Source organism: Antennarius striatus, chromosome 1, assembly GCF_040054535.1.
Source record: "Antennarius striatus isolate MH-2024 chromosome 1, ASM4005453v1, whole genome shotgun sequence".
In the NCBI taxonomy this organism is placed as follows: Eukaryota; Metazoa; Chordata; class Actinopteri; order Lophiiformes; family Antennariidae; genus Antennarius; species Antennarius striatus.
In genome coordinates, this window is record NC_090776.1 from 24,054,389 (window position 1) to 24,198,567 (window position 144,179).

Genomic DNA, 144,179 nt, shown 5'->3' on the forward strand with positions numbered 1-144,179 from the left:
AAGTCACACACTTGAATAATATCAGTAGTGATGCAATACAGTATTTGAAAAAAACAGTGAAAATACAGACATTGACAAAGTGATGGGATGCCTTTTATTATAGTCTTTCAGATGAACAGGGACAAGTAGGTAAGTATTAGTGAGGGCAAGCAAATGTCAGGTAATTCACTCTATTGGGATGAATGGTAAGGATTCTCTACAGACAGGTTTTCCTGACCCGCTTATGTCTGAAAAGGACATAAGCGGGTCAAAGCATGACAACACCAAACAGTTGTAGGAACAGGTAGAAAGGATCCAAGAAGTGCAGAGGATACACTCATGGACTGGGACAGAACAATCAAGAGTTTACCAGGGATTCAATGGCGCAGGAACATCGAGATCAGACCGACCCGGCAGCATGACATCAGTATGAGAGCGAGTGCTGGAACCTCGTGCATCAAAGTACAAAGAAGAACCTGGTAATGAGTGTGGAGGTAAGTGGAGATTAAATACAGGCCTGACTGCAGTGGTCGACTGAGTTGTCTGATGAGTGGGTAGATGAGTAGAAAAATTCTAGTAGTAGATTGTGACGGGATTGATTAATAAATTATTTGAAGCCTCACGACAAGAATTTCCAGTGATTAAACTCACATGTTGATATTTCTGTGTGGAATTTGTATGTTCTGCTAGTTCACGGGTTCCTTGTGAATGTCCGTGTGTGTTTTTATGGCCCTGTGATGAACTGGTGACTAGTCCAGGGTGTATTCCGCTGGATGGATGGATGGATGGATGGATGGAGGGATGGAAAAAGCTGTCAATGCAACCATATTCATTTGATCTGATTCCCTAAACTTCAGTTCTTACTCCATAGAAAGATGTTGTCTTTGCTTTTAAAATGTTTAATGTCTCCTTTGACTAGTCAGACGCGTGCATATTTGAAGCTGCAGTGTGCTGCGCAAGCTTCTATTTTCAACTATTCACACAAGAACAGTTCTTCACGCTTGGATGCATGACAAGTACTTTGTCTTTTCTGCATCCACCCTCAGGCAGCCAGACTCCTGTGTCTGGCCTTAAGATAGTAGCCTGGCCCAAGTTGCTTGATAAGCAACATGCTTTACCTGTTTTCTTAGGGTTTGTATTGATGAAATGGAGCTTTTTCTCTTAAAAAATGCTGTCATTTGTTTTAATGGTGAAGGACTTGCAACCATCTGTTTCAAGTTCCTGACATTTAAAAAGTTATTCAAGTGTCAGCTTGGAGACTCTGCATCGTGCACCTTCCTGCAGCTGACGTCTTTGTCAATCCATTCATTTTTTTGTAGACAAGATGATCGCAATCGTCTCATCTAACCTTATGCTCTTTGTGGGTCACGGGTTTGCTGGAGCCTTCCCCGGCTGGTTACAGGCGAGATGTGAGGTACGTCTCAGAAAAGACACTAGTTCATTTCAGGGCCACACGGAAGACAAATCACTTCTGCTCACACTTACACCTGTCAACAATTTGGTGTAACCAATTCACCAAAGTTGCATGTTTTTGAACATTGAAGAAAGCTGGAGAACCCCGAGAAAACCCGCACAGAGAGAAGGAGAACAAACTCCCTACAGAAACCAATAACAGCCAGAATCTTCTTGCTTTGAGGCAACAGTGCTAGACACTGTGCCACCCTCAAACATCTCTAACTCTGTAAAAATGTATACACAGTAATTCCTTGTTCGCACTTCAAGATGCACAGCTTCACTACAATGTAGTGATTTTTAGTAGGTAGTCATGTGATACGATACACGCATGCCATTGGCTGACAGCATCCGTAAGTGTACTGCGTTCTGAGACTCACTTCCACAGTGCACTTCTGTGAAACACAAAGTGCTTTAAACAGTCTATAAGAGTGTGGGAAAAGGTAAATCAGATATAAGGTGGTTTGAAATCAGTTTTGGGAGGGTTCATAAAAGTTTAAATTACCATAAAAAATAAAATAAATAGTTTGTCGCTATTGTCGCTATTAATTTTCACCGATGGTCCTGGAACGCATTAACCGCGAGTAACAAGGGTTTATTGTAACTTCAAATATGTTGTAGATAAGGAAGTGAATTTAGCTTAGTCTTGTTTCTATCATCTCAAAGAAAGATTCTGCAGTTACTTGCCATGCCTTCGTGCATATTTCAAACTGTAGTACCAGAAGGGGTGAGCAACTTTGAATCATAATTGATTCTGAATAACGTTGGAAATGTTATGTAATGTCTTCTTTTGCCACTTTTCAAAATAGCTTTTTTATCCAGTAAATGTGAACCATGTTTACGTATCTTTTTTATCAGTTAGCCAGTGTCGAGTACTGAGTGAATCATTATCTGCAAACAACACAGAAAGAGACCTCAAGAGACTGCAAAAAAAAAAAAAAAAACTGTCATACTTTCATATAACTTTCAATGTTTTGAGGATATTGATTGCTTAGCATTAAAAAACGTATAACCATGAAACATAATCAAGACCGTAGGGCAGTGATAAGGTAAGTGAATCCACCACATGCACCAGAGGAAACATTCCTAATTAAATACTTTCATGTCAGATGTGTCTATTATTGGATATTAACAATAGTATTATGCTTTGTTTTAAACAAATGACTGAGAATAACATGATACCATGGTTATAATCATGAAAGTCCATCTCTTGTTTTGCTGACCTAGTTATTTTGATTTATATTTTGATGACCTGAGCCCATCAGTGGACCCACTTCAGTTTGCTTACCAGCCTGCCATCGGGGTGGATGACGCCACCATTTTTATCCAACACAGAGCTCTGTCTCACCTGGAGAAGCCTGGGAGCACCGTGAGGATCATGTTTTTTGATTTCTCCAGTGCCTTCAACACAATTCAACCAGCATTTCTAAGGGACAAACTTGAGATCACCGGGTTGGACCATCACCTCACGGACTGGATATTGGACTACTTAACTAATCGCCTACAGTTCGTGAGGACCCGGGACTGTGTGTCAAACACAGTTGTCTGCAGCACAGGGACACCTCAGGGAATGGTTCTGGCTCCTTTCCTATTCACCCTCTACACTGCAGACTTCTACAACTCCCCCACTTGTCACCTGCAGAAGTTCTCTGACGACTCTGCAGTTGTTGGCCTCATCACTCATGGGGACGACAGAGAGTACAGACAACTGACCCAGGACTTTGTGGACTGGTGCTAACGGAACCGCCTCCAGATCAACCCGGGTAAAACCAAGGAACTGGTGGTGGATTTTCACAGGCAAGGACTCTGCCCAGTTACACCGGTGAAGATCCAGGGTACGGACATCGAAGTGGTGTCCTCGTACAAGTACCTGGTTGTTCACCTCAACAATAAACTGGACTGGAGTACTAACACTCACTTTCTGTATAAAAAGGGTCAGAGCAGACTCTTATCTGCTCAGGAGGCTGAGGTCTTTTGGAGTGCAGGGGCATTTTTATGACACGGTAGTAGCCTCATCTATTTTTCATGGGGTGGTCTGCTGGGGGAGCAGCATCACTGTGGCCGACAGGAAAAGACTGGACAGGCTGACTAGGAAGGTGGGTTCTGTCCTAGGATGCTCCCTGGACCCAGTGAAGGTGCTGGTAGAGAGTAGGATGACAGCCAAGCTGTCATCGATGATGAAGAACCACTCCCACCCCCTGCAGGACACACTAAGATCACTGGAGAGCTCCTTCAGCAATAGGTTGCTTCACCCAAGATGCGTGAAGGAACGCTATCGCAGGTCCTTCCAGCAGACCACTCAGCGAACACCACATTCGAAATACGGATGACCGATGTAATCTACAGTTTTTTAGTTTGTAGTGTATAGTCAGTCAGTCAGTCATCTTCAGATTACCACTGCTGTATCCGCCGCAGCGGGTCACGGGGAGCCGGAGCCTATCTCAGCGGCATAGGGCGTGAGGAGGGGGACACTCCGGGCACGACGCCAGTGCACCGCGGGGAGTGTATAGTTTGTAGTGTAAATATAAACTGTAAATTGTTGATATGGTATATGTTAATTTGTATACCATATGTGAATATGTATATTTCATATGTTACATATGTTGATGTGTATGTGTATTTTTTAAATATATATATATCCAATCCAATTCATTCCAATCTTTATTTGTTGAGCACTTTACCACAACCGCAGTCGACCAAAGTGCTGTACAGTATGAATAAATAAAAAGTGTGAATAAATAAAAATTACAAACATTATAGATAAAAGACAAAGTGGCTCAAATATTGCAAGTAAAATAAATAAATTAAAAACATAAAATATGGGTATGGATATACAGTATGTATGACCCCCCACTGCCACGATCGCACAAATTTCCCCACTGTGGGACCATAAAGGATTATCCTATCTTATATTATATTCTGCGTTAATGATTACACAATGAGGCTTTTAAGTTCATATGGTCAGGGATGAGTACTATACTGGATACATGTTATCTTGAAAGAACTCGAAAAGGACATAAAACAAGTTACAAGGTATGAATGAACACAGAAAAAAACGATTGCTATATTATTGTTATTATTGATTGAGTTGTTGAGTATCTGTTCAATCTGTTTATCTAACCATCAACTCAAAACACAATATTCAGGTTACTGTTATATTTGGGAAATTTTAAAGCAGGAATTTGTCATATATTTGCAGAAAGAATCAAAAATGTAAAGGAATCAATTTGGTATGATAAGCTTCACTGGCTTCTGCTAAAACTTAAACGTACTGTTTCATTGAATCTGTGAATGCACCCAGTATTATGTTGTATTTATAAAAGTCAGGACATGCATTACTGAGGGCACTGCTGACATAATTGTCCACCAGCAAATACCAGTCTATAGCCTGTCCTTTGCTTTTGTCGTGGCTGAAATATGTCAACAACTTACTATACCATATTACATATATTGTGTTAAGGTTGTATATTGAAAGATAAAAAAATACAATAATGTCCCACTATAAAGACAAGACAATAAAATGGAAAGGGGGTAACAAGGTGATAGTGGTGTATGATGGACAACGACCGTGAGGCAAAGCACTTCTTATACCAATAAAATGCATAAAATTTATAAAGACAGATTTTTATTAAATCTGTCTTTAATTTTATTTACTGGCTTGACACATAAAATAGAAAAATCTTTCACATACATCCAACAAAATTGCAGATATTCATTAATTTTTTGAATGGCTTAGCCACATTAGTTTTAAAAATATTTATAGATTATATGTAGATCTATTCTTCATGAACCAGTAATGAAAGGTCTAAAAATTGTTGGATTTGTTATATCTAAGAGATTAGGCAAACAGATGTTGCCTAAACATTTCTTGCTCCTTTTGACTATTGCTATGGGACACTGTTGATGTATGTAACAGTAGAATGCAGAATAAAGCATTGTTTCAATAGTCTATTTATGTCTGTGTCTGAGGTTAATTCAAGTGTCATATTGGTTGTGATAGTTGCCCTGTCATACTTTGGACCAACTTTTTCCAGATGGATTAAAGTATATAAAAAGCCAGAGGCTGCAATGATAACCAATGACAGTTTTTCAGCCTCCCTAGAAGAATATGTCAAGGCAGTTCTTTGAGTCCTTCTTGTTCATTTATTTTTTTAATCATTAAAAACCAGTAGTGGGAAGAATAAAAATCTTGAGGATGGAGGATGGTAGAGAGGAATTTAAATAGAAATTGCTGGACCCAATAACATATTTCTGAACATTTGAAATGTAAGAATTATTCAAAAATTGGAGAGCAACTAATATTATAGGGACACTATTGATTGGATGCATATTGAGAAATATTTACAATTCGGTCTTATCCAGCAACTCCATAAAACAAACAAATTGCTTTGCATTCTGGCGGGATGTGGACCCGAAGAGCTGATCGAGTATTTTATAAATAATGAGTCAACTAATGTGCAACGGTTGTGCCAGAGGAACATAGAAACAGGTATTCCATAGGTGTAAGAGCTGGAGATTAGATCATAGTGTGGAAAGTGGGAAAGTAAAGAAAGGTAAAAGTATCTATAGCATGAGATCATACATCAATACAATGACACTCCATTGAAACTCCATAGGATGAAATTAATGAATGATAAATTATATTGGAATTCTGAATCTGCAACAGGAACCTTTATGCACTGTACGTTGGAATATGCTCTGTTAATGCCATCTTGCACTTAAGTTAAGGAGGTTTTAAGTGGCTGACTTGGATCAGCAGTTCCTGTGTTGAAATTTGTTTGCTTGTCGATAAATTTCAAATACAAAATATTCCAAAAAGTCCCTTTTTCTCTTATGGTGTTTGGTTAGAGTATCAAGAATCATTTTTGAGATATTAAAAAGCAAGTTAACATCATGTCGTGAAAGATTGAGTGGAGGCAATAGTTAAGACTGCAAACTATGCTGAATAGACTGAAAGTTTTCTAATTTTATTTTATGAATCGTAAACTGGGTTTGCACCCTTTGGCTTATTACCTGCCTTATTACTACTGACAATAAAGGACTGAACTGAGGAGAATAGTAGTGTTCCATGTAATTTAAGAGGCAGTATAGTGATTCAGAGTCTGCATGTCTGTGTGTGATTCACTCAAAACCATAAAATTTGTCTTTAATGAACTGATAATAAATAAAACACAAATGTAGATTTTTAACTAGACAGTGTTGACTGTGGATATTCTGTTCTTCACTGGAGACCCTAAAAACAATCAGATATAATCATAAATAGAAGTTTTCAATAGAAGTGAAATTAATTTGAGAGACTGATCTGCATTATCACAGCAATAGAATAGTGAAATTCCCATGTAGACCCCCTCCAGATAAATATTTGATTGTGGATTATGGTAGTTTTTATTATTCATCACTGTAATACGGGAAAAAGAGGGCAAATCCTGTATGGTTCTCTCAAGTGACATAATACTCACCTGAACCAGTCAGGTCCAAAAATCAATACGAGACTGGTGAAAGAAGGTCAAAGAAAATCAGCTGTCAGTTTTCTGTGGACAGACATACATAACTCCTCTGTGACCAGGTCAGTTTGGCGCTCCAATCCTCCTCAGAAGCAATCAGTGGGCATCAAACAGCAGCTACAAGCAGTTGTTGATATATTTTATTTATGGAATGCATATTTTTATGCGTATATGCATGATCAATCAAGAAACACAGCATTGTCAGCAACAGTAATATACAAAGGAGATTATCAGACAAGTACTGTATCTTAAATGAGCAGGTACTCCTTTCTTTTTTTGGGTAATGTGTTTAACAATAACTAAAACCATTGTGATGTTGATGCACAGACTATTGATTACTGATATAATTTCACAATGCAAACCCTCAGTCCACACCTTGCATTCATGATGTCACAGGTCTGTACATACATCATGTCCATCAGTTTTGTGGGGAAACACTGCATGTCACCTGTAATGTTCATGTAATTCAACCAATCAATCAATCAATCAATCAATCAACTTTTATTTATATAGCGCTTAATCACATCTGAAGACATTTCAAAGCGCTTTACAGATAGAAAGCCAACAACGCCCTCCAGAGCAAGCATAAGTGACGGTGGCGGGGAAAAACTCCCTCATTGACGAAGAAACTCTGGGCAGGACCCAGGCTCTGGAGGGCGGTCATCGCCTTGACCTGTTGGTTGGGAAAGAGAGATACATTGGGGAAAGATATAGGCCAAGTAAAAGAGACAGAGAGAAAGAGTGTCAGACAGGCCAGTTTGAGTTTAATGTCCATAGTGAGCTGTCGCTAAATTGGGGGCACTTGTAAAATTGTAAGCATATGTCAGTCAGTCATCTTCAGATTACCACTATATCCGCTGCAGCGAGTCACGGGGAGCCGCAGCCTATCTCGGCGGCATAGGGCGTGAGGCGGGAGACACTCCGGGCATGACGACAATGCACCGCGGAGTCACACACAAAGACATACAACCATGCACACACACACACTTGTAAGCATATGTATATACTGTATTATAAATCTAATACATGTGTAATATGGTATGTATGTTACAGTTTGGTCTGCTAGTGATATGTTTGAGGTAGTCTTACGGGAATTACTCTGCATGGGATATTTAAACATTCCCTGTCATTTCTTATAAAGATAAGCAGTAATGGTGTTGTGTGCTTTTGCCCTAGCTAAGAAATGAAATGATAAATCGATATTTATTTAGATAATTTGATAAATTAAGCAAAAGAAACATTATCCCCATTAGAAGTTCAGTAAACTATGGCGCAACAATGAACCATTCCCGAAAGATATGAATCCTGAAAAAGTCATTCTAAACTATTTTGTTACTTCTGGCAACTTGGTGTCTGGGTTGCTCCATCAGTTAGAACTAACAAGAGCATCCTACCTTTGCTTTGTTCAATATTAATACCTTACAGTTTCGCTGTGGAAACTTCAACACTCACTGGAAAATGTAGAGATAGTATGTTGTTTTCATGGTGTAAAACTCACATCCTGCATGTATATTCAACAACAGAATTGAGTCCAAACAGCGTGGACACATTACATTCATTGTGGACAAAAAAGATGGAGAACAATTACAGTATTTTCCATACTATAAGGCGCACTGGACTATAAGGCTCACCCTCAATAATTTGTTTGTTTTATAATTTATTTCATATATAAGGCGCATTGGATTATAAGGCGCACACAATAAAAAATAAAATTCATTTGATAAACTGCAGCGGCTGTAGATGCGCAATCCGTCCACTAGATAGAGCCGCGCTGCTCAGGAAGTCATGATTGCATTTATGACTTCCTGACTACCTTTGAATGGCCCCTATTGTTATGTCAATAAGCCCTTCTGAGCCTCATCAAGGAAACCTGATCACTTTGCCATCTTAGAAAGAAGTCAACCCGCATATTAAAAAACCTGACATTAAAAACTGGTTAAATTCATTACGAGTGCAGTCAGTGCGAACAGAGCGGATTATTTCCTGATCTGAAGATCGAAGCAGATATTTAAGCTCCTACATTCGTCTTCGTTTATTAATTAAATATTGTTTTGATCGATCGGTAGTCCAGTCGGAGGTGAGGTGCAGCTATTTGCTGCTGTGTGTCCTAAACAATTTTTAACTAGTTTTTAATGTCAGGCTGCTAATTTACTGGTAAATATGACGCTGTTTTACTCCTAGAACTGACTTTAACGTCGGTGTCTCACCGCCGTGAATCTCACAGCACGTCGCTGCAGACAGAGTACACAAGCCTGAATGCGCTATAGAGACTCCTAATATTGGTAATCAAATGACTTTTGTTAATTATCTGTACCTATTTATTAAATATGCAAACCTGGGGTCTCTCTCTCTCTCTCTCTCTCTCTCTCTCTCTCTCTCGCTCTCTCTCTCTCTGTCTCTTTCATACAGAGTTGGAAGCTTTTTCTAATCTAGAGACACATTTGTCACAACAGAAACATTCATCATGTGGATGAATTCATTTTCACGTATAGCCCTGCCAGCCCTGCAGAGGAGCATCTCTACCAAGGCCTTATGGGCAATGAGGTCTTGCCGTACACCCGGAGAGGCAGCAGGCCCACTTCGCATTTGTCATCCTTCAATGCAGATCCGTGGTCAGAAAACAATGGAGTCAGTGTCCCCCCCTCTGTCTCACCACTTGGTGAGACATGCCCAGGCTCTGCATGAGGAGAGGATGATAGAGGTGGAGTGGGGGGATGGAAGCTGCAGCTTTTATCCTTTCACCTGGCTGAGAGATAACTGCCAGTGCCCAAAGTGTTTCCTGGACTCTGCTCAACAACGCAAACTGTTGATGGTTGATGTTGATGTCAACATAGGAGTTGACACCGTAGAGGTCACCAATGACAACAAGGTAAATTGTTGCGATTGTCTCGAACATCTGAGGCTCAAGAGGTAGAGCAGATGTTTTCTTTACAAGGACGATGGTTCGTCCCTGGCCTCAGCATTCTGTGTGGTGTGCTTGTTCAGGACATTGAAGCCCAAAGAATGTTTAGATTACTAAACATTGTAAATATTTCAGTCATTTAGATTACTAAGGATGTGTAAATGTAAATAAAACAAAGGGATGGTCCGAGCACTTCCATTCATTTAGTTATCATTTTCACTAACAGTCTTGTAAAAACAAATTTAAATGACAAGAACCTGTCAAGTTATTATTAATGAAAGATGCAGAATTCATCTCTGCAATTTATTTGAAAATGTCATTCTCTCTGTTAGACAAGAAATACTACTTTTAAGTAATAGTAAATATATTTCTTTCCCAGAATCATGCAATAAATCGGCTTCACCTTTGAGCAGTGAACCAGTTATCATTATTAAAACAAGATGAATGAACTTAAAATTGTGTGTAATTATAAAAAACACAAGAGTACTCACAAAATATTTTTACCAAATTATTGTCCTTCATTACTTCATAAAGAAGGCTGCCGCTTACTGTTTTCCTGGAAGAAAGGCAGTGTGATTTAACGTGACAGCTCATAAGAACAAAATATTGAAAGTTGGAAGCATAGTGGGAAAGAAATCTAAAATATTTTGGTCATTTGGGATCAATAATCTTTTTGTTTCTCCACAGGTTTCCATTCTGTGGCCTGACCAGCACACCAGTGTTTTTGATCCAGTCTGGCTGAAGAAACGTTGCTTCTCTCCTGCTGCCAGACAAACTTTGCAAGAGGAGCTTTTCCTCAAAGGTGAGATCAGTTTTTCAATTTTACATTGAAACTATCACAGATTTTCTTTTAATGACACTGGTGGGGGTTTTTTATAGATACACAAAACTAGTGTAGCCTAATACCGGCACAATAAGCTCCAGTAAAATCTGGGTTTTATTGTAGAGAGGTTTTGATTTGTTTAGCACGATGTACATTAGTATCCTGTACTCCTACAACGTACAGCTTTACACCTGCAGCTGTTTGTGTTTTTCAGTCCGCCTCATTTATAGTCGTTCAGATAGCCAGAATTGGCTTTTTTTTAATCATAACACCCCTCCAGAGTACACAGGCTCTGACCTGTCCAACTTCCATTGCTGAAGTGGCATAAAAGAAGTTCAAATAAGTACAAAAAGAAAAAGTAAGAAATAATATCCAAGAAATAAGTCCTCCAGAGAAACGTAGATCTAAGAGCATTGTCCTCATTCAGTTACATGATGTGTTGTTGTGAGGGAATGAGGAGGAGGTACATTTAGTTCTATCTTTGTACTCATGTAGGTAATCTTTGTCAGGCACTTATAATGGAACACTCTGTTCTGGCATTCATTATGTACTTTGTAATCAGAATGTCTTCAATATAATTTCCTGTGACTGTGCATGAATGAAGGCTGTGTTGTGGAGACAAGGTTCAACCTATATAATTATCTAACTCGCCAACCAGAAGACTCTTTGAAGCGCAGTATAGACAACATACCTTTATAAACACCATAGTTCACACATCTTAGACCCTGTACTGAAAAGAAACGAGCCTTTTTAATTCTCAATTCCCAGTTTCACACTGCAAAATTTGGATAAAACAAAAAAAATTTAATTGTTTAAATATTTTGTCACCAATTTTAAAATGTATTGTAAATATCAATTCCATAACAATTCACTTTGATTTATTGCAAAAAGCAAAAAATGCAAAAGAAAATTATTTTCATATATCTCAAAGTTTTTTGCCACTTTTTGCAGTGTTTTTAACTCTGTACTTTTTTATACATGAAAATTGAAAAAGCAAAGCTTAGTCTGAACCCAGTGCTTACGTTTTTGGTGACTAATCCCTTTTATGAGTTCATGGACAGATATCCCAAGGTTTACAATTTATTCAGGTTTTTTATAATTCAAACTGTAATTTTGTAATCGTAACTTCTCACTGTTTAAGTTTACAAAAACACTGCTGTATCCAACCAATTTCACTGACAATGGTGCTCCTAGTAATTTTTACTACAGTGTTACCTTGGTATCTCACAAGTTATCCAATATACGAGGTGTCCAGATTACGAGCTTTTGCTATGTTAGTTTTTTGCTTTGAGTTGTGAAAGTCCAAGTTATAATCAGATGAAAGCGAGTGAAAAGGCAAAAATCAGTAAAGAAAGTGATTAAAAAAAATTGAGGAAGAGTATTTGCAGCAAAAACGTTTAATGATTAGTCTAGCATTAAGAGTGTAGTGATTAAGTAAGATTAAGTGATTAAGCGTGTGAATATGACAAAGGAAAGTAATTAAAAAAAAAGAAAAAAACAAACTCCTGCGATCTCCTCCGCGTATCTCCTCCCTCCGTTTATTTTGTTTTTATACATTAAATGCATTTTTCTTACTTAAATATATGTAACAAAAAATGTGGGTGTTTCGTTGGCAGGGACTTGAACGAATTAATGGCATTTCATTTCAATGGAAAATATTGATTTCAAATTAAGTTCCATTACGGAATGAAACAAACTTGTAAGTCAAGGTACTACTGTACCTTGACTTACGAAAAAGATTAGCTGTGACCAAATATAGTAGTTTTTCAGTGGAGGGGGATGGACTGGAGTTTGTGTGCAGACATGTGGTCCTGAAGGAACCCACGGAGCTCAGCAGCTCCTGCTCAGTTCCAAACTGATTAGGGTTATGTTTATTTCTGAAACCTCCTTTGATGCTGAAGGGTAAAACCATCCCTCTCTTAACAGTTTGCACACACATATTTTTGTAGTGTTGATTCCTCTCGGCTGGTTCCTGTGCACAGCCAGACAACACAGCCAACTTCATACACCAAAAAGCAACAGAACAATGCCGTGTGACCTTGACTTAAGTCACAGTTGTCAAGCAACACATTAAGCTCAAAGATGAAACTCCTTCCAAGCAAAGAGCTCGACCGATCCATCCTTAGGATGTTGATGCAGTTTAACTCACTAAAATCTGAACGGGTGTTACACGTGCACTGACACACTCCAGGTTTGATTATTACTTTAAGGAGCACTGGAACATTTCTTCAAGATACTGGAGAGGTTCACGTTCTTAAAAGATGGATGATGTCTTTCAAGTAATTTGCTCAAATTTTCATGTTTACCTTTCCATGAAGAAAACCGTGTTGTCCACAGTTTAAATTCCTGTTCCCTCTTTCATACATCACCTCCAGATTTTATGGGCTCAAGCATGGCTGTTAAAGTTCTGCAACAGGGAGAGTTTAGTGCGCACAAGACACCATTAGGTCAATTTGAAAAGTGGACCACTGGGGATATTATTCTGTGTGTACTATGCCTCCTGCTTTTATGTCTTCAGTAATGTTTTTTCTTGTGCTTTCACTGTTTCTATGGAGTTGTTCAAGTCTCAGAGTAAGTAATTCAGCAGCAGATAGTAGTAGAGGAGACAAGGGGCTAGTACTATTCAAGGCAATTATTACACAAACAAAAAGCTCTGAAATGTTTAATAGATAGACTGAAAGCCGGAGACAGCTGGAACTTGGAATTATGTTTATTCTTTGTTTCCAAATAGCTCAGTTTTCCTATTGATAAGTCAGTAGATTCCAAATTTTGGGGGGGGGTTTTCAGAATATTTTTTGCTGTTGTACTTTCCTTTCTCCTTTAGACAAATCTAAAGAGATACACTACCTCTGTATACAGAAACAGATTAAGGCAGCAAATGTTCCAAAGTGCTGACATCTCTATAAATACAAGCCTCATTCAGACCCCCTTCTCCCTCTGCCATATGGAAAACTCTTTCAGTGTAAGGGTCAGGAAAAGAGCTACATGTTCTTAAAAAACACAAACTCACCATTGACAGTATTTCCTTCCTTGGGAATGAACAAATCCCCAAGCCTGAAGGTATGTGGAACCGGAATTTTAAACATACTGCCTGGTCTCTGAGTTGCTGCAGACATTTTATAATTACATGTTTAATGTCCTGTTCAAGAATTGCAATTGTCAATACTGTATGTTTTCACTGAGTAAAAACTTAACCTTGCGTGTCTGTCTGTCTGTCTGAGTATGTGGTATCTTATGGAAACATCTTGTTTCTGTAATCAACATGGCTGTAAGATTGTGTTGTCAGGTCGTATTCTTCCGTCTTGCTGTCATGTGCATTTTGAACCTTTTGCAGGACGAGGAGGATGAGGAAGAGTGATTATGTTGAATTCTGTAACACAAGCTTATGACACTCAGCAACTTATCTTCAGTGACTCTTTAGTTCACCAATATATCCATCAGGAAGTTACTCAAAACCTGCCAGGGTGGAATCACAACTAATATCATGTCACTGGTATTTAAAAGATGGCCTTGAAACAGGCAAAATTAATTTGAAAAAATGAAAAAATATGCACAGAATCCAGACTTCGCCACCTTTTCCTGCATATTTCAGTCATTTGTAAAGGAATCAGTCCTCTGGTTTCTGGCTCCTTACTGTGCCATGATGAAACATCATTTGTGAGTCATTTACGATGATCACAGATAGTAAATCATAGTTTGTGTTGATAGATTCACCTCTGCCCTACTGTCTCTGACCAGACTTCTATTCTCTTGTATCAGCAACGGATGCAGTTTAGTTTCAAAGTCCAAAGATCCTCTTCAAGTTGTCTGCTGTAGGGTGCTACATTTATCATAGAGCTAGTGTGGATGATGTGTTCACGTGTTTACATGCAGTATGTCCACCGCAGTGCGCGAAAGTCTGCAGAACCTCATGTGCAGAAACTGCGATCAACCTAATTGGATTCATATGTTGATAGATTTTTTAAATGTTTTTCATGCATTGTCTCAGTTGTAGCTCACAATTTGTGCCATTTTTAACTGTTCTATCCATATCACTGAACTCTCTACTTTGTTTATTCATTCTAATGTGTATCTTTATGTTAGAGTCATAAAGAGCTCGCAAAGAAAATAAATATTAAATATTAATATTTACAATAGTAGCATTGACTCCATGTTGGACCAATGTTATGAATAGCAGTGAGTGATGAAAGGAAAGCATCTTGAGCAGTAATAATTTGAGGCTTGTACTCGAGCCATGAGTTGGATATAGAACAGCACTTTAAACCAGCATTTGACCTATAAACACATTAATTTATCAGACTTCTTCCTGAGTTCTTGAAGCAAGCTAGAATCACACATGTACTGTCACGACATAATGGTTTCTTTACTTTTACAACACAAACAAATTGATCAAGGTTTGGACTGGATGCTATCCAAGACCAGTATTTGTTGGGCATCTCAGCCAGCTGAGATGTCCAAAATAGACGTGTTTATACAAACTCCAAAGAACCAGTGTTTGTTCCCAGTTTCAAATCAGCTGTTGTCCTGGCATGTGCAGGAAAGACTATGCACTGACAATTATCAAAAATTGAACGTCATCACAAAGAATATATTTTACTGTTGCTGGAATGTTTTAACAGTGGTTTGACGTAAGCAGTCACTTTTAAAATAAGGGATGGCAGTATGAGACCAGCATAGCGAATACATACGTAAAAGAAATAAAAGGTAAAGCCGGTATTTCAAAGCTTAGGAAGCATCAGGAGAAGAATGCTGGAGGAGTTCTTGAAACCATTGTTTTCCTTTGCAGAAAATGATGGCACTGGAGGAACGATGGTATTTTTCTCGTGGTAACAGCTGTCCATGTTACATCCCTTATGGCCCGCCAGAAAACCTCCCTAGTTATTAGTGGCAGCCAAATGAATGTTAACTTTCTGTTTTTCAGTCAAAAATGTTTCCTGGCACCTTTACTCAGCTATCTACTCATAACCAGTCTTGGCTTTGAAGAAATAACTTTGGCTAGATAGAAGGCAGATGTACATTAGGAAGTTTATCAAGTGTAACTCTTCTACCTAGTTGACCAAAATATATATCACCAAAATATCATAAATCAGTTAAAGTTAATTCAGGATCAAAATAAAAGAAAACATTGCAATTATTCTAAAAGCTCTACCCCTGATGCTGGTTTTTCAACATTTTTTTTTACAGTTTGTGGAGGGCAGCATATTTACAAGCCTTTAAATTGTTTTGAAGTGCAGGAAGTCTTCCCCCAATGTTCAGGAACATCTTTGCTTTTCTCTGTTAATATGTCCATTAGCTAACGGAAATGCATGCCAATGAGCGCTTTGCACACGAGTAGACACATCTGTTTATGTAGATGCTGACATTTTACAGCATTCCATCCAAGACCACAAGTTCAAAACAATATCTTAACATTTAATGCTCTTTAATCTTTATTTTACATGATAATCTCACATTGTTTTACGGCATGCAGTAAAAGTACTGGGCCATAAATTGTCAGTCATTTGCGAAGCAAAGTAGAGATGCTGTGAAAAGAAAATCTATATTTTTAATCAATCTCTTTAATAGTTTCTTTGCACCCTTGGCTTTATTCTTCTGTGTTATTTTTGGTATGACTGCTGTTTCTTTGTCTCAGTTCAGTTGTAAATACTTACCTTGTGTGTATGTGTGCGTGCGTGTGTGTGTGTGTGTGTGTGTGTGTGTGTGTGTGTGTAGACAGACAGACAGACAGACAGACAGACAGACAGACAGACAGACAGACAGACAGACAGACAGACAGACAGACAGACAGATAGATAGAACTGACTGACTGTATCACTTAGCCAAATAGCAGTATAGCAGTTGATTTGTCATTTCCCTGTCTGGCTGGCGTTTTGTACCATCTGCTCTGAATTTAGCCTTCTATGTCGTCACTCCTCAGTTGACAGAACAGCTCCTGGAAACGAAGCCGTGGAGGTCCATCCATGGAAAAACATGTTTTTCCAAATACATCACAACACATGACATTGTATATGGTCAGCAAAGCTGGCTCCTCAGACACGTGTGAACATGCACGCGAACTTGCTGTGTTATCAACCTGAAAAGAATTTGAGGAATCTGAACTGCAAAGTACAACTGGAGTGTTTCCATTTGTCAAAAGCAGCTTTCATCATTACGTAGTGGACCGTGATAGACCGCTGAACGGACCGTTCAGCATTTTGTGGTACACCAAATCTTCCACATTTAGGTTTCCCTTTCAAGAGAAGCTGTGCTTCCACTCAACACGTTGTTTTTCTCCCACCGAAAGTTTATTTTCACATTGTTTGTAATTCCTTCACAGATCAACTGTATTTGTGTTAAATCCTCTTTTCTTTATCATATCCTCTAATTTTACTGCACTTTTTCATCAGACTACTACTAAACCTGGTAGATTATATTATATAATGATATAATGAATATATAGTTCATTTCTCGGATGAGCCAGACCTCCTGTTTGGCACTTTAAATAATGCTGAAAGCTCTGAGTGTAGGTTGGCATGAAGAACAAAATTTGACAAACTATTGCAAGCCTGAGTAGAATTTTGGGAACAACAACTTGCTGATGGAGACAGACTTGAGTTTGGATTAATGTGCGAAGGTCCTGCAGCTCTCCAGTGAGAAAACACTGCTTGCACTGTTTCCTTCATACTGGAGATGCAGAGGTTGGCTGCTCTGTCTTCCAGACATACAGCATTTCAGAGATAGAGGTATGTTTGTCCAATCAGTGGAGACTGGAGTCAGTTTTCTGTAGGTCCAGTAACATACGTACAGGCACACATTATGTTCCCAGTCCAGAAACACATATGTATGCTAATTGTTGACTGGAATATATCTAAGAACAGCTCCTGTTTTGTTTTAGAAATGTATGTAGAGGTGATAGAGTAGAGAGAGTTGATCTGTCACCTGTCTACTAACCTTAAGTTTACCACATCTGCCGGTCCATTTGTGCCGTGCAGTAAATAAATACCTGATGAAGAATAAAAATGAAAGAGAAAAAACTTTTTATGATAGTAGACAAAGAATCAATACTCCACTGCACACCAGGATATGATGGGTACTATTTTGTTAGCAAATTACTTTAAAACCAAAGATTAAACTGCACATTTTGCACATTAAATTCCCATTACGCTTGATTGCCAACAGATGTTTCCTTAAATGATCAGGCCTTGATTAACTGACAATCCCGAAAGTTCACATCCCCCATTACCCTTTTATTTAAAAAGCCAACGACAATACATAGCAACAGCAATGAGTCGTGCTATAGAAAACTGGAGCACACTGAAATGAAAGAATAGCTAAAAAGAACAATTACAAAAATCACAATGCACTCCATAAGGTCTCATCAATATAGAACATTTCACTAAGGAATAAATGTTTTTTAAAAAAACAGTAAAATAGAAAATATATAGAGACAGAAGTTTTTCCAGAATAAATATTAAATACAGTCATTATTTTTCTATATGTGGGAGGAAGCCACAGAACCCCCGCAGACACAGGGAGAACATTCAAACTCCGCACAGAGCGGGACTCGAACCTGGACTCGAACCTGGAACCGACAGCGCTACACACTGCACCGTAGTGCCTCATATACAAGCCACCTCATCTTGTCATAAGATTAACATGCATTTTGTGTTTAAAATCTTGACCCGTAAAGTTACTAATAAATGCAGCTGTTACGTTTGGAGTGGAATAAAAAGCAAAATCTTTCCCTCTGAGTTGTGAAATGTAGGCAGTCAAGAGGATAAGTACTGCCGTATATGCAGATTTTGAGCAAATGTTTTCTGTTATATTCCAACAAATTCTTTATTGATACTTATGGGACATTTGAGGATCGAATTGCAGCTGAAAGGCACTTATACTAGTCTAGTCGTTTATTTCCGTTAGAACTCTCAGATCTCATTTTAGTATGATCAACAACTGAAATCTGTTTCTAAAACTATTACTTCAGAAAAGGTTGTTTATAGCCATTCGGCTCCAAGGCTTCCACTGTGTATTCAACAGACGACCCATTGGTGGGAGCTGATGCGTACTCCCATTGGGAAACAAGGGAAAATAAAATTACTCCTGATCACTGCGGTGATTCAAATAGAGCTTTTAAGATGCCTGCAGCTGCAGAGGATGATGCAGCCCTCTGAGCCTAAACAGCTCGGCGAAGGGAGAGCCAAACTGCCATGAGATGTCTGACAGCCTCAGGAGCAGGGGGCTGCAGCTTTCCTCATCTGGAAAAGCCACTGTAGCAGACAACGACAAGGGGGGGACCTGGAGACGGGATTATACACATATACTATCTTTTCAAACTGTCAGTGGTGTCCCTTAAAGCAAAAGCCAAAATAGTCTTTCCTGAGAAAATGGGAGTGAAATAAATGTAGAAATGAATTAAAATTGTTTGGTTTCTCAGAGACAACGGAAATAAGTTGTAAACGTGTTTACAACTGAAAGCACATAAATCAGGATTGGTGTAAAAGAGCAAAAATAGAGGTTAAACATAAACAGCGTAAACATTAACAATTAACAGAAATAATAATTAAATAATAGCATACACTGTTTATGTTAAATACTAATTCAAAACCTAGTTTACTTAAAACTTAGTGGGTTGGTTAGTTCAAAAACTAGTTAGTTTAAACCTAGTTAGTTCAAAATCTAGTTAGTTCGAAACCTAGTTTGGTCACCTAACTTGAAACCTAGCTAGACATACGTGAGGGACTCATGTGACAAAACGGCAGATTTTCATAGAAAGCTCTCATCCTTTATTCACCCCCAGACTGTGAGCTCCTTCTCCGTAACTAGTCATAAGCATTCAAAATAAGATCCGTCCTGAACTGCAGCAGGACGCAGCTGATGACCAGTCAGACCAGCGCTGTACTGTATGTTCTCTGTCACCGGTGACAGCCTAGACCGCTGAATCAGCTGTCTCTATACAAGACATCCAGGTCCAGTTTCACAAGAGGAATTGTAACATTCGTGCATGACCTTTGCCACAGTCCCTCATTCTTAGCCTTTGTTTCCACCCGCCCTCTCAACAGGTTTTAACAGGCAGGGGGTTCCTGACCCTTGAAACTGTGCAACCAGAAGCTGATCATTTGTGACAACAGCCTGGAGGGAGGTCTCCCAATCATAATGGTCTCTATGTTTCTGATTAAAGTCACATTTCTGAGTGCTTTATTGTTCACTGCCTGAAAAAAAAAGTCCTGAAATGTCACATCACTGGTAACACCAGACTGTTGTAATCTTTATGGTTTTCACAAAGAGGAGTCATATAATCTTTTAATGATTTAGACCCTGAAGGTCAGTGAGCGAACCCTGCTGCATGTCCAGCTCCTGAGCACTTTAACTGAATGATGAATTTGCGATGCATCCATTAAAAGAGTTGCTTTTAAATGGGTGGATTTGAAAAGCAGACCAGAGGAAGAGTCACAAACATTAGACAGGTACACAATCTCCTCAGCTTAACCATCCACATCCTCCGCCTCCTGCTGAAAATATACTTACCAGCTGTTTCTGTGGAAGTCACTGGAGAGAGGCTGCATGGAAAAAGGAATAAAGCCAGCTGGGTGGAGGGCTGTGGGAGGATTTTTTCCACTTGTGTCTGTCTGACAGAGACAGGCTGATTTATTTTTTTCTCAGCAAGCTATTCATCTTGAAGTAGGCAAACGTGCATAAAGTGGCAAGATTGATTTCAAATATGAAAAATGAACGTTAATGTATTCCTTTGTGTTAAGTTAGTAACTTAAGTGTTATTTTTCAACTTTGACTTCTTGCTTTCCTTCACTTGTCCATTAAACAACCCTTAAAGTTGTCTAACTTAGTGTTACATTGATTTATTGGTGCAAAGTATAAAGCAACGACCATGATCTATTACTATCCCTGCGTCACACTGGGATGGGTCTGGTTAGTTTTTACCAGTGAATGTGAGCTTAACTCAGAGAATCAGTAGCTATTATTTATGCCTGAACACAAACCTGCCAATATCCTGCCCGTGAAGCAGATTTTGACATTTATTTATGCAGCATGCAGTGAATGTATATTGAAAACATTACTTGCAGATTGTCACTCAACAAGAAATCCCACAGGTTTGTCACAGACACTAAAAAAAAGGAATATACAGTAGAATCTTATTCCGTCACTTTGATTCAGACACTTCTCTAGATATTGCATACCGTTTGTTTAAAAGAGCAGTGCCCAGACAGTGAAGACACTTGGGTGGAAAAGCTTTGAGTTGGGGCCTCATAGACACGGCTTATTTATCATTGCACACAAAGACCTCCACTAAATCTTTGCTGAGATGAAATGACATTTCTTCCATGTCCCGTTTCTCCTGACAGAACATTATTATTGGGACTCTAAGCTGAAGATCCCCACAGCCAACTACGAGGAAGTCATCCATGATGATAAAGCCGCCCTGGATTGGCTCATTGCTTTGCGTCGTGTTGGCCTTGTTCACCTGAAGGGGGCTCCGAAAGAGAGGGGCCCTGTGACCAGGCTTTCTGAGAGGATTGGCTATCTTAGGATGACATACTATGGGTAAGACCGCTTGACGAAATCAATGTTACGGCATTCATCCTTAGCCAAGACGTGGAGTAATCACTGCCAAGTCTGAATATTCCACCGATTGTATTTCAGCTACGGGAGAGCACATGTAGTAATACTTTGTAAAATACATTTCAAAGACTCAATTTACAGTTTTCCTCTATCAGAAAATATCCATCTACATATATTGTATTTATTGTACATATTGTACAGCCTAAAAGTTTAGGACTTCACCAGTCCATTGATTCATTTTAGTTCCAAGGAAACACTTTGAGGCCCTTCATCACTCTGAGTTGCTGCGGCGCTGATTGTCTGACAACAGAGACAAGGATAACAAACTAAAAGTCATTCCAGCTTTTCTAAGCCAGAGGAATTACCTGGTGCACTCAGTCAGAACAGAGGTTTGGAGTGTAACGCTGCACCACTGCCAGCGGACAAGCTCATCCTGATGAAAGTCAAAAGACTAAAGAGGAGCCACCATTAGAGAAACCAGACTTGTATGAGTGGGGCATCCAAATGAGATGTGCATACAGAACGTAGAAGATGAATTTACGTCATTAGTCCTTGACTCCTACAGCATCTCAATGAAGTGTCTGCTCAGGAGGCTTGAGTCTATGAAATCCTTGGAAGCTGTCCACTCTGTCTTCAGGTGTCCCCGTAAAGTTAATCTCAGCTCCGCATTTACTTAACAAAGATTAGTTGTTGCTGCTTGACATCCAACGCTAAAGTTAAATAATTAATTTGAAATCAGTTAACCTTGTTATGCTTGTCCTCAGGCACACTTGGGATATCATGGACAAATACATGGCAGTCAATGTAGCTTACACAGCAGATAAGCTGAGTGTCCACACAGACTACCCTGGCGTGCGCTACACACCTGGAGTGAGTGTTTTTACTCCGTTCCTTCCTCAAAGGATAAAACCACATTAAATCATTGTATCATTAACAAATTCATGATCCTGCTTTTGGAAGTTTGTATCAAATGCTGGAACTTAGCTTTGACCTAATGAAAGATTGTAAAATCACCATTAAAGCGGCATATGTGTGTTGTTGTCTTTTATGGTAGTTGCAGTTTCTGCACTGCATCCAGCAGGCTGCTGAAGGAGGGGAGAGCGAAATGGTGGATGGTTTTCACGCAGCCATGCAGCTACAGAGAGAGGACCCCGAGGCCTTCAAGACTCTCACCACCCTCCGTGTGGACTTTACTGACAGAGGGACAGACTACTGTGACTTCATGCTGCAGTCCAAGAAACTCACCATCCAGTGAGTGGTGACAGAAAATGAGATATCTTCTAATTCCTTACGTACAAGTTAACTCGTTGTGTGGGGGTTCAGGCCTTATCCAAACTGAAATGACATTGCATTAAAAAAAAATGCAGAGGTGTGTACGATTTGCAATGGGACACTGCCATCTGTTGTCCAAAATTATTTTTTCTGTATACTGTATGAATGGCTTCAAGTTCATGTGAAACAGGCGAGTATTAAATCAGTGTGGAAATCTTCAATGTGAATAATCCAACACCCCTGTTCATGTGTCCACAAATATGTGACTATGTTCTGTATAAAAAGTCAAATGAATGTGTCTGATGAAGAGACATTCAATCAATTCATGACAATGAGGCATTTTTAATACTCTCTCTGTAAACCGACTGAAAATGTTATTGTCATGACTGATAGATCCGTTGTTTTCAGGGATGAATCCTCAAGTTGAAAACATGGGGATCTTTTTAACTCTTGGCCTCCTTTCTTCTGAATTTGTGTCAGAGATTTTCTTTTCTGTTACTGAGGTCTAAATATGAATTCAAAGTTGTGGCCATTTGCTCATTAGTCAGTTTGTATTTACTCATGTTGGGTTACCTTGATACTGAACGTTGGCCTTCCTCTTTGCTCTGAGCAGACTTAATGAAGAAGGCCAAGTCAGGATGATAAACTGCAACAATGCCACCAGAGACTCTGTACTGGATCTGCCCTTACACCAGGTCCAGCCCTTCTACAGAGCCTACAAAGCCTTCATGGACATCTTGAACCGACCGGAGAACTTGATCACCTTCAAATTGGAGCCAGGTTAGAGTGCAATTCTTCAAAGTCCACCGATAGGAAATATACGTGAACCATGTCCATTAAGATAAGATAGCCTCTTCCTATCTGCTGCTGTGATGCAGCTCCACCAGCAAACCACAACGTAGAAAATGTCGGAGGCCACAACAGAGTGAGGAATGTCTTCAGTAGTGTCCCCTGTACCCCAAAGATGTCAGCCTCCTTAGCAGATAGTCAGTGGTGTTATCAGTCCAGTCCAGGTTATTGATGAGATGAAAAACCAGGTGCTTATAAGATGTCACCATCACAATTTCCCTTCCCTGGATGTTCACTGGTGATGGTGAATAGTAGGGTACCGACAGAAGTCCAGAACCTGCTCCTTGGTTTAGCAACATTGAGCTGGATGTAGCTCTGTCCAAATCCTTGATGAGTCCTCTGAATGGACTGCTGTCCACATCTGTGATAAGGTCAACAATGGCAGAGTAATCAGAGAACTCCTGGCAGGTAGGAATAGTCAGCTGTGTAGAGGAATGACGCTAGCCCTGTTCTAAATGATAGGATAACAATGTGAGTTGGCCAACCCAAGTGTGACTCAAACCAGGTGATGGAGTTTTGTGAACTCATTTTTTCCAAATGACCGGTCAGTGGTTTGAGATTTGTTCATTTCATCAATGTATCAGCGACTCAAGGTTAGGATGGAGTTTCAGATGACTAAAATTGAGTTTTACATGTAATTCTACAAGGACCTATCAACTCGGTAGAGGAACAGGAATTCTAACAGTTTCATAAAAAATATATTTCAGAAATCTGATTTATCAACGTTTTTATTCAGTCATAAAAAACCCTTAGAATCTTAAACTTGAGCAAACTGACACAGAAATCACTTAAGTTCTAGTATTCCTAATAATTTTTTTTAATTATTATTAAAAGCGATGTGGATATCAGTCCAGTGTGAAAGGGTTACATGTCATTATTAGAAAAACAATGCTAACACTGTATGCTGCCTCTGGCAGGGACATAAAGATGTCAGAGGCCCCGCCACACGACGCCAGAACTTTTTGAAAATGCAACTTTTTTGTTGCGTCTACGCCTTCCGTCCACACGACAACGTGTGGACAGAGATTTTATTTGAAAAGGCTGTTGTGTGGACTCGAATCATTTTTCGATGCATTTTTAAAAAGTTGCGTTTTCAAAAAAATCCGTCATCGTGTGGACAGGGCCAGAGGCTCTGAGTCAGAACATAAACTTGTAGTTACTGTATTGCAATCAAAGTCACAACAACCTCAGAATCAACATCGTCTGCCACTTTGTTCCACTAAATAATGACCACTTGCAGTCAAGGTGTCATGGGATGGTGCCATGTGTGAAGAGACATCTGCTAAAGCTCATCCATGTTGACGGGGAGTCCTTCAGGTTATTGTATGCTAAAATCAAACCTGCTGGTTTGTGTCAGTCAAGCAGCTTAAGCCTATAAACTTGGCAAACAATAATGAGAGGAGATTGCTATGGCAAAGACAGGGTGAGACAGGATGTTTCTCAGCGCTAGCATTCAAACTTGTTTTATGTTGTTATTTGCTATGTTTTAAAACAGCATTGATGTTAGATAGTTACCAGTCTCAGATTCAAAGGTTGGTGTTTCTTTTGAATCTATTACGTCCAAGAAATTTAATGAAAGAATTTTGTTTTGCTAACATTAGCAGGTCGCGTTTTACTTACTGTGGAGTCACAGGGTTCAACATTCCAACAACATAAGACATGCATCAAGTTTCTTCTTTCTTTTAGCATGATATTATTTACAAAGCTATATTTTCATCTACAAATTTGTTACTACAATGCTCATCTCAAAACATGTCTAAACTGAACTAAAAAAAAAGCGTGGTGTTTTTCTACCAGCTAAAGAGTTAATTTTAGCTAAATTAGTCTTGTTTAAGAAGCCCTGCCAACTAATTACCAGTTGTCTTTCACTTTGAGGAATTAAAAAATATATTTCTATACTAATTTAATTTTAATCATTTAATTCAATATACATTAGTAATACCCAAAGAGAAATTAAGAGCACATTCTTGTTAGTCCAATCAAATGCATATGTTAGTGTGTACAGGCCCTGAACAAACAAACACACACAGGGGGCCTGTACGCGTGCAGAGGAGGTAGAGTGGCTGGCAGCTCCTTTGTGGTGCACCCCAAATGAGCAACTTGTAAGGGGGACGGTGCCTTGCTCAAGGGTACCTCGGCAGTGCTCCGGAGGTGAGCTGAAACTTCCCACTATCAGCTCACCTCCGGGTGTTTTTTCGGGCGGGTGCAGGAATTGAACTGCCGATCTCTGAACATTGGATGACCCGCTCTACTGTGTGCTCTACCACTGAGCCACTGCTACCCTAACAAAACAAAATTAATATTTGACCTCTGTTTCTGAACTGTGCCTTAATTCCAGGTGAGATTGTGACCTTTGACAATTGGCGTTTGCTGCACGGGCGGAAGAGCTACATTAATAAGCCAGATATGATTCGACACCTGGAAGGCGCCTACCTGGACTGGGATGAAGTCATTTCTCGCGTTCGGATACTCCGCTGCGCAGTCCAACAGAACGCATGATCTCCAGAAAACACAAAAATGTATGTGTTTGCCATAAATTCAAATGGTGTCAGGTGATATAGATGTATGAACCAATAGAAATGTTCCCAAATAAAAATGTTGAGACAAGAGGCCAAAAATGTTGACAGAAACAGAAACAACTGAAACCATTACAAAACTTATTTCAAGCACTTTTTGGAGTAGCTTGACGCTTTAATCTCATATAGATCTTTTCTTAATATATCAATCAATCAAACAATTTTTATTTGTATAGTGCTTAAACACATCAAGACATTTAACACATTTAACACAGAGAGCGCTTTATTACAGAGAGAAACCCTGCAAGCATAATGCACAGCGGCGGGGAAAAACTCATTGAGGAAGAAACTCTGGGCAGGACCCAGACTCTGGAGTGCGCTCTGGGTGGGAAAGGAAATACAATGGGGACAGAGACAGGGCAAGAGTAAGAGAGAGAGACACAGAAAGAGAGAGAGTTGCAGATTTTCAGGCCTTTGGACTACCTGTCTTCTATACTTGTTCCCCACCTGTCGAACAGAAGCACATAGACAGCGGCAGTATCTTGCAAGCTTGTGAAGCATCAATATATTATGAGCAAGAAAAATAATAGAAGAGAAATAACTGAAGCTCCTAAGATAATTGATTTAACGCCCTTTAATGAGAGACAGAGAAATACCCTCAGCAGTCTAGGCCTATAAGAGCTTATCAAACGGAATCTGTGTTGTTGCATTCCACTTCAAAGCGGTGATGTATTGTGATTGTCAGTGTTCGTGTGTTCGTCCATTCGCCCATCCGTTCGTCCATTCGTCCCTCCGTTAGTTAGTCCACCAAATATCTTCGCAACCATTGTAGATAGAAATATGAAACAAAAAGCACATTACTCAGGCAGCAAAGGGATGAAAATGAGATGATGACTTTGAGAAAACTAAGCCAAGGTCAAATTCAACTTCTGTACCCTCAGAAGCTGAATAAGATAGAAAGAAGAGGGAGAAGACCAGTGTGAGGAAGACAGTAGATCAGAGCTAGTGCTTTGATCTACCTATGTACTAGCTTTGATCTTTGGTCAAAAATTGAAACATCCCGTGACTTAACCCCCTTACCTACCCTGAAAGTAGGTCAGGGTAAAATTTTGAATTCAGGGGTGTCGCGGGATGTTGCGGTCTCTGACTGCCATGTTCCTAATTGTAACCCTTATCAAAGAGGAAAGCTTTGAGTCTACTCTTTAATTTTTTTCTTTTTAATTCTTTTTTAATTTTAAGAGCAAGAGAGCGAGATAGAGAGAACATGCGTGTGCGCTTGCGCACTATGTAACAGATATAATATCTGCACAGTCTAAAAATTATTAATTTGAACTGAAGTGAGAAAATGTCAAACTTAAGAGCAGAGATTCTGTTACATCCGCCTATGTCAGTTGTCCCCAACCACCGTGTCGTGATCCTGTACCGGGTTGCTGGATATTAGGTACCAGGTGGCACATAATGTTTAACTTTCTTTTTTTTTATTGATTACCGGTCTAAAGATGTGTTTTTCTGAAAAATGCCACACAGACGAATGCATGCGTCTGTCCCGCTTGACAGGTCTCGGTCATGTGACAGGTTACCCGTTACCCTTAAATTAAGCACCCACAACTTTGCCAGTGTTCTAGATTGAAGTCAAGGCAGAATATCCTGAGACGGCCCAAAATGTATCGAAAACCTTGCTTTCATTTCCAACCTCCTGACTTTGTGAAGCGGGATTTTCTGCAGTGACCATAAAGAAAACCAAACTGCAGAGTAGACCGGACGTCCGGAACACACTTCAGCTGTCATTGTCTCCCATTAACCCTAGGTCAGCTGTCCCCAACCACTAATGCTGAGTATTGTAATTCCTATTATCTGATTGACTTGTTCACCCCTTTATTGGAAATGATCAGTATTTCTCCTACGCTGAATGCAATGATTGTAAGTCGTTATATTTCAAAATAAACCTTATCAAATAAACCTAATCGAGTATTTATTATAATTACTTCTTTCAATTATTTTGTTTACAGAGATGTAGATTATCAGTTTATGAAAAACCGGTTGTCTGTTGATGTCTGCATTTTACATGATACCACTGCGAGCAAATGAAGAAAACGGTCCATGGCGCAAAAAAGGTTGGGAACCGCTGGTTGTGAGGATTTTCCTTCAGCACTGGCGCAAGTAGTGACGAGTGTTACTAGTGTCATGTTCGTTAAAATGCTTTAACCATCAACCCTATAGTACTCCTGACTTAATAATTGCTGCTGGTTCTATCGCAAGCTTAGATATGTTTAAACTTTTAACTGCTATTAATGAACCTGTATTCCTCCCAGTGTTGCGGAAAGTTCATTTCATCCTGTTTGACAGCACACTGACATGATGTTTAAGCTTATGGCAGCATGGGCTTTAAAAATTATTAGCTTGCTTTCCTTCTATTGGACTCCGTCTATTCTTTTGGATGAAGTAATGCAGAACATACCTAGAAGTGAGAGAGTTGTCATTGGAGCAGACTTCAATGGACATGTTGGTGCAGGAAACAGAGGTGATGAGGATGTGATGGGCAGGTTTGGTATTCAGGAGAGGAATGAAGAAGGACAGTTGGTAGTTGACTTTGCAAAAAGGATGGAAATGGCTGTAGTGAAGACTTTCTTCCAGAAGAGGCAGGAACATAGAGTGACCTATAAGAGGGGAGGTGGGAGCACACAGGTAGACTACATCTTGTGTAGAAGGTGTAATTTGAAGGAGATCAGTGACTGCAAACTAGTGGTAGGCAAGACTGTAGCCAAACAGCATAGGATGGTGGTGTGTAGGATGACTGGTGGAGAGGAATATGAAGAGGACAAAGACAGAGCAGAAGACAAAGTGGTGGAAGCTGAAAAAGGAAGAGTGTTGCATGACTTTTAGGAAGGAGTTAAAACAGGCTCTGGGTGGTCAGGAGGTGCTTCCAGATGACTGGACTACAGCTAATGTGATCAGGGAGACAGGTAGGAGAGTACTTGGTGTGTAGATAAAGAGACTTGGTGGTGGAATGAGGAGGTACAGAAGTGTATACGGAGGAAAGTAGACAAGAGTACAGGGAGATGCAGCGTAAGGTGAAGGTAGAGGTAGCAAAGGCCAAACAAGGGGTTTATGATGGCTTGTATGCTAGGTTGGACAGTAATGACGGACAGACTGATCTATACAGCTTGGCAAGACAGAGAGACAGAGATGGGAGGGGTGTGGCCTGAGTTTGTAGCCTAGAGAGCAACAAAGCAAAATTTGTTTTTGATCATATGTGAGTTGATGCTCAACAGACAAACAAGAAACAAGTCAAACAGAAGTCGATATATTCGATCAATATTGTACAGTAGAAAAAAAAAGTTCTTTCTTACATTCATCACCCTGTGAATGCCAGTTAACAGAAAAAGACCTGGCTCTGGCATTGGCTAACTACCTATTTATTAAGTATTGCACATCTACTAAATCAAAAATTTGTAACTTTTTTTTCCATAAAAATGTACAGTCAATATATGCATATATTAAATAAATACTATATATAGAAATATATATAATATTTATTTGTCATCCCCACATTAACATGCAGCAGACCACAGACGAGAAGTGTTACAGTAGAAACAAGAACAGAATTTCAGCCTGGTGGGCAGATATAGGGCAAGAGAACACAGTTGAGAACACTCACACAATTTTGGCCTTTGGCCTCAAACACTTGAAGAAGCGTTTACATGCGGTGATCTGGTGCAGTATACAATAGCATCTTCAGTATGGAACATCCTGCACTACAAGAGGGTCTCCAAATGTTTCACCAGATTTAACTTGGACAGACTGGAACTTTACAGAAACCACATATCACAAAATATTACACAGTCCAATGGAGATGGGGAGGGAGGGGGAAACTACTTTGTAGTGAATTGTCAAGGCTGTGCACGGGACCTGCATGCACTCTGCTTCAAGGGCATCCCTCACGTCACCTCATACTGGTAAAACAGTTGGTGCAGTGGGAACATTAGAGGACGTTCACACGGAGAAGAGCTTCAGCCTCCTTCCCCTTCAATGCAGCCACATAGGAGAAAAGGCAGAGGATGGAGTAACCGGTCTGATGTGCCTGCAGAGGAAGAAACCAGCATGATGATCAGATTTATGTAACAGAAATAAAGCTGAAAAACAAGCTCTGCATCTTTGTTCCCACCTGTTTAACTTACACTGATTTAATGTCGCCTTCATGCTAAACATCACTACTGTTTTAAGTTTTTGAAGTAAAGCAATAAAAAGCAGAGCAACTAACCAAACACTGCTATCAAGTAAATAAGAATGTAAATGACCCTCAACCCTCAAAATCACCCGAACAGGTGAGCTTTCAGTCAGTGCATTTGAGCTTAAAAATACACAATATTTTTCAACACTGAAGGTCAAAATTATTTTGTTTACAACCCTTAAATTATTTTGTTCCTTCTCCTTCAAGCAACAGTATATAAATATAACAAACAAAACTAATGCATGCAGTCAGCTAGATATGAATCATATGGCGCCATCTAGTGTTAGCGATGCTACTTACAAGAATCCAGCGCACCTAAATCTAAACCAATCAGAGCCAGGAGGTGTGTCTGATGACGTTCAAAGCCCCTTCCTGCACAGGAAGCTCTTGTGATTTAGACTAAGCAGGGAGACGAACAAACACCCAGCGACATAATTTTTTTTAAAAACGCTCTTTTTCTTAGGGTTTTTTGTTTCTTTTTTGTTTTAGTTTGATAAAACCTTACCTTTAGTTTAAGATTACTTTTACATGTATATGTCGGCAGTGGCTCAGCAGTAGAGCTGACGTCTTGAAGACAGATCGCCCCAGCCATCGAGGCTGGGGCGAATCCCTCTCCCGCCAGGACATCCATCGGGGTGTGAGCTGACAGTGTCTGCTCACCTTCCAGCCACTGCCGAGGCGCCCTTGAGCAAGGCGCCACCCTCCCTACTAGAAGCTCATTGGGGCGCAATTTCTTCACACGACCCGTCACTCCTCCTCCCCTGTACCTCTATATGTGTATGTAACCAAGTGTATAATTAACACATGTATGCACTTGAGTGTGAAGTGTAATTAGAATATCCCCAAGAGGGATCAATAAAGTCTGGAACCACTTCCTTGTGTATCGCACCTCCTATGCTTTAAAAAGGTCTGAAGACAAAGATGAACACCATGATTTGTGGGAGAAGCATGATCAGGACCCTGATATTGACATACCAGTACTGGATGGGTCCACCAGGCAAATTGCCAGAGGTGAATGCTCACCATTTCACATGAGCGAGTCAAAACCAGCATGTAGAAAAACAAGGACAGATGACCCACCACTGGTCAATGACCAAAATGTCATCAGGATCCAAACCATCCCACAAGATGATATGGAGGTTGTGCCAGTCCACGACAAGGGTAATTACTGCTTTAATCACTTCTGACGGGGGACAGACTAATTACTGAATGTGCAACATAATGATTAGCCACAAAATATAGAGTGCTTACATTTTCTGGCATTGTTTTTCTCTGTTTTTGTTACTGACTAAATTAAGATAATCATTAAAAATTAATAAGAATAAAATGTAGGTTTTTATTTCTAGATGAAACTCAAAGCATATTTGCAAATTAACAGACTGGTGCATTTTCAAATCCCTTGAGATTCTGTTTATTTCACATATAGGGTGGGGAGCTGGGATTAATTTGGTGCATTAGCACCTTAAGTCAGATACGTGACTAGACTGAGACTCTACATGCAGTGCTCATGACTCCAGTAGAAGAAGCGAGGACTCACCATGGGTGTCTTGTACTTGTGGATCACCACTTCTTTAGTTTCAGGAACTATGCCAGTGCAAGAGACAAAACAAATGATTCAAAGGCAGCAGGAACATTACTGAGTTACTGTTTGAGAGTTTTGGGGGTTTCAGAGGCACACTTAAAAGAAGGTGTAAAGTTGAATCTGGGCAAAGAAGTATCCACCTCAACAGTCAAGAAGTTCAGACAAAGTAGACAACAACGGTAAGAATAATGTGTCTAGTACCACAAAGATTCTTCTAAATCCTGCTCAAATGAAATCTATTTGAATCCTGAGAGTAAGTATCAAACACGTTTTCCTAAGAGACAGGAGCTAAATCTGATCCGTTGATGAGACTTTCATTGCCCACAAAATGGACAGACAAAATCAAAAATGTTGTAGAACATGAGACTGAAAAACATCATAAAGTTTCAGATAAGAAAAGAAAACACAAGAAAAAAAAGGGACATCTTTCCCTCATGAACCCCCTCCCCCCTGGTGAACTGAACAATAAAAGATATCACAGAAAAGCAGCTACAAGACGCCAAAACCCTTTGGCCCACGACCACGTCACTGTCCACAGGACATACTGACTTTTCACTAGTAACTGTGAACCCATAGAGATGAAAAGCGGAGGTCTGGATAGATGTGAAATGTTAAACAGTCCCACCAAAAATCTCAACTTGCTAAAGGCACACTAAGAAAATGTTAGAGATGGAGTTGACAAGCAGTTAATGGAGGGAGCAGAGGAAAACTAAGAGTACATATAAAGAAAAATTAATTAATGAAAAGGGCCGTGAAGAAATAGTCAGAATTTGTTTTAATAAGAAAGGTGACAAGACTTTACCTGCTGGAGAATGACGGTTTTCATAGTGGCAAAGATGAGGGCAACCAGCCTGGCAATCCACCTCTGACCTCTACTCTGTCAGACAGGGTTAGAGTTAGGGTTAAGTGAACTTTCTGTCCTCAGTGTGTTAACCTTCACGTTCCTGCTCACAACCGTCTAAAAACTACAGCCTCATCCCACCACTCTCCAATGGGCAAGACAAAAGAACAAAGGGGCCCTCAATCATGTTGGCTTTTTAAACATGGAAACTGATCTGCTTCAGTACACAAAGGCCTCTAGGCCCCTGCCTGGCAGTTCAAAACTCAGCATCCTTCTACCAATATATTCACTATCTCTCCTCTGGACATGTCCAAACCATCTCAGTCTGGCCTCTATGACTTTATCTCCAAAACCTCTAACATGTGCTGTCCCTCTGATGTACTCATTCCTGATCCTATCGTTCCTAGTCACTCCCAAAGAGAACCTCAGCATATTCATCTCTGCTACCTCCAGCTCTGTCTCCTGTCTTTTCCTCAGTGACACTGTCTCTAGACCAGTGGTTCTTAACCTTGTTGGAGGTACCGAACCCTGCCGGTTTCATATGCTCACTCACCAAACCCTTCTTTAGTAAAAAAACTAAATAAATAAAAATTCAAATTTAAGACATAAGTATATGTTTTACTGGTGTATTTAATGAATTGTGCATTAATGTCACCTTTTTCAAAGAACAAAACCAAGACAGTGCATGAACTCACCTGAAATGACCCACCTGCAAATCAGTGTGACTTCTGCTGTTGTTAATGAGAGACCAGTTCAGATATGTGTGGCTTCACCTTGGCAAGTGCTACTCTTATGTCATTTTCTCAGCAAAGTCTGTTTCTGTTGTTTTCCATGCAGCTTAAGGAAGTGTTCCTTTATTTTTGCCAGTGCGAGACTAGAGTTGCTCAACTTGACATTGCAAATCATGCAGAACGCTGACTCCCGTCACGTTCCGTTACACAGTACATGTAAATTCACTTTGCACATATTCGTCCGACCACTTTCTTCTTTTGCTCAACATAGTTACTATGAATTAAAATATTAAGAAAGCAATCAGATGACGTACCATCATGACAGGCATAAATCGACTACTGAGTGCGCGAAATCCCACGTAGCAGAGGTAGGCTAATCGATGTAGCGTGATCACCTGCAGCCAGTGATGGCTAAGGAGGGTGTGTCATCACGAATTTACAAGATGTGTCAAAAGTACACAGTGATTTGTGTACCTTCGTCTCCACCGAACCCCTGAGATCGACTCACCGAACCCCCAGCGTTCGATCAAACCCAGGTTAAGAACCACTGCTCTAGACCAAACAACATCGCTGGTCTCACCACAGTTTTGTACACCTTTCCTTTCATTTTAGCTGAAACTCTTCTATCACACATCACACCTGACACTTTCCTCCACCCGTTCCATCCTGCCTGTATACGTTTTTTCACCTCTTTTCCACACTCTCCATTGCTCTGGACTGTTGACCCTAAGTACTTAAAATCCTCTACCTTCTTGATATCTTCTCCCTGTAACTTTACTTTTACACTTGGGTCTCACTCACTCACACACATGTACTCTGTCTTACTGTGGCTAACCTTCATTCCTCTCCCTTCCTGGACAAACCTCCACCTCTCTAGCTTCTCCTCCACCTGTTCCCTGCTCTCACTGCAGATCACAATGTCATCTGCAAACATCACAGTCCATGGAGATTCCTGTCTAACCTCGTCTGTCAGCCTGTCCATCACCATAGCGAACAAGAAGGGGCTCAGAGCTGATCCCTGATGCAGTCCCACCTCCACCTTGAACTCCTCTGTCACACCTACAGCACACCTCACCACTGTCTTACAGTCCTCATACATGTCCTGCACTGCTCTAACATACTTCTCTGCCACTCCAGACTTCCTCATAAAATACCACAGTTCCTCTCCGGGCACCGTGTCATAAGCTTTCTCGAGATCAAATAAGATTGGGGTGGCAGTGGCTCAGCAGTAGAGCAATCATCTTGAATACAGGAATGCCCCGCCATCGGGGGTTCAAATCCCACTCCCGCCAGAACATCCAACCGAGTGTGCAGCTGACGTCTTTGTCAATCCATTCACTTTTTTGTAGACAAGATGATCGCAATCGTCTCATCTAACCTTATGCTCTTTGTGGGTCACGGGTTTGCTGGAGCCTTCCCCAGCTGGTTACAGGCGAGAAGTGAGGTACGTCTCAGAAAAGACACTAGTTCATTTCAGGGCCACACGGAAGACAAATCACTTCTGCTCACACTTACACCTGTCAACAATTTGGTGTAACCAATTCATCAAAGTTGCATGTTTTTGGACCTTGAAGAAAGCTGGAGAACCCCGAGAAAACCCGCACAGAGAGATGGAGAACAAACTCCCTACAGAAACCAATAACAGCCAGAATCTTCTTGCTTTGAGGCAACAGTGCTAGACACTGTGCCACCCTCAAACATCTCTAACTCTGTAAAAATGTATACACAGTAATTCCTTGTTCGCACTTCAAGATACACAGCTTCACTATATTGCAGATTTTTAGTAGGTAGTCATGTGATACGATACACGCATGCCATTGGCTGACAGCATCCGTAAGTGTACTGCGTTCTGAGACTCACTTCCACAGCACACTTCCGTGAAACACAAAAGTGCTTTGAACAGTCTTCAAAGAGTGTGGGAAAAGGTAATACAGACATAAGGTGGTTTAATGTCAGTATAGGGAGGGTTCATGAACATTTAAACTACTGTAAATAATAAAATAAATAACCTGTCGCTATATCGTGGTATTTTATTTTTCACCGTTGGTCCTGGAACGCATTAACCGCAAGTCACAAGGGATTACTGTAATTTCACATATGTTGTAGATAAGGAAGTGCATTTAGCTTAGTCTTGTTTCTGTCATCTCAAAGAAAGATTCTGCAGTTACTTGCTGTGCCTTTTTGTATATTTCAAACTGTAGTACCAGAAGGGGTGAGCAATTTTGAATCATAATTGATTCTGAATAATGTTGGAAATGTTATGTAATGTCCTCATATGCCACTTTTCAAAATAGCTTTGTTATCCAGTGAATGTGAACCATGTTTACATATCTTTTATATCATTTAGCCAGTGTCGAGTACTGAGAGAATCATTATCTGCAAACAACACAGAAAGAGGCCTCAAGAGACTGCAAAAAAAAAAAATTCATACTTTCATATAACTTTCAACTTTCAATGTTTTGAGGATGCTGATTGCTTAGGATTAAAAAATGTATAACCAAGAAACATAATCAAGAATATAGGGCAGTGATAAGCTACGTGAATCCACCACTGCACCAGATGAAACACTTCTAATTAAATATTTTCATGTCAGATATGTCTATTGTTGGAGAATACCAACAATAGTATTATGCTTTGTTTGAAACCAATGACTGAGAATAACATGACACCATGGTTATAATCATGAAAGTCCATCTCTTGTTTTGCTGACCTAGTTATATTCTGCGTTAATGATTACACAATGAGGCTTTTAAGTTCATATGGTCAGGGATGAGTACTATACTGGATACCTGTTATCTTGAAAGAACTCAAAAAGGACATAAGACAAGTTACAAGGTATGAATGAACACAGAAAAAAAACGGTTTCTTACATTATTGGTGTTATTGATTGAGTTGTTGAGTATCTGTTCAATCTGTTTATCTAACCATCAACTCAAAACACAATAAATATTCAGGTTACTGTTATATTTGGGAAATTTTAAAGCAGGAAATTGTCATATATTTGCAGAAGGAATGAAAAATGTGAAGGAATCAATTTGGGTATGATAAGCTTCACTGCCTTCTGCTAAAACTTAAACGTACTGTTTCATTGAATCTGTGAATGCACCCAGTTTTATGTTGTCTTTACATAAGTCAGGACATGCATTACTGAGGGCATTGCTCACATAGTTATTTACCAGTAAATACCAGTCTATAGCCTATCCTTTGCTTTTGTCACAGCTGAAATATGTCAACAACCCACTATACCATTATATATATATATATATATATATATATATATATATATATATATATATATATATATATATATATATATATATATATATATATGACTGATATATGCTGATATATAAGACAAGTACTCTATCTTAAATTAACAAGTAATCCTCTCTCTTTTTGGGTAATGTGTTTAACAATAACTAAAACCTTTTTAAAATAATAAATATAAATGCTGTGCCTGGCTGTGATCTTGATGCACAGACTTTTGATTTCATTATTTACAAAGTAGTGATATAATTTCACAATGCAAGCACTACTTCAAGTAGATCGTGTCCATCAGTTTTCTGGGGAAACACTGCATGTCACCTGTATTGTTCATGTAATTGTAAAATTGTAAGCTTTGGTATATATTATAAATCTATGTACAGCATGTGTAGTAATTGTATGTATGTTACAGTTTTTTAAGCTGGTGATATGTTTGAGGTAGTCTTACGGGAATTACTCTGCTTGGGATATTTAAACATTCCCTGTCATTTCTTATGAAGATAAATAGCCAGGGTGCTGTGTGCTTTTGCCTAGCTAAGCAGTGAAGTGAAGTTCTGCTTGATAAATGAAGGAAAAGAATCATGATCCATATTAGAATTACAGTAAATTATGGCACAACAATGAACCATTCCTGAAAGATAAATATATCTAAAAAGTAATTCTAAACTATTTTGTTACTTCTGGCAACTTGGTGTCTGGGTTGTTCCATTGTATATGACTAATAACAACATCCTACCATTGCTTAGTTCACTATTAATACCCTACAAAACCCTACAGTGTTTTGTGGAAACTTCAAAACTCACTGGAAAATGTAGAGATAGTATGTTGCTTTCATGGTGTAAAGCTCACATCCTTCATGAACATCCTACAAGAACAGAACTGAATCCAAAGCGTGGACACATGACATTCATTGTGGACAAAAATGATGAAGAAACAGTTATTCAATTATATGAATACGATGACACTTTTTAAATTTATTTTACAGGGAAACAGAAGATCAATTTAAGGATTATGTGTCCTAGTAGAAATTATTTAGAAATAGTGATATCAGCTAATCAGTGCTGTCATTGTGATTTGTAATAGTACTTCACATTTCACAGCTACAGAGATTCTTAATATTGGTAATCGAATGACTTTTGTTAATTATCTGTACCTAGTTGTTAAATACGCAAAACCTGAGGTCTATCTCTCTCTCTCTCTCTCTCTCTCTCTCTCTCTCTCTCTCTCTCTCTCTCTCTCTCTCTCTCTCTCTCTCTCTCTCTCTCTGTCTCTTTCATACAGAGTTGGAAGCTCTTTCTAATCTAGAGACACATTTGTCACAACAGAAACATTCATCATGTGGATGAATTCATTTTCACGTATAGCCCTGCCAGCCCTGCAGAGGAGCATCTCTACCAAGGCCTTATGGGCAATGAGGTCTTGCCGTAGACCCGGAGAGGCAGCAGGCCTACTTCGCATTTGTCATCCTTCAATGCAAATCCGTGGTCAGAAAACAATGGAGTCAGTGTCCCCCCCTCTGTCTCACCACTTGGTGAGACATGCCCAGGCTCTGCATGAGGAGAGGATGATAGAGGTGGAGTGGGGGGATGGAAGCTGCAGCTTTTATCCTTTCACCTGGCTGAGAGATAACTGCCAGTGCCCAAAGTGTTTCCTGGACTCTGCTCAACAACGCAAACTGTTGATGGTTGATGTTGATGTCAACATAGGAGTTGACACCGTTGAGGTCACCAATGACAACAAGGTAAATTGTTGCGATTGTCTCGAACATGTGAGGCTCAAGAGGTAGAGCAGATGTTTTCTTTAAAGGACGATGGTTCGTCCCTGGCCTCAGCATTCTGTGTTGTGTGCTTTTTTTTTTTTTTTTTTAGATTACTAAACATTGTAAATATTTCAGTCATTTAGATTACTAAGGATGTGTAAATGTAAATAAAACAAAGGGATGGTCTGAGCACTTCCATTCATTTAGTTATCATTTTCACTAACAGTCTTGTAAAACCAAATCTTTAAATAGCAACAATTTAAATGACAATAACTTTTTTCTTGACCTATCAAGTTATCATTATTGAAAGATGCGGAATTCATCTCTTCAATTTAAGTGAAAATGACACTCTTTCTAAGAAATACTACTTTTAAGTAATAGTGAATATGGTTGTTTCCCAGAATCATGCAATAATTCGGCTTGACCTTTGAGCAGTGAACCAGTTGTCATTATTAAAACAAGATGAATGAACTTAAAATTGTGTGTAATTATAAAAAACACAGAGCACTCACAAAATATTTTTACCAAATTATTGTCCTTCATTACTTCATAAAGAAGGCTGCCGCTTACAGTTTTCCTAAAAGAAAGGCAGTGTGATTTAACGTGACAGCTCATAAGAACAAAATATTGAAAGTTGGAAGCATAGTGGGAAAGAAATCTAAAATATTTTGGTCATTTGGGATCAATAATCTTTTTGTTTCACCACAGGTTTCCATTCTGTGGCCGGACCAGCACACCAGTGTTTTTGATCCAGTCTGGCTGAAGAAACGTTGCTTCTCTCCTGCTGCCAGACAAACTTTGCAAGAGGAGCTTTTCCTCAAAGGTGAGATCAGTTTTTCAATTTTACATTGAAACTATCATAGACTTTCTTTTAATGACACTGGTGGGGGTTTTTTTATAGATACCCAAAACTAGTGTAGCCTAATACCGGCACAATAAGCTCCACGTGCATAAACATTAAAATCTGGGTTTTATTGTAGAGAGGTTTTGATTTGTTTAGCACGATGTACATTAGTATCCTGTACTCCTACAACGTACAGCTTTACACCTGCAGCTGTTTGTGTTTTTCAGTCCGCCTCATTTATAGTCGTTCAGATAGCCAGAATCGGCTTTTTTTTAAATCATAACACCCCTCCAGAGTACACAGGCTCTGACCTGTCCAACTTCCATTGCTGAAGTGGCATAAAAGAAGTTCAAATAAGTACAAAAAGAAAAAGTAAGAAATAATATCCAAGAAATAAGTCCTCCAGAGAAACGTAGATCTAAGAGCATTTTTCTCATTCAGGTACATGATGTGTTGTTGTGAGGGAATAAGGAGGAGGTACATTTAGTTCTATCTTTGTACTCATGTAGGTAATCTTTGTCAGGCACTTATAATGGAACACTCTGTTCTGGCATTCATTATGTACTTGTTAATCAGAATGTCTTAAATATCATATCCTGTGACTGTGCACGAATGAAGGCTGTGTTGTTGAAACAAGGTTCAACCTATATAATTATCTGACTCGCCAACCAGAAGACTCTTTGAAGCGCAGTATAGACAACATACCTTTATAAACACCATAGTTCACACATCTTAGACCCTGTACTGAATCTAAATGAGCCCTTTTAATTCTCAATTTTGTTGTGTATGTAGATGGAGGGAAGTAGATTGCAGGACAGACACAATCCGTAACTTTCACAATGTGTTTACCTTCCTTCTTCATGCATTCATCTCATTCAATACCGTAGTGCAGTGCCACCGCTGGATGGGGAGTGTATTGCACGATACCACACATTCCTCTTTTGTTACAATAAACCCTAAAACAGTAACATAAGAATCTACTCCATTAGCAACTAGAAATAACAAATAGAGTACCATTAATCTGTAAAATAAGCAGTAACTCTGAGGTAAGTATCAACAAATAGAAAACATTAGTGTCATATTCATTACCAAATTGCAGGTAAGTATTTATCAAAGATAAGCCATAGGCCTATTGTAAACATTGTGAACGTAAGGAGACTGTATGAAGATCAAAAGTCATAAACAAACAGTATAATGACATTTCAAGAACATTTCCACATCACGTTCTAGACCTTACACGGTAAGGTCTAGAACAGCAACTTCACGCACTGATTGCGTAGGGACTATGCAATCAGTGCGTACATACACGAATCACTGTGTACATTTGATACATCGTGTCAATTCGTGATGGCACGCCCCCTTAGCCATCACTGTTTCAGGTGATCACGCTACATCGGATAGCCTACCTGTGCTACAGGGGATTTTGCGCACTCAGTAGTCGATTTATGCCTGTCAGTTAGGGGTAAGATTGGGTTTAAAAAGCCCGACCCAACCTGAGCCTGCGGGTATTAAAGCCCGACCCGACCCGAATGTAATTATAGACAATTTGACCCGGCTGAATTTTGAGTCGGACTTCGACTCTGGCTCTGGCTTAATATCTTACCTCTACTGTCATGATGGTATATCATCTGATTGCTTTCTTAATATTTTAATTCATACTAACTATGTTGAGCAAAAGAAGAAAGTGGTCGGACGAATATGTGCAACGTGAATTTACATGTAGTGTATAACGGAACGTGATGGGAGTCAGCGTTCTGCATTATTTGCAATGTCAAGTTGAACAACTCTAGTCTCACACTGGCAAAAATAAAGGAACACTTCCTTAAGCTGCATGGAAAACAACAGAAACAGACTTTGCTGTGAAAATGACATAAGAGTAGCACTTGCCAAGGTGAAGCCACTCATATCTGAACCGGTCTCTCAATAACACCAGCAGAAGTCACACTTATTTGCAGAGGTCATTTCATGTCAGTTCATGCACTGTCTTGATTTTTGTTCTTTGAAAAAGGTGACATTAATGCACAATTCATTAAATACGCCATTATAACATATTCTTATGTCTTAAATTTGAAAAATGATTGCTCTGGACTGGTTACCCTAAGTACTTAAAATCCTCCACCTTCTTGATATCTTCTCCCTGTAACTTCATTCTTCCGCTTTGGTCCCTCTCATTCACACACACATACTCTGTCTTACTGCGGCTAAACTTTATTCCTCTCCTTTCCAGGACAAACCTCCACCTCTCTAGCTTCTCCTCCACCTGTTCACTGCTCTGACTGCAGATCACAATCTCATCTGCAAACATTATAGTCCATGGAGATTCCTGTCTGACCTCTTCTGTCAGCCTGTCCATCACCATAGCGAACAAGAAGGGGCTCAGAGCTGATCCCTGGACACCCTGTCATAAGCTTTCTCCAGATCTACAGAAACACAATGCAGCTCTGTTTGGCCTTCTCTGTACTTCTCTATCAACATCCTCAAAGCAAATACTGCATCTGTAGTACTCTTTTTTGGCTTGAAACCATATTGCTGCTCACAAATGCTCACTTCTGCCCTTAGTCTAGCTTCCACTACTCTTTCCCATAACTTCATTGTATGGCTCATCAGCTTTATTCCTCTGAAGCTGCCACAACTCTGTACGTCTCCCTTGTTCTTAAAAATGAGCACACTTCTCCTCCATTCCTCAGGTATCTTCTCACTATCTAAGATCCTGTTTAACAACCCAGTCAGAAACTCTACTGCCACCTCTCCTAGGCACTTCCAAACCTCTACAAGTATATCATCAGGACCGACTGCCTTTCCACTCCTCATCCTCTTCCATGCCCTCCTCACTTCATCCTGACTAATCTTTGCTACTTCCTGGTCCACAACAGTCACCTCTTCTAGTCTTTGTTCTCTCTCATTTTCCTCGTTCATCAACTCTTCAAAGTACTCTTTCCATCTTCCCATCACACTATTGGCACCTGTCAATGGACTTCCATCCCTAACCTTAATCACCCTAACCTGCTGCACGTCCTTCCCATCTCTGTGTCTCTGTCTTGCCAAACCTGTATAGATCAGTCTGTCCCTCCTTACTGTCCAACCTAGCATACAAGTCATCATAAGCCCCTTGTTTGGCCTTTGCTACCTCTACCTTCACCTTGCGCTGCATCTCCCTGTACTCCTATCTACTCTCCTCAGTCCTATCAGTGTCCCACTTCTTCTTAACTAACCTCTTTCTCTGTATACACTCCTGTGCCTCCTCATTCCACCACCAAGTCTCTTTATCTACTTTCCTTCCAGATTACACACCAAGTACTCTCCTACCTGTCTCCCTGATCACATTAGCTGTAGTTGTCCAGTCATCTGGAAGCACCTCCTGACCACCCAGAGCCTGTCTTAACTCCTTCCTAAAAGTCATGCAACACTCTTCCTTTTTCAGCTTCCACCATTTCGTCTTCTGCTCTGCCTTTGCCATTTTCATCTTCCTCACCACCAGAGTCATCCTACACACCACCATTCTATGCTGTTTGGCTACACTCTCGCCTACCACTACTTTGCAATCACTGATTACACCATCTAGACAAGATTTAGTCTACCTGTGTGCTCCTACCACCATTCTTATAGGTCACCCTATGTTCCTGCCTCTTCTGGAAGACAGTATTGACTATAGCCATTTACATCCTTTTTGTGAAGTCAACTACCATACTGTCAATCGGTTGGATCCAGTATGAAAGTCATAGGTTTGATGTTTGATTTGGCAAATATTTTGCCAAATCTGTTATTTTCATATTTCTCAAAGTTGCAGTGTTTTTACCTCTGTACTTGAAAATTGAAAAAGCGAAGATTAGTTTCAACAGAGGTGCAGATGAACCCAGTGGTGTCCCTTAAAGCAAAAGCCAAAATAGTCTTTCCTGAGAAAATGGGAGTGAAATAAATGTTGAAATGAGTTTTAAAAAATTGGTTTCTCAGAGACAACAAAAACAAGTTGTCAAAGTGTTTACACATCATTAAAGTTAAGAAATAATTATTCATTGTTTATTATTTCGTTTCAGCTGTTACAGAGCAATATCCCGATTCTTTTGAAGCCAGTTGTCTGATAACCTTGGAATGTTATAATATTCACTCTGTTTTAGCTCAGGTTTTGTTCACTACCAACTCCTGCAGGACATATATGAGACTATTAGAACTCAACACATTCAGCAGCTAGTTTGGTGCTCAGTGGCCTCTTTGCTGAAAAGATTGATATTTCTTTACATCAAACTTCGTTTAGTATCTGTAGTTAATATAACGAAAGCATTCCAAAGCTATAAAATAAACAGATAGGAACATTACTACAAATGTATCTGTAAAAAGTATCTCTAAATAATTACTCTCAATAATGAGCAATAAGTTGATGCAATCAAAAGAAACTGGAGCAGACGCATGAAAGAACAAATAGAATCAGGATTAAACTATAGGTCAGGTAACAAGAAAATATCAGGAATACAATATGGGTCATTTGGTAACAGATAAATCACTGTGAACATCTCAGAAGTAACCAACACCATCAATGGTTTTCTGAAATAAAGAAAAAAGAAAGTATACTTTATTAATTCCCATGGGGAAATTACATTATCACTCAGGATGTACATTTTTGTGTTAGTTTTTACAGATGGTGTGTACAGGCCCCTGAAACAACCACAGCACATAAGGGGCCTTTAAGCATGCAGTTAGTATGCACACAACATCAAACTGTACATGGGGAGGCAGAGTGACGGGCAGCGACTTTCGGAGTCCGCCCCAATTGAGCAGCTTGTAGGGGGGACGGCACCTTGCTCAAGGCGCCTCGGCAGTGGCTGGGAAGTGAGCTGACACCTCCCACAGTCAGCTCACACTCTGGCGATGTCCTAGCGGGAGCAGGACTCGATCCACCAATGGCTGGGCAATCTATCTTCAAGAAGCCTGCTCTACCGCTGAGCCATTGCCAACCCAAAAGTAACAATAGTGAGTTTATTCATTAAATGGGTGTATGTAGGTTTCTTTTTTATATATTATTAATCAGCAAACATGAAGAACTTCCCTGTGATCTTTTAGGTGTTAGAGGAGTTAAAACGGCCATATGTGAGACATCTGTGTAGGTTCTCACTTAACCAGGTCATGTTTATCCAACACTGTTTATTCAAAGCTGTTTAAATCAATCCTACCCTAATACTAGTTAGTTAGTTAGTTAGTTAGTTAGTTAGTCCGTCCGTCCGTCCGTCCGTCCGTCCGTCCGTTCGTTCGTTCGTTCGTTCGTTCCAAAACCACAGTAGTTAGTTTAAAAACCTAGTTGGTTAATTTTTAAACCTACTTGGTTTAAAACCTAGTGAATTCAAAAACGACTTAGTTCGAAACCTAGTTTGGTCACCTAACTTGAAACCTAGTTAGACATATGTGAGCGACTCATGTGACAAAACGGCAGATTTTCATACAAAGCTCTCATCCTTTATTCACCCCCAGACTGTGAGCTCCTTCTCCGTAACTAGTCATAAGCATTCAAAATGAGATCCGTCCTGAACTGCAGCTGTACTGTATGTTCTCTGTCACCGGTGACAGCCTAGACCGCTGAATCAGCTGTCTCTATACAAGACATCCAGGTCCAGTTTCACAAGAGGAATTGTAACATTCATGCATGACCTTTGCCACAGTCCCTCATTCTTAGCCTTTGTTTCCACCCGCCCTCTCGACAGGTTTTAACAGGCAGGGGGTTCTTGACCCTTTAAACTGTGCAACCAGAAGCTGATCATTTGTGACAACAGCCTGGAGGGAGGTCTCCCAATCATAATGGTCACTATGTTTCTGATTAAAGTCACATTTCTGAGTGCTTTATTGTTCACTGCCTGAAAAAAAAGTCCTGAAATGTCACATCACTGGTAACACCAGACTGTTGTAATCTTTATGGTTTTCACAAAGAGGAGTCATATAATCTTTTAATGATTTAGACCCTGAAGGTCAGTGAGCGAACCCTGCTGCATGTCCAGCTCCTGAGCACTTTAACTGAATGATGAATTTGCGATGCATCCATTAAAAAAGTTGCTTTTAAATGGGTGGATTTGAAAAGCAGACCAGAGGAAGAGTCACAAACATTAGACAGGTACACAATCTCCTCAGCTTAACCATCCACATCCTCCGCCTCCTGCTGAAAATATACTTACCAGCTGTTTCTGTGGAAGTCACTGGAGAGAGGCTGCATGGAAAAAGGAATAAAGCCAGCTGGGTGGAGGGCTGTGGGAGGATTTTTTCCACTTGTGTCTGTCTGACAGAGACAGGCTGATTTATTTTTTTCTCAGCAAGCTATTCATCTTGAAGTAGGCAAACTTGCATAGAGTGGCAAGATTGATTTCAAATATGAAAAATGATCGTTAATGTATTCCTTTGTGTTAAGTTAGTAAGTTAAGTGTTATTTTTCAACTTTGACTTCTTGCTTTCCTTCACTTGTCCATTACACAACACTTAAAGTTGTCTAACTTAGTGTTACATTGATTTATTGGTACAAAGTACAAAGCAACGACCATGATCTATTACTATCCCTACGTCACACTGGGATGGGTCTGGTGAGTTTTTACCAGTGAATGTGAGCTTAACTCAGAGAATCAGTAGCTATTATTTATGCCTGAACACAAACCTGCCAATATCCTGCCCATGAAGCAGTTTTTGAAATTTATTTATGCAGCATGCGGTGAATGTATATTGAAAACATTACTTGCAGATTGTCACTCAACAAGAAATCCCACAGGTTTGTCACAGACATTAAAAAAAGGAATATAGAATCTTATTCCGTCACTTTGATTCTGACACTTCTCTAGATATTGCATACAGGTTGTTTAAAAGAGCAGTGCCCAGACAGTGAAGACACTTGGGTGGAAAAGCTTTGAGTTGGGGCCTCATAGACACGGCTTATTTATCATTGCACACAAAGACCTCCACTAAATCTTTGCTGAGATGAAATGACATTTCTTCCATTTCCCGTTTCTCCTGACAGAACATTATTATTGGGACTCTAAGCTGAAGATCCCCACAGCCAACTACGAGGAAGTCATCCATGATGATAAAGCCGCTCTGGATTGGCTCATTGCTTTGCGTCGTGTTGGCCTTGTTCACCTGAAGGGGGCTCCGAAAGAGAGCGGCCCTGTGGCCAGGCTTTCTGAGAGGATTGGCTATCTTAGGACGACATACTATGGGTAAGACCGCTTGACGAAAATCAATGTTACGGCATTCATCCTTAGCCAAGACGTGGAGTAATCACTGCCAAGTCTGAATATTCCACCGATTGTATTTCAGCTACGGGAGAGCACATGTAGTAATACTTTGTAAAATGCATGTCAAAGACTCAATTTACAGTTTTCATCTATCAGAAAATATCCATTATATGTTTTACATATATTGTATTTATTGTACATATTGTACAGCCTAAAAGTTTAGGACTTCACCAGTCCATTGATTCATTTTGGTTCCAAGGAAACACTTTGAGGCCCTTCATCACTCTGAGTTGCTGCGGCGCTGATTGTCTGACAACAGAGACAAGGATAACAAACTAAAAGTCATTCCAGCTTTTCTAAGCCAGAGGAATTACCTGGTGCACTCAGTCAGAACAGAGGTTTGGAGTGTAACGCTGCACCACTGCCAGCGGACAAGCTCATCCTGATGAAAGTCAAAAGACTAAAGAGGAGCCACCATTAGAGAAACCAGACTTGTATGAGTGGGGCATCCAAATGAGATGTGCATACAGAACGTAGAAGATGAATTTACGTCATTAGTCCTTGACTCCTACAGCATCTCAATGAAGTGTCTGCTCAGGAGGCTAGAGTCTATGAAATCCTTGGAAGCTGTCCACTCTGTCTTCAGGTGTCCCCGTAAAGTTCATCTCAGCTCCGCATTTACTTAACAAAGATTAGTTGTTGCTGCTTGACATCCAACGCTAAAGTTAAATAATTAATTTGGAATTAGTTAACCTTGTTATGTTTGTCCTCAGGTACACTTGGGAGGTCACGGACAAAAACATGGCAGTCAATTTAGCTTACACAGCAGAGAAGCTGAGTGTCCACACAGACTACCCTGCCCTGCGCTACACGCCTGGAGTGAGTGTTTTTACTCCGTTCCTTCCTCAAAAGAGGAAACCAGATTGAATTGTTCCATCATTAACAAATTTATGATCCTGCTTTTGGAAGTTTGTATCAAATGCTGGCACTTAGCTTTGACCTAATGAAAGATTGTAAAATCCCCATTTACAGTATGTGTGTTGTTGTCTTTTATGGTAGGTGCAGTTTCTGCACTGCATCCAGCAGGCTGCTGAAGGAGGGGAGAGCGACATGGTGGATGGTTTTCACGCAGCCATGCAGCTACAGAGAGAGGACCCCGAGGCCTTCAAGACTCTCACCACCCTCCGTGTGGACTTTACTGACAGAGGGACAGACTACTGCGACTTCATGCTGCAGTCCAAGAAACTCACCATTGAGTGAGTGGTGGCAGAAAATGAGATATCTTCTAATTCCTTATGTACATGTTAAGTCTCCGTGTGGGGATTCAGGCCTTGTTTGTATTTACTCATGTTGGGTTACATTGATACTGAACGTTGGCCTTCCTCTTTGCTCTGAGCAGACTTAATGAAGAAGGCCAAGTCAGGATGATAAACTGCAACAATGCCACCAGAGACTCTGTACTGGATCTGCCCTTACACCAGGTCCAGCCCTTCTACAGAGCCTACAAAGCCTTCGTGGACATCTTGAACCGACCGGAGAACTTGATCACCTTCAAATTGGAGCCAGGTTAGAGTGCAATTCTTCAAAGTCCACCGATAGGAAATATTTGTGAATTATGCCTGCTAAGATAAGATAGCCTCCTCCTATCTGCTGCTGTGATGCAGCTCCACCAGCAAACCACAACGTAGAAAATGTCAGAGGCCACAAAAGAGTAAAGAAGGTCTTCAGTAGTGTCCCCTGCACCCCAAGATCTCAGCCTCCTTAGCAGATAGTCAGTGGTGTTATCAGTCCAGTCCAGGTTATTGATGAGATGAAAACCCAAGTACTTATAAGATGTCACCATCACAATTTCCCTTCCCTGGATGTTCACTGGTGATGGTGAATAGTAGGGTACCGACAGATGTCCAGAACCTGCTCCTTGGTTTAGCAACATTGAGCTGGATGTAGCTCTGTCCAAATCCTTGATGAGTCCTCTGAATGGACTGCTGTCCACATCTGTGATAAGGTCAACAATGGCAGAGTAATCAGAGAACTCCTGGCAGGTAGGAATAGTCACCTGTGTAGAGGAATGATGCTAGCCCTGTTCTAAATGATAGGATAACAATGTGAGTTGGCCAACCCAAGTGTGACTCAAACCAGGTGGTGGAGTTTTGTGAACTCATTTTTCCAAATGACCGGTCAGTGGTTTGAGTTTTTGTTCGTTTCATCAATGTATCAGCGACTCAAGGTAGGATGGAGTTTCAGATGACTAAAATTGAGTTTTACATGTAATTCTACAAGGACCTATCAACTCAGTAGAGGAACAGGAATTCTAACAGTTTCATATTTAGTTTCATAAAAAATATATTTCAGAAATCTGATCAACTTTTTTATTCAGTCACAAAAAACCCTTACAATCTTAAACTTGAGCAAACCGACACAGAAATCACATAAGTTCTAATATTCCTAAAAATGTTTTGTTTTTGTTTAATTAAAAGCGATGTGGATATCAGTCCAGTGTGAAAGGGTGACATCTCATTATTAGAAAAACAATGCTAATACATAAACTTGTAGTTACTGTATTGCAATCAAAGCCACAACAACCTCAGAATCAACATCGTCTGCCACGTTGTTCCACTAAATAATGACCACTCACAGTTAAGGTGTTATGGGATGCCATGTGTGAAGAGACATCTACTAAAGCTCATCCATGTTGACGGGGAGTCCTTTAGGTTATTTTTTTAACTAAAATCAAACCTGCTGGTTTGTGTCAGTCAAGCAGCTTAAGCCTTTAAACTTGGCAAACAATAATGAGAGGAGATTGCTATGGCAAAGACAGGGTGAGACAGGATGTTTCTCAGCGCTGGCATTCAAACTGGTTTTATGTTGTTATTTGCCATGTTTTAAAACAGAGCATTAATGTTAAATAATTACCGTTTCTCTCAGATTCAGAGGTTGGTGTTTCTTTTCATAAAATCTGTTACGTCCAAGAAATTTAATGAAAGAATTTTGTTTTGCTGACATTAGCAGGTCAGGTTCAACAGGTTCAACATTCCAAAAACATAAGTCCAGTAATTTCTGAGACCGATGGCTTTTTGCTCTAAACATGCATCAAGTTGCTTCTTTCTTTTAGTATGATATTATTTAAGAAACTATTACATTCATCATTGGGGCGGCAGTGGCTCAGCGGTAGAGCAATCGTCTTACAGGATCGCCCAGCCATCGGGGGCTCGAATCCCGCTCCTGCCAGAACATCCAAACGAGTGTGAGTCGACGGTGGGAGGGTATCGGCTCACCGCGACCCTCGTGCGCGACCCCTCACTTAGCCTCCCTTGTACTCTACATGTCTTCTTCTGACTAATTGCATGCCTACAGGCCCCTAGTGTGTGCCGTGTTCAGGGGCCTGTAACCTGTAACCCCGTGTGTGTAATTAACACATATATATGTACATGTGTGAAGTGTGAGTGTAAAAAGAATTTCCCCAAGATGGATGGTTAAAGTATAGATTATTATTATTATTATGTATAAATTTCTTACTACAAGACTCATCTCAAAACATGTCTAAACTGAACAAAGCTTGGTGTTTTTCTAACATTAACTCTAACGAGTTAATGTTACCTAAATTAGTCTTGTTTAAGAAGCGCTGCCAACGAATTACCAATTGTCATTCACCAATTTTTAAAATATTTTTATACTAACCAAAGACAATTAGTATTTTGACCTCTGTTTCTGAACTGTGGCTTAATTCCAGGTGAGATTGTGACCTTTGACAATTGGCGTTTGATGCACGGGCGGAAGAACTACATTAACAAGCCAGATATGATTCGACACCTGGAAGGCGCCTACCTGGACTGGGATGAAGTCATTTCTCGCCTTCGGATACTCCGCTGCGCAGTCCAACAGAACGCATGATCTCCAGAAAACACAAAGATGTATGTGTTTGCCATAAATTCAAATGGTGTCAGGTGATATAGATGTATGAACCAACAGAAATGTTCCCAAATAAAAATGTTGAGACAAGAGGCCAAAAATGTTGACAGAAACAGAAACAACTGAAACCATTACAAAACTTATTTCAAGCACTTTTTTGGAGTAGCTTGACGCTTTTATCTCATATAGATCTTTTCTTAACATATCAATCAATCAAACAACGTTTGTTTGTATAGTGCTTGAACACATCAACAGACATTTAACACAGAGAGCGCTTTAACACAGAGAGAAACCCAACAGAATCCTCCAGAGCAAGCAAAAGCCACAGCAGCGAGGAAAAACTCTGGGCGGCAGTGGCTCAGCGGTAGAGCAGATGCCTTATAGATGGATCGCCCCAGCCATCAGCAGATCGAGTCCCGCTCCTGCCATGATGCCACCAGGAGTGTGAGCTGACAGTGGGAGGTGTCAGTTCACCTCTCAGCCACTGCCGAGGCGCCCTTGAGCGAGGCGCCGTCCCCCCTACAAGCCGCTCAAATTGGGGCGCGTTCCGAAGCCGCTGCCTGTCACTCTGCCTCCCTGATGTGTGTAGTGATGTGATTGTACTGACTGCATGCTTACAGGCCCACTTGTGTGCTTGTGCTTGTCAAACTAACCGAGTGACTTTGTAATTTCCCCCTGAGGGATCAATAAAGTATACTTCTTCTTCTACCTTTGAATGTGATTAAAGTCTACCTGTCTTCTATACTTGTTCCCAAACCTGTCGAACAGAAGCACATAGACAGCAGCAGTATCTTGCAAGTATCAATATATTATGAGCAAGAAAAATAAAGAGAAATAGCAGAAGCTCCTAAGATAATTAATGTAACGCCCTTTAACAAGAGAGACAGAGAAATACCCTCAAGAAGTCTAGGCCTGTAGCAGCTTATTTAACAAAATCTGTGTCGTTACATCCCGCTTCAAAGCGGTGATGTATTGTGATTGTCAGTGTTCGTGTGTTCGTCCGTTTGTCCGTCCGTCCATCCATCTGTTAGTCCACCAAATATCTTCGCAACCGCAGATAAAAAAGATGAAACAAAAAGCAAACTACTCAGGCAGCAAAGGGGGTGAAAATGAGATGAAAAAACTAGGTCAAGGTTACATTTCAAGTTTTGTACACTCAGGAACCAGATAAGATAGAAAGACGAGTGAGAAGGTCAGTGTGAGTAAGACCATACGTAGATCAAAGCTAGTGCTTTGATCTACCTCTGCACTAGCTTTGATCTAAGGTCAACATCCTGCAACTTACTCTGACCTACCCTGAAAGTAGGCCGGGGTAACATTTTGAATTCAGGGGTGTCGCGGGATGTTGCAGTCTCTGACTGCCTTGTTCCGAATTGTAACCTTTAACTAAGAGGAAATCTTTCAGTCTATTCTTAAATAGGCTAAGGGTGTCTGCCCAGGACTGAGGTACTCCACAGCTCACTCTCTCATTCTGAGGTAGTGTAGTTGGAATATTGTGGTCAGTTTAGCAGAGGAAATTAGTTAATTTAAATCGGACAGTTCCATTTGCTGAAAGCACTCCAGACTGTTGTTAATTTTAACCGGTTCCTCTGCTATGGGATTAACGTATGGCAGAGTGTGATGGATCTCATCCCTAAATCTAGTTATTTTGTTTTGAAAGAACCTAAAAAAGTCATCGCAGTCTAGATTCAAAGGAGTGGTAGGCTCAAAACTGTTGTATTTCTGAGTCAGCCTGGCCATAGTGCTGAAAATAAACTAAGGGTTGTCTTTATTTTCCTCTATTAATGTAGAGTAGTAAGTGTTTCTACTTCTACAGAGACCCTTATTGTAGAGCCTTCTTTGTAGGTGAATTGTGAATTAACACTGGCTTCTTCTCGATCAGCAGTCCCCAACCACTAAATCTTATTATTGTAATTCTTATTATTTGATTGACTTGTTCCCCCTTTTATTGGAAATGATCAGTATTTCTCCTATGTTGAATGCATTGATTGTACGTCGCTATATTTCAAAATAAACCTCATTAATGCAGTCATTTGAACCGATTTTTTATCATAATTATTTCTTACAATTACAGAGATGTTGATTATCAATTTATGAAAAAAAGGTTGTTTATTGTCTGTTGTTGTCTGCATTTTACATAAAACCACTGCGGATGATTTATTATTAGACTACAGCTGTCCCGCCGTCATTAACTATTATCGAGCAAATGAAGAAGTCCGTGGCGCAAAAAAGGTTGGGGACCGCTGGTTATGAGAATTTTCCTTCAGTGTGAGCAGGAGTAGTGACGAGTGTTACTCGTGTCATGCTCATACTCGTAAAAAATGCTTTATCCGTACCAGATACTCGTCTGAAACAAGTACCCGGCTCAACCTTATTCTATAGCAGTGGGCCTAGGCCACACCTAGACCTTCAGTGATGTTCTCCTTAGTCAAATGTGAATAAATACAATCCATAATACTATAAGTTGCTCCCACCAATTCCACCTACAGTATGTAGCTTTCAGGACTTAGGTGTTTATAACTGCTCTCAAATGGGACAAAAACCAGCGTCAGCCTCACTCCTGTTATTGTCACTCGCACAGAAGAACCCCGCATGTCATAACAAAACCAACTGGAATTACTTATAACACCAAAGCTAGAGAAACGAAATAGAGACATACACTAACACACTACTAGATGTTGCATCACCTCTATCATGTATAAAACGGGCTATTTTCCAGCAGTGAAACAAGTCTCTTTGTGTATTTCCACTACAATCACACAGCTGCACCAAGTGCACTACATTATTTACACTCATCGCAGAAGAGCAAGATTTTTTGTATATTTGCCACTTTATTTTATTACAATTGATTTGATATAAATCAAATTGAATTACTAGAATATTAAATATGAAAACTTATATAAATGAAATGTTTGTACTCACCGAAACAGCTGTTCAAAAGGCTTATTTAAACACAAAATCCATTCTCCTTTCTTTCCACAAGAACACTCTGTCAGCTAGAACAGGTTAGCTAGTTCAGGTTAGTTAGAACATGTTAGCTAGAACAGGTTAGCTCCTTCAGGGACAGGACCCTCCTCTCACTAGACCTTCTCTTCAAATGTGCGTCTGCATAGCGCCGCCTTCTCTGAGTATCCAATCACAGGACATGTACGTGTCAGGTGAACGTGAGGCCAGCTAGAAGGCCTTAGCGTCGCCAACTCGTGAGCTGATTGGCTATTGCATCTATTAACTTTATGTTCCCCTTCACTCACAGTGCAGGGAGACCTGCATTCTAGAATCTGAAGGTCCTGGGCAGATTTCATTCAACCTGGCAACACAAGCTAGCTGAATTGTGATTGCATAAAACCTCTGTAACCTAAAAATAGAACACTGACCCAGCGTTGGCCTATGTCATTTACAGTATATCCCAATGTTTAATCATATATTTATACACATATTTGAATATATTTAAAGAAAATGTGTTAAAATATAATTAACATTTATCATAAATGATTTCTGGTTATGTTAGACCAGCAGAGAAGGCCTTGCTGGCCCTGACTGCCCAGCATTGGTCTATAGTATTCTTGACTCATTATTCCTGCTGGTTTTATGATAAGCTTAGATATGTTTAAACTTAAAAGATATCAACAAACCTGTATTCCTCCAAGTGTTGGGGAAGGTTCATTCCACCCTATTTGACAGCACGCTGACACGATGTGTAAGCTTATGGTAGCATGGGCTTTAAAAATTATCTAGCTTTCCTTCTATGCAGTGGTTTGGTGTTGCTATACAGAAAGGAAATAATTATGGAACAAATCATCAAATTAGTAAATTATAAACTGAGTCATGATTTCTTGACCCTTACCCTTTTTTCTTTGTTTTCAGCTGGTGCCATTGTACTCCAGGAAACACATCTCCAGCAGACCAAAACAGTCTTGATGTAAGAATCGTGTTAAAGATTAGAGCAATAGCTTTTTGTTTAATCATTTTGGGGTGAACGGTTCTCTAAATCCTTTCTGGTGATTGAACTTCTGTTAAATAAACTCCAACATATACCTTTTAGAATTTTAAGAAAAGTCAAATAAATCTTCAGCACTGACTTTTGCTTACCACTTGTTTATATCATTTATTTTTTCATTGACAGACAAACTGCAACAAGTGTGTTTGCGACAACTTTATTATATTGCCAAAGCTGTACATATTCTATAAATACTTTTTCAAATACTGGAATACTTACACCTGGCATCTCAGTTCATTTATTCCCTCTCGTAACAGCAGCTGGCTAGTACAATGGCAGAGATGAGCAATAACAATCCAGTTTTTAAAAAAAAAGACCATCAGCAGAAACAATTGTCTCTTTCCCAGCAACTAACAACCGTTTTTAATCTGCTTCAGGTCAAGTTCAGTCTTATTAACACAGACGTATTGGTATTCATTACAGGAATAACATCCTCTGAACATCCTACAGGTCATTTTCCTTCCTGAATGCTTAACAAATGTCACAATTAAAAACAAAAACATCTCCAGTGATATAACAGGACTTAAGATCTGCAGACACTGATGAACCACTGATGAACATATGAACGCATATTCAAACACACACACTTCAGTGTTAAAGTTAATGGGACAACAATAGGTCACCCCTTCTGGACTCTCACAGGACAGAAGCAACATCGACCCGATGGACCCGGTGAGCCAGTGACCACAATGGAGGTTTCAACAGAAAGCTGCTAACGCTGATGAGGCAGCTTTCACAACCTGATGTGTAAACTGGTTTATTTCCGTGGCTGCTTATGAAGGGCTCTTCAAAAAAACAACAACAAAAAAAGCAAGCATGTAACGCTATGACTATCACTAAATTCCTTTTCTGGGCAAAAAAAAAACCTCACTTCAGCATCATTTTCACTGAGTAGCTAATTGACATTTTGAATTGTCAGACCACTATATATAACTACTAATTATATGTTAAGCAAAAAATCTAATTATGAGTTGCAGCACTAGGGTGACTACAAGAGACAATGTTCATGGATGTTAAGGTCAAACTTCCTCCAAGTGGTTGCAATCATTATTTTCACTTTTATATTTAATCTTCAGCTGGTGTGAGAGGCCAAGAAACTGACATTTGTTTTTAAATTTCTGTGATTAGAAACTGAAAGAGAAAAACATTTCTATTACTATACACTATTTATTACAATATTCAGAGGCTGACAACTTTAGGATGTTCCATTTAATTTCCTGGTTTGGGTCAACAAATGTACTACTGGCTAAATAGGTTACATTTCTATATTAAATTTATTCCTTTACATTAAAAAAAAATTGAAACCCTCCTGAAAGACTACCAAGCAGTAATAGAAACCGCCTTGCAACAGCGCCCCCAACACTGGTTTGATCAATGTGGGTTTTTTTTCTGCCTTCTCTCTAGATACATTTCACACGACCTGCACTGAATTCAAATGGAAAAGTTACCGTATCTTTGCCAAGTTATCACATCACCACTTGCTGCTGTGTAAAAACACCTGCAGTGACATCACTCATGAGGGGGTGTGGCCTGAGTTTGTAGCCTAGAGAGCAACACAGCAATTTTTGTTTTTGGTCATATGTGAGTTGATACTCAAAAGACAAACATGAAACATGTCAAACAGAAGTCGATATATTCGATCAATATTGTACAATAGAAAAAAAAAGTTCTTTCTTACATTCATCACCCTGTGAATGCCAGTTAACAGAAAAAGACCTGGCTCTGGCAATGGCTAACTACCTATTTATTAAGTATTGCACATCTACTAAATCAAAAATTTGTAACATTTTTTCCGTAAAAATGTACAGTCAATATATGCATATATTAAATAAATACTATATATAGAAATATATATAATATTTATTTGTCATCCTCATATTAACATGCAGCAGACCACAGACAAGAAGTGTTACAGTAGAAACAAGAACAGAATTTCAGCCTGGTGGGCAGATATAGGGCAAGAGAACACAGTTGAGAACACTCACACAATTTTGGCCTTTGGCCTCAAACACTTGAAGAAGCGTTTACATGCGGTGCTCTGGTGCAGTATACAATAGCATCTTCAGTATGGAACATCCTGCACTACAAGAGGGTCTCCAAATGTTTCACCAGATTTAACTTGGACAGACTGGAACTTTACAGAAACCACATATCACAAAATATTACACAGTCCAATGGAGATGGGGGGGGGGGAAACTACTTTGTAGTGAATTGTCAAGGCTGTGCATGGGACCTGCATGCACTCTGCCTCAAGGGCATCCCTCACGTCACCTCATACTGGTAAAACAGTTGGTGCAGTGGGAACATTAGAGGACGTTCACACGGAGAAGAGCTTGAGCAACTTCGCCCATATCACAGATCAGGCAAACATTTAGCTATTATCATTAGAACGACAGCGATGTGGGGTTGAAGTATTTACATGACATCACAGAACAAACACGTCTACACAACAAGGTCAAATAAGGGTCTGAGGCTTGAATATACAGGAGAAGGGTGCAGGATTTGTGTGCTTTGACTTAAGATAGGGATTGTCAGAAAAAACGGTGAGATGCGTTTCAAGTAGAGAGGCACACTGAGGGCAGGGGAGAGAGACAGAGTAAAGAGGAAGATGTGAGCTGTAGACTAGCTAGGGAAGGGTCTTGGTGACAAAAGCCTGGGTTTTCCTTCCGCCTCCTTCCCCTTCACCGCAGCCACATAGGAGAAAAGGCAGAGGACGGAGTAACAGATCTGATGTGCCTGCAGAGGAAGAAACCAGCATGAGTTATCAGATACAGAAAAAAGCTGAAAAAGAATCTCTGCATCTTTGTGCCCACCTGTTTAATTTACATTGTTTGATTGAATGTCGCCTTCATGCTAAACATCACTGCTGTTTTAAGTTTTTTCAGTAAAGCAATAAAAAGCGGAGCAACTAACCAAACACTGCTATCAAATGAATAAAGACATAAATGACCCTTAACCCTCAAAATCACCCGAATAGGTGAGCTTTCAGTCAGTGCATTTCAGCTTAAAAAACAGTTTAACACTGAAGTTCAAAATTATTTTGTTTACAACCCTTTAATTAGTTTGTTCCTTTTCCTTCAAGCAACAGTAAATAAATATAACAAACAAAACTTAGGCCCCGTCCACACGATGCCGGAACTTTTTGAAAACGCAACTTTTTTGTTGCTTTTACGCCTTCTGTCCACACGACAACGCAGATATCCGGAACGAAAACGCAACTTTTTGAAAATGCGGGGCTAGGTGGATTTTTTTTTAAACGCTGGGTCTGCGTTGTCGCGTGGACGGTGTATCCGCAACTTTTTAAAAACGCTGACGTCTTGCCTGCGACGAAAACAGTTGTGACGTCATATTAATGGGCCCGTGTGTACAAACATGACGGATGTACATGACGGATGTACGAAGCATTCTTGTAGGCGTTTTGTGAAAACAAAACACGGAGGATTCCTACTGGATAAAATTTGATTCAATACTGCCACCACATGGTTTGGCATGCTTATAGCAGTCTTCAAAAACGCACTGATGCGTTAACGTGTGGACGGAGATTTTTTTGAAAAAGCTGTCGTGTGGACGCGAATCGTTTTTGATGCGTTTTCAAAAAGTTACGTTTTCAAAAAAATCTGTCATCCTGTGGACAGGGCCTTACTTCTCATATTATCCTGAATGCCAGACTGTCCTAGCAGTAATGCATGCAGTCAGCTAGATATAAATCATTTGGCACCATCTAGTGTTCGCGATGCTACTTACAAGAATCCAGCGCACCTAAATCTACACCAGTCAGAGCCAAGAGGTGTGTCTGATGACGTTCAAAGCCCCTTCCTGCACAGGAAGCTCTTGTGATTTCGACTAAGCAGTGAGACGAACAAACACCCAGGGACATAACAAAACACCAGTCTTTTTTGTTTGGGTTTGTTTTGTTTTTTTAGTTTGATATAATCTTACCTTTAAGATTACTTTTGCATGTATATGTAGGTAATTCTAAGGGAGCTTACGTTATGTCTGATTGATTTGTGATTACCATATAAATTATCTGAGAGCACAATGGTCACAATGCCTTCATCAAACTACTCCCAAACAACCACTTCTTTGTGTATCGAACCTCCTATGCTTTAAAAAGGTCTGAAGACAAAGATCAAAGACAAACACCATGATTTGTGGGAGAAGCATGATCAGGACCCTGATATTGACATACCAGTACTGGATGGGTCCACCAGGCAAATTGCCAGAGGTGAATGCTCACCATTTCACAAGAGCGAGTCAAAACCAGCATGTAGAAAAACAAGGACAGATGACCCACCACTGGTCAATGACCAAAATGTCATCAGGATCCAAACCATCCCACAAGATGATATGGAGGTTGTGCCAGTCCACGACAAGGGTAATTACTGCTTTAATCACTTCTGATGGGGAACAGACTAATTACTGAATGTGCAACATAATGTTTAGCCCCAAAATATAGGGTGCTTACATTTTCTGGCATTTTTTTTCTCTATTTTTGTTACTGACTAAATTAAGATAATCATTAAAAATTAATAAGAATAAAATGTGGGTTTTTATTTCCAGATGAAACAACTTTCAAAGCATATTTGCAAATTAACAGAGTGGTGTATTTTTAAATCCCTTGAGATTCTGTTTATTTCACATATAGGGTGGGGAGCTGGGATTAATTTGGTGCATTAGCACGTTAAGTCAGATACGTGACTAGACTGAGACTCTACATGCAGTGCTCATGACTCCAGTAGAAGAAGCGAGGACTCACCATGGGTGTCTTGTACTTGTGGATCACCACTTCTTTAGTTTCAGGAACTATGCCAGTGCAAGAGACAAAACAAATGATTCAAAGGCAGCAGGAACATTACTGAGTTACTGTTTGAGAGTTTTGGGGGTTTCAGAGGCACACTTAAAAGAAGGTGTAAAGGTGAATGTGGGCAAAGAAGTATCCACCTCAACAGTCAAGAAGTTCAGACAAAGTAGACAACAATGGTACGGATAATGTGTCTACTGTATGTACCACAAAGGTTCTGCTACATCCTGCTTAAATGAAATCTATTTGAATCCTGAGAGTATCAAACACTTTTCCTAAGAGACAAGACTAAATCTGATCTGTTGATGAGACATTCATCGCCCACAAAATGGACAGACAAAATCAGACAAAATCACAAATGTTGTAGAACATGAGACTGAAAAATATCATTAAGTTTCAGATAAGAAAAGAAAATACAAGAAAAATAAGGCACACCTTCCCCTCCTGAACATCCTCCCCTCTGGTGAACTGAACAATAAAAGATATCACAGAAAAGCAGCTACAAGACACCAAAACCCTTTGGCCCAGGACCACGTCACTGTCCACAGGACATACTGACTTTTCATTAGTAACTGTGAACCCATAGAGATGAAAAGCGGAGGTCTGGATAGATGTGAAATGTTAAACAGTCCCACCAAAAATCTCAACTTGCTAAAAGACACACTAAGAAAATGTAGAAATGGAGTTGACAAGCAGTTAATGGAGGGAGCAGAGGAAAACTAAGGGTACATATAAAGAAAAATTAATTTATGAAAAGGGCCGTGAGGAAATAGTCAGAATTTGTTTGAATAAGAAAGGTGACAAGACTTTACCTGCTGGAGAATGAAGGTTTTCATAGTGGCAAAGATGAGGGCAACATTACAAAAGCAGCACAGAGACACGGCAGTAACCCAGCCTGGCAATCTACCTCTGACCTCTACTCTGTCAGACAGGAAGTCAACTTTCTGTCCTCAGTGTGTTAACCTTCACATTCCTGCTCACAACCATCTCAAAACTACAGCCTAATCCCACCACTCTCCAATGGGCAAGACAAAAGGAAAAAGGGGCCATCAATCATGTTGGCTTTTTAAACATGGCAACTGGTCTGCTTCAGTACACAAAAAAGAAGGGTTTCACTGTCCATGTAAATAAATCAGCAATTACAAATCACACTACTACTTTTCTAAAGTAGATGTAATAGAATCCAGACATTACTGGACCTGTATAACTGACTTTTAGTACATTTTACTAAGTGTGCCAAGAAGATTTCATTTTCACCCATGTCCACTGGTTGCATTTTAAGCAGGACTACCAAAAAAAATAAACTACCAAATGGATTTCTATGAGTCTTGGTGTGAGGGTGTCCTAGGCTGGAATAGACACCATTAAACTGTGTAGTGGATTCAAGATGTCATTTCCCCCTTTCTTTTACAAGAAAATATGTTATTTGACATTTTACAATAATAATAATAATAATAATACAGTAATAATGGTGATGCATGGATCGATTTCGATGGAAAAAAGGAAGTATGTTTAGAGGCTTGGCGTCTATGTGATTTTCTAAACATTAAAGATTGTTTATGGAGCTGTGGATAAGGATTGGTTGAAGACTGTTGGGCCATGGCAGTCCAGTATGTGCTCACTGACTGCGATCTTTTTCTCTTTATTAAGTCATGTCTCTACCTCCACTGAAAGTGAAGACTCTGCTTCTTATGGTGAACCACTTAAAACCAGTTTAATTTGTACTCGTGTCCAAAATATGGCCCAAAATTTCTGTTCTGACAGCTCTGTGTTGGACCGAACTGAATCACTTCTCCCAAACTCTGTCCCCCTTTATCAACTAAATGAAATGTGTCACCTGGTCTGAACTGTGGTGCTGCCATGTGATTTAAAGAAAAGCTTATCTTCAGCAGAATTCATCGCTCATGACAGGCATCTGTGTCTCCTCCTAGAGAGTGATTATCCAATTTAATGAACCCTTATAAAATCTCATCAATACATTAGCCATGAAGCTGAGTTACTGCCGTGCTGAGTACAGGCCTAGAATCAATAGATGGTGTAATTACCAAATTCCTCCAGGACAAAGACTCCCTTCACTGTATTGCACTTTTTAATGTGACTCAGCTCTATGAAAACCTAAAAACAAACAAAAAACAAACAAAACAAGACAGAACATTATTAACTCAACAACACTGGATGAAAAGCAAAAACACTTCATATTAAAAATGAACCATTTTAAAATTGTACTTTTTTCAGTAGGAAAGGTAAAAATAAAACAACTACACATGGAATGCAAGCTCTTATGAGCTAATAAAAGAACACAAAAGCCCTCTATGAGAAGTTTCCATGATCAAACGCATACATGGGCGATGGTTAGATGAGGAGAAATGCATTTAGTCTGCTCAAAGCTCAAGACTAATTCAACATGACTTTTTTCATCAATCGAGTGTATCAGAACTGGAATAATTTACACTTAAACTTAGGCGTAAACTATAAAAGCAGTTCAAATAAACACTTTATACTCAGAAATGCAATATGGCCCATATGATGCATACATGGAAGTTCTATATAAAAATGTAGACAAGGACAAAAAAATAGATTTGCCGTACAGCTACAAGAGTAAAAGAAAAGATAGAGAAACAAAGGAACCCAATAAGATGTAACTGCTAATAAGCAAACACAGCAGAGGTTGTGTACCTTCCGCTCCTTGCAGGGGGAGAGAGCATGGGAGAGAAATGGTTTGGATTATTATCGGACACAAGAGCACAGACACTCGACGACACTCCTCAAGGGCGATATCCACAGGAGCCTCGTATTGTTTCATATCAAGAATCCAGCTAAGAAAACCCAGAGCCAAATGAAAAATGCAGGACAAGAGGGATCAGCCCCAAAAAGAGAAAAAGGGACAAAAAGAGGAATAAAGGTTTCACTAGGGTATTAAACACTGAATTCACCTTTGTTATCCTTGACTTTAAACACCTTAGTCCCCAAAAGCCCTCCATGCCTCCTCCTCCAGCAACAAGGGCTGGCACCAACAACACTTACTCACACAGCAGAACAGATAAATGAGGGACAGGAAATCTTGCTTCAATGTACAGTGACATCATCTCACTACAGAGCTGTCCTGAACTAGTTTTTACTCACTGAAATATATTTTAAAAGCCAACACTAAGCAAAGTTCCCACTGACAGTTTGGTGAAAGCTGTACTCTGTAACCATAACGACATCTAAGAGGATGATTAATGAGCTGACCTACAAACACCCGCAAACTACCATTCTTAGCAAAGCTCGTAAAAATCAGTTGTTGGAATGCAATGGGAATCATCATATGTTTACTCTATTTCACTTAATAAAAGAAATTCTTATTGTGGCACTCAAACCCCTGGGAATATGAGGTGCAGTGATCAAGTTGAGCCAAAACAAGCCTGACGTACAGCAAGTACAAGCAGTGGAAAAAATGGTAATGGTAATCACAACTGTTTAACAACAGAATTAAATGGCCAGTTAAAATTATGAAAGGATATTACATCTGACAAAGCAGAAGGTTTTGGTTTTACAACAGCAGTTGTTAGAATTTTATTTGTGATGCCCACAGTAATAGAATAAACAATTAAATCTGTAATGATGATGTTTTCAGACACTCGGAAGTAGCAGAAGCAGAAGAGACAACATTTAGATAATAGCTTTATAGTTTGTAAAATGTAGCATTCATTTAGGGTTGTGTTTGACAACTGGACAAAACCAAGTTCAATCTTCAGCTATCTTTTAACTCAGTTTAACCAACTCTTCTACTGCTAAATGCTCCACTACATCTATCATTGAGTGCCCAACCTTGTCTGGTTGCTATTTATGGCCTGATATGTAGTCAGGTTTATCCTGACTTTATTTCCTCACAAAACATTTTCCAAACACTCTAACTGCAAAACATTTTTAACACTCAATTATTTTGATTCACAAATTCAATATACGCCAATGTAACATATACAGAATATCATACAGGTACAAGATGTCTGATATACGGTAATCCCTCATTACTTGATTAATGTGTTCCAGAACCACCTGCGAAAAATGAAAATCTTTGATATAGTGACCAAGTATTTATTTATCTGCATCGAAGTCCTGGTGGCCAAATACTTTGCAGACATGCAGTTGTGCTGTGCCCACCAGGACTTCACCACGGGATGGCAGCAGCTCGAAGTGGGCATAGCGATGGGATGTTCCATCTCTCCCATCCTGTTCATCACGGCCTTCGAGATCATCCTCATTGGGGCAAGGAAGATGGTCAGAGGAGTAAAGCTGCCATCTGGACAAAGGCTACCACCGCTGCGAGGCTTTATGGATGACGTCACCACCATCCTCCAGACAGCAGCGTGTACAACAAGACTGCTGAAGAGGTTTGACGAGCTTGTAGGCTGGGCGAGAATGAAGGTCAAACCACCGAATCACTTTTAAGGTACACAAAGCTAACATCTGAGAAGAACGGCAGAGACCATCTGAATGCTGCTGTAAACAACACTGCACGACTAGTGAGTGTGACTTTATTCCATCTCCAGATCTTTTCTGCCGTTTCCTCCAGACAGGAAACAGTTGCTCTGGGGTAGGACCTCGCTCAGGCAGGGTGAGGTGGTCTGATAACAACTGCTTTTTGGTGACCAGCGGTGACAACTTCCCAAATAGACATTATGTGAATAAGGTGGCCCCATACTTGGAAAGTAAATGGTTATTTTCTCTGTAATGAAGTGAATAATAATAATAACCTGTCCAACAGCATGTATTTGATTTGTGTGCCTCCCTCCGAACAGCACTGTGAAGTGATTGATTTCTAATAATGTAGCCTGAACCAGTTATGAACGGTTCATTCTGTCACCTGCTGGGTGAAGTATTCAACAAATTTGTGACGAAACCATGAAAAATGTGTGGTGGAAAAATCAAACCAAAGTCTGTCTTCTTTGAAGATTTTTTTGTACCTGTATGATATTCTGTTTGAGCCTCTGAAGCAGTGTTATAGTAACATGTGCTTTGGATAGGTAAAGTTTTTGAATGCACTTGTGAAACATCAATTAACCATTAACTTTCGACTTTCTTTTTTATCGCTTTTTAAAGTTTTCACTTCATAGTTGCAGAGACAGGAAACTCTTATTTATTTCCCTTCAGCAGGGTCTCTAGATTATCAGTCATGTTGTGAGCATCACAAATGAGAATCCATTCACCTTCATTGCACTGGAAAAGGTTGGAGGTCATAAAGTCAAATAGTAAAATATAAGATCGACAAAAACTGATTTATGGTCGGATTCTTTACCGAATCCAATCAGAGATGTAGGACGTCTTATGAAAGCACAGCTGTTCAAATTCCTTTACGTGACACCTCAGATTTCTGTTTATGTTTTTTAAGAAGCACAACATGAATAAAATGTCAGTTAGCCAGTTCATTCCCCGTAGTTCAGTCTGAGACCATTCCATCACAGCTTTACATTCAAATCCACCTGAACAACAAACCAACCCTGATGAGGACTACCTGCACAGATGTGAGGACAACACATGGCAATGTTCAAGGGTCCAAACTTAAACGTGAATAGTTGCTATAAAATAGCCAATTATTAATGAAAAGTCGTTGCTCCAGGTTATCCGTCTTACCACTGACGCACAACACACACATTAACACTTCATCTCCCACACAATAAATGAACAATGAGGTTTGAGCACCACAAATGTCAACAGGGGACTTGTGTGGAAGAATGTGTTAATACTATTTTTTTGGGAAACGTGCATACGAACAAAAACACAAACACAAACAACACAAACTGAAAAAGAAGCAAATTCGAAAAAGCAAAAGCACACACAGGAATTCTTCCTCTAAGGGATAACCATCAGGTAATGAGTAAATGCCAATCAAACACTGTCGCTACTATTTTTATGGCTTATTTGATTTTAATGACAATAGAGGAAGACGTCATGAGATGAGAAGAAAACGAGGCAAACACGAAAGATGAGTAGAGAAGTGGACAGAAGGGTGTGATGAGCTAAGTTTTTATGTTCATGCCTTTGCCTTGTGTGAGACGAGAACAGATTCTCTGCTGTTGTACTGGCGTCTTACCTGGCTGTGCATGAATTTAAGGTTGATTCCTTCCAATGTGACCTGCAGCAGTCCACCTTCACCAGACTTCATGTCCTGGACAGGGAACTCTCCACCCAGCTCTGGACCTACAAGAAACAACACAGATGAAGAATTCTCTCAAAAACCTGACATGTGGTTAAAAAAAAAAAGGAAAATCACTCAGAGTCTAGAATTTTATTATGTCTGCCATGATTGGGGTTTGCCATGCAACTTAGAAGAACCTGTTGAAGTAAGTCTGGATAACATTATGATATATGACTATTTCATGATTTCTATGCAGTTAGTCACTTATACACCCAATTGATAGAGAGCTTGACAGATGTACACTCTATTGAGTGTTCTGAAAGGTGACATTTTTTAATATGTGGATCATTCACTCCTTACCTGGTTTAATGCTTTGCTGTCTTGCTGCAGCTTTTTCCATGCTGTCTTTAACACAGTAGTACAGTTCACGACACTAAAATACAAAAATGAAAATTGTTTTAATTACGAATCAAGATCACCCAAATAAGAATAAAAGTAATGGATGCAGATGGATGAACTGTTGACCTTCTTGGTGTAGAACTTGTTGAGCTGCGTTTCTTGGCCATTGCGTCTCCACAGACAGAGCACCTTTGTCTTGGGGCAGTAGGTCATGTTGATGAGCTTCTCATACCACCAGCGTTCATAGACTGTGCCGATGTTACTGCGTAAAACAATGCAATCATCACAAACCTGAAACAAAGATGAAAAGCAAAATAATTACCAACAAGGTTTGTGGAAAAGCATAACAGATTTAGTTACAGATGCAGTTTGGAGACCTAAAAGCACCTCCATAAAAAATATGTCTCCAGTGGTATCTGTGCCAGCATGGACAACAAATGTTTGCTTCTTGATGTGACGGCTTCCACTGGGCCTGATGGGCAGTTCACGGCCGTTCTAAAAAGATAGTTTGTACAAATAATTACAACCAATCAATATATTATGAAATAACAGAATTAAAAAAGAACAGAATGTCACCATGTTGGCAAGTTTGTCCAGTATCTCGTTGATCTCTTGGCTGTATGTGAGGCCAATGTGGGACTTCCCCATTAAACGCCTCACTTTCTTCCTGATGTCATTTTTGTTCAGCTAAACAAACAGACACAACAGGAACAACCATTGAGATATATGGAGTTACACTTATGTAAATACACACCATTTGAGTGTTATGACTAAAAGGACCCATACTTTCATCATGAGCATGTATGCGATCATATTGTGCAGCAGGGTGGCTAGAAGTCTGTCTTCATCATCCTCCAGACGCTTACGGTCATGTTCTCCTAATGACAAATATCTGTGTCGACGAATAAAATACAGAACAATGAGTATGAGTACTCCAGGATCAGAATGAAAAACCATTATCTGCCAACAGTGAAGAAGGCAATGCTTCTGATAAAAAAATCAGAACCTTTCAATCATCTCCTGGGGTCCCTGATCCATACCCATGCCTTCACGCTCCAACATCACAGCATCTAAGTAGGCATCCTCCCAGAACTGAAGCTGGTCCCACAGTGTGGAGCGCTCCTTACCTGCAAATGGGTAACACAATAGAGCTTGTAAATGATGCAAGGCTGGACAATTTCATGCACAGCACAGCTCAAACACAAACCACATTGTATTTAGACAGACACGCTTGCATTTCTAAATCAATAATTTACATTTTGATTTTATGAGATAAAAATTAATAGTGCACCCAAATATTTTGTTACAAATTTCTTCTACAGTTTGACTGAAAAATGAAGAAAAAGAAATGTGCTTTATTATTCCCCTTGGGGACATTACTTTTATAACCATGGTTTCCATATACATATGCATATTTGAACATGCATATACTGGGCTTGCACTAGGAGCTAGTATGAAGAAGCCACTGTGGCTCACTGTGAAAGAATTGAGCAAGCCACAAAAAGCTACACTCGGTGTCCAAGACAGCGGTGCAGCGTGCGAACAACCAATGCTCGTTGCAAGGGGACATGGGGGGATACACCCGCACAGGGAGGTCCGAGGGCCCTCCCCCAGGAAATTTTTTAGAAAATGGGGTTGTTGTCCTGCATTCTGGTGCATTCTGAGTGCAAAATCTTCTGTTCAGTTTACCCACAAAAATACACTTAAAGTCAACAGTTCAAGCTTAACTATTCTTTATTTCTATCCTACTTTATGCAGGTATAAATGTGAGATTCAACAATTGAAAACTTGCATTCACTATGTCAAGATATAGTCATACAAAATATTACTCAATGTTTACTTGTAGGTTTTACTCAGACTAGAAGACATTTTAACTTTGACCACCACCATCGGTATGCCATAGTTTAGTTTAGTTTTTTAGTTTTTTAATTCGATAACATGATTTTTCATTTCAATTTAAAAAGGCATGAAAAATAGCAAGCGAGGTGAATACACATTTACATGCATCGCTGGTTATTTCTGCCGGTCATAGGGAATAAAACTCTAAGACTACAAAAAGCTTTGATAATATCTTTCATTTACCTTCTGATCGGTCTGTCACCACTCCTACCCCCTCTCAGCATTCACTTTTTGTTGTTCAATTACAATTTTCACACAAACTCTACCATATAACACTGAATTCTTAATTTCTTTCAATCGATCGTCCTCGCCTTGTCGTACACCAATTTTTAGCTTGTAAAAATTGAATCTTTTGTTTTTCATTGGATGAGAGGAGGTCATGACCCGAGTGCATATTTAATGACCGGGAGCGTTCGGGTCACTTCGGCTATTTCCGTCGGCTATTTCCGCCAGCATGCGCCCACCGAAATAGCGGCGCTAGCGAGAGGAAAAAGTTTGTTATCGCTCGGGGATTTTAGCAAGTCCAAAAAAGTTGTAAGTTTTAGCCTTTTTTTCCTAAATATAAGAACGCCACTGTGGCTACACAGTCTAAAAACCTTGTAGCCAATCTGGAATTTACACGTCTATCGCAATGTGGTGAATGGCTAGCACAAGCCCAGTATACAGTGAACGTTACAGCAGCAGGCAGCACCGTCCTGGTGTTCCCCAATAAGAAACTTGAGGGTGGACGGCGCCTTGCTCAGGGGGCAGTGCTCACGAGATGAGCTGGCACCTCCTACTGCCAGCTCACACTCCAACAAATGTTTTTTATCAATGCGGGTCTTGAATCGGCTACACTCCGGTCCCCAGCCCAACAGTTTTTGAATGATTTATTTAGTATTTTGGTTTATATATGTAATGATGATTGCATTTTATGTTTTATAATGCTTATAATATAGCTAGCATTCCAACTAAATCTGTTTTAGGAACAAGTATATCATAGGTTATGGGTTGAAAAACAAAAGTATGAGTCAATCAGGCCACCTGAACACATATGAACATTTTTATCAATAACTCCATAACATCAGGGGTTGTCTGATGTTTAACTTCCAGTCAGAAGTTACTTTCTGTTGTGGAAATGAATGTTCTTCACCATCTAATTTAAATGTTACAATGAAAGTAGTCAAAATTATAGGCAGCAAAAACATGATCAAAAATGTGTGACAAAAGAATGAACACAATTTTACAATTATAGAAAAAGCCTCAGTTTTCACATTGCAGAAATACTTAACATTTTGCTGTTATTTACAAGCCAATGCTAATGAATGTGCTAAAGCATAATTTGGACTTCAGACGCTAGAAGCAGTTAGTCACCCTGTACTGTATGTGAACGCATGACACGTCAAACTTTTAGGGCAGCTTGAAAGATAGTCAGTAAACCGGTTGAAAACACGAGTGAAATTGAAATTTTTTTTAGAATGGATGGAAATCACACATTTCCCTGACTAAATTCTGCTTATAATTTCCAACCCTTTTCGTGTTAAAAAACACAGATACTCACCAACAGACAAAAAAAGCCACACCACATCAAACATTACACCAAGTTAGCCTGTGTGAAAGATGGGTTCACCTCCCCACCCAACACACATACATACAGAGGAAAGGGCGAAGGCAAGACATTAGCCCTACTTAGAGAAAAGGTTTCCATGGCGGCATCCTCTAGTTGATCCCATACGGAGCCCTTATCGCGGCCTGGAAGAATTTCCCAGGAGGATCAGCAGGAATGACGAAAAGCAGCAAAAGCAGGAGGGGGTTAGGCAAAGAGGTGAGAATGGTTAATAGTAAAAACAACAACAGACCAAGCTGAGAACCACACCAGGCAACAAAAACAAAGACAAACACAGACACTTCCCAATCCTTTAGTCAGTAAGTTATGATCTGCAGGTCACACTTCACAAAACCATGTTTAATTCACTGTTTAAGAATAAATATTTAACTTTGCTCAACTTTGAGGTGAGTACATGTCTGACTTGTTTTTACTCAAAATAGACATGTGAAAGTTATATTATTAGCAAACCAAAGTAAGAGCATGTAGTGCCTGAAAGCTATGTAAACAGATGCGCTTATGTTCTTTAAATACTTTAGATTTGATATCATTAAAGATGCAGAACAATCCGGTGACAGAAATCATAAGTGAATAATAAAATGAGAGTTAACATTAAAAGCAGATGTTCACTTTAAGAAAAATATGCAAAAGGGGCACTGAGAACGGATCATACCCAGCAAGCCTTCACAAAGGTAAATCCTCATGCTGAGGTCCTCCACTGGTGCAGGTGGCCCCTTTGCCATTGCAAGAACATGGTCTTTTGCATTTGGTTTCAGAGTGTGGGTCTTTCCCTGAAGAGACAGAACACAGTTTGAGACCCATCAGTTATCGTAGTTCAATAAGTGATAACAAAAATTTGTGTTTGTTTTTCCTCGAAATAGTAATTATTCGTTTAAAATGTTAGACAAAAGCTGCTCTGGGCGACACAGTGGGCAGCACTGTCGCCTCACAACGAGAAGGTTCCCGGTTTGATTCCCCAGCTCTCGCGCATAGCCTGAGCCAGCTGAGGTAGGCATCAACATCACCCGTGACCCAAAAGGCAGAAAAGCGGCTCAAGACAAGACGACCATAATCATCAAGAAAATGGATGGAGATGGATGGATGGATGGATGGATGGATGGATGGATGGATGGATGAAAAGCTAGTTTGGCATGAGGAACACCAACCAACTTGAAAGGTATTTATTAATTAAAACTAAATAGTTCAGATTTTCACAAAGGCAGCTTAACTTTATATAACAAAATTAAATACTAATTTCAAATATAACTACTATCCAAGGTTGTTGTTTTTTTAATTTTTAATTTTATATACTGATTTGATCTCCGAAGAGAAACTAAGAGGGCACACTCTAGTTCGTAGTTCAAACGCATGCACACATATAAGTGAGTACAGGCCCCTGTACCACAAGGGGGCCTGTTGGCGTGCAAGGGGAGGTAGAGTGGCGGGCAGCTCCTTCTTGGTGCACCCCTAATGAGCAATTTGTAAAGGGGGTGGCGCCTTGGCAGTGCTCCGGAGTGTGAGCTGACACCTCCCACTGTCAGCTCACACTCCGGGTGTTTTTTGGGCGAGAGCGGGAAGCGAACCACCGATCTTGAATCATAGGACGAGCCGTTGTACCGTGCGCTCTACCACGGAGCCACTGCCACCCCTTAGCTGAGCTATCAAATGAACCGGCTCACACCATTATCCTCATCATCAGTGAGACATCTCACTGTACCCAGTTGTCTACACCCAGACTACCTGAAAACTCGACTGTAATTTTCTCGGGTTTTTTTAAATTATTTGCACAGGAATCCTGAAATTCATCAATATCATCTGCTACAGAGTTAATTGACTAATTTAGATTGCATATGTTCACATAAAATAGTTTTTTCACCAAATAAGTCTATTTCAAGTTGCCTATTATCTATAACACAAAATGAATTATTTATATTTCACTTTTGGTGAGTTGTGAACTTACAAACACTGTGCTGGTGGCTGGATTGGTTTCAATCTCACTGTCAGAGAGAGTCCCTCTGGACTGATTCAAATGAGGAGCAATTCTACCAGCTGGACCGTCTCCTGCTGTGCTGCTCAGGTCACTGTCGGCTCCAAGAGTCTCTCCAGAGCTGTTGCTTATCTTAAAAAAACAACAACAATAAATAGTGTTACAAGAGCAAGATTTGTTATTGATCTTATGGTTAATCATAAAAATTAGAACAGCTTCATAAAGCCATTCACTAAATAGCATAACACATATTCCAACACAAGAAAATATCTTTTAAAGGTCACATTTATCCATCCATTTATCTATTCTATATTCTCCGTATATTCACCGCAGAATACACTGTATAGTGTGAAAATTATGGTGGAACCAGTCCAGATCTGGTTGGCTTTATTCAGCCGAGAGAACAGTTACTTCACTACTGTTATGTACTATGTACAGTAGCTGGAATAGATGAGAACAGGTTGCATAACAATGTATCTGAGTTGGCTGCGCCCTACCACTGTACTAGCTTCCGAGTCCTGGCTGGTGCTTCTCGTCAGGATGGGAGGCTCAGAACTTGTTACAGACTCTGTGTCACTCTTCTGTAAACACAAAGGGAAAAAGGGGGTGGAATGCAGTGGTATTTAAAAAGGGGGTATACAGTAAAAATGTGCAGAAAACCAACAGAAGTTTCTGTCATCCAGACTAACACTATAAATAACAGGTCTTGCGAGAAATCTGGTAAAAACAATTCTGTACAGAAAGGATAAGCGAATGAAAAGATTGATAAGCTCTCTGGGAGAAAAAACGTGTCCTCGTCTGTCATTTCACCTCTCATGACTCAACTTTTATTATTTTCATCACATCTTTAATACACATTATATGCCTTCGAGCAATAGTGTGCAGATGTTAGAAGCTTAGGAGCATGAGGACCTAGGGTGCTCTACCATGCTGATTGTGCTCTATTGATGACAAAAAGGTAAAAAAAAGAAAAAAAGAAAAAGGCATTTTATTTTTTCGCAGCTCAACACAAGGCTTTGTGGTCTCGACAGAAGTAGCTTGTCTGAATTTCAGCGCAGGTTGATGAAGACCTTACTATACCTTAAATGTTGACACCACCACTGTCGACCTGTGATAATGTTTAAAGAGACTCAATATGAACTGATTACGGACATGGAAGACAGGTCTCAACCCGTACGTATGTACAATGTATATACAGTACATATGAGGATGTTCAACTGTGATATCAGCATCTCAGTGACATCAGTGATTCGAAAAGCTCAAAAGAAACAACTGGTGAATCATATTAGGCTCGGAATTTCCAAAAGCTGAACAATTCTTTTTTTAAAAATGTGAAATTACTTTTCGTTTCTTATTGAGATTGGAGATTAGTGAGATTTTATGCAATTCATCCCAGATGTCTCGATCGCTGTCCATTGCTGTCTCTACTTCGGGGGTTTTCAACCTCATTGAATCATGGCATAAAGCCACACTGTCATAGGTTGATTGAAAATCACGCTTTCATAATTTTGCATTCTTTCAGTACAACAGCCCCGAAACAAACCTGAGATCCAGATGTGACACTGAGGCCACTGTCAGCACTCATCTGTGACTTCTTCTCCTCTAAATCAGTCACCTGCGGGCGCTGCTGCTTTGCTCCATCAGACCCTGAAGAACAGACATTATAATCAGCATGTTTTCGCCAGTACGACTACATTTTCTTGCCTCATTGGGTCGTCTTACTGAAAGCCAACACTACACAGCAACACTGATGCAACATCCATGTAAAGTGCCAAAGCCTATTCAAACACTGCATTTACACTTGTGCCACAGTGAAACAAAGTCTATCACTATCTTATTCATATTTGAACCATCATTTAATCATTGACTCAGCCTTAAGCTGCTTATTGCTTAGGGAAAAAACAAACACAAAAAAGTCCATTATGTCTTTTTTTTTACCTCATTACTTCTGCATAACTGGATAGTAACATTAATTTTTTAAAGACCAGAAGGACAGGTTAGGAATGGGCAAGCAGAGGGTGCCATACAACTGGAGAAAAGTTACTAATTGCAAACAAATCCGCAAGAGCGTGACATTAATTCTCAAGTCAATGCTGCAAATGGGCCCCAAGTTACATAAAAACAGCAAACAGACACAGGCAGTTAGGCATGCAGACAAACTGATGGACAGTAAAGGAGGCATTCTGTTTCAAGTGTGATTTGTACTTCATAACTTCAGAACAAACACCTCAGGAGGTGAAGAGCTGGTGACGAGTCGATCTCGATCATCCTCATACATCTTTGTTTTAATGCTTTCAAATCATTTAGCAAAGTCTTAGAATGAGTCCGCAGAAGTAGAATGTTGGCTGAAGAAAACTAATTTATAGTAAATACTATAAAATACATGAAATATTTTTTTAAAAGTACTGTTTACAAGAGGATGACGGGGCAGCGGGTATTAATTTGTTCATCTTGATATACATTGTCAAGATGAAACACCTAAAGTGACTATGACACAAAATTCCACTGTTAAAATCAATGAGATTGTCCATAGGATGTTGTCTCAAATAGCCACATCAGTCAATGTTTGTGATTTTATGTTTAATACAAAGAATTAAATAACCACAAATACTGCTTAGACCATGAGAAGGAACAGAATTTTTTGAGAAAGTGTTTACAGCATAGCCTTCTCCATGTGTGTTATTTTCCATGTGTGAGCATTGTGTCCACTCCAATTACTGAGCTACGGCTATTAAGCTAACAGGGCTTAATGTAATATATTCTAGTAAAACACACACACTGTTATGAGGCCAGATGGAAGAACTGACAAAGGAAACAGACTGGCTATTATCTGAACTGTAGCCTGAATACAACTACCAATAAAAAACGTATAATTTCTCAGAATACAAGAAACCAGTATTTAATACCAATACCACCACCTATAAGAACCACTCTGTGTTTTGGAATAGGCACATAACAGAAAATCTGCATATCAACACAAAATGAGTTTTCAACTGAAACCATCCCACTCTGCATCTTATTTGTTTAAACATTATTATTCCACTCTCAATCTTGCATCAAGATTCCGATACCTGCATTTTTGTTGGTTATCAATTCTTACAATTTATTGGAAGTATAGCTTTTCACTTATTTGTGTACGACACTGGTGAGTTGGATAAAAGGGAAGAAAACGGGGTGGGAAAAACAGCGGGACACCCCAATCCTTTCTTTTTTTGGTGTGTGAACAGTCTCTTACTCTGTGGTTTTTCCATAGCTTTTTGCTTATCCTGGTGCTTGCTCCACAATTCTACCCAAGATGCATTGCAAGCAAGGAGAGAAAGACAGAGAGAGAGTCAGAGAGCTGGTTGAAAATGTATGGTGGATGAGCATTGAAACCAAATGAAAACAAAATAAGCATTAAGAATCTGTCAATATTGAAAAATGGTGTTTTGTAATGTTTGCATGTAGCTGCACTTCAACCTCGACAAGATGAAAACAAAGCATTTAGTTGTCAAGTGGGATCCTCTGTGTGTAACAGCTACAAAGGTAACATTACAACACACTCAGAGCTTGTGGCCCAAAGTCCTGAAGAGCCACACAGTGATGTCATAATGAGCTTTGACCACAAACTATGTTTGTCTGGCTCTCCAGAGCAAAGGTGAGAGAGAGATGGCTGATTCGGAAAAAGAGCATGGGATGGGGTTGAGAGGCTGACTAGCCAGCGGGTGAAATGGAGCAGTTGCAGAAGCCGGGATGCAAGTCTCACAGCATTCTGTAGAATTGAAGGTGCAACTTCTAAAAGGAAAAGAAGGGGTGCGGGCAGGAGAGGCGTCAGGGTGGCTAACTCAGAAAGTCCCCCGTATACAGACCCAGAATAACTTTTGGAAAATTAAACAGTAAAGTGATTGAGAATTTCTCAAGTCAGTTGGTTCTTTGTTGATCAATAGACACTTTGCCAAAACAAACGTGTCTCCTTACTGGGACTGCTTACTGGGGAGTGATGCTTCCACCCTCCATGCTGAGAATAAAGGGAGCTGCCATTTACTACAGCACTCCTCGCAGAAACCTACAGTAACGGCCAACTGATTTTACTATTGATGCGCATACCTCTAGCTTCCCTCCTCCACTACTGCAGATTTTAGTACTGGAAGATCAAATGACATGCATTCAAGGTGCTAAGAGGCCGACAACATGACTTTTGAGAGGAGGCAAACAGGGGCACAGATGGTTTAGGAAGGGGAGACAAATACACACAGTTTAGCTTAGAAGACAGAGAAAATATTCCAGACACTTCCAGACACCAACCCACATGTAAATATCTTAAGCAACGGTCAAATTCTGAGAAATTATATAATACAGTGCGCCCTCGCACATTTGCGCATTAACACTCGCGACATCACCTCATCGCAGATTTTTGGTAGGCAGTCACGTGATACCGTACGCACATTCTATTGGCTGACAGCATCCGGAAGTGCGCTCCGTTCCGTGAGACTCGGACTTCCATGAGACACAAAAGTGCTTTAAACAGTCGATAAGAGTGTGGTGAAAAGGTAATACAGATAGAAGGTGGTTTATTATAAGTGCGGGGAGGGTTCAAAAACTGTTAAATTACCGTAAATAATAAGATAAAAAGTTTGTCACTATGTCGCGGAATTCGTTATTCGCGTGTGGTTCCTGGAACGCGTTAACCGCGAGTGGGAGGGCGCACTGTATATTTAAAACTACTCAGGTACTAGTAATAAAATCATAGCACTATATTTTTTTAACATCAAGGCAAGTCAATGATTTTCACTTGTACTTCAGATTCAAATGCATGGAATATTTTGTCCATCTTTACAGTATATTTTCTGAGACGGTTGGAGGAGGGTGTGAGACTGGTATTGAGGGTTGATGAGCTTATTGGGGTCGGATCAGAGGATCTCACAGTGCACATGCAACCAGGGTTGGAGTGATGTACACACCAATCGAGGCTATAAAGTTCTCCTCATTCAGACTCCGGGTATCAAAATGTCGGGCTCCTTTGCCCGTTGTGTGATGCGGAAGCTGCAGGTGTGGAACATTTAGAAGGCCCTGAGGTCTGGTAGTCTCCACACGACCAGAAGGACTCTCTTTACTCCCTGGGCTGCCAGCACTGTCTGTGGGGCTTCGCTTGCGTTTTTCTGGGTCTGATAAATTACCAAAATTTAGGGGCCAAAGACAGAGTTGATTAAATTACAGGAAAGGAAATGACAAGGTTCAGACTGGGAGAGGAGTATTAGTATGAGTCAGAGAAAGAAAATTAGTGATGAGTTCAAAACATTACAATTATAGTGAATATTTCTGTAAATCATGCAGATTTTAGCTCAATTTAAACATACATGTAAATACAAGGACAAGTTTTGTTAGCACAGGCCAGTTGTTTTCATGCTTTTTTTCACTGCTGTACTAAAAATATTGGCGGTACCTTTAGTCTGATAGTGTGTGCGTGCTATTTCCAACAAGCTGAAGACGCTGGCCATTCCCCCGAGGCCTGCATTAGTGTAAGAGTGCTCTAGACTGGAAACTGTGCACTTCAAGATGTCCAGCATGCCTTTGTACACCTTTCTGCTCACCTCCTGAAAAGAATACACTGCTATGAGGTTTATGGAGAATTCAAGGAAAGTGTAAGCATCAATATAAGTCCCACTGATGACAGATCGTGTGATATGTTGCAAAGATTATAATCCAAGACACAAATGTGAAGTTTCATGAAGTTTTCTAAACTCGTGCAAGATATGAAAGTTTTGTTTTTTAAATAGGTTTAAGTAAAACTCAGTGCAGCTTCTTGTTGTCAGTTCACTAGAATAATGATGTAACCTGTGGGTGCAAAACATCACTTCAGAAACATTCAGACTTCACTACTGTAAATTACATTGATGACTAACTAAGGGATTAGTTAGTCATCAGACTCATTCATTGAGTCTAACATGGGAGAATTAAGGAATCATTGTTTTTCTTTGTCAAATGACATTGAGCTGAATGTATTTGGATCTTGGTCAGACTACCTGACAGTGAACAAGCTATCTGAACACTCTTGGTCAGTGATGCACTAGAAAAGGAAATACAGGTCCAAGACTCCAACTATACTTTATTGTAAATGTATTGCCCCAAACTGATACGTGGTCCTACTGCTTGAAAGTTGCTGAAATGAGCTCTTCTGAAAAAACTCCTTGTCTGGGCTGGCCATTAAATGTTAATGAGGGCCCTCTGTCAACATCAGCTACACGCCCCCGTTGATATGGTGGGCATTCACCACTTGTACCCGACACGGTGCACTTATGCACCAGCTCTGGTGCTTATACTTTTAGTAACTGTATTATTACGTATTTTTCACTATTATTTTTCATTAAATAGCTATTATTTTTTCTGTGGTAATCATGGAGCTCTCTTTCTCAGTCAGATAAATGTCTCCATCGACGGCAGGGATGGCACCGGAAGCGTTAAGACGAAACATGTCTTGTTCTCGTGAACTACATTGAACTGTTAACTGTTGGACGTGATCCATATACTATTCCCGTCCGCTAACCATACGTCGCAGTGAGGAGTATGATGAAAAGAAGATAGGAAAACTGTACATACCTGTGCATAGATTAGTAATTCTCTTATCTATTATAAGAGAAGTGATTATTTCTTTTTAGTTCTTCATCCTTAAATTGTCTTCACTCTGACATTGTCCATGGATTTTTCTGGAGCAGTACAACGAAAACCAATTCCCCCTCTCGGAGATCAAAAAAGTATCTATCAATATAGTACTTTACAATTACTCATAAGCAACTCTAAATAGGATAAAAACGTTAGGTATGTGATGTGTGCACGTGTGTGTTCGCTATGATGCTGAGAGTACAGAAACACGAATCAAAGCTGCGTTAACAGGTTAACCAAATACAAGCTGACTTTACTTTGATCCCCCTCGGGAATCAAAAAAGTATGTATCAATATAGTACTTTACTCATAAGCAACTGTAAATTATATAAAAACGTCTGATGCATATGTGATGTATGTGTGTGTTTGTGTGTGTACACTATGACACTGAGAATAGACGGACAGACAGACACACACAGACACACATACCTGACTGAAGCGGAACTAACTAGTTAGCCAAATACTAGCTGATTTCAACAGCTTGTGAGGAACTTTCAGTGTCTAGCTGTGTCAGTGACGCCCTTATCTGGGAGAGGGGTTGTTCTTGCGCAGATGTGCTTGGGATATGTCACTCTTGTCAATCACTCCCATTCATATGTCACGACGGTCAAGAAATTAATCAGGACATTTTTTGACTCCTGGACATTTTTCTAGACATAAAAGTTGATACAGGAGTAGTTTGATTTCCAGATTTTAGAAGATGGTAGGATTGGGGAGGACCACTATGTTTATGTAGAGACCTAAAATGTTTTTCATAATAGGACTCCTTTAACAAAGTGATCTACAAAGGAAAAAGTTATTAGCTTCAGTAAATATAAAGTTGTATGACCACAAAAAAAAGAAGAAAAACTCGAAGCATGCTACTTCCTATTGACATACTACTGTAAATATTTAGTTAAATATTGAGAATTAGCATAAAATCATTCATGTAGATGCCAGAGCTACAGCTGCTACATTAGTGTTTTCTTTCATTGTGCTGTGTCTCACTGCGGATGTTAAAAAACAGGTATCTCACCACATCACGTATGATCTCCTGTCTGGCATCTTCCTCTGACTGGATGGCTCTGTTCAGCTTACTCAGCACAAAGACCCGGAGCTGCTCATTCTCCAACAGGCGGCGCACTTTCTTCATGTTGAGCCAGCCGACTCCCTGACCATCCAGAACACTCTGCACCACCTCCTTCAAGAACTGCTGGTTCTCACTGAAACAAAATAACATTTCATGTGATGACAAAATGCTCAAAGCTTTCACTGTGACAAACAGACAGAATTATTAGTTACCTTGTGTTGTTGACTCTACCCTGAGGGGAGGGTGATTCCCTCTTCACTGTTGGACTGTGCTTGATTACAGAAGACTTCTGGTCCACAAGTGCTCGAGGTGCACGTGCACCTGGATGAAGAACCAAAGTAATGAGGTGTCTGCATACCACAGAGCAAGAAAATCACAACAAAAAAACTGCAAATTACATGGTCACTAGAAGGAGAGTAGAGGGTGAGCTGACACACAAAAGCACTTTCTCAAGAGGGACTGTAAACCAGAGGAGGGGACTTTCAAACTTGCCTTTTTAACAGCTACTCTAATTAAGTGGAAAAGAATACAGTTTGTGTAGAGGACAGACATACATGGAATCTACAGCGTTATCTGCTGCTGAACAGGACAGTCACAAGAGAGGTGAAGTACAAATCAAACATGGGGCGCACACACACACACACACACACACACACACACACGCACACGCACACACACACACACACACGCACACACACACGCCGCAGTTGGTGGTGTTAAGTCAGATGGAGAACAGTGGGTGCATCAACCACATGAGGGACATCATGCATGGAAGAAATCAAAGAATGTGTGAATGGTGTAGTAAATGAGACACGGTACAACATCACAAGCTGACCCCATCTAATAAATGCTGTGGGTCTGCTAAGCAACTGTGAGAGAAACACAATAAGCTAGGCACTGTTTTATAATTGCAATATAATCAGTCAAAGCTACAAAAACATTTTGGAAAATCTCATTCTCATCTCAATATTTTCTCACTCAAATGAGTGAAAGTAAAACACATATGAGACTTAATAGAGACTTTAGCCAAATCACCATAGAAATTAATGAAGCCAAAAGATAATGACTATCACATGTTGATGCACAGATCTGTTTCTTGGATCAAAGACATGCCTTAGATTTTTCACACTGCTTTTAATAGTCTGAAAGTGTCAATAGCAAGCAAACAATATGGCCTCTGTTCTACCCTGAAGTTCAATTCTATATTTAAAAATATCACTTATACCAGAAGGTAACATAACACACTTTAACATGAAAATAAGCTCAAAACAATCTTGATATGAAAGAAATGAACTATGTAACTGGAAGTAAAACAGCTGACTAAAAATAGGTAACATGCTAGAAACCCAAGCAGTTGTCCGCTCGCCAGATGTTTAAGATTTTAAAATCCTAAAGAATTATGGAATCAGGTTTCGTCACACACAAAATGAGAATCTTTACAGATCCTTCTCTCTTGACTTTTAAACATGCACTCTTTACCACATAAAATATTAAGTGGAGATCACACATTACATAACTGCAGTAAAATTCTTGTCCTTGATAGAACAGTCACTGCACCACCTCCAGACAACAACCTGTGTACGTAAACAAAACGACTGATGGAGTTGCCATAGCAATAGGAATACTTTACAGTGAGCAAAAAAATTAAGTATCCCATAACGGATATGAAAATAACAGGGAAACTATAGTAAACAATGATTGTCAACTATGCTAGCTAATTTTCTTTCATACAATTACGAAACTTTCATCTTAAATATTACCCTGTATCCACGATGACACATAATACAGTAATCAACACCTACACTGATTTATACTGTGTGTGTTTCTAAGATATGAAAGAATGAGGGGGGAATCTAGTCCTATGACAAGAAGACAAAACTCGGTTCTGATCCAACATCTGTAATTAGGTGCTGTTTTATTGTCGAGTCAGATCTTTTTTGATATTTTCAGGAGCACCACAGAAACAAGAAATTAGATTTTAATCCCGATGACAATACTCTGACTGCAAAGAGAATCTTTGAACATGTTTCATTTTGAGTTTTCAATAATATAAGGCAGTATTACCAACAGTTCTACCAAATCAGTTCTACCAAATCCTTAGTCCTCAAGATACAAACGTCTGACTTAAAATATTCGTAGATATGAACAACTGTGCAACACCATGTCCGACTACTGTAGTTCCCCTTTCTACCACAACCCACACGAAGCAGCAAACATCAACATACCCTAGATTAAGGTTCCACATGTCATGTCAAAATAACAAAGTATAAAACTAAGTGAGTAGTTTGTTCTGATGTTGGACTTCATGTGGCTTTCCTGTTGGTGCATCAACTACAGCATTCCGTCCTTGTATCTACATCTCTGTGAACTTCTGAGCAGCAAAACAACGCTGAAAATACATTTATGCACATGCGGACGTTCGCGACCATTGAGACATCTGACAGTTCAGGTCAGGTTGAAAGTCAGAGCGAGCAACGTAAACTACAGGCTTCCTGTAAGAAAACGGTCACAACCTGCCTGTTATTTCATGTTTTGTTTTGTTTTTTAATTATTGACGGGGTTGTCCCTGTGCAGGAACTAAATAATGTAGGAACCTATGATGGTTCTGCCCGAAAGCATTAACTGCTGGACTGAATGTTTTGCTATCTAAAGGGACAGGAAGGTCAAAATGAACCTGGGCTATTATTTGAAGTACATAATTAAACAAATGTTTCAGTGTCATTATTTTTTTTTAAGATCAATGAGGACCTTGGAAAAACAAAATACATCACAAGTTACAATATGCTCCCTCACAGCGGAAGTGACACAATCATAGATATTGGGGTGAATCCATATCAGCGCCGTTATATAAATATACAGCAAGAGACAACATAACAACCCAACATTATCACAAAATTATCTCAAATCATGTCATCATCATCAGATATGGAAGAAGAGTTCCCTGTGAACCCAGCTGGTGGTGTAATTATCCCCTCTAACTACGATCCGATGTTACAACTGCATTATAACTGCAAACTATACAAGCAAGGCAATAACCCCACAAAATCTGAGGTAATTGTTCTAAATTAGTAACAAGCCCCAGGGAAAACAAACCCAATCAATTGACCTGTCACTTCTGATATTCTTTTCTTTTCGCGAGTGCCATAATTGCATGATAACCTGGTCATAAAAACATTTATGCAATACCTCCAGTAGCTCCAGACATGAATCAATTGTCCACTAAACCTTGGGAATTCAGAATAAATACTAAGGGTTGTCAGCAAATGATCTTACCTTCAAATCTCTTTCAAAATCATCCAGGGTGAAGTGCTCATGGCAGATTCTTGGATCTTTGGTCATTTTGACCCCGTTTATCCTTGCTTGTACATTGCTCTCCAATCTTTCCAATCTTGAAGAAAGATAGGTTCTTATCTTTGTGTCTAACTCCTGTGGTGTTGGGACATCCATTCACCTCACAGGTAACCATGATTTTATCAGATGTATCGCTTCATTAATCGTATTGTGCTGTAATGGCTCCCCTGACTTATGAAGCCACGGGTGTCACCGATGACACGTGACCCCACGTCATGGAGCTGCTGCAGCACAGATTTTAAGGTTTCCTGACACCAGAGATGATGCCAGACACCTGGAATTTTTTTTAATTTTGTTTTTTCACAATGATAAACAATACATATTACTTTAAAATGAGTTTACTGTCCCATTGATGTTATCTACTGGTTGCATGAACTGAAAAACTTAATACAAGTAAAACAGAGTAATTAAGCATAAGGTGGAATGTGAGATATGAAATTACAGTAAATCACATTAAAGTAGAACAGTATTTTGTTTCATTAATCTGTGGTTTTTATATCCCGTAATTGTTTATGGTAAGTCTTAGGAAATAGTTCTTTCATTTTTAGAGTAGTAATGTCATTTAAATGACCCCAAATTGTGATTACAGGCTGAAATTTAATAAATAATGACTTACAAACAATGCAGCACAGGAACAGCCTCTCAGAACCAATTGTGTTCGTAGGTTGAGGACTACCTACTGTATGTTTCAGCTTTATCCAGTATTTCCTGTGGCACCAACTACCAATTTGGATGGTCCACGCTTAATCAAGATCTCATCTTGACTAAAAGCTGAACATTTCACCTAAACTAATATCATTAGCACTGAAAACATCCTGGAAAGTTTTCCATCAAGGTCATGACGTTGGTCAGCATGACTGATGTCATTATTTAAATTTATTATGGAACTGTAATAATAGACAATGGCAGCTCTGAAGTTGAGTGGAATAGTGTCCATCCATTACAGATAAGGACAGCTTACCAAGATTCAACATCATGTTTTATCTTTGCAGTTTAGAGTTTGTGAGCTAAGCAAACCATAAACTTGGCACAAACTAATATCTGCACAGATGTAATTGCACAATAGGCCTCAACAATAAAAGCTTACATGCTTGTCCTTTAAATCAACTGAAATATTACTTCATACATTTTTTATTTTACAAATGCTGAAAAATATAAGGAGTGGTATTTTGTCTCTCTGTTGAGAGAAAGTAGTGTTAGGTCTTAGAAGCAGGTGCGAATTGTGTAGTGTTAGAAGATGTTGGCGAAACTTTGAGTATGCATGACACAATTCAACAGATTCTTGAGAGCAAGGCAGAATATGTCTAACAAGAAAATAACTGCTCTGTTTTTATTGACAGGGACTAATTACCTATACAGGGGAAACAATCATGTACATTGATATGAGGTGAACTCTGACGCACTTCCTAGACCAAACAAATGACAAGTAAACTCATAGTAACTAGCCAATATCCTGTGTCTGATAAAACCCTGGGATTTAGTGTGATGATGATAAAATACATTTTCCATAAGCTCGGTAAAATGTTCTACTGTAGTCACTTTTTAATGAGAGCAACACTATTACAGCACGCTTCTGTAAAACCACATTTGTCATCTGAGGGAGACTATGAAAAAAACAGTGACAATCTATTCTTGCAAATTAAATTTGTCTATTCTATTTTTGTTGTGTGTCTCCACCATAATGTCTGGTGTCTTCTGCTTAATTTGCTTCTCTATTTGTTACATGATGTATGGTGTCCCTATTTCCTGTGATTAATGGATGTTGGTTTTAACTATGCTTCTAGTCATGACTCCATTGAACTTGCTTATGGTAAGACTAGTTCAATAAAAATGAATTAATCACATAGGAGGAGTTAGTCTGAGGATGAGAAACAATCACTATGAAACTCAGCATGTAAGGTAACAGACAAGACGTTCCACTGGATCTTTGACAACACAAACTCGTGAAGGAAATGAGAATAGATGTAAGGGATGCTGAAAGATGTAGTTGACTGGCTTGGAGAAGCATGCAGCTCACTCAAAAAATGGGCGCAACCCACCTTCTCCGCTCCCCGGGCCGGCCTCTGTTATTATCTCCATTAGAGAATTTAGCCCAAATACTGCACACAAAACCCAGAATTAGTGCCGCAAAAAAGATGGACAGAGAGAGGCACACCGGCCCAGAAACAACCAGTCTGAACATCAACCCGTAACACAACATGCACACTCAACATGGCGCCAAACAAACAAAAGGAAAATGTAAAAGAGAAAAACACAATATGCACTGATGATGACATCGACCCAGAAAGTATTCAATAAAGATGACTAACTCAATGTGTTTTGAAATAAATAAAAAAATTATAAAAACAATAAGGAGTTGTGTAGAGCTCATACTTTGTGTTGTATATACATCAAGTTAATACTGCCTATTAAATGTCAAACTATAGCAGTGAATGCAATGCAATTCAAATCTACATGTCGGTGGTGGATGTAAGGAACAGCTTTTGTATTAAAAAACAAACAAAAAAAATCATCATACGGCATAAAATATTTCAAAAGGAAACCTGAGAACAATTACATCTTTTTGGTGTTTTGGTTAAAATACTAAGTGACCTCAAAAAGGGGAGAGCCACCAAATAAGCAAAACAAGCAAGGCAAAACAGATAAAGTCAAAAAGCAGAAAATGCAATTCATTCACTGAGGAGAGAATAACGACGTAACAACATTACTTCATGAATTAGTTATATGTAGTTCAAAAAGGACTTAGCATCCTTCATGTGTTCATAAGGATGTACCAGTACCACCAGTAACAATCTGTATTGACAAGAGACGCCCACCAGTCACACACAGCAAAATGGCAAAGGAAGGGAGAAAGGGCAGAGACACACAAACACACATTAAAGATGTGTCTTCTATCTTAGTCCTATGCTGAGAAACAGGCTGCAAGATAGGAACAGTCCACTACAAGGATAAATAAATGCCTAGTCAGAGGGCAAAAACAAACTATCACACCAGACAGAACATACCCGGGCTGTCAGGGGCATCTGAACAATTGAGACAAAACACATCATGATCAAACACATTTTCTATGGCAGCTATTCCTCATGGAGTGATGCTATTGAATTGGATCACCATGCTTCAGTTGTTTTTTTTCTCTCAGTTTGCGAAAATCCATCCAAAAGATAATTCTAATTAGCCTGATGAATTTGGACAAATTAAGAAATCTTAAACACCTTGTGGTTCTGTTCTCAAGTACAAATTAAATTCATCTTCAACTTCAGTGAATTACAACAGATTTATTTGTTGCTCTGCATTATTCACTTCCTCTCCAGTTGATAGCTCTGGTCTATTCTTTTGTAACTGGCATTATACCCATAAAACTTACAGATCATTTGTGTCGCTTCTCCTTGCTCTGCTTGATTAGAAAAGACCTGGCTTCCTAAATTCATATGATTTGTACCAGCAGATTGTGCAAATTATTAAAAATCTTTACAAGTTAACAACAACGGAAGTGGTACATTATGAAGGGAAAGGGAAAAGCAAAGTATCCGGAAAAAATTTGCAAATGAGACACAATTACAACTGAACAAACTGTTCAGATATTAGTTATAAGTACTGTGAATTCTGCTGTTAGTGGATTTTCCCATTAATTTTAAGAGAAAAATGTGGATATGTGCTCAATATTCTCCTTCAAAATAGTGCCATATCTGATTGGCATTCCAGACGAAAAAAATTCAGGCAACAAAAACAGCTCAACAAACCTGCTTCCTCCATTTCCTCCTCAATATCAATATTGAAATATTCTTGTGACCCAAAAATGATTTCATAAAAGAAATGAAAAGGCAGAGAGCAGACAGCAAAAAATTATTAAATCAAATGAAAATACTATGTACTTCTATGTACAAATGTATTTTTTTTTATATTATGATAAGCAATATAAAATTTCTATGAGCTCGAAGTTAACTTTTCAGATATTTAGATAATACTGTATTTTGATGTAATTCAAATAAATATAAAATAAGATGGATAGACTGCAAATACGAAGCAAATTATTTAAATATAATATTAATTGCATATATACTGTATATTCAATTTGATAAGAAAACTACAGTAATCATGTTGAAAAATGTAATCATCTGTTATCACTAATTCTGTAACTTGTACTTACTGTAACTATATGTCCAACATATTTTGTAAGAATGTTCCCTGAACCCCCATGGAACAAATAAGAGAAACAAATAAAAATACAGATTTCTTGATGTCAGGTTGGGTGTGTTATTGTACCTTTCAGACTGGGAAAAGGTGTTGCTTTGTCCCTTGCTGCCTTATTGGGAAGGGCAAGATTGGACAGACTGAAGCTGGTACCATGGTTCTTGTAAAGATTGCCTATGGTGGATATGAAAATAAAATGACAAAACATGATAAAATGCAAATGATATAATGCCCTGAAACCAAAGCCCTTAGATGTTACATCATCATTCACATGAATTTAGAGAAGCACAAAGTGACTGGACGATATTTTGTATTTATAAGAGGTAACATACTAAGATATACTATCTTATCTTATGGTGGACTTCACTGCTGTTTTGTACACAAGTATCAAGTACACAAGACAATTACTTTTGATTTTGAGTCCAGTTTCCCTTTCACCACTACATATCTGACCCTTTATAGCCACAAATTAACACAAAATTTACTTTTATGCTCAAACAATAATCTCCATTTATTCTAGTCCAGTTCTAAAAGGCTGGTTTCAATGATGATTTGCCCCAAAATAAATATTGCTGTCCTTAAGAAAAAAAATAAATATCTCAAAAAAATTATATGAAAGTGCATCATTAAAGGCAATTTAACCTATAACAAACTTTGTATTTGAGGCATTTCAGTGAGTTTGTCTAAAGTTTGAACTACGCATGAATTGTTTAAAGATTTATATGCTTTTGGTTTGGTCTATCCAAATCTTTATTTCCCACATAAATCAGCCCGCTAACCATGGTTTACAATACAAACTCAGCTGAACAGAAGTAAAACTAAAATGTTCTTACTGGCAAAAGACATGAGTCCCCCAAATCCATCATTGCTGCTGTTGGATATGGTGGAGTTTGGTGAGCTGTTGCGCGAGTCTCCTTCTCCATCAGACTCTCCTGGAAGCCTTAGGCTACTGGGACGTAATGGACGATGTGCCCTAAAAACAATGTTTTAAAGATACAAACATCCGACTATTTGTAATTCGGATGTTCCTATCTTGGGGAACTGCCGCAATATATTAAGTATTTATAAGAGATGAACAAGTTAAACTCACTTGTTGCCATTGAGATTGAATCGAGGGGTGTATGACTCCACTTGCTCTTCTGCATCAGCATCATCTTCTGTGGGGAAGCCGTACTGAGGCTCAAAGTATGGGTTGTCATATTCTTGATTCTTTTTGGCTGGATCCACAAAGTTGGAGGGGGCTGGAGGTCTAAGGAAAGTCTGACTGCCCAAAGCAGGGACAGGGTTCTGTAAAGCAACACTTGCTGATGCTTCAATTTCAGGCACCTCAACCTGTTCCTAAAAAAATGTGCACACAAAACACTGAGTTAAAATTCTCATTATTGTATTTTTCTGTTGATACAAGTTGATACAATGACAAAAGTACATAACAAAAAATAAGAATAGTTATTAATACCTGCCCTGTAATTAATACCTGACCAAATTAGTAATCAAGGCCTTTGGTTTTCACAGATATATAGATAAGGTTTACTGATCAGAATGTTCACACACATGGTTGACTCCTTGGATGATTGTGCTGGGACTGGAACTGGCTGTTGTGCTGGAGCTTGAACGCAGGGGTTGTCCATCTGAAGATTCGGCAGGTCCATCCCCACTGGGTGGACCTTCCAAGCCATGACCTTCCTTGAAGTCCTCCCTGAACTCTTGAATCTCAACCTCACTAGCATCTCCCAGTGCAGCATGGGTTGGAGGGTCCAAAACTGAGAAATCAAAGAATGTCATTGGAAACATAATGGTTTGACTTTAGTGGACGTTTTCCATTAAAAAAAAAAAAAACAACGTACCTGTTGTGTCCCCCTGGATGTCACCTTGGATCATCTCACTCACAAGGTCTCCAAGTGAAGAATAAGACGAGCTGGAGTCATCGTATGCTTCACTGTCACTACCACTGCAAAAAAGTGACTTTATTATCAAGCGCTGCACGAATAAAACCACATGGAGTAAAGTAACCCAAGCACTTAACTAAGTACAGTCAAACCTTGGTATTCGAACGCTTCTGTTCTCGACCAAATCGGTTTTTGACCAGAAAATCCGAGAATTTTACGTCTCTGAACTCGACCAATATTCGTCTCTCGACCAAACCGAAAGAAGCCGAGCGTACCTGAACGCGACTCACTTGGTAGCTGAGTGAACTGCCCAGGATGCTTCCTCCGTAGCGCATTCGTGTTCAAAGTTCGATAGGATATCTTTTATTAAAATAAAACAGTGTCTATTTCTACCCCTTTTTATTTATGGTAAACAGTATACAGTGCAGTTTATGGTGTAAAATAGTGGGGAAAAAACTTTTAAAAAGTTTGTTTTTTAGACTTGGAACGGATTAAAATTATTTACATTAATTATAATGGGAAAAACAGTTTCGGACTTCGAACAACTCGCTTTTCAAACAGCCTTCTGGAACGGATTATGTTCGAAAACCGAGGGTTGACTGTACAGTAAAATGTACAAAAAGGGGTGCTGTTCTATCCTACCTGTCTGTAGGGTCAGAATCATTACCCTCGTCCTCCAAAGGACCAGCCATAGCTTCAACCAACTGGGAGCTGCCATCATACACTCGGTAGACTACTGGCTGTAGCTGGTGAGCATACCACTTTGGCTTGTCTCCGATTAGAGAGGGGTCAAACACATCTGAAACACGTGTACACACTATGTCTTAAACACCACACATATTTTTTGTCAAGAATATTTACTGGGATGAGCAAAGGAGTCTTACTGTTATGTATCCTTTGAAAAGCAAGGTTGGTGGGATTAAGAGCCCATTCACCATAGAACTCCACTGCTTGAGTGTGAGAAAGTTTATCTGCAAAGCCAGAGCGCCGTGGCCTGGATGCAAGAAATGAAGTGGACTGGAAAGCCACTACTGGCCGGGGAAAGAGGCGCAAGGTGCGGGTGTGCATCTGGAACCCCTGAAGAACATTTGCAGAGTTGAAGAACCTCACCATGGCAACTCTGTAAAAGGAAAAAGTCTGTTTAGCTTAATATCTTTTGAGCTGTAAAATGTAAAATTGACAACACAATGTATTGGTGCTGACATGTAATATGCAGACTCAAAAGAATGTTTTATTAATCTGCAATACTGTGTCAAAATTATAAACCTTGTCTTCATAACTATTATCATTCATAAATTCAATGTTGCAGAAAAATGAACCTAAAAATAAAATGCTTAACATAATCAACTGTTGTATTGATATCTTCCAGAAAAACATATGATTACATCTACTCGTCAAGACACGAACATCCAACTTAGGAACATTCATAGATAAGAACAAGCGAATACCATCATATCCACTCCCCTTTCTGCAGCAACCCCTGCCAAGCAGCAACGTTGCGTACATGTAAATTTTTCCGGTTATGTATAATCGAGAACGACTTAATTTGAAACAACCTGTACCTGTATTTTATCTCACTATTTGTCATTTTTACGTCCTGTAATTGTTTCTTTTAAGTTTTACAGAATAGCCCTTTTGTATTTAGAATAGTAATGGAATTTAAAGGACTTCAAATGTTGATTATGAAAATTGATTGAATCAATTGATTGATAACAACTTACAAACAATGCAGCTTACAAATAACCTCAGAAAACTTTGTGTTCATAGGTTGAGGACTACCTGTATTAGAGATTACCGCTAGCTATGAAATTCCACATCAGTGCATTAAAAAATGCAGCCAAAAAAAATAGAAATATTCTGTGGCTTGCCTGGTGGCGACATCCACAGAATCAACATCATTGCCATAAATCAGAGGGTTGAACTCTGTGGAGGATGGTGACGCCTTGTCTCGTCCAGGTGGGAGCAGGGGCATCTCCTGACTTTCCTGGAGCTTCTCCAGGTTCAGAATGGGTTGGGTGTTCAAACTCATACTGGCCAAGGCCTAGAACAGGTGACAGTGATACAGATTAAAATCATGGCAGTGGATTTAAAAACATCACCATAGGTCTAAGATGGACCACTCCCACAATTGGCATCAACATTGATATCAATGGGACTTCGTCAAATCATTTATTTTCTCTATAAAGGGGAAACAAGACCAAAGTGTCAGACTGCTTGAAAAGGACTTGAAAACTCTGGTTAAAGGGATAGGATTATGTTTTTGAGATGATCCAAATTATTAAAATGGATCTAAATACCAATCACTTTTACTGCCAAGCATCTCTCATGTCCAGCTAAGATATGATGAGCTACAGGTTCCCATTCTGGTTTTGTTCATTTTTACTGTGTTGTATTCTCTTTAGATTTCTGTTTTACTCATTAAGTACAGTCCAGCAGTTGAAAGCTAGGTGTTATACATGTTGATGCCCGTGGTGGGTGGTTAGGGTTATTTTAGAAAGGCAGAAAGGAGGTAAATCACTATGCATGGTTTGCTTTGAAAGAACTGCTGCCAAATCAAAAGTTAATGTTTAGCTTAGCATAATGAAACATTTAGTTGGTAGATCTGGATGACTGTTAACTGCTCTTTCAACGTATCTTGTTTTAGTTACGAGAACACCCACTAATGCCGAGATAGATGCACGCACATTCAGTCATGCTCAAGCCAGAGCTAAGCAGTGTACAAAAGATCTAATCCACAGCATTCGTTGACGCTCTTAGCATATTATTAAGGTGTTGACAAATAGGAGACAAATAGTAGTGACAAGCAAAGTAATATGAAAGAGGAGATATCCGTGCAGGGGCATTACACATTCCACAGGAGGAGAAATGAGTAACCTTATTTTCAGAGGAGAAGATCTGCTTTTGGGTGATCACGGTCAACCTAACCAGACACTAGGAGGGGATAAGAAAGATGCGAGGACAATCACATGGAGGCCTAGGATGATAACTTAGTGACTGACACTCAAACAGCACATGAAGGAAGGGTCACCATCATGGCCCTTTCCCTTCAGTTTTGTCTCTTTTCATCAGTAATAAATGTATATAACAATATTTTTGGATTTTCCAAAATCTGACTCAAAGAACTAGCTTAAAAAAATGTACAGATAACATTTTCTTTGTGTGTTTTTTTTTTTTTTTTGTTGAACAAAAGATGTGTCTTGTGGCTTCACAATTCCCAATTTCTATTCTGTAATTTACTGACAAAGGGAGACAGGAAAAGAGACAATTGAGTTCTTGACAAGGTGATGGGGCATCAGTATTGCAAACTGCAAGACTGAGTGAGTGAAGAGAAACACCAAGAAAGGGAGAGGACTATAAAAACAGAAGACGGCTGGGTCCGAACTTTCATACAGCATGCTTTTTAGCGTGTCAAAACAGTATGTGATTGTTCAGTTCGTCCAAACTCTTATTGTGAAGCTAACAGAACTGAAATGAGGAAATTTGGGGGGAAATATTACAGTATGTGAGCACCAGACATTAAACTGGCATAAATATTAAAATGCAATGCTGTGGTGATGATAACACCATTACAACATAACATAGTGGAATTTAAACAAGGACGCTCTAAAATAATTTTATTTTTTCTTAAATAAATGCAACTTACGCTTCCCTTCTCTAGTCAAGCTTTATTTGATTAGAAAATTACTGTCATGGATTTCCCTGATAACACGTCTACAGCTATTTAGAAAGTTATGATATGCACCGAGGAGTACATCCTAAAAAGATACTACCATTCACCAACACAAGAGTATTGAACAACAGAACACATACTGGATATGCACTGCAAAGTATGTAATTTCGGACATAGCATATGACATAGCAACAATGTTTTACACGCGCAACAGGACAGACAACAAAAAAACACAGACAAATCAATGAAATCATTATAATTTAAAAAAAAGACAGAGCCCAGCCACTAATAAGACATTAAGGCCATCAATAGTGACCAGTTGGGACATACAAATGATTAAATGGAATGGTGATGAGATATAAAACAGCAGATCTTTTTTTCAGAAAAACATAAAATACTTCCACAATGAAGCATCTGTAGATAAATAAAAGTCTGTTTAACTTGTAATATTTAAAACAGAAATGTCAGGTGAGCAGAAATATTCCAAATACAGTTTTTCCTAAAATAAATAAATCAGTCCCTCTTAAGGACCCTTTTATTATAATAAATTCACAGCAGCTTCTTGCTTTTGCGTCACGTTTTTCAGATAATCAGTAATGTCATTCTCTCTGTTCAGACATCAATACTCTGTTTATTCAGAAATATACAACAGAAATACACTAATTTGAGGCTTGGCATACTCCCACACACCAGCCTCCCAGTCACACATCCACACACAAAAAGCAGCTTATTAGATATGGCTAATGTACCGGTTCTGATTCAAGGCACACTACATAAATCTTCAGTACATGCAAGGATTTTAAGTCATATTTGTTTTAAATGTGTCTAAAAACAAAGTTAAAAAAAAGAAAAAGAAATGATTTGTCTATATTTAACATTAAATGAATGCCTTTTTCTTTTCCTTTAAAAGCTTTGACTTGCCCTCCTTTAAAGTACTCTTGAAGCTATTGAACAAAACAGTTAATAACATTAATGTTTGACTTAATCCATATTAAATTTAAATACGTGAATAAAGTGAATATTAGGTCATTTTAATAAGCTAGAGTTGTTTTCGCATGAAGAAACAAGTTTTCAGAAAAATTGTGGATAAACATGAATGCTAAGCAATTTGACTGTCAGTAGACAAAGGACAGCAGGAAGTTAAGCTGTTACTATAAATTAACGCACTACGGGATGAAGACCATGTCAGGACTTTCCATAGTTGTGAAACAATTAATGGTGCTGCTCTTTAAAAAGAAATGTGCATCCATGAATCAGAACCAGATTCTGATGTTTAACAAGATTATCAGGTTAGATGGGTGAGTTAGTCACTACTACTATGACTAAAGGTTTAGCTTTGGTAGTAATGTCCTAGGATATGATTTTACCTCCAAGAGCTACAGCATGCAAAGAAAACAGGAAAAAAGAAAAACATTTGCTTATGTTAGTGCCATACAAAACCATTTTCAAATGGTCTCACACTTCTCTACAATACATACAACTGCGTTGAAGAATGAGGCCTCTACTCTTCACACTGCTAAAAGAGAAGTTTTCAAATTATATAGGAGTGCTGTGCAAGAAACAACATGGGAACACACATGTTTAGCTCCAGAGCAGTATGTGGGTCCCAAAAATCTTTCTGCAAGCGGTTCATATGTTCCTTTAGACCCTGTGACTTTGGACTGAGTCACAGAACAACAGATTCAAAATGGTACACCTACAGTAACACCTAGGAAAGAATCAGCCAAACTACACGCAGTACCTGTTTGAGATGTTTCTTCAGCTCCCCTGCCTCTGGCTCTGGAAGAAGTGGCAGACTCTCAGCATTGGTGGGTGCTATAACCTATAGAAAGACAGTCTGAGTTTATTGCAGTAAGATAATGTGTTAAACTAATAGATGGATTAGACTTTCTGGACATTATACAAACAGACAAAGTATATCAGATGTCGCTGCACTGACCTTGCTGCTGTCAAGGTCTACAAGCCACACATCATCCGGTATTTTGAAATCAGCTTTGTAGAGGAAGAAGCTGGCAGGCACGCCTATAATATAAGGAGTTGGGGCAAGAAGGAGCTGTGGGGAGGGAAAGTATATCGGTACGTCAACACTGGACAGCCTCTTCAGTTACGAATTAAATATTTTGGGAAAAATACTTCCTAAAATTGTGCTTAAAACAGAAGTGAAATGTTACCTGTTCAGCAGAGGCCATACATGTTGGCAGTAAGGGAATGACTGGGAACATGTACTCCAGAGGGTAGATCATGGCCACAAAGGCCATAACACTCATAGACAAAGCATTGTAATCTCTGGATTGAAGAATGACCTGTGTGAGGGGAAAATGAAACAATTAAAAAAACACAGCACAGAGGTTTTATCAGACAAACATTACAAAAATTAATTTCCTGTGTATTACAAAACAAACACGGTGGGTTTTCACTTATGTCTTGCATGAACCATTTATGCTTCCTCTTTTTGTCTGTAGTACAAAATGGATGGATGTCTAGGTTTTGCCTCTCATTTATAAACTCAATATCTGAAATTGGTTGTGAAATTTTAACTGGCAGGATGTCACTTTCTGTGCTTTTAGGCAGTACTTCCTTCTTACTTATACATTGAAAAGTAGAAATTTACAAATAACAGAATACAGCTTTTCTTTCAAAGTGAGAACATGCATTTATCAGTGAAGTTTTTTCTGTTCTTACAAAATGAATCTTTGCATCAGAGTCACCCGAAACCAAAAGAATAGCAAAATACTACACACAACTACCAACCAAACAAGCATTTCAAATACATACCAACTCATACATCATGTATTAACTATAGAACAGAGGCTCTTTCAGTCACATGATTTGCACATGTTTTCGTTTTCCCAACATGCTTTATCCACACAGCAGTAAAATAGCTAACGTGAGCTTAGAGCCAACAGAAAACTGACGAATGATGAAGGTCATTGGAGACTTTTCTCGTTAGTTTTTGTGAAAGCTTTTTAGCCTCGGAGTCCAAATCTAGACTACAAGAAACCAATGACCGGTCACAGCATAAAAAATATGGAATATCAGCTGGATGTTTAATGCAATGAAGACACTGGCATCGTGCCCGGAGTGTCCCCTGCTTCACGCCCTATGCCAGCTGGGATAGGCTCCAACTCCCTGTGACCCGCTGCGGTGGATACAGGGGCAGAAAACGGATGGATGGATGGACTACCACACATCTTCCTTGAATGAAAGGAAAGCAAACAGACAAACGTACTTGACTAATAAGATGGATCCAGCTCTGTCCTTACCTTGTGCTCTAGTAGGACACAGCTGAGGACCTGGAGACAAGCATCAACACCAAGCAGCTCTAGGGGCAGGTGCAAGGGGAAGTCAACCATGGAGAAGCGAGAGTTGTCGGGCAGGGCAAAGGTGAGTGGCCGTTTAAGTTCATAAGGCAAGACTTCCACATCCACTCGCCTCTGACCAGCAACAGGTACGGGTGAACGCAGCAACCGGTACACCCAGGATTCAATCTCCCGCAGGTCAGCCAGCAGCTGGCTGCTTTTCTCCTCAACTGACAGAGCGCCAGTGAACACCCTCCACATGGTATCCCTGGATAAGACATAAATCAAAATATCATTCAAAACTCTAGACTTGAACATCTCCTTATTTGAAGACACAATTGTTTACCTCTTAATTTGAAAATGACAAAAACAATTTTGAATAAACACAATGCTCTGAATAGATTTTATAAAACTGCTTTTTTGTAAATATTATGACTTTAAGTAGTCTGAATAAACAAAGGATATTCAATCACTATGGCATAAAACTAAGACAAATGATCATTTCTCTTGAAAACCCAAAATAAGTGAATACTGTATCTGAAATTTTTGATGAACACAGACACCGCAGACCACAAATCAATATGTAAGATAGAGTGTCATCTATGACTGATTGAATAGGTTAGATGTGATGTGTCCACATACCACTAACCTATCTGCAAGGGTTGCTGTGGTAACAGCAAAGGCATCGGTAGACATATAATTATGGTGTGACTTTCTAACATTGAGGAACTCAAAATTGCAACTGTTCCTGTACTGAAGCCTGCCCCTACATGTCAGCAGACAATTACTGTCAAGATGTGTCCACAGACTGTTGTTTTAAGTGTTGTTCTCCTCCTGTTTTCTTAAATTGTAATTTCTATTTTAAGATAGCAAACTTGATATATTTGGTCAAACATAATGGCTGCTTGGATTATGCTTGGAAATGTGTCCCTTTAACCAGAGAAGTGTTTAGGAAAAGCACTGTTGAGATTAGGGGAAGATTATAATTTTAGTCACGTAAAGTATGTTTCAAATCACTGCTGACCTTTCCTCTTTTAAAACAGATATGTTATTTCCTGAAGTGTACTCTCGTACTAAGAGTGCCTAACCATAAGGCTAACCATAATGAATGACAAAACAGCTACATTTTATCTATAGGGAATACAGTTTCATTGTTGACTCTGACATTGACCACTATTACCTTACCCTCAAAATATATTTACAGACTGTAAATTGGTTCCATAAATATTGGTAAGAGATTTGTTGTTATATTTGACGCTGTGATGTGTTAAGTGATTCACAAGACAAAATCTAATATGAGGGACCACAGCATCCTACCCGAGATAAATCTGCAAAATTCTGTTTTAAGGACGAAAAATAGGTTAGTCTAAATAATTAGATAATTTTCTTTCTGCATTAAAACTCATCAAACTGGGAAAAATCAATACAATGAGATTGCAAACACATAAGAAGCTCTAAGCAATTGCCAGAATAGTCACATGAAAACCCTTCACTCTACATTCTGACATTAAAGCCGTTCCAGTGGAAACACAGCCGGTGTGCAGCAAAGGGGAAGATAAATAAGTCCTTTAAAGGCCTCCCACCAACTGCAGCTGCTCCCCAAAGGCAGTCAGAGACCTCAATCTGTCAAAGCAGCCATGGCACAAAGCACTTGCAGCCATTAAACAATGTCTGTCCTTCTCTGTCATTGCTATAATACACTTCATTTAACCACATCATGAAACAAAGGTCTCTTTGGCTTTGACAGAGCCTTTGCATTGAATGGTATTTTCAATGCATTCAGAGAAACCACAGTACTTCAATAACGATCCATTGGTGCGGAGGGGTCTTTTTTTTTTTTTTACAAATTTTAATTAATACATTACATACTTTAGTTATGCAAACAAAAATTAGCATGAAGCTCCAAAAGTTCAACAGACACTTTATATAATTGACTGTGGGGAAGACAAGTATACCTCAGGTGTCCCACAATCACACTGAGGCTCAGCGAGTTGAAAATGACAGCCTAATTAACACTTAGCAATTTATTTTTCACCCATGGTAACAATTCAGCAAATATTCTCCAGTCACTCACAACACCATCAAAACAAAACAAACAAGCCAACAAAAGATGGTGTAGAGCTGTAGGTTTTTCATCAAAGCTCAAATAAAATATGAATCAATCAGAATCAGAATCCTTTTTTGATTCCTAGGGGAAATTCATTTTAGTTACAGCTGCTTTGTTTCAGAATGTAAGGACACAGTCAGAATAAGAATAGAGAATTTATAATTAAGAAAAGACCAAAGAAACTATGGAGAATAAATACAATACATAAATATATATACAGATTTACTGTCCACTTCAATCCTCCTCATTACTAACTTTCCAAGTGAGGCATTGTACAGAGTGATGGCCACAGGCAAGAACTATCTCCTATGTCATTCAGTAGTATATTTGGGAAGGGTCATTCTACTACTGAACATACTCCTTTGCCCTATAAACATTATGTACAGTGGGTGGAACTATTTGTCCAGGATGGCCCTTAGTGTGGACAATGTCATTCCCCCCAACACTGTAGAAAATGAGTCTAACTTCCCTCCAACAACGTCACCAGCCGTGCAGATCAGTCTATCCAGTCGGTTAGCGTCCGCCACCCTTAGACCACTGCCCCAGCACTTCATAGCATAGAGCAGGGGTATTCAATTAAAAGTCACAGAGGTCGAGTTATTAAAATTTTATCTTAGTAAAAGGTCCGAAACCAGGTCGAGTTTGTGTCTTATAGCCGGCATTTTCATTTATTATCAATTTTCAATCCAGGATATGTTTAACTAAGTGCACAGCTACCTCTCTTACCATTAATAAAAGTAGACCTAAGCCTAAACTTCAAGTAAAAAAACATCTTCAGAAAGAATAGACAAAACTGGGGAAAAATGCAAAGAGCTTTCTTAATGAGAGAAATGGACCTGTGACTGGCCTGCCAGTACCTCTACTTACGAAATTTTCTACTTACGAAATTTCTCAGCAGGAAAATATTACCTCTACTTACGAAAGAAAGTTCGACTTACGTAATGTAAAAACACAGTATCGGCTGATACTTGAATCTCCCACAGGTTCCTCAACGCAACATTCTCGTAGCTGCTCTGCAATTGGCTATTACCTATTGCGTATCTTCCTGGCATCCCATTGGCTAAGAGGGATGCCACTCCAGCTCTGTGCGGAGCTAGAACGGTGCTTATGGAGTTTCTTTGCATTCGGCACTTGACCCGTGAGGTAGTCTGATAGTTTTGCGCAAATATAATGACTTTGTCAGTACATATTCACTATGGACCCCAAGAAACTGACGGAGAAAAGAGGAAAAGAAAAGACGACGAAAAGAGTTTTTTTGTCCATGCAAACAAAGCAAGAGATAATAGAAAAGCATGAAAAAGGGATGCGTTTGATTGATTTCACCAAAGAATATGGCCGGAATACATCTACAATCACCACGTTATTAAAACAAAAGGAAGTTTAAGGAGTTTAAGGCATTCGAGAAGTTCAAAAGGAGGACTGGAATTCACTCTGTTGTTCGGCATCGTGAGATAGGAGCGCATGAACCAAAGAGGGCAAAAACAATGAGGACAGCAGTTAAAGGTAAATGACCATCATTTTATTCTTTATTCTTTGTTTTTTACGTTATGCACAACTCTTATTTATTGTGCAATAATCTAATTGTAACATGTATTTGTTACATGTTTTGATGTATGTATATGCTTTATAAAACATTTATGTCGGAATTTTTGGGGGCTTGGAACGGATTAGGGCATTTGCATGGAAAACGCATCTCTACTTACGTAATTTTGTACTTACGTAATTTCTTACGGAACCAATTAAATTCGTAAGAAAAGTACCACTGTAATTTAAATCTTGGCTGGAATGGGCTCAGTGCGATTCTCAAGCAGACAAGTAGGTGTTCATTGGTGAGCTTAGAACGGTACTTGTTTTTGATAATTCTCAAGGGTGCACACCTTGACTGTTTGGCACAGCCCCCCTCTCTTTTCCCACAATGGCAGGGGCACCATCTGAGGTGACAAGAGACCACCCACTTCCGATAAATGTCCCTCTGTGTCAGCATCTCTTTTACTGCTGCATACATGTCCTCTCCTCTTGTGTGTGTTAGTGGTGTTATTACCCAGCAAAGAGCTCCTTATCTTTGTGAAGGAACCTGATACACACAAAAAGCTGGGCATTACCGGTAACATCTGTACACTCATTAATGGCCAAAGGTTTGCATGGTGCACCCTGAATAGCTGTATTAAGCTGTTAATATTTCTGATTTTCTGGTTGCTGTTGAAATTGCCATTGTGATTTGTTTTTCCACATATCTAATTTTTCTGTTTTCCCTAAAATAATGTCTCAACAACAGCTTTTAACAATCCTTGCCCAGGTGACAGTAGACATGGTTTAGCAAGTAGATGATGGCATCCTCTACTCCAATAGGAAGCTGGTAGGCAAACTGCAGAGTCCAAGTGTGATTGGACCAGCGATCGGAGATACTCCAGAACAAGTCTTTCAAAGGACTTCATAATGTGGGCAGTCAATGTTACAGGTCTGTAATCCTTCAATTCAATTGGATGTGGTGTCTAGGGTACATCGACAAGGGAAGTTGTGTTCCCCATTGCAGGACCGTTTGCTTTGATATTAATAGTCACCGTAGTGGTATTTACAGCAAGACCTGGATCAGCAGGGGGTGAGGGCACCGCTGTGTTGAATCTGTTAAAGAACAGATTAAGTTCGTTGACCCAGTTGACTGTGCCTTTAAATCCTTTGTTGACAGTTTATCTGTAACCAGTGCTTGTCCACTTGCTATTCCACACCTCCCTAGTATTCTTTTGCTGGAGCTTCCTCTCCAGCTTATTGCTGTACTCCTTGGTCTCTCTGATCTTAGTCTTGAGGTGTGATTGGGTCACAATTGGTGGTAAAGGGAGAAAAATATATACTGTAACTTCCAGACTATTGAGCGTATATGAATATAAGCCAAACCAACTAACTTTTAAAAGAAAAACTTAGTACATATATAAGCTGCACCTGTCTATAAGCCACAGATGTCTCGGTGTTTTTACTTAAGATATTTATACAGAAAGGTGGTACACAGAAAGTTTTTAATCACTGCCTTTTTCTGAACAATATGTTCCTGCTAGAGCGCACCATAAAGACCGTGTAGAAGGAAGAAGAGTCTTATAGTTTGGAAATTACGATCATATATGGTAATAAACAAATCTTCATGAAAACAGTAGAACAACTAAAGAGCATTTCAAATATCGAAAATGTTTTGGAATATTCAACTAAAGAGGAATATTTTTGGTTACTTCCATCCATTTTCTTGTAGACATGACGATTACAATAGTTTCATCTACAGCGCTTATCCACCCTTTGTAATTTGTAGGTCATGGGTCTGCTGGAGCCTACTCATGCCAGCTATGGGCAATAGGTGAGGTACACCCAAGATAAGACGCCAGCTCATCATGGGACCACATGAAAGACAAACAACCACTCACACCTTAGACAATTTGGTGTGACTAATTCACTTAAGCTGTATGCTTTTGGAGGTGGGAGGAAGCCGGAGAACCCACACAAACTTTGCAACAATTAAAATATATAATATACGAAATATTGGGTGGTATCTTTGTCCTCAAGTCAATCATATAAGAAAGGATTATATAATTGTCAGACTGCATGCTGCATCAGAGCAAAAGTAGCAATTTCCATGTTAATTTCATCAACCATTCAGTTTTAAAAGGTCCCAGATTGTACTCTTTTTAATTAATTTCAAACAGCTGCCAAATTTCCAAGTACACTGTATTTGACCACAAACAGATTTGTGGTTCTGAATTTCAACACAACATTTCATGTTTGAAAATGGGGAAAGAAATCAGCGGAGAGAAGGGATGAATATGGACAGGAGAGAATAAAAGCTGTGTCCGACAGTCATCACGGACAATGACAAATTGCTGGCTAAAAAGATGGAGGAGCGAACAGGACTTGTCTAGAACCAAAGAGAGAATTGGGAATGTGGTCTAATGTGCTTCAGTGAAACATGGCTACACATGGACATGCCGGATAACTACATTTCCTTTGAGAGCTTTCAGACTAATTACTCGTACAAGTACAGAATTTTCAGCACTATAAGGTGCACTGGATTATAACGCGCACATTTAATGAATTGTTTATTTTATCATTTGTTCCACATATAAGGTGCACCGGACTATAAGGCGCACATAATATTAATTTTTTTTTTTTTTTTAAATTTAAAAACTAGTGGATGTAGTTGCGCCATCCGTCCACTAGATGAGGCATTTATGGCTGTGAGTACCTTTAATCAGCTGTGAACGGCTATTGTTATTTCAATGAGGCCGTTCTCAGGCCCCGTCCACACCAAGGTTATAATCGTTAACGAAAACTAACGAAATAACGAAAACTAAATGTGTAAAAATATTTTCGTTAACTGAAATAAAAATAAAAACGAGGCTTTGCAAAAAAACGACAACTGAAACTGTATTGTGTGTTTACAAAACTAACTAAAACAAACTGAAATGATTGAGAAAAATTTGCTTAGTTTCTGTCTTTGTCAGTGTATCAATCTGTCGGGCGGCATGGCAGCGAAAGTAGGGAGAAACCTCCAGAGTCCTATTTGGGAATATTTTGAATATGACTGTCTCAGACAAGAGTAAGTGCCTTGTAGTGGAACATGATAAAATATGTGAAACCTTTCTGGGGGGGAAAAATTCCACGAATCTTAAAGTCAATTTGAAAAGCGCACAAAAGAAGGCTAACCTAGCTTACCTTGAGCAAGTAAGGGAGAACGCCCAGCCTCCTTCCTCTGAAACAGATGCTAACCCCAGGCCAGGCAGCACGATGCAGCCCGACACAACTACTGTTAGGAGTCAGATAGCTTAACTTAATGAGGTACTGGGTTTTGAGTTTTTCATGTTTTTGTTTTAGAAAGATACTACTTGCATCTCACTTAAGAAATAGAACACATATTGCACTTAATTTTTTTAATCTGACAAATATCCCTTACTACCAAAAAAGACTAAAACTAAGACTAAAACTAAGAAAAACTAAACTAAAACTAAGCATTTTCAAAAAATAAAAACTAAACTAGCAAACTAGCATTAAAAACTAATTAAAACTAAACTGAAATTGAAAACAAAGAGTTACAACTAAATAAAAATAAAAACTAATGAAAAATCTCAAACTATTATAACCTTGGTCCACACGATAACAGAGTTTTTAAAAACGCAACTTTTTTGTTGTGTTTACGCTTTCTGTCCACATGACAACGCAGATATCCGGAACGAAAACGCAACTTTTCGAAAACACTGGCCAAGGTGGATTTTTTTAAAAACACTGGGTCTGCCTTGTCGTGTGGACGGCGTATCCCTGGGACTTTTTAAAAACGCTGACGTCTTGCCTGCGACGAAAACCGCTGTGACGTTATATTTATGGGCCCGTGTGTTGTGACAACAAAACACAGAGGATTCCTATTGGATAAAATTTGACTCAATACTGCCACCACATGGTTTGGCATGCTTATAGCAGTCTTTGAAAACGCACTGGTGCGTTTACGTGTGGACGGAGATTTTTTTTAGAAACGCTGTCGTGTGGACGCGAATCGTTTGATGCGTTTTTAAAAAGTTGCATTTTTAAAAAAATCCGTCATCGTGTGGACGGGGCCTCAGCCTCATCAAGGAAACCTGATCACGTGATCACTTTGCCATTTTAGAAATAAGTCGACACGCTTGGGTTTTTTCCTTAGCTGCTGAGATTTACTGATAAAAGTACTACAAAATAGTACAAAATTATCTAAAAACAGTCAAATTACAAAGTGGCGTATTTGCCACTCTGGCAAAATACGTACGCCATATTAAAAAACCTGACATTAAAAACTGGTTAAATTCATTACGAGTGGACCACTTAGTTCGAACAGAGCGGATTATTTCCTGATCTGAAGTTTGAAGCAGATATTTAAGCTCCGACGTCCGTCTTCGTTTATTAAATATTGTTTCAGTAGATCGGTAGTCCAGTAGGAGTTGAGGTGCAGCTATTTGCTGCTGCACTGTGTGTCCGAAACAATTTTTTAACAAGTTTTTAATGTCAGGCTACTAATTTACTGACTAATGCGACGTTGTTTTACTCCTAGAACTGACTTTAACATCGATGTCTCACCGCCGTGAATCTCACAGCACATCGCTGCCAAACAGAATACACAAGCCTAAACTGTGCCGCTCCGCCCCCCAATCAGCGACATTTGAAAATCAATGCAGCACACCAGGCACCTTTGTCTAGCAGTGACTCTCGAATTTTCAGAAAAGCCTGGAAGTTCAGCTTTGAGGGTCTTTCATTCGCCTTTATGCCAGTTTCTCCATGTGTTTTCACAGACTAATAGAATGGACCGTCACTAGATACCAGATTACAGCCCTGACACTCGATATTGGCATTTTTTAGACCAATTAAGTTTAAAGTGGGTTATTTCCGGCGCCACAGTGGTTGGGAAATACTGAGATCAGTCAGTCAGTCAGTCAGTCAAACTTTATTACTAGAATTGTTGAAAATTCCCTATGTTTTGCTACGTTATCGTAACCGCTCACCGGTGCTCTCCGCAGGCTGCTCTGCCGTCAGAAAGCAGGTCAGTGAGAGCAGCACTTCAGCCCTTGACTACCAGGGGCTTGGCCAGCCACAGTACCTTGTGAGGGTGTTCTCTGGTGGTGTAGGGCGGCGTGAGTGCCAGCCAGACTGTCAGCTTTTCTTCAGCGATCTTGTTTTTAACCAATATTAATATTAATATTAATCCACATATAAGGTGCACTACGGGATTATGAGAAAATTATAGGCTTTTAGGTGCGCCTTATAGTGCGGAAAATACTGTAAACACATGCATAAATTACTTTGACCTGTACTTTAATCGCAACAAACTTACTTTTGATACTGAAGTACATTGACATACAGTATATTTACTTTACGACGATTAAGATAAAATAGACTTTTATTGGTCTCACAGTGGGGAAATTTGCATGATTGCAGCAGCAAGGGGGCGCAATTGTCAAAAGTGTCAAAACCTACAATTAACATGTAAAGATATCCTCAACTTTAAAAAAAACAACACATTTCGGTATTTTAAGCTTTGTTCATTGTTCCAAGAACCTGACTCAAACCAAAGCATACATAAAAGACAGTCTCTAAAGTAACATATCGATTAATGTACACCAAAGTAAGATGTTAATATCAGATATAAGCAACAACAAAGATGATTATCACTTCTAAGAATAAACCTTAAACCACTTTAAAAGGCAAACTTGGACTTCACCTTTGGGTGGAACGAGGAAGCCCAGCCCGTTGAGTAAGCCTTTGACTGCAGCAATCCACCAGCCTCTTGAGAATATATAAACATTCCCTAAAGGTGGAAAAGAAGGGGTAGTGGCTGAGTATGCACAGCGAGGTCAGCGTGCTGTTGCGGTTCCTGGCTGCCATCTTTGCAGCGCTTCGTCGGAGCTGTGGGGACTTGGCTGCATTTAGCTCTGCACCTAGTTGTCCACTGCTCTCTTCTCCAGAGGCAGGTGGAGGTGCTGGTTCAGCATTGTTAGGAGGACATAACACAGAGGGTGGGCCTCCAGTGCTGCCGTCAGACCCTTCACTTGTGGTCTCCGCCGACTTTGTCGCCGCCTCTGTATGGCCGCTCTTGTCCCCACGAGAACGGTGATGTCCTCGCTGAAAAGAACGGTAGAAATTGATGCAGATTCCGTAGCGAGTGATTCCTGAGTCCTTATCAGTCAGTGTGAAAACAAACGAGGAGTCATCACGAAGGCTAACCCTTCGTTGGCGAATACTTAGACAGCCCTCTGGTTGACAAAAAAACACCACATCTGGTGGTAGCGGGAAGTCATGGTGGTCCTCCAGCGGGTAGCGTCGGAGGAGCTGAGGTGTCTGGGCCACACTGTCACTACTGGGTTGCCTGGAAGGGCGGAACACATTTTTTATTTTAAAAAACTGCAACATAGGTGCTATTAAATCAAATCCTTAAATGTTCCCCTTGACTAGGTACTTGGTGACAAACAGTGGCAGATATTTTGTCCCTCTACTTTTAGAGTGTTCATGTGAATCATCCTTTTCCCCTGTGAATACTGAGTTTAAACCGATGTCTGACCATACAACAGCATGTGTGCTTTTACATAGCTTATTGTACTTGATGGGGTGATTATAAGTGATGGTGTTGCCTTGTGCTGTAGCATAAAGTGAATGGAGATGTTTTGGGGGGTTTTAATTCTTCTCACAGTAGTCCTCTGACTTAAGTCAAAATGGCATGTCAAGAAAAGTAATAAATGTTAATTAGTAACAAATGGCACTCCTCTATCACTTAACTTTAAAAGCAATTTTTACAGCCAGTCTCATGGTTATTCTGACTTGTTGATGCTCTTACCTTGCTCCGACCACCACCAGGTAGTCAAGAAGACGAGGGCATATTTTCTTTTTCTCCATCCTGTATTGAGCACAGACTGTATGTCACGACATCCAGGATTTATCCTCCCTCTAGAGTCAGTGGTGTCTTTCCATCAGAGCTGGGACATTTCAAGTGTCAAGATGAAATGCAGCTCTACAATTATCATTATGATGGTTCAGAAAATGGGTAAAACCTGTAACACAAGAAAATCAGAAAGACTATTATTTTAGATCATACCATCAGCTCAATGAAGCGAGTTAGAGTTAAAGACATTGACAAACAATGTGGATGCATTTTTAAGACAGGCTGTTGCTTAACACTGCATAACTGCTAACCAACTAAAACCTGTATCCAGTGGAATTGTTCCATGCCACCCACCTGCAAAGTGATTTTCAAGAGTGTAAGTAATTGGCAGGAAATACTGGTATCCATATGACTATTTCACATGGTGGATTGATGGGTGATGGGTAAACCAAGCAAGACAGAAGTATAGGATTGTTCAGACTTGTTGCAAATATTTACTTCATAAAATGTCAGTCTAGTTTACAGTCTCTGAATGTTATAAATATCAGACTATACAGAAGCTGTGCTGTCCACACAAATTTGAACCAGTGTCAGTTTTCCCTGCACATGTTACATGTTATCTGAAATACATTATCAATTTTTTCTAAGGAGCCTTCTAACTCTACTAAAGAGTTGGTAGTTCGCAAGCAAGTTGTCAGAGGTATCTACAAAGTATTTTTAATGAGAAAACACAATAGAAGCCAAATAACAATGTTGTGTTGTGGTTTGTTGTTCAGATCCACAACAAATAATACATCAGTAAAGTTGTTTGTATTGCATTCTGATTTGCCAGTGACGTCCACTTCTGAAATACAATTCTTGATTATTCACTATACATGTGTGGAAAGTCTAGCTGGAGAAAAATATTTTGCAAGATGTTTTCTTGCTATCAAACAGCATAACTGCACTCTCATTGGTCTACATATAGAGTTTAATTTTTCAGGACATTAAAGACAGTAACTACATTGCAAAGTAAAAAAAAATATCACATTTTACAGTTGACATTTCCATCAGAGATTGTACAAGGTAGACAGTAACATAAAGCTGTGCTGAGTGTCAGACATGGTGAGTCAACATCGCATTGCATGAAACAATGCGACCGACATTTCTCCAGCAAATAGCAGGAAGGCAATAAAGGTTAAACTAAGTGTTTTTGTATTGATTATGCTTGTTCTAACGATTCATGTCAGCGGAGCTGATTGCTTTTGCTGGAATAAAAAAGCTGCTCAGTAGAGGCTTGCAGATAAAGTAAGCAGCCTAGGGCTAATGATGGAATGAGCAGGCTTCACAGACTTTCCAATGACCCTTAAAGCCATGTGACTGACACCAATGAACTGAGGCAAACAAAGCAACATAGAGGCACAAGGGTGATTAGCATTTCTTTTCCTTTATGATCTCGATTCCAATAATTGTTATAGCAATAAAATGGAGATAAAATAATTATTGTATTGCATTTAATTTATAAAGATGCTTTAGTGCTCCTTTATTCAGGCAGGACCCTATTGCTGTATGGGTGTGCTACTTGGTCCTTCTTTAAAATGACAAACCCACTGCTGGGTTGAATGTTTAACATTTTCTTTGACCCAAGCGAACAAGATGGAAAGAAAGGCTTGCCATCAAGAAAGGTAAAACCAATTGAACTGCAGACGAGGAGGTATCACCTTACACACAGGCATACTTGGAAAGCTTATATCATTAGGCAAACACCCATCCATTACACAATATATTCATGTCAGATCATGCAGGAGTTACTACAAATGGTAGGACTCTCAATCTTAACACATATAGCTTAGGTTGGAGGACGGCCTGAACATATGACAGTTTACTGTGCATAATCTCTGCAGCAATGGTTGTGTGTGCAAAACACGCCCAGAGCTGCGCACACAATACTGAAAGCAAACTCACTGATATGACTGAATAAAAGGATATCCACCATAATCAAGCTGTCCTAACAGGCACCATTACAGATGGCTATTTCCCACCACCCTTAATTTAGAGGGCCAGAACAGCAACATTTTGAAAATAAAGCTTGAAGGGAAGAAGAAAACTTGAACAAAAAAACTTAAGACTCATTTAAATACAATTCAAATTCCAATCTAGAATACAGTACACTCAGGAGACAGCATATCTACGCCAAGGCCAAATGTCAGTTAAGGTTTTCTGACCAAAGTCCCACCCCTCCAGAAGGTTCTATGGAAATCACTTCAGAAATTTATTTTTTTTAAATTCCTAAATCCACTTCTTCATCTGGATCTTCCTCTGAATTTAACAGGTTCTTTTCTGGCCAATCTGCCATCCCAACTGTGTGCTTCTTTGCTTTAATGGCATGTTCACTCAAATATATGTACAATCCAGCATCTTACAATAAGTACATTCACCAGGTCTCACTGGTAGACATTTTTTACATCATAACCACCCTTTCTGAAGTCTCTCCCAACTCTAAATAATTTGTCACCTTATTTTCTGATCAGTTCCTCTTTTCTGTTAAGCAAATTATCAAGTCAGGCAGCACTGTGGCGCAGTGGCTAGTGCTGTCACCACACAGCAAGTCGTGTCCAGATTCGAGTCCCCCTTTGTGCAGAGTTTGCATGTTCTCCCCCGGCTTCCTCCCACCTCCGAAATACATGCGCTTCAGGTTAAATAGCTGTTCCAAATTTCCCGTGTGTGCGTGTTTGTACAGTATGTCTCTGTGTAGCTCCGCGGTGCACTGGCGTCGCACCCTGAGTTTGCCCCACCTAAAGCCCTATGTCAGCTGGGATAGGCTCCAGCTACTCGTGACCCACGCAAGCGGATGAAGCGGTCAGGAAAACAAATGAATGAGGATCAAAAATAATCAAGTCAAAATGTGTTTGACTTGGTAAATAGTTATGTCTGCCATGTTTGCACAACTGCAAGTGACCTGTATCTTTCCCTTATAGGGGAATGCATGGAATCAACAACTGACCAATGGCAGCCTGGTTCACATCACTCTTACTTCTTCCTGTTTAGTCATTTGCACTATTAAATAGCAGGCCACTGGAAACGCAATGAGAAATGAACCTAAGATAACAGCCTCTTTGTCATGTCAAAAATTTCCCTCTTGGATGTAAATGTGTCATAAAATAACATCAGTCTGAGGAGAAGTGGGTAACAGCATTGTAAAAATAACAGCTTATATAGCTGTTATTATACTGTTGAGGATGGGAGCAAAACACTTCATTTTCATATTAAACAAATGAAAGAGTGAGCGAGTACAATGACAAAGACATTCTAACTAATCTGACAAGACTCCAAATTAGCAGCTGTAATACATGTGTGGTGAAAAACAATTGAAAAACAATACATATTGATGTGCTCTATCTAAGCCAGTACTATGTTGAGCAAGCAGCCTTCATTCCAACACCAACAAATGGAATATGGAGAAACTCCAACATGAAACACAAACCCTAAAATGTAAGGTGACGATCTCTTAAAGGTGGTCACCTCAATGCCAATAAGCTAATGGGTCTATAGCTTGCTAGTGGTTAATGCACACTACATTCCATTAATGCATTGCAATTAAAAACTGGGTACATTTTGGGATGGGAGGTTTGAAACTAATAAAGCTCTACCTTTAACAAGCAACTTGGAAGTAGCAGCTTCAAGATTACAATTTTCCATTCATTAGTGAATTTATTTTAATTGAAATTCCAGAAAAGGTATCAAGGTAGACCAGTCGTGATCAGACCACTCACTACACAACAAATAAATAAGAATAACTAAATTAGCTGCTAAATACTTAGCAGCTAACATTAGTGAGCCTGATGACATTAACATGCATGTTGCTTATAAAAATTCTTAAGACCAGATTGCTGCAAGCTGTAATGAGCTCAGCGGAACAGTAGTGACTAAGAACGTCTCAGGTGGCCATCGGTGTGCAAGCACAGAATGTGTAATTGATCTATGCTCTCTGATGTCGATCTACCTTGGGTCTAATTACGTCTGTTAGATGGAACTTTGTGAGGACCAGAAAGACATCTTAATAGAGATTATGGTAAAAGAGTCTCAGTTATTTAATACTTATTAAATAACTCAGAACATAACAAAGCTTACATGATTAGCATCAAAACATAAAATAATAAATTCTGTAATTTGAGACTTTTTAAGTTTGGAACAAAATCAAGTTTATCCACATGACTGGTTTGAAATGAGTAATAGGTATGCTGGGTAATACTGCAATGTATTTGAAATGTGTCATGCCATAAAAACAGATGGATCAAAGAATACTTTCGCCGGTAAACTTACTTTACTCAATGAACACACAACCTTATTCAAATACACATATGTACAAGACCAAAGCAGACTGTCACTTAAGATTAACATGGTGTATATTCTGAGAGAACAGTAAGAATGCACACACCAGTGTTGAAACACGATTTTTAACACAGAAAAAAACATTCCACCAACAAAATGGTGTAGCAGACTGATACAAAATACACACACTGCAATTATAACGGTTTATCTCCCAAGGCATCAGGACAATGAATTAACATGCAGGTCTGGAAACATCAAAATGGCTATTTTATATAGCAGCGGAGCTGGAGGCAGACTCATCCAAGACACGGAACTGCAGAGCATCATTTTCAAAAACAATCGAAGGACAATACCATTCACTCACTGTATTTACTGAGCCTGGTGCTGAACATTGTATTTTCACTCTTAAAAAAGAAAAACATTAAAAAAAAAAAAAAGATACCAAAGTGCTGTCTAATTCTCTAAACCAAGATAATAACACTGGGTAACACAACAGATGAATCTGGTCAGCATGGTCTGCAGGCAACACTCACTGGTTATATAAGCCAAGGGAGAAGATGAATATGATTCATATGCCGCCAACATGGACAGCATTTTCTACCAGTCACAGGGAACAGCAGTACCTACTAATGGCCACTGAGAACAAGGAAAAGATATATACTGTAGCTATCAATGACTGCATTCTCGCTCTTAGATTATGATCTGAATGAAGTAATGATACATATCACAAACAAAATAGCATACAAGTTATTTTCTGTCATTCAAAGCGATTTCAATAAATGACATGCTCCATGTGTACAGTTATAGTATAATATTCTCTATATTCTCCTCTTTATACATCTTTAATAACAGATGCATGTGTCAAGACCTTGTTAAATCTGGCACCCCCATTTCTATTCACAAACTTCACAAACAAAACATTTATAGTGGCCTTCTCAATTGGAAAATAATTGCATGTCTTAATTTACAATCATTCCTGCAGGAAATGCTTCCCTGTTGTAGTAACAGTTGTGGGGGGTGAAATGGAGTCATTACGAATTACCGTCCTGACATGTGCCATTAAGCAAGCTGTCATATCAAATTTATGTTTTTTACATTATCATGAAAAGATGGGAGGGATCTCAGTAATGATGACCTTCGCATTGTTTTTAAGCTACTATCACTGAATTATATATTGTTTTAAAACGACAGACAAGATCTTCACCTTCCACTAATTATACTCTGTTGTATAGAAGACAATATACCGTATTGACCCGAATATAAGACGGTGTTTTTTGCATTGAAATAAGACTGAAAAAGTGGGGGTCATCTTACATTCAGGGTCTAGACATTTTACCCATTCACAACGCTAGATGGCGCCAGATATCTTTAAAGCGAATGCTGAACTTAAGTCCCCATGCCAAAGCGAACCCCTCTCATGAAGAAGAAAAATAAAAAATGGCGGTAAGAAAGGCAGAGTCCTCAAATTAAATTTGGTGTACAAAAAGTACTTTTTCAAACTTGAGTCTTGATAAAGAGGGGGTCGTCTTATAATCAGGGCCGTCTTATATTCGGGCCAATACGGGTACTTGTTTTTTTATCGACTGTTTTTACATCTATACCAAACAGGTGTTGATCAGTAGATCACATTTTGCATCAAATTTTTTAAAGGACCCTTTTAATAACATTTCTTTCAATTGGTAGGATTACAGAAATGTGGGGAGCAAATTTTGATAGAATATTCAAAAAGGGTAAAACCCAAAGAACAATCATTAGATTACTGGTGCTGATTCAGAGCACCATCTGCATCAAGTGTTTTTCATGATTATCTGTATCTGGTAAAGCCTTTTGCCATAAACATGATATCAATGGGATTCCAAATTGTAGGGGTGGGTTCCATTCCCAAGGAGTCATACCGAAGGTCAAACTGTTGTGGAACTATTGTTTTGCAGAGTGTTGTCTAGGATTCATTCATTCATTCATTCATCTTCTGAACCGCTTTATCCGCCGTAGCGGGTCATGGGGAGCTGGGGCCTATCCCAGCTGAATGAGGGCATAAAAGTCAAAAATATGACACTTGTCTCTTCGTAACATAAATATTGTTGATCTAATGCTCATGCAGTGCGTTGATGTTGCAATGGTGTACCCGTTCTCATTTCACATTGCATCACGATGAGAGCTCATATATATATATATATATATATATATATATATATATATATATATATATATATATATATATATATATATTCTTCACCTTACCTCGCTGACATAACATCTCCAATGTCAATCCATTTTTGTCTCCTCTCCTCTGTTTTGTCGGAAGCAGGTGAGACATTGTGTAATAGAAATTTGCAAAACGCTGCAAAATGCGTGATTTCACAATGACACGGGATTTCAACTAAATGTGTGTCAAAGACGAATATACAGGACAGGCCAAAATCCGACGAATTCTCACACCTTAGTAAATATTGGTGTAGTCCTAATGTTAGCATTTAACAAGCTCGCTATTTAACGGCCCAACACGATCAAAATGATGCCGAAGTTTCCTGATAGCTTCGAGGAAGCTGATCGTGTTCTATTACCGTGTAGCTGCTCTGGATGAAGTCTCTGTGACACGCCGTCAGGCCTGGACTCGTCCTACATGTTCACCCCGACGATGCATCCCCTCACATCCACCCAGCTAGCTTCATGGCTTCCTACGTCACCTATGGATTAGCTAGTTAGCCACATAGCTGCTAAGGGTAGTCAAATCGATTTACCTTATAAATAGCTACTTGTCACATGCAGCGCACAGTGGCAAATAAAAAATTAGTTCTGAATGTACACCGCAGACAGTGTTTTTGGGTTTGAATATCACTGACGGTAGACAAGAACATGCTTACTCGTTTCCATTAGCCGAGTAGCCGCTAATGTTCGGTGCGAAGGCAGCTGCTGATGACGGCCTGGGTGGTGGGTGTCCTTTTCGGTCACAGAGGGAGGAAGGCAGCGGTGTTTGATTCGCTAGTACTTCCGTTCGGACGACGGTATATGCAAACACTGGAAAAGTATGGCCAATGAAAATGTGTTTTTCTCCATCTAACTGGTTTACAGCAGGATAAATTATGCGATGAACGTCTCAGCCTCTCTGCTCGATGAACGGGCAGCCCGGTCGGTGTGAGCCTGCCTTCACAACATCCTCTTCATCCGTCTGCAGGAGTTCCGCATATTCACCGCCCGACCTAGAGGACGCTACAAACAAGCCTGACGAAAACCACCCCTTCACCAAACATTAATCCATCTATGGCTGCAGGAGGCGATGCAATTTTACGTCTGAACAGTTTGCAAAGATTTTTCTGTGTTTAATTGCCGATCAGGGTCGGTCAAAGCCCTTTTGGGGGAAACGGTGTGACCTGATGTTTGTTTTAAAACTCATTCCAAGCTCATCCCTGGACAAATCTGTCCCCTGCAAGGTCACAAACTAGAGTGGTGTACCGTTGTTCACGGTAAATAAACCAAGTGAAAGGAAAGAGACTGTCAAAAAGAGACTGTCATTGCCATAAATTCATCCATGTGTACGTCTTCAAACTGAAGGCAGAGCCTGAACACCCAGAGTGGCAAAAGAGTGTATTTTCACATTCAATGTGAGCTGAAACATGTCTAAGAACAAGGGAGCCACAAGAAGGATCATGACCTTTGTTGTCACTTATGCTCACTCTGGACCATACCTCCATTCTCAGGGTCAAATAAACTAGATGTAAGAGATCATATCATGGATGGATTGTGTGATTGTGTGTATTGTGTGATGAAGTCTGAGAATTGGCTTCATTTATGATCATCTAATGTCCCTCTGCTGGTCATCCTTGATACTGTCGTTTAGTTGTGAATCATAGAGTAAGCATGAATTTTTATTGTTTATTTTTTAAAAAGTAGGATCCTTCAATTTCATCAGCATCTGAATACTTTAAGCCTAAATGTCAGACACTGCTTTTGTTTCCTGTCAAAATGGACAGGAAATGGTTTACCAAAAATAAACCCTCAAAGAATAATGATTGTCACTTGACAGGCATGGTCAGAGAGGAAGCATCATTTTGTGTTATAAATTCCAGTTATGAAGCTGGAACAAACATTGACATTTTGTTTGTCCTTTTTCACTATATGTTTGCAAAACTAAAGTAATAGAAATTTGGCATTAGAATAAAACCTCACACTGTCCTTTTGTTTATCGATGTAGTGCTGTCCACGGTGCTGATCCAACTGTCACAGTGGTCTGTTTTAATGAACAACAGATACATTGGACCTCTTTATGCATGTTATGATCTTCTGTATCATACTATGCTATGTACAAGATGTTCACAAGCCAGTGTGACAACTCTAACTAGCTGAATCCCTTGAGGAAAAGAGCAAAAGTATGATGAAAAAAACAGCAGATGTCACTGTCATTTTTTGTATAGTTAAAAAGTACTTTTTTGTTTATAGTTTTGAACATTTCGCAGAATTTTGCATAATTTTCAAGGTTTTATATTGGTTCTGCCTCTTTCTCTGAGCCATTACTACAAACGAATTGCATCAACAGGGCAAGGGCAACAGACATATTATTTTTGAATAACTAGCTGACCAACCGAGTTAAGAGCGCAGGGATTATTTAACCCTTAAACATAACAATAAATTCAAGAAAACCAGTCTTGTGGTCATGAGTAATAATCCTGGCTCATCTCCGGTACATCTCTTATACTCATCATCTCTGTACTGAATTTCTGTAATATGTTGAATATATGCGATTATAGTATTTGTTGAAGCAGTGCATTGACAGTTGGCACCAACTCGTCCAGGGAATGCAGATAAAAATTTGATCATGAATTAACTGACAAATTTACATCGATGTGGAAAAGGAAATCTTTAATGTGTACTTTCTTTGATAAATATAGCAGTTTTGAGTTTTGGAAAACTAACAAAGTTTCTGAATTCTACGGGCTGAGAGTGGGATGAGACTACACACTTCAAGCAATATTGCTCTTCTGATAAGCTGTCTATTTGATCAGTTGATATTGGTTGGAATTTCAAGGTTTTCATTACATTATGTATGCACCGATCAGCCATAACAGTAGTTGTTTTTGGTAAACATAAGTCTTGTCATCAGTGTTCCCTCTGAACACCGCGTGTGCTCAATTACACACTGCTTGATAGATAGATAGATAGATAGATAGATAGATAGATAGATAGATAGATAGATAGATAGATAGATAGATAGATAGATAGATAGATAGATACTTTATTAATCCCGGAGGAAATTGTATATATCCACTGCTCAGGCATTACATAACAAATAATAATACTGGATAAACACCAGGAGAAAAAGAAACACTGACATCACAGGACATACCACAAGACATACACTACACTAACAGACAGACACATGCAGCACTAACAGGACTTATATACTAAACTATAACTAAAATATAAACAGTATAAAATTAAAATATAAACAGTATAAAATTTAAAAAATATTACAGTATTAAAATATAAACAGTATAAAATTAAATTAAAATTAAATTAAATCCATTCAACCCCGTGCTGACCTCGCCACCTCCCCCCCACTCCTCCTGAGAGAGTCATTGTACCCCCTGATGGCACGGGGCACGAAGGAGGACCTCAGCCTCTCTGTGGAGGCGCTGTGTGACAGCAGTCTGCCGCTGAAGGTGCTTCTCTGCTGGGAGAAGGTGGTGTGCATGGGGTGCCTGGTGTTGTTCATGAAAGCACATTCTCACATCAAAGTTTATGTAGCGCACAAAATAAAATCCGATACAAACGTATTACCGTAAGTAATTGCTAATATTAGACCTAATCTAATTAATTAGAAAAATAATATTATTTTCTGTACTATTGCGCATTGTAGCTCAGTGAGTGACAGGTGTCCAGCCAATGATACGATACGGTTCAATGACGCTACACAGCCAATCAGAGCATTGACAGCTGTTATACATCAGACCATGAGGAAGCGTGAGGTACAACATAAACCATCATGCTCTTAGTGTTACAGCATCACCTACTGGTGGCCTCCAGTACAGCACACATACATGACAACGGTGCTGCATGAGCGCCGTGCAGGTTATAGCTGGAAATGAATGGGCAGCGGCTCATTCACCCACCAAGCCAAAGTAAAAAAGAAACGCGGCTCTTTTGAGAGGGATTGACTGTCCGAGTTTATGCAAATAGAGGAACAAGCGGTGAAACTAGGTGACTTTTTTTTCTCTTTTTGAGAAAGCTCAAAGCAGGAAGCAGACGAAGCCATCAACCTGGCCAAATTGTACAACCACATGAAATATAAGGTCAAATTTAAGTCAGATTTGTGCATATTTTCGTGTCTTTTATTAAGATTTTTTTTAATGGATATTAATCATTAAATCATTCTAGATAATAGTAGAAATGCTAAATAAAAGTATTTTACAGACCAAGAGTCACAGGAATTTACACTAAATCCCAAGCAGAAACAGACGTCATTGTGCAAAATGTGAATGTTTTGATTTGAACAAACTGATGTCTGAAAGGTGTACAGTATATGTATCATTTCTTTCAGGACCCTAAGCCAGGCCACAACTGGACCTCACCTAGACCAAAGCAGCTCATCCCCTGGCCAAATCAGGACTCTCACACTAATGAACAAAATGTTTGTTTCAAGTGGGCCAAATTACTTATATTAAAAATAAACAAATAAAATTTGCTGCTGTAATTTCTTCTTTTAATAAGCCATGTAACTTGCTATGATCCAAGGTTTTGAACAATTGTGATACTTTTGTGTGGCCACAGCGTGCACATCTGATGTTGCTCAAAGTGGTCCGCAGTGTGCTCAAGAGGCTTGTGTTTGCCCAAACACATGGAAACATTCGAGGGAACATTTCTTGCCATCCGTGTGGATGTTACTTTGAGACATACCACCTACCTTGGAGTTTTTGCAAAAACAAGTACGCTTTCCAGGAAAAGGTATTCCATAATGATTGATGGTCTTTCAGCAGGGTAATGTTCTCTTGCAAAAAAGTGAAAAATTGTTCTTTAACAGTTTGAGGAACATAACAAGTTTGAGGTTATGACTTGGCCATGAAATTCCTCCGATCTCAAAGTGGTCAAACATCTGTGGCATGTCCTGGACAAGGATGTGCAGTAATGGTCTTGGTGCTGGACACCACAGCAAACCTTCAGAGGTCTAGTAAAGTACTTACCATGATGAGTCATGGCTGTTTTGGCAGAAAAAAAAAGGGACCAAATTTATGTTAGACAGATGATCATAATATTCTGGCTGATTGGTGTATCAGGGCCACCCTTAAAAACCTAATGCACAGCTAATTATTACTGCCTTACATCAGCAGGTGTGGGACATATGACAAAGGGCTTTAAGTGTTGTCACTAAAGTCACTACTTGTTAAGGTACAAGATTAGTGAAGTTTTATCGGGGAAAAAAACAATGTGCAGGTGTAGATTTAGATGTAGATGAGATTACTAGGCCTTGTTTCTGTTGTTGGCTAGTTGCTCTTATGCTATATTTGTGGTTATCACCACCACACAAAAAAATAACTCTCTAAAAGACCAGTTGCACTACTGTGATGTCGGCATTCTTTTGGACAATAGTTGAAAAATGATTCTCTGCTGCATCGATGTATTTGTATACTGATGTAACCCTTACCTCAACCATGGACCACGATTTTAATGTGTTTATAATAAATTTAGAAAATAACTGGTGAGAAAGTTACTGTTCTGGTATGTATTTTGTAAAACATACCAGGAAAAAACTTAAATATCCTGATGTGTCTATCTGTCAATATCATGAGCTTTTCGTACCAATTTAATTCCATAGGCTTGTCAGCATTTCCACCTCCACTCAGCTAAAAAACAAACGTTGAATAATAAAAAAAAGGTAAAATACATGTCCATGTATATAATGTATCTCATGAAAAACATATGACACTAACATAGGTCATTGCCTACATAACCAAAGTGACCTAAATCATAGATTTTTCTCTTCAGAAAGTCAGTTCAGATAGAACTGAACGTCATTTTACTACCACATAAATTTGAGGAAATGTAAACAGTCTTTTCTGTAATGTGATTATCTAAACATCATTGATGAAAGCAATCTATGAAAACATTTGATTTCAACCTTGCCAGCACTGCTGCATAGCTTTAATTTATGCTGTACATACAAAACATTAAGTATTAAAATAGGTTTGCATTTCTATGTTAATGTTTACACTTCCACCTTTGAAGACAGGAATTAGAAATCAAATCAGATACAATTTCAATATATACAGTACAATGGAACTTGATACATTACAGTATCAACATAATGTGTATGTGAAGAGCCAAACAAGTGGACAACTGATGCTTTGCTCATATGACCAGATTACAGCAAACCATGAAAGAAATAATGACCTGTGGTTCAACTGGGATAAGATTTATCCAGCTAATACAGAAACTACTTTTAAACTTGATCATGTGTATTCCACTGGCAATGAAAGCAGCAACCCAAATCCCAAAAGCAAACATCACATGTCATTTCAAAATGACACAAAGTTCTGTATACCCAAATTAGAGAAGTACTGCAATGTCCTAAAATGCTGCACTCTTCAGCAATGAGATATTAAAAGAGAAACAAACATTTTACTGAGGGATTAGCAGACTGTGGGAAATGTTTACATTGTTAGAGAACCAATCAACAAAATATCAAATATTGAGAGATTAACGGATTGATGGAGTTTATGTTCAGTAATTCACTCACTCATGTGTTACTTCTGTATGAAAAAGCTTGGTTTGGAAAGTTTTTTTGTACTTTTGAGTATGATTCAGCTTCCACATTTGATTCAGTTTTCAAATTAGCAACAAAAGGCAATTCAGCTGAAGACGTGAATGAAACATCATGTTCAACTAAAGTCGTCTTAAGTCACTAGCCAAACTTGCCTCCAGCAGCAAAATGATTTACTGAACTGGATCTTTTCATAAAATGTTTGTCTATAAACCACTCTGTTACCCACAGTATCCATGTTGATCCTGCAGGCTCATTGTCAAAAGGAAGCGGGCATTTGCATTCTTTCAAGCAACTAATTGGTGGAGCTCCCGCCCTGTTCATTTAGTCATATCTCATGGTGTAAGGTCAGTGTCAATACATCACCGTTAAATCATTAAATGAAAAAAGTCTAGTTGAACGTAAACACAACCCGGACTATTCTACCTGAGTGTAACGACAGTCATAAGTACACTGCTGTGGACAAGTCCTACTTTTAAAAAAAAATAAAAGAAATTAATATCTGGAACATCCATAACATTTAAACAAAATCAAAATGTAATATGAAATGTCATTTTATTGAAAGCCATTAAGAAATTGTAGCTGGTTAAAAGTGTTAAAATAATGTAATAAACCATAATATAACTGTCACTAAATTTGAAACTTCAAAAGCAGGCTGCACTGACATGTTGTCCAATTTTCAGCACTCTTCATGCCACATGAATACGGAGAGAGAATAACCTTCACAAAAATTAAACTGCATTGATATTCATTTGTCACCTGTAACAATTCAAACTGAGCCCAGAAGCATATCAGGCTCCGTCATTGGGAGGCTCATGTTTTTACTCAGTTGCTGCTGCGTTGACAGTACAAGGTTTTGGTACACTTGAAGTGAGGCTTTCCGACTACTTAAAGCTATCTGTGTTGTACTTGCCTTGAACAGGCACTTGCAGTTATGGTAATCCTCCCTTCAGCTATACATCTTTTCCTCAATCTCATTTATCCAGTGCACTACCAAAAATAAAAGGCTGTGAAATTTTCCATGTCATTTTCAAAAATGAAAATAACTGGACTGCTTTTTAATGAAATGAATAAATGTACAATCTAACACTAAAAACAAATTAGGTGGCAAAACAAGAGACAAACCTTCCTATTTAAGAAGATAACTCCCAATTTGGGATTTGTTCATTTGAAAATAGGGTCACAGAGATGATCATTTGTCTTTCCATTTTAACATGTAATTTTTATGTGGAATTTGAAGACACATCAGTAGCAACTATTCCAAGGTACCAAGGTTTATTAAGAAGGAAAATGGAGGAGAATTCAGTCGCATCACCGTCACTTTTTCATGAGGATGTACTTTGCCAGTCATCTGCAGAGGTGTCTTGTGCATTGGTATATGGATAGTTGTGGATTCATTTGTGCAGAAATTCTTTTTGTGGAAAAATAAATATACAATTTACATTAAAGTTAATGGGAAACTATAAATGACCAAAAGGGTCCCTTATGCACTTTGAAGAAAACTCAAGTAATCTAATAAAAATTAAAGATGCCTCTAGTAAATAGAGGTCTACTTCACATTACTTTACCTGAGTGACTACTCCAACCATTTGATTTCTGCCCTTAGTCCAAAACAAACACAATGGACACAAACCAGAAGCTCTACCGTTTAACCTTAACATGAATAGTGAGCAGATACGGGTCTCTTCAACTCTCTCTCCATGTGCACCTGTTGCACAAATTGCTATATCTCATTTGAGAAAGCCACAGGTGATACCAGAAACTTCTGATTAGAATTCTTAAAGGTGAGTATAGAACTGCATAACAAATCAACATAACTTAAAAAAAGAAAAAAAATGCAGAGAAAACTGGCTAAAGAGCCTGATGCTGGTATTTATATATCAACAATCAATTATGTCAGCATCTACACAAAAAACAAAAAACTAGGTGCTTGTGTTTCTTCTCTTAACACAAAAAATATTTAGCAGTCTGACGAAGAGCAAATGGCAACAATGCTCTCCTGCCCCTACAAAAACAATCTCATTGTTATAAACAATCCCAGAGCAAATGAGCAGAAAGGATTCAGTGTTCCTACTCAATGCCATGTCCGTCTCAAGCTTTACAAAGCAACAGTATCACTTGAGGTTTGTAGTCACTCATTGACATCCCAAATTTCAGAGAGCAGCGGGGGAAGTTTCTTGTCCTGGAGGCGAAGGGCAAAAACCTGCTCCGAGTGGACACTACTTAGTGTACGAAGACTCACCAGCTTCATAAGCATACGTGGAAACATCAAGTGATCCTGGGGAAACATTTTAAAAAATTTAAGAGATACACATATACATACTGTATACTATGGTGAAAATGTATGAATTACTTATTTACCGCTAGATTTACATTTAGTTGCATTACATTTGGATTACAGCAAAACGTAATTCTTCTAATGCACTTCCTCATCTTGTAACTGTTCAAGCCTACTAACCCAAAACAATGTAACCTCAGTACTGAACCAATGTTCTTGCTGAGATGATGAAAACTAGGCTATGCTGACTTTATGGATGACAACAGGAAAGTATTTTTTCAGCTGAACTCCTAATGTAGAACCAACAATGGGGAGTTCAGGGGGTATATCCCCCCTGAAGCTTGGAGCTTTACAGTAATTAATAATAGATTTAAAGTGAAATTATTGACAACAAAAAGACAACAGAATTAAAGGCAGCCAATATACCAAATGTAAACTTGATTTACTACTTTGAAAATATATTCAGTGATTGTGTTTTCTCAATCCTTCACACTTGTTTTCATAAGAAGGTTTAATACAAGACATCTCTCTTCAGCTAAAGAGCTGTTTTCTAGTTACAGATTATACTCATTACAATTTAGTTTAACAACTTTCTCTTCTTTGCAGCTAGGTTTTCCAACTTCTCCGCTACCTTAATCTTTAATTCCTTCTGGTTTGCTTGCAGCAAATTTCTGACAATCGTGTGAAATGTTACGAGAATTCTCATTTGTCTAAAGTGTTACATTTGTCTAAATTAATCATTTCCCTACAGGGACCATTACAGTAGATTAACATTTTTTTTTAAAAATTAATCGACCAACCAACAATCTGTTAAAGCACATCTTAAAAGTTATTTGATTTCTAATTTTGCAGTGCGCTGCAAAATTGAGTTGAGAAAAAATAATTAACAAGACAATAAGGGACTTGACATCCCTATAAATTCTTCAGCAGTTTTAGACCATTCAGACTTGATCAATTTGAATTTAAATCAGCGGAAATACAATGATACTGTTGGTGAAAATCTTAAAGGGTCATGTGAACAACCAGGCACTTACATTTGGTCTCTTTATCATGATGTAAGAGCGCAAAGCGTCCACATAGGGTTGCTGCAGCCTCTCCACCAAATCATGATCCTGTACATTTGGCCGATCTAAACAAAATAAATACACTGTTAGTCTCTAGTAACAGATCAAATTTGTCCCTTAAATAATTGACATTCTTTCCAAAAACTGGACTCCACTGGGCACGTTGGTGTTGTGTTCCAGCTGAGAAGTAAACACTAGAGTGATTGTGGCCATTCTGGTGATTATACCAGGTATGTCACAGCACAGTTCAGAAGCATCTGTACAGGCCACTCTGATAAATAGGCATATGGTCTCTTTTTGAATAAAACAATTTCAAGCTGCTCAGAGAATATCGATCTCTTTCTGTGTCTTTGTTTGTCTCCCTTTCTCTCCACATATTTCATAAACACACAGACACAACTATATAGATAGGTTGAAACACACATTTATGAATCTAACCTGCAGAAAATATGTTGATGGCAATAAGAAGGGCATATTCTGCCTCGTCCAGATGCAGGTCATTCATTCCTTTTGAGAACTCAAAGATTGGGTTAATGAACTCAATCTGAAGCCCTTAGGAGATGACAAAAGGGGAAAGGAAACACAAGGTCACAGAAAAGTAGAATTAAGTTTTTGTTAGCAAGAGTGCAATTACTGGAAAAAAAAACAAAAAACTAAGTAGGAGCAGCAACATGTTTCTTTTTTTCAAAATTAGATGTTACATATATACTTTTGTCTAACCTTAACACAGCATTCCATTTTTGATGATGAGAGCGAATGTGGCAATGTAAACAAAAATGTTCATTTGTCTTAAGATAAAACACAACAAATTTGGTTATGCTCAGACTTTTTTGCAGAACATTTAAGACAAATTGAATACATGCAGTTAGTAAATTACACCAAAATATTCAGATCTAATAAATATTGACGCACCTGCTTTGGCAAAATCCTCCTTATTATAGCTAAAATCCTTAAGAAACGTTATGCTATCAATCGCAGGATTGTACCGTCGAGATGTTTCGAGTAGCATAATCTGAGGAAGACAAAACAAATCTTGATGAGAAGAACAATAACACACATCAAACAGACACGAAACTGATATGCAAATAGCAACTAACATTTCATAACAAAGTTACAGCAAACCTCGATGGTGGACGTTTTCAGTAAAGCAATCTGGTCCTCTCTTGTGAGCTCCAGAAAACCAGGAAGTTGCTTAGCAAAATCTACAATCTCTTGGACCGACATGATCGCGAGCTCAGTGAAGTGGGCAAACCGCTGCTGACGTACTTCTCGATTCTGCAGGTCCTGACTCTGAGGCCATGGCTGTTGGACAGATGTATGTATGTTAATGAGGTAGCAGAACTACAGACATTGGCTCACGTATGCTTTCATCTGATGTTGATAACAATGTGACTGACACATTAGCTGTTTTTTTTTGGGGGGGGGGGGGGGGGGTTGGATTTTTCTCCCTTAAAATTGCCATGTCCTGTCAGAAAACTGGCCACACACCCTGAACATTTACCCTGAAGGCAGGTCCTACTGTTATCTTTTCTTGCTTTACGTGATACAGTAATCCCTCGTTACACGTGGTTAATGAGTTCCAGGACCTCTCGTGAAAAACCAAATTCCAGAATATAGCAAGAAACTATTTATTATTTATGGTAATTTAAATGTTCATGAAGCCTCCCAATACTACCTCATATCTGTATTACCTTTTCCCACGCTCTTAGAGATGGTTTAAAGCACTTCTGTGTTTCACGGAAGTGTGCTGCCTTCCGCGAGTCTCAGAACACAGCGCACTTCCGAATGCTGCATGCCAATAGCATGCGCTTATGGCATCATATGACTAGAATTGAATAGAACATAATGCCTTTAATGTCATTATACACAAGTGTACAACGAAATTCTTCGACAACTCTCTGTGCATAAGGTTCAAGAATAAAGTAACTGTAAATCAGGGCTGTCATTTTAACGCGTTAATTAGATTTATAAATTACACTGCAAATTAACACACTATAAAAATTAACGCAATTAATCATGAGTGGCAAGTCAATGCGCGAGCATTTCAAATTTGACCCATTGAGTGACCCGTAGGCTGCAGTGGAACGTCACTTCGTACCTGCGCCACTAGTCAAAAGCAGGGTGACTGACAACAGAGATGGACGCGACACAGGAGAGCGAGGCAAGCCCACTCAGACCTTTGGGGAAAAGTTTATTTATAAAAAGAATAAAGACGGGACTATCAACAAAAACGCTGTGATTCTGCGCTGCCAATCTGCGCTGTAGACGCCTTCGTCAGTCTGCCCCAGGGCAGCTGTGGCTACACACGTAGCTTACCATCACCAAGTATGAATGAGGAGTGAATGAATAATGGATCTGATGTAAAGCGTCTTTGAGTGTCCAGAAAAGTGCTATATAAATCTAATCCATTATTATTATTATTGTTATTATTATTATTACTATTATTATTAGTAGTAGTAGTAGTACCTCTGGTAAAAGAGAATTTTCATATCACCGAAGCGGCTCCAGCCTAACGTATCATTTAAAAGCAGAACATGTCAAGAGTTGAGCGTTAGCTTACCCTTTTTAAGGAAAAGCCTGTTGGCATCTTGCTACTGATGTTGCCTTATTTAGACGCATGTTATACTATTCATTTTGAATTGCTGTATTGAGTCAGCTTTAGTATTCATTTTGATTGAGAGTCTGCTTATGTGCCTATTTGAGACTCAGCCTTATTTTATTTCTGAATTTTATTTATTTTATTTAACTGTATTTGTATTGCATTTTTGAGAAATGCACCTGGCCTAATTGGTTTGCTGATGTGCTTGGCCTTTTTTCTTTTGAATTTCATTTATAAAGCACACTTAACTAATAAAAATGTGGATTTCAAATCTTCTCTTCTTGGTGCATTCTATTGATTAGTCATGCACTACAATTTTGTAATGTCCTAGAATTCAAAAAAAAGCAATTATGAGAATATATTTACAATGAGCCCTCAATATTGTACAAGGGCTTGTATGATTATACCTACTAAAAACCTGCAATGCATGGAAAGTGTGCATCTTGTAGCACGAACAAGCGAGGTATTACTGCACTAAGCTAATTATCCACTTCAACCTACAAACATTTAAAAAACAAAGCAGTTCATTTCCTTGGTTGTGACTTAAAGTAGCTTTGCGTTAAAACAAATCACTGATTCTTATATTATTAATATCACAAGAGACCTTCAACTGGTCAAAATCAAATAAAATCTCTCCTCTTTGAAGTTTACTTACTGTCACTTTTGGTCGCTCAAGGAAAGACCTCTTGTTGCATTGCTTCTGCATGGCCACTAACTTCTCTATCATTTCTTGCTGCTCTTGATCCAGTGTGGCTATTTCCAGTAGAGGAGTGGGGGGGGCCTCTGTGGACGTGCGGGCTGTTTCCTCCTCATGCTGCTTCTTCATCTTCTTCAGTCTGATTTGTTCCTCGGAGAGCACACCTACAGGTCAAAAAGGAATGGTTTCATTAAAAAAAAAAAAATCACAATTTGGGCAAACAGGATTATTGCCATGCTATTCACTCTGGCTACACATGCAGTGGAATACACTTTTTTCTTCATCTCTGATTCATTTAGCGTACAGATACTCACACTGCTCAAGCATGCCCGCCTCCCGACACTTGCGTAGGCGGCATTGCTGGCATTTGCGGCGCATGTACATGTCCATTTCACAGTGGCCGTTGTTCTTGCAAGAGTACTGGGCACTTTTTATGACACTTCGTCGAAAAAAGCCCTTACAGCCCTCACAGCTCAATACATTGTAATGGAAACCAGAGGCTTTGTCACCACATACACTGCACACCTCATTGCCAAGCATCTTTGGAGCAGGTCCCTTCTTTCTTTTGACTGGCTGGCCATCTGCAAACAAATTGAAGAGGTGTTAAACCATGTTAAGCAATTTCACATGTTTATATAAATTCTGAAACAAAAGCTTATAGGCTCCGATACATGATGGAGGTTGGACAATGTCAGCTTGTCATCCTTCATTTGTGAAGGATGACAAAGATGACAATGATGGGAATGAAGAAAAGATGAGTACTTCTAAACATTCCATCTCTCAGGAAGAGACAGACAGCTTTGTATGCAAAATATACAAGTGTTGATCCGCACTCGCACATCAACACACAACGACTTCACCTCATTGAGGATTTTTTGTAGGCAGTCACGTGATACTGTACGCGCGTTCTATTGGCTGACGGCATCCGGAAGTGCGCTACGTTCCGTCTTGGAACGCAGCGCACTTCTGTGAGACACAAAAGTGCTTTAAACAGTTGATAAGAGTATGGGAAAAGGTAATACAGATAGAAGGAGGTTTAATATCAGTATGGGGAGGGTTCATAAATGTTTCAATTACCGTAAATAATAAGATAGTTTGTCGCTATATCGCGGAATTCACGTGTGGTTCTTGGAACGCATTAACCTCAAGTAATGAGGGCCTATGTAGTATGAAATGCAAGATCTACGATGCAAATTTCATGAGTTGCAAAAATCATACAAATCCAGACTGAATACAACCAACATACGAAAAAACTGTGGGAAATTGGTATTTTGGCACAAATGTGGAATATTCCTCACCATACATTTACATATATTTACATATATTTGACGGTCTGAGATGCTCAGAGACAACTGTGGCTGTGGTGTAGTGTGGTATGTTGTTGTGCCGTATGATGAACAATGTCAGTCAGTCAGTCATCTTCAGATTACCACCGCTATATCCACCGCAGCGGGTCACGGGGAGCCGGAACCTATCTCGGCGGCATAGGGCGTGAGGCGGGGGACACTCCGGGCACGACGCCAGTGCACGGCGGAGCCACACACAAAGACATACAACCATGCACACACACACTGATTCCTACGGGCAATTTGGAACGGCCAATCAACCTGAAGCGAATGCTTTTGGAGGTGGGAGGAAGCCGGAGAGAACCCATGTGTATTTTGAATTTTTCGGTAGCAGAAGCATATGCTTTTATTTTGAAAAGAAAAAAAAACAGCACTTCCTCTATGACTGACGAAGAAGTTGCCCATGGGATAAACCTGGATAAGCACACAGGATAAAATAAAGTCTCCCAGAAGGTGTCCTGATTTCAGAAACCAGAAGATGTCCCAATTTAAAACAAAAACAAAAAACCACACAATCATAACCACTACACAACAACAAAAGAGAGCAAAAGGGGGAGACGAGATGCGCGACTGCAGAGATGTTGCTCGGCAGCAATTTTGGCAGAAAGTGCAACTGCAGTACAGCAGTCAGTGCACATTTGTTCATATCTTTAATGTTTGTAAGTCTAATGTTTTTAAGTTGAGGACTGACTGTATATGTATATATAGGGCGGCAGTGGCTCAGTGGTAAAGCGGGCGGTAGAGCGGGTCGTCCTATGATTTCAAGATCGGCGGTTCGATTCCCACTCCCGCCCAAAAAAATACCCGGAGGTGAGCTGACAGTGGGAGGTGTCAGCTCACCTCTGGAGCACTGCCGAGGTACCCTTGAGCAAGGTGCCGTCCCCTTTACAAATTGCTCATTTAAGGCGCACCAAGAAGGAGCTGCCTGCCACTCTACCTCCCCTGCATGCCTACAGGCCCCCCTGTGTGTGTGTGTGTGTGTGTGATACAGGGGCCTGTACTCACTAATATATGTGTATGCATGCGTTTGAATCAGTAGCTAGAGTGTGCGTTCTTAATTTCCCTTCGGGGATCAAAACAGTATATAAAATTTAAAAAAAAAAAATATATATATATATAGGTGTATATAGGTGTATGTGTGCTTTTCCCCACAGGAACCACCAAAGAGATTAATAAAGTAAGGTTCTTCTTCATCTTTCAACCCAAAGAAGTGTTTTTAAGGTTTAAATACAACAAGGATTTTAGAGAGAATGTGCAGTGGAGCTGTTTTCCCTTACCTGCGACGGCAGACGTGTCACTTGTCGCTGGATCTGCCTTAATGTCACTTAGCTCTACCGGTAGTGGGCTGTTCATCTCAGTAAATGAAGGGCCGTTGTGGGAGGGGCAAGGGAAGTCATCTGTGTGAGAGCGATGAGCCATGGACAACTGTCTGTCAAGTTTTACTGTGGTGCTTCCACTGCTCTCCTCAACCATGCAGTCCAGCTGCAGCTCAGAGGCCCCGTCGAACACCTTACTCTCATCTAACAGGAGGCAAAACATTCAATCAACCACAAGCCACCTGATAACACCTGATAGCACTGTGTCATTGTGTGTCATATTTGTGTCATTGTGTGTGAAACAAATGTCAACATGCATAAACACAATTTTATATATACATACAGTATATATATATATATATATATATATATATATATATATATATATATATATATATATATATATATACACTCACCGGCCACTTTATTAGGTACACCATGTTAGTAACGGGTTGTACCCCCTTTTGCCTTCAGAACTGCCTCAATTCTTCGTGGCATAGATTCAACAAGGTGCTGGAAGCATTCCTCAGAGAGTTTGGTCCATATTGAAATGATGACATCACACAGTTGGTGCAGATTTGTCGGCTGCACATCCATGATGCAAATCTCCCGTTCCACCACATCCCAAAGATGCTATATTGGATTGAGATCTGGTGACTGTGTAGGCCATTTGAGTATAGTGAACTCATTGTCATGTTCAAGAAATCAGTCTGAGATGATTCCAGCTTTATGACATGGCGCATTATCCTGCTGAAAGTAGCCATCAGAAGTTGGGTACATTGTGGTCATAAAGGGATGGACATGGTCAGCAACAATACTCAGGTAGGCTGTGGTGTTGCAACGATGCTCAATTGGTACCAAGGGGCCCAAAGAGTGCCAAGAAAATATTCCCCACACCATTACACCACCACCACCAGCCTGAACCATTGATACAAGGCAGGATGGATCCATGCTTTCAATTCTGACCCTACCATCCGAATGTCGCAGCAGAAATCGAGACTCATCAGACCAGGCGACGTTTTTCCAATCTTCTATTGTCCAATTTCGATGAGCTTGTGCAAATTGTAGCCTCAGTTTCCTGTTCTAAGCTGAAAGGAGTGGCACCCGGCGTGGTCTTCTGCTGCTGTAGCCCATCTGCCTCAAAGTTCGACGTACTGTGCGTTCAGAGATGCTCTTCTGCCTACCTTGGTTGTAACGGGTGGTTATTTGAGTCACTGTTTCCTTTCTATCAGCTCGAACCAGTCCGGCCATTCTCCTCTGACCTCCGGCATCAACAAGGCATTTCCGCCCACAGAACTGCCGCTTACTGGATATTTTTTCTTTTTCGGACCATTCTCTGTAAACCCTAGAGATGGTTGTGCGTGAAGATCCCAGTAGATCAGCAGTTTCTGAAATACTCAGACCAGCCCTTTGGTACCAACAACCATGCCACGTTCAAAGTCACTCAAATCACCTTTCTTCCCCATACTGATGCTCGGTTTGAACTGCAGGAGATTGTCTTGACCATGTCTACATGTCTAAATGCACTGAGTTGCCCCCATATGATTGGCTGATTAGAAATTAAGTGTTAATGAGCAGTTGGACAGGTGTACCTAATAAAGTGGCCGGTGAATGTATGTGTGTATATATATATATATATATACACACACACATGTATACACATATATATATATATATATATATATATATATATATATATATACACATATATATATATATATATATATGATGAATTTCAGAACAATGATTCATCAAACACCAAATGAAAGAATGACAAAGTATTCCTCTTACCATGACCAACATCTGGGATATCAGTCACTGACAGCGTGGACATCTTCTGCACAGCAGCTTGTCATAACGAAATCAAGATGTACCTGTAAAACAGCACAAAAAAATTCACATTCTGCCATTTAATTTTAAAAAAATCAAATCTAAATCAAAGTGGAACAAAAAGAAAGTAAAATTCCTCTGAAACAAAATTTTCACTTTAGTCAACTGTCAATAACAACTCTTGTGGGTTTTCTGAAAAAGTAAAACAGTAATGTGTTTAAATTCCATCAATAACAAGGTGATCTTACATATCATAATTAATCACTTAATATAGAATAGAATAGAATAGAATAGAATAGAATAGAATAGAATAGAATAGAAAGACCTCTGCAGGAAAGCCAACTGGCTAAAAGCAGAAATGAAAGTTTTTCATGGGCCACATATGGATCCATTACAGGAAACTGATTCAGCAGAGACACATGCATGATTTATAGCTATTCTTAACAAAAGTCATCTGAAGATGACATTCTTAACAACATCATGCAACACTCGGAGGAAATTAATCACCTTCAGAATTAACTGCGTACATTTCCACCAAATACACAATAAAAAAGGTGTCAAAGTCAAAACATCAATATAAATAAGTCCAAGTTTAATGAAGCCACACCATCTATTTCACTAAAAAAAAAAAAAAAAGATTCTAAAATATCTTTACAATTATTTTTATGTTGGGTGACAACCAGGCCACAAACAGGAACCTCTGAAATACAATCTGTAATTTCTTTTGACCAATGGAAAGCTTAATGCATAAGAATATGCAAGTTCATTAGTATTTGATATACTGGTGATCATAATTTCACTGTAAACTGTTATAGTGATGTGATTTAAACTTTGCGCTCATTTCAGAGGATGCAGTCTGTTACAACATTGAAGTGAAAGTACTAGATTTAAGAGCGTGTCTGGTAATTACGGCACTATCCATAATATTAAGTGTAGTAAATATAAAAATACTGAAAGATAAAGGGAACTCAGTTCATGACAAATTAGGACACTCTACGAACACTGCATTACTCAAAGACTTAACTCACTGATCGGGGACACAGATTAGCTAAAACTTGTATTGAACCGTTTACTGTATTTTGTCTTGCTTTCATGTTCTGTCTTGGAGTAAAATATCTTTCAGAAACACTGCCCATGACATGGTGACAATGGACAGTAAAGCACAACACAGCCTTTCCTGTTTAGTATTTTAAAAATTCATACCTAGTGATAATCAGCATGACAAGGCCATCAACACCGACAAACATTAACAAAATGAACAGGAAAGATGCAAATCTATACAGTTACTCCTTTTTTCAATTACCAATTTATTCAAGCTTGCATTATTCATATTATACTGAGTTGATCACAGACCGCTTCAACTTTCCATCTGCTTAAAAAAAGTAAGCAACTAAAATCAAGGAATATTCTCAGGTATCAAGACGTATGATAGGATTTAAAAGACAACCAGATGGAGATTAACTTTTCCAAACTTTTACCTTTTCCATTAACTTTTCAAAAAAGTGTAAAAGTCATGAAAAGATGTTTCCTGACTTTCTATTACTTCCATATCTATAGACCAAAGGAGCTGTTAACTGAAGACTACAAATCACATCAGGCTTGTAGGACGTAATTTCTTAATAATATCCTTCATAAATTGTATAATGTAACACTAATAAATTATTACAATAAACACCACTCCATAAGCAACGATGTCCCATTTCTTTGTGAGTGCAAAAAGAAAGACTATTATGTAACCTTTTACTACATCATTGTTATTTGTTAAATATGGGAAGTATCTATAATATTCCTGCAACACTAAACAACTGAAACACTGCAAATGTTCTTTGAACTATTGAAAGCACTATCAGCTTCTATTTGCTCTTGAAAAATGTTTGAAGCCTAAACATAGGAAGGTACAAAAAAGAAACCAATACCTGGAATAAAGTTGCTTTAATAACCCTTTTAAAATATAACACCAGCTGTAACTGGTTCATTCGCCTAATGTTAAGATCACACAAGAGTGAAGCAAAGTTTGATTCTAACCAATAGTATCTCTGTCTTTAAAGCATCCATGTCAGCATTAGTCTGCAAATTTGATAGAAATGAATGATTATTTTTTAAAGCCTTCATATTCCAACTACAAAGCTAAGTAAATAAAAATAAATACTAAAAAACAATACTACAATACAAAAGTCCATCTGAGTCAGATTTAACTGCCACAAGGATTCTGTGACAAGTCTAGTGTCAGGCTGACCTTACCTCAGGAGCTGATGCCTTATTTATCGTCTATCCATCTTGCCCATGACAGTCCACAGTTTCAGTCTGTTGATATCCCTGCACTGATGGAGGACTCGTTCATCTGAGAAGTCTTGAGGATGTCACTGTGGCTTATTGGATAGGATTTTAATTACTCACTATCTTCGAGAAAGTGAGGAGGGAAGAGGACAAGTCCCTTTCTACAATACCCAATGGGCGACAGAAGGGAAAACACACAGAGGGAGGAGGGAGGGTGAAAGAGGGAACACAAAAAGGTTACTATTGGTCATGTGCATGGCCATTAGATACTCAGGACTAAGGTGTTCCAGATTTTTGCTCTGTGTATTTAAACACCCCATTTAACTCACACAGCCTAATGCCACAAGAAAATCTTAAGTTGATACCATCTTTTCTCTAGTTCTTTAAAATCTTAGCATTATGCTCTTTTCCACTCCTTGGAATAGCATATAGGATTTAACTATACCAAAACCATGTTATAACTCACTTGGACACAATAAATTCAATGAAAGAAAAGTCTTTGTGTTATGAATTTTACATTCTTTTGTTATGTATATTTAAACTTGTGTCATCTCCACCTCGATCTCTCTGTTCAAGTCCAATGTCCCCTACATCTTATCAGCCAGTCACCTTTGTCCATGTGCATGTTTTTATAGACCCGTGGAATTTAATGAAAGCACCAACAAAATCAATACAGAACTGAATGAAACTCAAATAATTATCACTGTAAGGATATATTCATAACTCACAAACCATATAAAAGTTTAGTATCAAATGGAAAACAGGATGAAATCTCATCCTGTGTATCAACAATGCAAACTCCAGTTTGTGCTACGATAAACAATTTTATAATTTTATCATTTAAGATTGCATATAACACCAAGGAAACTTCTAATCGATACCACAAACTTAGAATTTTACTGCTTATTTAGCATTGGTTAAGCATGTAACTTATTATGATACTACAATTGAGGAACTACCGTATAATTTAAGCAATTACTTGAATCAGTTATATATAGCTTATGAATCATCAACAATTTACATAATCAACTATTCATTCAATAATCTTCAAGGTTAAAACACAAAAACTAACTGCTAAAGGCTTCTCATGTTAAGGATTTTTTATTTTGTCTAGAATTATTGATTAAAATGTTTTTATGGACTGTGGGTTAAACAAACTATTATTTTTAAAATATTCATGTTAAAACTTTTTGACTCCTGACACGTTATAGACATCTCAATCAAGCTAGGCAAGCCATTTTTGGAAACAGAGGAACTGTGAGAAAGCTGTGTTCAGACATTCTCACAGTGTCAATTAAGCAAATTATAAGTTTAAAAATTAGTCAGCACAATTGACTGGGAAATGTTTCTTTCCAAAAGTTTCACAGTACTAACGGATGTAACTATCGAAAGAAGCAAAAACATATCATCATACTCAGCAACAACCTGGTGTGAAAGCAAAGAGTCAGGGTTTTCAGGAACCACTTTCTCCTATGTAGATCAAAGTTCCCACCATTATGAAGACGAAGTACAACCAGTGTCTTGAAGGGTCAAGATGTCTCATTCCAGCACTCTGCTTATGATAACATTAGATGGACCTGGGCTCAAAAATTATTTGAACGCTATTAAATATCCGATAAAGACGGATTTAAGGTAGAGGAATAGATGTCATGGGTTGATATTGCAACAACCAGGGATAAATAGGCGAAACAAATTAAAGCAAATGTATGTATACGGAAGAGATATTTTTGCTTTGATACACAGACTGAAACCGGTTTGTAGTGCAGGACACAAAACCTTAGTCACAGCCTTGCATTATCTGTCAGGCTGGGTTAGCTAATTTGTTGTTAGCTTCGGTGGTTAGCTTGTGAGCTGTCAACTAAAACTCCACGTTAGCGCTATGTCGTAAACTAGTCATGCACCAACCAAAAAAAAACAAACAAACACTAACTGCGATTTCAAACAACTTTCGTGTTGACACTTTACGTCGTGGTTATTTAGATAACTGCCGTGCGTTTAACATTAGCCAAGTTTGTTTTAAACCTTCCACCGACTTCAATGTCAGGAGGTGGATTTGGTCAGCTACCTGCAAGTTCGGCTTGTTTAAATAAGCAAACGCTATCAATACTCGAAAAGTATGAACAGTTAGCATGTTAGCCTAAGTAAGCTTAGCTTCAAAGTCATTCCAAGCAGGCCAACCCCGTTAACGTTAGCCGAAAAGCTTCACCAGCGACAAAACACCCTTAACAAGTTCTACTCACCTAGCTTAGCTAACTTTGCATAACGGAAACAACAAACACACAACATAAGGCGAAACTGAGTGACTTACCACAAACTTCTTTAGTTCGGTATTTCTTTTAAAATGCAGCAGGTTATGTTGTCCGGTCGTGACTGTTGACAGGCACCGAAAACCTAAGCTAGCATGCTCGCTTGCTAGCCAGCGTAGTTACATCATGTGATGCTGCCGCAGGAGGAAACACATTTTTATCGGCGCAAGAACTACATTTGTGTTAACAGCCCAGTGTCTTGTCTTAAAGGTGGCCTGCGGAAAGCCCAACGCGGCCGCCAAGTCAAGTTTAACTTTGAGCTTTTTAAGAACACACAAAAGCATGAACATGTAGCATCACTATAAATAAAATAAATACAAATAAATAAAATAAAAATATGCAAAAAGTAAAAGTATACATATATGATTTATGCATGTATTATGTATGAATAAAACGATTTCAGAGCCAAGGTTTGTCTTTCTCGCAGTCCTGCCGGAGCTCATTTCCAGGAATAAACGAGAGCATTCTATATCTCCACATGCAGCAATGAATAAGACATTTACCCGTAAAGATTATATTTATTTTGTCAGGGACAGATGAATTCAAAGCATCTATGTAAAAAAAGAATGTGGACAATGTTCGAATGCTAATAATCAGTCAGTCAGTCGTCTTCAGATTGCCACCGCTGTATCCGCCACAGCGGGTCATGGGGAGCCAGAGCCCATCTCGGCGGCATAGGGCGTGAGGCGGGGGACACTCCAGGCACAACGCCAGTGCACCGCGGAGCCACACAAAGACATACAACCATGCCCACACACACTCATTCCTACGGTCAATTTGGACCGGCCAATCAACCTGAAGTGCATGCTTTCGGAGGTGGGAGGAAACCGGAGAACGCGGAGAGAATCCACCTAGAAGTCCGCACAGAGCGGGACTCGAAATAGTGTCCGCCGTGTTGTGAGGCGGCAACGCTAACCGCGCCACCGTGCGCCGCCCTGCTAATAATCATAATTATCAAAAATTTTAAGACATAGGGCATTAGAAAAACCATGTGGTCTAAGGTTTCTTCATCCTCTTTACAGATGGTACAGGGATTAACCTCAATTTTTAAACTTTCTTCAGTAATATAGCTTTAGGAAAGATTGTGACCTGGGGAAACATTTTGCTTTATAAATTTATTATTTATACATATGGATGAATGAAATTAGTAATAAGTACAACAGAAAGCAGGGGGATTTCATTTCAAGGATGAGAGTTGATCTCACCAAAACAACACAAACATAATATTTAAACAAATATTTTTGGTTATATGTGGAATTAATACCCTTAAACACCCTTAATACCCTTAAAAGCTGTTTCCCATCATTTTCAGATTAAGCATAAATTGTATGAGCAGCAGTGGTAGGTGTTGTTCTTTAAGTTGTAGAAATGTTAGTCGTAGTATTAGAAGTAATGGTAGTAGTAATCGTAGTAGTAGTTCTAGCAGTAGTAATTGTAGTAGTAGTAGTAGTAGCGGTAGTAGTAGTGCTTGTTGTTGAAATAGTAGTAGTAGCAGAAGTAGTAGTAGCAGTACTAGTAGTAATAACAGTAGTAGTAGTAGTAGCTGTAGTAGTAGTATGCAGTGGCAGTAATAGTAGTTGTAGTAGGAGTAGGAGTACAAAGAGTAGTAATAGTAGTAGTAGTAGTAGTAGTAGTAGTAGTAGTAGTAGTAGTAGTAATAATAGCAGTAGCTGGACGAGGAGTAGTAGCAGTAGGAGTAGTAGGAGTAGTAGCAGCAGTATTCAGTGGTAATAATAGTAGTTGTGTTGTTGTTGTTGTAATAGTATTAGAAGTAATAGTAGTAGTAGTAGTTGTTGTAGTAGTAGAAACAGTAGTAGTAGTAGAAGTAGTACAAGTAGTAGTAGTAGTAGTAGTAGTAGTAGTAGTAGTAGTAGTAGTAGTAGTAGTAGTAGTAACAGTAGTAGGAGGAGGATTAGTAGTAGGAGTAGGAGTAGTAGTACAAAGAGTAGTAGTAGTAGTAGTAGTAGTAGTAGTAGTAGTACTAGTAACTAGTACTAGTAGGAGTAGTAGTAGCATTATTCAGTGGTAGTAATAGTAGTTGTGTTGTTGTTGTTGTAATAGTATTAGAAGTAATAGTGGTAGTAGTAGTAGTAGTAGTTCTAGTAGTAGAAACAGTAGTAGTAGTAGAAGTAGTAAGAGTAGTAGTAGTTGTAGCAGTAGTAGTAGTAGCAGCAGTAGTAACAGTAGTAGTAGTACCAGCAGCAGTAGTAGTAAGAGACTATTACTATTACTACTGCTAGACTATCACTACTACTACTATTACTAATAGTAGTAGTAGTAGACTAGTTGAACGAGGAGAAGGAGTAGTAGTAGTAGGAGTAGTAGTAGTAATGGTAGTAGTAGAAGTAGTAAGAGTAGTAGTAGTAGTAGTAGTAGTAGTAGTAGTAACAGTAGTAGGAGTAGGATTAGTAGTAGGAGTACAAAGAGTAGTAATAGTAGTAGTAGTAGTAGTGGTAGTAGTAGTAGTAGTAGTAGTAGTAGTAGTAATAGCAGTAGCTGGACGAGGAGTAGTAGCAGTAGGAGTAGTAGGTGTAGTAGTTGCAGTATTCAGTGATAGTAATAGTAGTAGTAGTAGTAGTAGTTATTGTAGTAGTAGAAACAGTAGTAGTAGAAGTAGTAAGAGTAGTAGTAGCAGTAGAAGTAGTAGAAGTAATAACAGTAGTAGGAGGAGGAGGAAGAGGAGTAGTAGTAGTAGTAGTACTAAGAGTAGTAGTAGTAGCAGTAGTAATATTAGTAGTAGCAGTAGGAGCAAAAGTAGTAGTACTAGGAGTAGTACTAGTAGTAGTAGTAGGAGAAGTAGTAGTAGCAGTAGTAGTAGTAGTAGTAGTAGTTGGACAAGGAGGAGGAGAAGGAGTATATGGGTAGTAGGAGCAGGGGTAAGAGTAGTAGTAGTAGCAGTAGTAGTAGTAGTAGTAGTAGTAGTAGTAGTAGTAGTAGTAGTAGTAGTGGTAGTAGTGGTAGTAGTAGTAGTAGTAGTAGTAGTAATAGCAGTAGCTGGACGAGGAGTAGTAGCAGTAGGAGTAGTAGTAGTAGTAGTAGTAGCAGTATTCAGTGATAGTAATAGTAGTAGTAGTAATAGTAGTTGTGTTGTTGTTGTTGTAATAGTATTAGAAGTAATAGTAGTAGTAGTAGTAGTTATTGTAGTAGTAGAAACAGTAGTAGTAGTAGAAGTAGTAAGAGTAGTAGTAGCAGTAGAAGTAGTAGAAGTAATAACAGTAGTAGTAGGAGGAGGAAGAGGAGGAGGAGGAGTAGTAGTAGTAGTACTAAGAGTAGTAGTAGTAGCAGTAGTAATATTAGTAGTAGCAGTAGGAGCAAAAGTAGTAGTACTAGGAGTAGTACTAGTAGTAGTAGTAGTAGGAGAAGTAGTAGTAGTAGTAGTAGTAGTAGTAGTAGTAGTAGTAGTAGTAGTAGTAGTCGTAGTAGTGTCATGACATTGACATTGAATAATCACAAAACAACAGCCTAAATGACATTTACTGAACCCTGCACCAAGAGACAGAAGTTATGAATGTTTTCTCTGAGATTGTCAACAAAATAATGGCAAAAGTTTTAAATCACCTTCGGTTCTGTTTGCTACCGGACGAAGTGGAAAGCATGCATTCAAGTAGGCCTCCAAGTTCCAGTAACTGACAGTGGTTCTTCAATATGTTTCCCATTAGAAGTTCATAATTAGTCATAATCACAAATGGAGTGAGATTGAATACTAAACCAAACCGGACCACCTAATATTTGAAACAATGAGTGTTGTCCCCGACACTTACACCAAAATGTAAATGTTATCTTCATTTTTATGTCCAAAGGGTTTTGTGGCACCCAGTGTGTTCTTCTCAGTGGGAAATGGGTCCAAATAGATCTGTGAGTTTTGAAGGTTGATGACCCCTTGTCAATTATTTATTCTATAGCAAATGAAAGGATTGCACTCAGTGAAACAGTAGATAACCAACATTACTTGAATTCTCTGGTGGAGATAATGTCAGAGAGGCCAGACTGAGATGGTTTGGACATGTCCAGAGGAGAGATAGTGAATATATTGGTAGAAGGATGCTGAGTTTTGAATTGCCAGGCAGGAGGCCTAGAGGAAGACCAAAGAGGAGGTTTATGGATAGAGTGAAAGAGGACATGAAGGCAGTTGGTGTGAGAGAAGAGGATGCAGAAGACAGGGTTAGATGGAAGCAACTGATTTGCTGTGGCGACCCCTGAAGGGAAAAGTCGAAAGGAAAAGAAGAAGACTTGAATTCTCTGAGTTTAAATTCTCGACGCGTGACATTTGACAGAAATGTGTGATACTGATCCAATGAGCAAATAAACAGTGAAAATTTGTTTTTATTGCATTGTTTTTGACCTTTATAGCTTTTCCCAACAATTTTTTTTGGATAAATTTATCCTCAAACAGACTTGTATGTGAGTGCAATGAAGTCAATCAAATCAAATCTGAACAAAGTGATATTTGTTTTTCTGGAGGTTTGCTGTTTTGAGGAGACTCATATGCTTCTCCCTACAGAGCAGTTGAGGGAGTGGTGTCCGTCCTGATGTATGATCAGAAAACAACAGTTTAGAGTCAATTCTGGAAATGGTTTTGAGTGATTGTTAGGCAAAATGTCAGGAATCCAAGTTACCGACTCAGCACCATTTCACATGAGAGATGGACTATGTTTAACACCTCCAGGTTGACTTTGCAACACAGCTCTTAGTGCTAGTGAAATTCTCATAGTGCTGATATATTTGAAAAGATCATTGTAGATGCAGTAACATGCCACTTTGACTTGACAAAAGCACTTACAAATGATTGCCTTTGTCTGCATCTAGAAAATAAGGGCTGGTCTAAATGATTTTAACTTATCACTGCACTCTATCTGCACCAATCCATGGTGGAGAAAATGGACTATGCTGTCCAAATGCAACTGAACTGGGGGAAGAGTACGGAGTCTGCAACCCAGCAATTTTGTCATTACCTAAAACTGACCTGAACAAGGGAAGTGATTTTGTTTCAAAGTCTGATTTCCCCTATATCCTCGGATCTTAGAACTATTAAAAGGTCAATTTGTCAATTTTTGGAATGATTTCTTGCTCATGATGCTACAATAAGACCATATGGCACGTCTGCTGACAGTCACTGAAATACCGTATAGTGCGTAAAGCTTGTGTGAAAAGTTGAGACAAGTTAATACCTACGTTGACCTCAGCTAAATCTGCAATTAGCATTCCAGCTCAATAAGGAGAAATCATACAGTTCAAACATCCAAAACTGTGTTAAAGAACAACTGAATAAAATATGAACTGAGTTCCATAGATTATAATTTGGTCCCAGTGTAGTTTATACACAGCAAGAAGAACTTGGGGGGAGAAACAATCCTACACGGCTCACAGGCACTATTTAAACATGAGCTCTGCCCACAAAATTACGTCAGAGTTGCAACAACTGATGTTCTGTTGGCCAGATTCAACTTAATAATATTTTGGTTAGACACATCATCAACCTCTGCTGATATAATGTCAAAAATGAGAACAAGAAGTGAGGATTTTACCAGAGGCTGAAGGATCCAAACCCCAGCAGCTGGCTGATTCAGGGCTAGGACACAACATGACTTGAAGCAAATTTGTTAGGCAAGGGCTAGATTGTAACAGCAGACTGTGTGTATGTGGATACTCTTGCTGTACATTACAAATGTACGCTGATCGGTTCAATGATCTGACAGCTGCAGTGAGGCAAACACATTACATGTATGCCCTTTACGGCAGCTGTCCTTTTGTAAGCCACAAGTACGTACATCTGTGTTGTCAGCACAACAGTTGAGATATGTGTTGAAATGATGCCTGTGTGATGATATATGCTTCAAAAAATGTGCTCTCCTGTCGAGAGATGAGACATAATGGAAGTGGACAGGCGTATGAACCATCAGTGAGCAGTGGATGAGCTATCTTCCTCCAGCAGAGGTGAGATGAGAGGATAATTTAGGCCAAGTCCAAAACAATGTCAGCAATAGCTTGTTCCAACTACAGCAATAAACAGTTACACAAACAGTGTAATGATATGGATCAGTGTCAATGATATGGATCCTGTCAGGTGAACAAACTGATTAAAACAAAAGTATTTTCATGGGTCACTACAGCTGTATGTAACGCATTGGTATTATTTTAAAATAATAGCTATTCATCCATCCATCCGTCCATCTTCAACTACTTATCCAGGGCCGGGTCGTGGGGGCAACAGTCTCAGGAGAGTACCCAATACTTCCCTCTCTCCAGACACCTCTTCCAGCTGTTACATGTACATCATGAATGTTTTCAAGTGTTCTGTACTTCATTCTGAGGATTACAACGTTTGGTTCCACAATTAATACAACAAATGTATTACAATCTATGAATCGGAAAGAGGCTAAAGTGCCGTTTGATTATTTCTTGAATAACAGCTGGACAGTTCAGGAGGTATCCGGAACAGATGCCCGGGACACCGCAGCTGGCTCTGCTCAAGGTGGAGGAGAAGCGGCACTACTCCGAGCTCCTCCCTGGTGACTGAGCTCCTCACCCTATCTTTAAGGTGCACTCAGCCACTCTACGGAGCAAACTCATTTCAGCTGCTATTCAGTTGTTTTCAAAAGATCAAAGGAGCATTATCAGGCTTGGCCCCATGTGATGACTGTTCTGGTGACCAGGACTGGTTTGGGTCTTCAGAATTTTCAGTTGGACTGCCTACAAGATGAAAATCAGGGATAAAATGTTGAAGCTTCCAAATACTTTCTGAAATACTGTTGAAGACTTAATCCCTTCACTTCACCCTGTTCAACAAAGCAGCCAGAAACTCTACGCAGTGAAAATAATTACTGTATGTATTCACAAGTATAACAACACAATCCACTCTACTCTGCCAGGATGGAGGATGACACATGAACCTACCTCTTACCTGTTGCCAGCTGGAATGTGCTCCAGTCCCCTTGTCCCCAGTCCTCCCAATGGATGCATGGATCATGATGGATTTAAGGTGCATTGGCGTATTTCAGCAAATTGATAATTTTGATTATCTGAACTAAATCATCAACTCTTTTTTATCTTTTTATCTAAGTAGAAAATAAAAATATTAAACACAGAATTTGTTTAAGAAATAGAAAGCTCTCAAAGAATCATGCCAAAGAACAAGGAACATGAGTCATAACAAAAGCTTATAATAAATGTTCGTCAGAAACAAACTATTGTAAAGTACAGTACACTATAATACATTTATTCTCATGATATAATTTTTACAGAGAAAAACAGGAATCCAAATCCAGAAACAGATCTCTCTCTCAATCTAACTTGTTTGATCCTGACTCCATCTATCCGTAAAATTTAATGAGAATCAGTCAATACATTGTGAGGTCTCATACACAGTCATGCAAAAGGAAACATGGGTGACCTCATGACCTGTTATATAAATAAGTCTCAGGTAATTGATTTGAAGTATTAAAACATGAATTTCTTATTACATCCCCGCAAAGCGGTGATCAATTTTAATTTTCAGTGTTTGTGTGTACGTATGTACGCCCGTCCACCAAATATCAGCACATTACTCGGGCGGCAAAGGTACACTTTTTTGCACACATCTCAGGAACCGGATTAGATAGAAAGACGAAACAAAAGGCGTTATATTAAGGGAGGCAAGGGAATTATAATTAGATCACAACCTTGACCTTCATTAACTAAGACTGGTGATAAAAATGAGAATGTTGAGACAGGAAACCAGACAGGTGCTGAAGCTGTCACAGACGGCCATGCATCTGAATGGATTCCTGTTCCTGGTAGGCAGTGCAATAAGCACAAAAATGTTTTGACTTTTTCTGTTGGATGTAAAGCTGGTCGGCTTGAGGTCACACCAAGTGTTCAAGACAGTAGTGACAGTGATGATTGGTATGTCTGATTGCAGTGAGCTATCTCACACTCCAGTCACTGTCAGTCAACAGCACGTTTTGTTTAAAATGTTCTTACAGCAAACTAAAGGCATGAAAGGTCTGAATCTGGAACAGTTTTTTCCTGACAAGTTGATTTTTTATAATTTGGTGAAACAAATTATTAAAAACAGAGCCACGTTGGAACTCAGTGCCTAAGAAATATACCGACTGAAAAAGCAAATGAATAAAGTCCGTAAACAACTGAGTTTTTAATTTTGATGAGGCTGAAAGAGTGGGAAGGACAGGTGGTCCTGAGCCATAACACCACGCTCAGTGGTGGAGTGGGCTTCCTGTTCTCTAGAAGTTTTAACCCAACATTTCTGGAGGTCGAGCATGTCGTAAAGGAGAGGTGTATTTTACCAAGGGCATATTTTGAGCACCGCACCCTGGTTTTTATGAATATTTATGGTCCAACAAACGGTGCAGAGAGGAAGAGCTTTCTAGAAAAAATACAAGCTTGACTGGATTGCTGTGGCTCTGAGGATTTTTTATTCTTGGGTGGGGATTTTAACTGTACTGAGGACGGGGTTTTAGTATACAGCAGTACACTCTGGACGTCCCACGTGACACATGCCAGTCTATGCAAGACCTGGAGGCTGAGATCGTGGAGTTAGACAAGCGCTTCAACGGGAAGTCAAAGGTATGTTGATATCCTCAAGTCCAAAACAATGGCTTTAGCCAACCTGTTGGGCTGTGCTCTGTCTGGGATGCTCTATGCACTCTCCCTGGAACACCTCCTCTGTAAAATCCGCAAAAGCATTGACAGTTTTATTTTACCTGGTTTTAGAGAGAGCATTATTTTATCTGCTCATGCTGATGATGTTATTGTTCTTATCAAAAACCAGAGGGATGTTGATATTTTAGTGGTTTTAACAAATTTATTCAGTTTTAACTGCAGCAAAAGTAAACCAGAGCAAGAGTGAAGCCGTTGGTGTTGGTGAATGGCAAGGCAACCTCCCGGTTCTTCCTCTAAACTTGTGTTGGACGACTGATGGTCTCAAATATCTCAGTGTGCACCTGGGAAATCAGACCACAACCAGGAAGAACTGGGAGGGCGTCACTGAAAAAATAGAATTGAAACTTCATAAATGGAAATGGTTTCTCTCCAAAATGTCGTATAGAGGTAGAGACTTAGTAATAAACAACCTGGTGGCCTCACAGCTGTGGCACCGCTTGGCCTGTATAGACCCTCCATCAGGGTTTCTAGCCCAAATCCAGACCAAACTTGTTAACTTTTTCTGGGATGGGCTACATTGGGTACCTCTTGGAGTGTTGTTTTTATCAAGAGAGGAGGGGGGACAGGGCCTCATCCACCTGGCTGGTAGAACAGCCACGTTTAGACTACAATTTATCCAGTGTTTTCTGACCAGACCAGCAGATCTGACGTGGAGAGAGGTGGCCAGCAGCATATTCAGACGTGTGAGTAACTTGGGGCTGGATGCTGCACTGTTTTTAATGGATTCTAAATTTCTAAAGTTAAATGGTTTGCCTCCTTTTTATCATGGTGTTTTTAAGTCATGGGCCCTTTTTAAAAGTAGTTCAGGAAAAAGCTCTGACTCTTTGTTCTGGTTACTGAAGGCACCACTAGTGCATGGAGCCAGGCTGGATGTCTGCAGTGGAGCCACACCTGGGCTGTCTGCAGCGCTTTGCAGAACCAGGACCATGACCCTCCAGCAACTGGTGGACAACGCTGGGCCTGCGCTGGCGGATGCCCAGGCTGTGAGCTCCCTGCTGAACATCCAGTCCACCAGGGTGGCTCAGAGGGTGCTACAACTGTGGAGGCAAAGACTCTCCGGGAGGGAGAGAAGCCTCCTCCTAGACTATAGTACAGGGACTGTGCCTGACAATAAAGATCCTTTCTCTGAGGTCCACATCAGTCCCCTGTTTGGAGAGCTGGAGGG

The 144,179-nt window shown here is 39.2% G+C and overlaps 4 protein-coding genes and 1 long non-coding RNA gene across 18 annotated transcripts; 2 read left to right on the plus strand and 3 right to left on the minus strand.

Annotated features, from left to right (window-relative positions):
* Positions 1-9,362: 9,362 nt before the first annotated feature.
* LOC137597139 (gamma-butyrobetaine dioxygenase-like) lies at positions 9,363-27,113 on the plus strand. The gene is made up of 7 exons (XM_068318107.1): positions 9,363-9,804; positions 10,525-10,639; positions 20,998-21,196; positions 21,979-22,084; positions 22,269-22,465; positions 23,100-23,266; positions 25,674-27,113. Exons 1-7 carry the CDS (start codon positions 9,400-9,402, stop codon positions 25,832-25,834), a joined length of 1,350 nt encoding a protein of 449 aa, XP_068174208.1. The 5' UTR covers positions 9,363-9,399; the 3' UTR covers positions 25,835-27,113.
* Positions 27,114-29,244: 2,131 nt separating this feature from the next.
* LOC137592826 (uncharacterized) lies at positions 29,245-32,544 on the minus strand. Its single transcript, XR_011035044.1, has 3 exons — positions 32,467-32,544; positions 31,620-31,666; positions 29,245-29,932 (listed from the first exon to the last, which is right to left on the minus strand). It is a non-coding gene; the product is annotated as an uncharacterized lncRNA (long non-coding RNA).
* Positions 32,545-35,970: 3,426 nt separating this feature from the next.
* Positions 35,971-54,273, plus strand: LOC137592816 (gamma-butyrobetaine dioxygenase-like). Of its 2 annotated transcripts, XM_068311248.1 has the most exons (9): positions 35,971-36,071; positions 37,782-38,241; positions 38,968-39,082; positions 46,086-46,284; positions 47,076-47,181; positions 47,362-47,558; positions 47,702-47,868; positions 50,033-50,213; positions 54,076-54,273. In XM_068311248.1, exons 2-8 carry the CDS (start codon positions 37,837-37,839, stop codon positions 50,191-50,193), a joined length of 1,350 nt encoding a protein of 449 aa, XP_068167349.1. In that variant the 5' UTR covers positions 35,971-36,071; positions 37,782-37,836; the 3' UTR covers positions 50,194-50,213; positions 54,076-54,273. The 2 variants fall into 2 exon arrangements, with proteins under 2 accessions (XP_068167349.1, XP_068167345.1); XM_068311244.1 differs by lacking the exon at positions 54,076-54,273 and having other exon boundaries at positions 50,033-52,798.
* A 76-nt stretch (positions 54,274-54,349) lies between these two features.
* On the minus strand, positions 54,350-113,069 carry madd (MAP-kinase activating death domain). Of its 13 annotated transcripts, none has more exons than XM_068311138.1 (36): positions 112,756-113,069; positions 105,536-105,749; positions 104,426-105,070; positions 95,067-95,370; positions 93,975-94,106; positions 93,743-93,856; positions 93,545-93,625; positions 91,008-91,064; positions 90,002-90,174; positions 89,018-89,253; positions 88,776-88,932; positions 88,092-88,195; positions 87,799-88,007; positions 87,338-87,579; positions 87,081-87,220; positions 86,320-86,421; positions 78,918-79,026; positions 78,652-78,838; positions 76,420-76,570; positions 75,938-76,141; positions 74,233-74,283; positions 72,541-72,644; positions 71,495-71,578; positions 70,971-71,129; positions 69,684-69,801; positions 69,094-69,156; positions 66,533-66,653; positions 66,313-66,418; positions 66,103-66,213; positions 65,914-66,021; positions 65,653-65,817; positions 65,488-65,560; positions 65,083-65,189; positions 61,055-61,124; positions 58,965-59,011; positions 54,350-56,944 (listed from the first exon to the last, which is right to left on the minus strand). In XM_068311138.1, exons 2-36 carry the CDS (start codon positions 105,592-105,594, stop codon positions 56,831-56,833), a joined length of 5,007 nt encoding a protein of 1,668 aa, XP_068167239.1. In that variant the 5' UTR covers positions 105,595-105,749; positions 112,756-113,069; the 3' UTR covers positions 54,350-56,830. The 13 variants fall into 13 exon arrangements, with proteins under 13 accessions (XP_068167239.1, XP_068167230.1, XP_068167324.1 ...); XM_068311129.1 differs by having other exon boundaries at positions 87,338-87,585; XM_068311223.1 differs by lacking the exon at positions 91,008-91,064 and having other exon boundaries at positions 71,498-71,578; positions 87,338-87,585.
* A 4,940-nt stretch (positions 113,070-118,009) lies between these two features.
* Positions 118,010-134,482, minus strand: nr1h3 (nuclear receptor subfamily 1, group H, member 3). The gene is made up of 11 exons (XM_068340740.1): positions 134,359-134,482; positions 132,015-132,211; positions 129,735-129,817; positions 127,905-128,147; positions 125,596-125,862; positions 125,240-125,445; positions 123,108-123,287; positions 122,898-122,997; positions 122,424-122,537; positions 121,956-122,050; positions 118,010-120,921 (listed from the first exon to the last, which is right to left on the minus strand). Exons 3-11 carry the CDS (start codon positions 129,775-129,777, stop codon positions 120,775-120,777), a joined length of 1,395 nt encoding a protein of 464 aa, XP_068196841.1. The 5' UTR covers positions 129,778-129,817; positions 132,015-132,211; positions 134,359-134,482; the 3' UTR covers positions 118,010-120,774.
* Between the last annotated feature and the right edge of the window lie 9,697 nt (positions 134,483-144,179).

Coding starts and splice junctions, on each gene's coding strand:
- LOC137597139 (XM_068318107.1), top strand. CDS start 9,400: ATGTGGATGAATTCATTTTCACGTATAGCCCTGCCAGCCCTGCAGAGG. Junction 9,805..10,524: donor AGGTCACCAATGACAACAAG/GTAAATTGTTGC, acceptor GTTTCTCCACAG/GTTTCCATTCTGTGGCCTGA. Junction 23,267..25,673: donor CACCTTCAAATTGGAGCCAG/GTTAGAGTGCAA, acceptor CCTTAATTCCAG/GTGAGATTGTGACCTTTGAC.
- LOC137592816 (XM_068311248.1), top strand. CDS start 37,837: ATGTGGATGAATTCATTTTCACGTATAGCCCTGCCAGCCCTGCAGAGG. Junction 39,083..46,085: donor AGAGGAGCTTTTCCTCAAAG/GTGAGATCAGTT, acceptor TTCTCCTGACAG/AACATTATTATTGGGACTCT. Junction 47,869..50,032: donor CACCTTCAAATTGGAGCCAG/GTTAGAGTGCAA, acceptor GCTTAATTCCAG/GTGAGATTGTGACCTTTGAC.
- madd (XM_068311129.1), bottom strand. CDS start 105,594: ATGGAGAAAAAGAAAATATGCCCTCGTCTTCTTGACTACCTGGTGGTG. Junction 72,645..74,232: donor AGCTATGGAAAAACCACAGA/GTAAGAGACTGT, acceptor TCTGTTCTTCAG/GGTCTGATGGAGCAAAGCAG. Junction 59,012..61,054: donor CTTTGTCCTGGAGGAATTTG/GTAATTACACCA, acceptor GCACTGGCATAG/TTCCTGAAACTAAAGAAGTG.
- nr1h3 (XM_068340740.1), bottom strand. CDS start 129,777: ATGTCCACGCTGTCAGTGACTGATATCCCAGATGTTGGTCATG. Junction 122,051..122,423: donor CATCAACATATTTTCTGCAG/GTTAGATTCATA, acceptor TATTTTGTTTAG/ATCGGCCAAATGTACAGGAT. Junction 120,922..121,955: donor TCATGATAAAGAGACCAAAT/GTAAGTGCCTGG, acceptor ATGTTTCCCCAG/GATCACTTGATGTTTCCACG.